General features: G+C 41.7%; 11 protein-coding genes across 12 annotated transcripts; 3 read left to right on the top strand and 8 right to left on the bottom strand.

Moving 5' to 3' along the window:
- Positions 1–6,902: 6,902 nt before the first annotated feature.
- On the bottom strand, positions 6,903–13,330 carry LOC111594891 (alanine--glyoxylate aminotransferase 2-like). Its single transcript, XM_023308378.2, has 4 exons — positions 13,037–13,330; positions 12,196–12,314; positions 8,311–8,545; positions 6,903–8,248 (listed from the first exon to the last, which is right to left on the bottom strand). Exons 1-4 carry the CDS (start codon positions 13,123–13,125, stop codon positions 7,171–7,173), a joined length of 1,521 nt encoding a protein of 506 aa, XP_023164146.1. The 5' UTR covers positions 13,126–13,330; the 3' UTR covers positions 6,903–7,170.
- Positions 13,331–15,784: 2,454 nt separating this feature from the next.
- LOC111594903 (prisilkin-39-like) lies at positions 15,785–16,617 on the top strand. Its single transcript, XM_030222990.1, has 2 exons — positions 15,785–15,894; positions 16,023–16,617. The coding sequence occupies exons 1-2, from the start codon at positions 15,892–15,894 to the stop codon at positions 16,410–16,412; spliced, it is 393 nt and encodes a 130-aa protein (XP_030078850.1). The 5' UTR covers positions 15,785–15,891; the 3' UTR covers positions 16,413–16,617.
- Positions 16,618–16,746: 129 nt separating this feature from the next.
- LOC111594889 (putative vitellogenin receptor) lies at positions 16,747–23,228 on the bottom strand. Of its 2 annotated transcripts, XM_023308375.2 has the most exons (7): positions 23,004–23,228; positions 22,678–22,925; positions 22,203–22,595; positions 19,555–22,137; positions 17,345–19,493; positions 17,035–17,280; positions 16,747–16,968 (listed from the first exon to the last, which is right to left on the bottom strand). In XM_023308375.2, exons 1-7 carry the CDS (start codon positions 23,060–23,062, stop codon positions 16,812–16,814), a joined length of 5,835 nt encoding a protein of 1,944 aa, XP_023164143.2. In that variant the 5' UTR covers positions 23,063–23,228; the 3' UTR covers positions 16,747–16,811. The 2 variants fall into 2 exon arrangements, with proteins under 2 accessions (XP_023164143.2, XP_023164142.2); XM_023308374.2 differs by having other exon boundaries at positions 17,035–19,493.
- A 1,280-nt stretch (positions 23,229–24,508) lies between these two features.
- LOC111594904 (probable peroxisomal membrane protein PEX13) lies at positions 24,509–25,610 on the top strand. The gene is made up of 2 exons (XM_030223018.1): positions 24,509–24,906; positions 25,035–25,610. The coding sequence occupies exons 1-2, from the start codon at positions 24,904–24,906 to the stop codon at positions 25,494–25,496; spliced, it is 465 nt and encodes a 154-aa protein (XP_030078878.1). The 5' UTR covers positions 24,509–24,903; the 3' UTR covers positions 25,497–25,610.
- Positions 25,611–25,886: 276 nt separating this feature from the next.
- On the bottom strand, positions 25,887–26,991 carry LOC111594890 (uncharacterized serine-rich protein C215.13). The gene is made up of 2 exons (XM_023308376.2): positions 26,956–26,991; positions 25,887–26,891 (listed from the first exon to the last, which is right to left on the bottom strand). The coding sequence occupies exons 1-2, from the start codon at positions 26,956–26,958 to the stop codon at positions 25,941–25,943; spliced, it is 954 nt and encodes a 317-aa protein (XP_023164144.2). The 5' UTR covers positions 26,959–26,991; the 3' UTR covers positions 25,887–25,940.
- A 5,564-nt stretch (positions 26,992–32,555) lies between these two features.
- Positions 32,556–33,597, bottom strand: LOC111594906 (cuticle protein 16.5-like). Its single transcript, XM_030223022.1, has 2 exons — positions 33,530–33,597; positions 32,556–33,457 (listed from the first exon to the last, which is right to left on the bottom strand). The coding sequence occupies exons 1-2, from the start codon at positions 33,530–33,532 to the stop codon at positions 32,585–32,587; spliced, it is 876 nt and encodes a 291-aa protein (XP_030078882.1). The 5' UTR covers positions 33,533–33,597; the 3' UTR covers positions 32,556–32,584.
- A 1,440-nt stretch (positions 33,598–35,037) lies between these two features.
- Positions 35,038–37,025, bottom strand: LOC111594907 (flocculation protein FLO11). Its single transcript, XM_023308393.2, has 2 exons — positions 36,899–37,025; positions 35,038–36,840 (listed from the first exon to the last, which is right to left on the bottom strand). Exons 1-2 carry the CDS (start codon positions 37,023–37,025, stop codon positions 35,111–35,113), a joined length of 1,857 nt encoding a protein of 618 aa, XP_023164161.2. The 3' UTR covers positions 35,038–35,110.
- Positions 37,026–40,304: 3,279 nt separating this feature from the next.
- Positions 40,305–41,393, bottom strand: LOC111605047 (collagen alpha-1(XI) chain). Its single transcript, XM_023323382.2, has one exon. The coding sequence runs from the start codon at positions 41,391–41,393 to the stop codon at positions 40,305–40,307; it is 1,089 nt and encodes a 362-aa protein (XP_023179150.2).
- A 2,033-nt stretch (positions 41,394–43,426) lies between these two features.
- Positions 43,427–44,354, bottom strand: LOC111605033 (developmental and secondary metabolism regulator VEL1). Its single transcript, XM_023323368.1, has 2 exons — positions 44,306–44,354; positions 43,427–44,127 (listed from the first exon to the last, which is right to left on the bottom strand). Exons 1-2 carry the CDS (start codon positions 44,306–44,308, stop codon positions 43,471–43,473), a joined length of 660 nt encoding a protein of 219 aa, XP_023179136.1. The 5' UTR covers positions 44,309–44,354; the 3' UTR covers positions 43,427–43,470.
- A 2,720-nt stretch (positions 44,355–47,074) lies between these two features.
- LOC111605048 lies at positions 47,075–48,789 on the bottom strand. Its single transcript, XM_030223044.1, has 2 exons — positions 48,733–48,789; positions 47,075–47,917 (listed from the first exon to the last, which is right to left on the bottom strand). Exons 1-2 carry the CDS (start codon positions 48,787–48,789, stop codon positions 47,075–47,077), a joined length of 900 nt encoding a protein of 299 aa, XP_030078904.1.
- Positions 48,790–69,026: 20,237 nt separating this feature from the next.
- Positions 69,027–69,524, top strand: LOC111605035 (MICOS complex subunit Mic10). The gene has a single exon (XM_023323370.2). The coding sequence runs from the start codon at positions 69,211–69,213 to the stop codon at positions 69,430–69,432; it is 222 nt and encodes a 73-aa protein (XP_023179138.1). The 5' UTR covers positions 69,027–69,210; the 3' UTR covers positions 69,433–69,524.
- Positions 69,525–105,531: the final 36,007 nt, after the last annotated feature.

Below are 105,531 nucleotides of genomic sequence, written 5' to 3'. Positions count from 1 at the left end.
TGTCAGAAGAACTTTTTAGGTCAAATGTTTGAATTAAATAAAAACTTAATTCATATATTTGCTTAATTCAATTAAATTAGCGATACACAAATATTTAGCCGTTGAAAAAAAATATAAATAAATATATATGCATATATATACATATATACAGTTATATACACAGTTATATATAGATAACACATTTCTCTCATGATGCGAAACGAACAGAACGAAATGGAACAGAAACATAAAACAATTCAAAATACATAGTTTTAAATATTATTTTGTAATTTATTTTAATTAAAGACACAAACACACACACATACACACATACATGGGAGCATACACCTTTAGCTAAAAGACCGCGTGTCGTAGCAGCCAGCAAAATGTAAGAGAAATTCAGTTTTGGCTGTGCGGCAGTGGTAAAGGGTGGGAACACACACACACACACATGCAAACACATAGCGAGAGAGAAATATATTTTTTATTATAAAAAATGTATACATATATGTACACATACATATATATATATCTTTGCAGCCCATTTACATGTAAAGAGAACAAAGTACGAAAACAAAAAAAAAAACAGAAATAATTAGCAATTGTTTGTATTTGATTGAGTTTTATTTAGTTTATCTGAAACATAATTCATTTTCATCTTAATTGCTATCAATTCTTTTTAATTTATAACACATTTTCTTGCAAAAGAAACAAAAATACAAAAAAACAAAAAAAATGAAACAAATTTTTTTTATAAACACAAAAGAAAACAAAAATGCAGTTTTGAATAAATATGGTTTTTTGGATTTATTTCAAAACGCAGCAAAAAAAAAAACAAGAAACCAACAAAAACCGCAAGACACAAAAAACAACATTTTGTTTTATTTCATTACAATTTTTAGTTTTTGTTGCTTTTCGTTTGAGTGCCGCGTTGATACCGTTATGTGCTTATAATTTGCCTTTGTTATGGCCTTGCCACCTGGTTGAAAAATGAGCGTGCTGAGATCGCTGCTGCATAGGGCGAGCGAGCGAGCCATGGCACGCACGTGACACGAACATTACTGTTGAGCCAAAGCACGACTATCAATCAATGCGAACGCATACACACACACACACGCAGAGCTATTTCAATGAGAAACTGCCAAACTCTGTTAGAAACTATGTTAAAAAAAAATTAATTATGTATTTGTATATGTAATCAAGTCACGCTAAAAAGAGAGTGTCCCCAAGCAGGCGATGCTGTTGAGCAGTCACACCTGCTTGCCGCTGCTGCTGACGGTGCTGCTGCTGCATGCAGAGCATTTAACGTTGAGCATAAAACCCTGTAAATATGAAATAGTAATTAGACGAGTCTTATATATAAATATTGTAACTCTTTTTGTGTTTTTATATGCGTACATATATATATATATATATATATATATATATATATATATATATATATATATATATATATATATATATATATATATATATATACATATAAGTAAATATATACATAAATTCATGCATGCATAACTTATATACAAATATATATAAATATATATATATATATATACAAATATATAGAACTTAAAAATAAAAAGAAAAATATGAAAAATTTAGTGAATTCTGTAAGCAATCGCGTAAATTGTAAATTTTTAGTAAACAGTTTTATACAAGCGCAATCGAAAATGAATATATATATATACATATACATATACACTTACATGCTAACTGTAAAATGTAAATGAAATGGAAAACAAACTTCAGCGAAAAAAAAAAACAGTTTTTAAAAACATCAAATGCAAATGACATGAAACATATATATACATACATATATACAACTATTTATAGAGATCTAGTTACATATATATATATATATATATATATATATATATATATATATATACATATATATATATAAATATAGTTGACTTTTTTCCATGAAAAAAAAGAAACCTAAAGAAATAAGAAGAATTAGTAACAGTGCTTATTCGATATTACATATACATATATATATATATAGGATATACAATTATTGTACATTATACACAAACACACACACATCATCATCATTATCATCATCATCATCATCATCAACGACCATCGCATTGATAAAGAAAAAACCTATTTACAATCGCAACTTTTGCGCTCCTTTCCATAATTCCACTGTATGCTAATTGTAGACTTGATTTACTTACCTACATATACCCATATGTATATATACATATAAATATATGCGAATATTTATACATATAACGCTAAGCGCCCTTCCCATGCTCCCCGTTCGCCTCGTCTACATTTTTCGTAGCATACTTTTGAGCGTTCTCAGATTTGCAGCTTTCCTTTGCTGTTTTCAGATTTGCATTTACCAAAATCGTATGACAAAATGAATAATGCTGCCATATAACCCGCCTGCCAATCGGCGTTCTAACACCAACGAACCGTTTAAACCAACACCAATTTCATTCTAATATTCTATATAAATATTATAAGTTTTGAGCTAAAGGAAATCTTTTCTAAATGTTTGCATTAAATTGGAAACGAAAAAATCGTTGCGATTGTAAACTAAATAAACAAATCATGATATATATATGTATATACATATACTTATATCTATATAAATATCTATATTTATATATAATAGACTAAAATTCACACTTTTATACAGGCTCTTAGAGTCGTCGTAGCGCTTTCCTGAACTAGAAACAATTTTCTGTTACAGCTTTAAAGTTTTTTTAAACTTTTCGTAATTTTATAAATATCTATATTGCTGATTATATATGCACATACATATATATACAGCTTTGTTCATTAAAGTAGTGGTGCAAGTGAGCATTAAGTGTTGCATATGAAAATTTAATGAAAAGCACAATATTTTGAAAATTTTTTGAAACGAATATTCAGATTTACATATTTATTATATTAGATGATTTCTTGATTCCAAACTGCACTTCAGGGCTGCAGAAAGAAAAGATCTCAAAATTCAGTGACTGCTAAAAAAATAAAAAAAAAAAATAGAAAAAATTTATTTAACATTTGTCTAAGTCTAATACTTCAGAGAAATTTGGTGCCACGCTTCCTGAACTGCTTGCCACAGTCAACGCCACAGCTCTCTTAACATAGGCGAATAGATTTAGATGCGGAGACTGAGCTACTCATGGTATGATCTGATATGATCACAATTGTATATTCATATGTATTTTGTATTTGTTCAACTTCACTGCTTTTGCTAGTTCAGGAGAGACTGACACACACATACACACACACAAACACACACACATAGCGAGAGTTTACTTTGTTTATTTACATGGGCAGCCACGTCAACCTTAACTAATGAAATGTTAAATTGAATAAGCATAAAGAAAGTAAATATATATATATATATATATATATATATATATACATACATATATATATATACATATATATATATATATATATATTTACATAGAGCTGATTTCAAACAGATTCCACATAATAAATATACATATACATACCTGTACATACATATACTTATATACATACATACTTACATCTAAATAGCTATACATAGACATATGTATGTGTGTGTGTGTGCGTGTGTGCGTGCATAGTAAGCATGCAAAATTGTGTGTTGGCAACTGACGCATACATCTGCATGCATATGCATACATAGCTATATGTACATACATACACACATCGTCTATATAAGCACATAAGCACATACACACATATATATACATATACATATATAACATAGGCCGCAAGCAGAGACAAATAAAAGGCGAATATATGCATATATATACTCTATATATATATATACATATATATATATATATGTCCATCTGTCTGTCTATGTGTCTGCCTAGCGGCCCACATAGTTAAGTTGAAATAAAAAAACATTACCTCATACTTTAAATACTTATGATAACAGTTAATTGTAGAGCTCTATGCACATATACATATATATACATATACATATATATATATATATATATATATATATATATATATATATATATAGTAGACAACTTATACATACATACATACATGTGTATATATATACATATATAGACAAGAAATATTTTTTTGTTCGTTGCGTCTAAAAGAAGTTGCATTTGCAACGAAATGTATTACATTTTTTTGCATTGTATACACATACATACACAAATGTCTCATTCATGCAATTATATATATATATACATATATATATAATCATGTCTAACGCGTATGTCGAACTAAGCGCGGCTGTGGCGCAATGCCAATATTATTTAATTTAAATTTAAAACAAAAAAAAAAATAAAAAATACTAAATAAATTGTACTAAAAATATATGTGTATATATATATATATATATATATATATATATATATATATATATTTATATATAGCTATATGTATATAAATATATACATTTAATATATGTATATAAATTTTTTTTTGGTGTAGTGCAGCACTACTATTTTTATGAACACAACTATATAGAGGCATATATATATATATATATATATATATATATATATGTATATATATTTATAAACTCGCTAAATGAAGTTAAAAGAAAAAAGCGCATAAGTTTAACAAAAAATATATATATATATATAGATACATATATATATATATATATATATATATAAAATAATATTAAAAAAATCTATTATATACAAAATTATATATATACACATATATATATATATATACATATATATATATATATATATATATATATATATATATATATATATATAAATATTCATACGTATTTGTATATAGCTCTGCATACATACTATATATATACACACATACATATATATGCATACATATATATATATATACATATTTACATTGCATATTTTAGCGTTTTATTCGAAAAAAAAGTAAAAAATTGAACTCGACTTAAACAAAAAACAAAATAAAAATAAACAAAAACAAAATCAAGTAGAAACGTGGTTAATGCTAAAGAGAAAAAAGTGTTCTTTTTTTTAACTAAACAATTTAAAAATCTAACACTAAACAAACAATATTTATACAGAGACGACGAAAGAAAAGGAAAACGTTACAAAAGCAAAAAACAAAAAATAAAAATAAATTAAATATTATTAAACAATAAAGAAATGTGCATAGCGCGCATTTTGTACACCGCTGTAAATGTCTGAGCCTCAAGTAGGGAAATAATCCGCGCAACCTTTGACACGACTTCGTACCGTTAGCTAACCTACCTGCTCACCTCACCTCAACTCACCTGTTCAACTGTTTGATTTCCACGTATACATAGAACTCTGTCTCTCTCCCTTTCTCTGCCTCCCCTCTCTCTCCCTCTCTCTCTGCCTCTCTTTCGCACACCTTTATCTATACTTTTTACACACACCTACAAAAGAAAACTTTTGTCGTACGACAAAAACAAAAAAACTCTGCCAAAAAAAAGCAACGCTAAAAAATAAAACGAAAACTAATTAAAATAAAAACTTTAAGCAAATAAAAAGTATTTTAAATTTAAAAACAATTCTCATTTGAAAATAGCAACAAATTGTAAACACAATCCCCGAAATATATTCCAAAATATGACTAACTAAATATACATTAAAATTAAAATTTAAATTTAAAGTAAAATTAAAGCTAAAATTAAAAATTAAAACTAAAAATTAAATTTAAAAAAATGCAAGAAAAGATATATGAAAAAATGCTTATTTTATATATGTTTAAACATACAACAATAAACAGCAAAACAAAGACCATTAAAACAAAATTATTTAAATATATATACATAACTCAAATATCAGATATATATATATATATATATATATATATATATATATATATGTATATATATATACATTATATATATGTATATGATTTTAAACAGTGTTGAAACAAAAACTAAAACAAAAACTAGGCAGAAATGAAAGTTTTTTCGAATTTTAAAAGTTTCCAATGGAAAGTGGAAAACGGCTGAGACAGTTCGAAATTGTATGCAATATACGACATATATACACGATCCTTAGACATATGTATGTACATAGTCTCTTTGCCATATGCCACAAGAAGAGCGAAAACAAAGAGCGAAGGGAAAGCCCGAAAACGAAGAGCGAAAAGCGAAAAACATTTTTAAACAATGAAACGAAAACTGAAAAATTAAAAAGAAAAGCAAAAACAAAACTAACACTCAAATAAAACAAAAACAAAAAAAAAAACAACTAAAAGCAAAAAAAAAAAACCAAAAAAAAAAAAAACATAAATTCTATTGTTGTTTCCTTTCATTATTATCTTCAGTGAGATCAGGCTCAGGTAAGTGACGACGATCTCCATGTGGAGCAGCTGTGAAGCAACTCTGAGCTCCATTAACTTTGCGTTTATTGTACTCTGGCTCTTTCGCTCTTACGACACGGCTCCCATACCCCCCCCCCCCCCCATCTGTCCCTAAGCAAGAAGACAGTGAATGAAGCTCGGCTGGTCGTTTAAGATCAAGAATATATATACTTTATGGTCTTTGGCTTTGGCTTTGCCGCACCTTCTGCCGCCTGTTACATATATTTCAATAAAACCAATATACCCAGATTTCCCTTTTTCAATGGGTATACAAAAAATATTAAAACACATTCGATTGGCAGGGGACAGCAAAAAAAAAAGATTTTCCTTTTGTTTATTGAACAAATCAGTGAAGCTTAAAGCTAGCTATGTATATATATATATATATATATATATATATATATATATATATATATATTATATATTATATATATATATATATATAATATATATATACATATATATTATATATCTAAATGGAACTTTTTATTGTCTTCAAAAATGTTGCAAAAAAAAGAAAAAAAAAATCAAAAATATTTTCATTATTTTTTTATTATTATAGCTGTAAACATATATATATATATATATATTTGTATAGATGAATATAATTTAACAAAAAAAAATAGAATAATAATAATATTAGCAAGAAGATACAGTTAATGCATATATTTGTGGCTACATTTCTAGATACTAGAAGTAAAATTCGCTTGGAGAAAAAAAAAGAAAAAAATTAGGCAAAATATAGTATTTAAATATAGATAGAGAGGAGATAGGGCTAACAGTTGGCTATAAACTACAACTAGTAAAAAAATAGATACATTGTATGTGTGTGTGTGTGTGGATGAATATCTTTGGGTGTGTGTGTGGGTGTGGGTGTTGGACTAACTAAGGAGCAGGAGTGGCGTGGGTTGCGGCCGGCGCTCAGACAGACTTGATGAGGCGATCCTGCCGCTCGAACATTTTCGTCTTATTGGCCAGAGTCTCGGCTGCTGTGGCAATGACACCGTTTGTGGTCACAGCATCGGCTGCGGCGGCTGCTGCTGCTGCGGCGGCTGCTGCCTCGACGGCGCGTGCCTGCAGCTGCTCCTGCTGTAGGGTGCCGAGGCATTCGCGGAAGGCGAGCAAAAATTCATCGGCATTCTCGCGACTGAAGCACATGGGCGGCTTCAGCTTGATGACGTTGTCATTGGGGCCGTCGCTCGAGATGAGCACCTTGTGCAGCTGCTTCATGCGGTTGACCAGCCAGCGCGCGGCCTGGGTGTCGGGCGTGCGCGTCTCCCGATCGCTCACCAGCTCAATGCCCACGAACAGGCCCATGCCGCGCACATCGCCGACGCACTCGTAGTCCAGCTTCAGCTGGTCGCACCCGCGCAGCAGATACTCGCCCAGCTGCTTGGCGTTCTGCTGCAGGCCCTCCTCGTCGATGATGCGCATCACCGCATTGGCGATGGCGCACGAGACCGGATTGCCGCCATATGTGTTAAAGTAGGCGATGCCCGTGTCGTGGAAGGCCTGGGCTATTTCGGGCGTGGTCACCACAGCGCCCACCGGATGCCCGTTGCCCATCGGCTTGGCCACGCACACAATGTCGGGCACAACGCCCTGCGTCTCGAACGCCCAGTAATGGCTGCCCACGCGGCCGAAGCCCACCTGCACCTCGTCCGCAATGCAGAGGCCGCCGGCCTGGCGGACCGCTTTGTAGGCGGCTTGGAAGTAGCCGGGTGGCGGCAAGATTTGACCGCCGCAGCTCTGCAGACTCTCCGCAATGAAGGCGGCCACGCCCTGGCCCTTCGCCTGCTGGCGCTCGCAAATGTCGGCTATGGGCTGGGCATAGAGGGCGCCCAGATCGGCATTGGGATAGAGCTTGTCCGTGTACTGGCCACCGTAGGTGTCCGGGCAGGGCGCCACGTGCACATACTCCGGCTTCTTGGCACCCCCGGGCTGATTGAACTTGTACGGCGAGATCTCCATGACGGACTGCAGGTGACCATGGTAGGCGCTGCAAGGATAACAACTCGTGAGCTGATCTCACCTCGAACTGGGGGAGTGTGGAGCACTTACTGGTCGAGTGTGATCACATCCTGACGCTTCGTATAGTTGCGCGCCAGGCGCAGGGCCAAGTCATTCGCCTCCGAGCCGGAGTTGACAAGGAAGCAAACGGACAGCGAGGCCGGCATCTTGCTGGTCAGTGTACGGCCGCACTGCACCAGCTCGTCGTGCAGGAAGCGATTGTTCGTCGAGATCGTTGCCATCTGCAGGGCACCAGCTCGCACCACCTCCGGGTGGCAGTGACCCACTGCAATTAAGAGTGAAAAACCTCATGATAATAACAATATTCTATATATATATGGGTCTATATGATTGGGAACCACTTTAAAGCAGTATTAAATGGAAATGCTGGAATCGACTAGCTCGGTTCACTGAACTCAACATAATCTCCCTGCCAGCTGCCTCAAAGATAAGCTTATATTCCAGGGTTTTACAGTTTGCCCAACCAACGGGACTCTAGATCGATCTAGAGTAGCTCTAGGAACAGCTAAGTGTTAGGGTCTCTCTTATGGAGGAGAAGAAAGAGAAGGAGTAGGCGGAAGGGGAATGGAAGGGGAGAAAAGGCAGGAGAAGGAAGGAACAGAAGCAGGAGAAGTAGAAGGCGGAAGGTGGAAGGAGCAGGAGAAGGTGGAAGGAAAAGGAGCAGGGGAAGGTGGAAGGAAAAGGAGCAGAAGGAAAGGGGGTAGAAAAATCAATAGAAGGCTCCAAGATAAAGAGAAGACTTAACAGAAACAGCGGGAGCAGGAGGTAGAGCAAGATCAGAAGGAAAAACATTAACAGAAAGAGTAAAAGAGAAAGAGTAAGCGTTGCAGAAGCAGAAGATTCAAGCGCAGGAGCAGAACGAGTAGTCGCTGGCATAGTATCTTCACAGATATGGAGCGAACGACCGCTTGCACATCCGCTGTCGGGCCCCGATTAGCCTAGAGCCGGGGCTGTCTATGCCGGCCCCCAGCTACATTTGGAGTTCCCGCTGCGCAAAATCAGATTCGACAACAATCCCAGACAGATAAGGGCCATGGCGTACCACTGCGAGCGAGCAGTTCTGGCTGGGGCTAGCCGGCAACACGTGACTGCCATGAATGATGCTTATTTTTAGGCACATTCGAGCAGGCGAACGAACGCGTAGTTAGCGGGCGGCTGTGATTGCGCCGTGCGAAAACACTGTGCAACAAAATCAATTTACACTTTCCACTTAGGACTGTTTGGGCTTAAATAATTCAAGAAATCAAATTTTTTCTATTTAGTAAAAACTATTTTTGGTTTTTAAAAATATGAAGTAAAAATTAATTTTTTTTTAAATTAAAAAAATATATATATATAATTTTACATATCAATATAAATATATAAATATTATTTTGTGTAGAATTTTTGTTTAATATTTAACATAATATATATATGTTGACAGATAACTATAACAGTTTAATTTCAGATTCAAGCCTTAATCTCTGCAAGTCGTAGTCTATTTAGTTATATCTAGTCTTTATTATTTTTGTAAATTTGTAAACCCCTTTTATTAATTCGAAACCCAATAAGTTCCTATCTTTCGGTTCGATTATTTTGTAGGCGAGTGTAACGAATTGCCAAGTCTTGACCGCATTGTCTTAATGACAAACACACAACCATTCACACAGGCACACGCACATGCATGCATGCATGCACGTACAGACGTATGCGTGCTTATAAGCATATGTATGTCAAAAGTGTTTTTCATTATTATCACAGCGCAGAATTTTCCACTCGCAATGGACGCCCGCTGATTGCTCAGCTTGAGCAAATATTGAATGTAGACTATGGGCAAGCGGATAGATGGACAGACAGCAGTTAACTACCCGGGCCGGGCCATCGGCCAAAGTGCGTAGTTGTTGTTGTTATCTCAAGTATATTTCCACTCGGCACGAGACGTTCACATGTTGCTCGAACGCAATACTACGCTACGCTACGCAACGCAACGCTACGCAGTTCAGTACATTCCAGTGCAGCACCCAGTTTCACAGCGGTCCGTCTTCCAGCAGATAAGCGAACACTACGAGTAGAGTCATAGTCGCAGTCGCAGTCGCAATCACAGTCGCTGCTGTCCCCACTGCCGCTGCCACTTGGAAAGTAGCACGAGACAATAACGTGGCGATTGGAACGCGTGAGACTCGACTTAGGAAATATCAAAGTTTCGTAATAAGCAATAACAAAGTGTCGCTGTTCCTATTGCTGTCGCTGTAGTCAGCAATAGAAACACGTGCACAGTATGCTATGTTATCACGCCTAACAATAAACTAGTTAATATTTGTATTGATACGCTGTCTTCATTTGCAGTTCTTTTGTTATTGTACATTATACAGGAATCGAAATCACGTTTTCAGCTTGTGCACAGAAATAGCCTCGGTCTTTCGCTCAAGCACTTTGATCGTACGATCGATTGGCACTGATAATGTTGAAAGCATATCGTAAGCAGTAACGGCAATGCAAGCAACTCGAATTGTTATTTAAAGCTGCTAAATAATTTGTTGCCAGAACTATAAATAACCAAGTTGTGCCTGGATGATAACAAGAAACCAATTTTAATATTAATATTCATTTAAATATAAAATACAAACAGACCCAAAATAGTCTATGGCTATTAATAACGAATGATCTCTGCCCAATAGGCCTTATCGGGCAATGCTAGGCACAACGACTAAGTTAATTTATGTATATACATGCATACATATGTATGCATTTACATAGTTGGTTGCGCTCAATTCAGCAGCTTATCAGATACATATATTATAATTTTTGCACTAAGTAATTGTTTTTGCGATTTGATTTTTTTAGCTTGTTTTATTTTATGGCGTCTTTATGAATTGACAATTGCATTAATGAAAACGAAAACTGCGCACAACTGCCAAAAGCAAAATGTTACACAAAGTAGTCGTCAGAGGGCGTGCTTACGTCACAAGTAGCAGAAGGCCCGACCTAGCTAGGGTCTGGGCTGGCTTACGTAACTGTAACAGCTGATCGCTGCTAATGCAAACAAATTTTTGAATGGAAAATTCCGTTACGAAAGCAGAAAGGGATAACAGCAACGCATTCGCACTGGAAAGTGGAACAGTGGAACGGACCGTTGCAATACGCAAATTGTCAAATTGATAAATTGCACACATGTCAGTCTTAATTGAATTGCTTATGTTATTGTAAGCATTATTGTTATTGTTATTGTTATTAATTTTATTATTGCTATGCCTATGTGCCACCAGCAGAGTAACCTAATCACCCAAACAACAGCTGCTCGTGTTCGCCGTGTGTCGGGGCCCGAAATAAACGGGCAGCATCTAAAATAGAAAGAATAAAGCGTACGTAGTACACATAGGCCGGCCCCGGCCCAGCCCAGCCCAGCCCCAAGCGACGTGTGTGATAAGGCTGACTCAGTTTTTTTTTGCGCCAGCCACTCGAATCAAATCACCAGCACACAAAGCTGCTCAATCGGGGCCTGAGCATGCCGTCGATGTCTGGACAGCCAGCTCGACCGCCTGTGTGGGGGGCGTAACCTTGAACTTGCTGTCAGCCACAATTGGCGCCGCCACCAAAATCATCATCATCATCATCTGCATCTGCAGCATCAATGTCATCGTCATCAGGAGTATCAAACTTTTTATCACAGTACATTGAGACGCATTTGAGACATATCAGCACACACACACACACACCATATAGACATTGTCACTGACGATTATTTGCTTTTGAACCCGGGCCTGTCGCACCAGCGAGCCCAGCTCATCGGGCCCCGGTCCCGGTCCCGGAGACACAAAACTCATTGTTACTACACGCAGATTCGAGCATATCAACTGAAGAGCTTAAGCTAAATTATCATAGTTACTGTTAAGATCGGGATTTTATGGATGAGTGGATGGTTGGATCAACACTTACCATGCGCCACATTGTTGATACAGTCCAGATAGCGTACGCCCTCCTCATCGAACATGTATTGACCCTGGCCGCGTACGATTTTCAATGGATCAGAGCGATAGAACAGATGACAGGCTTGGCTGCATTGCATTTGGTATTTTGTTGGTATTATTTGCAGGTGCACGCAAAAAGAGATCAGAATAATGAGAAACGTTAAAAAAGGAATCGATAGAAAGTAAGCTCTATATATATGTATATATATCTATATGGCCGCTGGATGGGAACAAACTTTTTGTGAGTTCGTACGACCGGGGCCTAGGTCCAAAGAAACAACGTCGTCATCAAGCTACAGCTACTGATAGGGAGAATATGACTATATTGCCTGTAGTAGAATACGTGGGATTAGCGTTTTTATATGAGGATTTGTGCCATTTGGACGGCAGTATGGTGGCTCTTGTGGTTGAGCAGCGAATCGATAAAGGCCAAAAATAAATGCCGCTACTTTCGGCGCGAGTCTTTGGCAACAGCCAAAAATGAAAATACGTTTCTTGCTGTTTGCCTTTGTCATGGGCGACACAAACAAAACACAATTGCAGCGATTCCCCACGCCTCGCCCAACACAGAGCGTCGATGAGTGTGCTGCATGGGGATGCCGTTAGTTGACCTTGACAGCGAAACTGCTTAACGCAAGGTCAACTGATGTACGCATAACATGAGTGCATATGCACAGCAGAGCGCAGCATAGCACTGTATGTCTTAACATAACATAACGTAATGCAACACAGCATATGACGTAAAAATGTCAGCTAAACGACTACTTAAATATATTGCTTTTGTTGTAAATACATAATTTAATACGCACCCAATGTGTTTGTTACGCAGCTTAATTGTGTCCGCCTTGGACAGCTGCTGGCTGGCTACGCTTTGCACTTGTTCACTGGCTAACGGCATTTTAATTTGTTAAGTTTAATTATTATTATTTAAAAAAGACTTAAGCGCGCGCACTTTAAAAAGTTCAACTGTTCCGGCAAGGATTACGAGTCGACTGAATGAATTGAATTGGCTGTGTAAGTCGGTCTGACAGGCAGGCACGGGACGCCTTTAACGTCTTTGGGTGCTTAGAAATTGTCGCCGAATGACAAATTTTATGCGAGAGTAGAGCTATTTTATAACCAGCCCATTGCCATATATAATCATATATATATATATATATATATATATATATATATACGTATATATGGTATCATATATGTATATAGGTATGTGTATATTGCTGCTGCTTTGCCGTTGTTGTTGCTGCCATTTGGCACTGTTGCTGCTGCTGCTGCTGCAGCTACACCGTTAAAAGACTCAATATTCCTTAATTGTGCCGCTGCTACTGCAGACGCTGTTACTGGCTGACGCGCTCAGTTGCTGTTACTGTTAAGCGTCGCACTGGTCAATGTGTGCGTGAGTGCATGTATGTATGCAAGTGTAAGTGTATCGACAACACACACGTGACTATCACCTCTGTTATTCTCGCTCTCTTTCTATGGCCACTGGCAGCGTGTTTGTGTGTGTCAGTGTCGGTCTCTGTGATAACAGCAGCCACCCAACAGAGCGTAGCGCAACGTGTGCCGGGCGAGAACGGCAAGAACAACAACAAAAGTTACAGCAACGACTGCTGAGCCAACTAGGAACCTTGCTGCTTTTAGAGATGCTCGCGTGCGTGATGAGTATACGATAAGCATATTTCGATACACCAATGGGATAATAATATGGTTATTTGTTTTACAGCTTCTATACAGTATTTTATTAAATTAGCACATTAAAATTTTCATTTATAAAAGATAATGAATATATGCCATAGCCCAAAAGTATGCCATATATTATAATATGACCATGACATATACCTATATATTTACACACTGATGTACACCGTATCAAGTAGGAGCGCTGTAGTTGAGCTTAGCCAACTAAAACGTAGTTTGGCCACGTTTTCTGTATGGTCTTAGACATGTGTCATATATATTTTGAAATTCGGTTAAGTTCCGTTACATTTGGTGTGACCAACTGGTGCAACCGCTGAAATACTCTTTAACAAAGTATGAAAATACATTACGACCTTCGAATTTAAATTTTTTGTAATTATAATTTTTGCGTGTTACTGTATTTTGCTATTGTAATCGCATCATAATACAAATTAAGTATAATTAATTAACACATGCAAGTCCCGCCTAATTAACTTTTGACAACTGTAGCAATTTTTTAACATCTGAAATTCCCCTCCTCTAGCAGAAACTCCATAATGCGGCCCAGCAGCTGCAACGTTATGAGTCCTCCCAGCTAACAACATAAACAGTCTTTGCATCAGGCGGCTCCGGCATGCGCTCATTGCTTCCGTAGTTCTGCAGCCACTGCGTCTTCAGTGTGAATATTGCTTTTTTTTATGCCAACTTTAGTGATCTTACAGTGTCCCATTGCTTATTTTCAAATGGTTTAAAGTAACTCAAAACCGCAAGATAGGTTATCGAAATTTAGTGTGTACACACCATCTGCGTATATATCAGCTTTTTGCCTTAGTGGCAACTCCTCAATGACAATGTATCCGCTTAACGGCCAAGAATTCAAATAACTAAATTCTTTTCAATGTCATTTGATTTGCTGATATAAATATGAATAATAACAATCACGAAGCATTTTAGAATGCAGTAACATGTCTGGCGTGGGATCCTTAGATGCAACAATTTGATTATAGACTATTGTGGCCCCAATTAATAACAATAAGATGTATTACGGGCGACTCATATAAGACCAATGCGCCGCTCTGACCGCGAAATGTCATAAAATAACAACAACAGCAATACCAGCATCCACTTAACACAAAACAATATCCAAGGCTGATTTGAAAAATATATAAATTATATAATTTGAGTAAAGGAGCGCGCGACACTGTTACGCCCCGAAAGCCAGCCAAAGAAGGGGTGAAGTGAGTGCGCAGAAGGCGTGGCAGGGTCATAAAAACAAAAACAAAATAAATGACAAGAACGAACATGAACTAAGGCAAGTCGACATTGGAATACCCTAAACAGCATTCACGATATTTCCTTCCCTCTCTCTCAATTTGTTTCTCCCTCTTCTTACTCTGTTTCTCTCACTCACTTTCCTATTTCTTCCCCTCTCTATCTTTCTGTGAGTCTCTCATAGTTAAGCAGTACACTCAATGAGATCGCCATCAGTGCTTTTCACCCCTTGTGCTATATACCCGATGAAAGGGTATATCGAAAAACCACAAAATCTAGCAAAATGCATTTACGAGTCTCATACGAAATTGGATGTTCGTCGTCGATGAGTCGTGGGATCGTGGGATTCGCCACACACAGCTAAGCGCGTCGCCCAACATATCTAAGCAGTTCAGTTGTTGCTGTCTCTTTCGGTTGTTAAGGTATTCAGTTATTCAGCTATTCAGTGCTGGGCTTGAGTAATGAGCATTGTCCGTCGACATGTTCGCAGTGCAGTAAAGGCGTTCAAATTAGCTGTAAAATCTGGCCGCACGATACATTTCATTTAATAACAGTTCGGACTTGTCGTTTTTTCTTTCGAGAGTATAAAATGCACACACGATGCCCACTGAGCCACAGTCATTCGTCAACATTATTCCAGTGAACTCGTATAATCTGCACTGAACTCAGTTAAACTGAACTGAAACTGAAGAGCTACAATCCTAGAATCCTCAAAATGGCAAGTTCTTACGACATATCCTGTGAAAAGTGTGACTAGATAAGATATAGACTCATTGATTGATTGAGTCCTTTTATCTCAACTCTTATCCGAAGCATCGTCTTTCTTATCTGCTTCTTTCCCTATAGCATTCCATTTCGACAATCGCTTTGATCGCTTCTCTGGTACTGTGCGCCGCTGATGTCTCTCATTTGCCTCTCTCGCGTGGCTATTTGCCACCGCTCAGTGGTGCCAGCGGCTACTCGGCGTACTCCTCGTATCCTTCGTATACGGGCAACTCCTACTACTCGGGCTCTCGACTTGGCTCCGGCCGAAGCTATACCTATAACTCTGACATTAGCTCCAGCTACGCTGCTCCGGTGGTCAGGTCTGGCTACAACAGCTATGCAGCTGTGCCGCAGTATAACACCTATGCCACGCCCTCACGCACCTATCTACCAGCCTCGACAGGCTACTCGGGCTCTGGCTACAGCGGCCTGGACACCAAATATGCCGTCAATGGTGGTTATGTCTATTAGGAGACGAGCTTATGCTTAGCTTGCGACAGCTTCAAATATGTTTTCATCTGTATCCAGTGTTTATAATGTATACATAAGTATTTTTTTTTTGTATTCATAATCAATAAATGATAAAGCTATTATTCTCCTAACTTTTGGTGTCCGATTCGATAGGACAGATATAAGACTCTCTGGGTCTACCTAAGCCTTAATATATAGTCTTATCTACGATTATAAATGTTCCATTTTATAAATATTTAATATTCGAAATCTGATTAAATTCAGTTTAATTGTAAATTCGACTTTCACTTTTTTGAGTGTAAATAAATTGTACAAATATAAATACATATATAACTATATAACGCTCATAAGTGTAGACAACATCAATTAGTTAACAATATTTGGGGTGATTTCTGTGGATCACTTATGGTACAAGTCGTGCATGCACATCATCACTTGCGTCATCTCCCCCGTAGTGCCCGGCTGAGAAGGCATCATCGCCAGAGCCTGATACCAGGGCGTTCGAGCTTGTGCGTTCTCCTCCCCGTTCATTGACCAGCGAACGTATTCTGCTCGACTAAAGTGTAGAAAGAGAAGTGAATATTGTATCCGTATATATAGATAGCTCTAGTTCTTTACTTACTCTTGTGTTTTCGAGCGGAACTTGTGTAACCATTTCGCTGTTCTGTTTTTGCCTTTGCTGCAGAAATCTCTGCAGGATCTTGGGTACACCAAACTGAAGGGGTTCGCGCTCGGTCGTATATGGGCCTGTGGCAGTAGTGTGGGTGCTGATGCCTCTGCTGCTGGCACTACTACCGGAGTCGCATGCCAGGTCCACCTCGTTGCCGTCCTCCTGGAGCGATTTGTCGCCAAGCGTTGCCAGAGGATTCTGGAAATGCAGGTTAATATTGAGATCGCGATGTCCGCGCTGCCGCCGTTGATAGAACATGTACCCAATGCCAGTGGCAACAACTCCCATCAACAGTAGCATGGCCAGTAGCCAAGCACCTCGACTACCTCCGTCATCGCTGCTGTCCGAGCGCTGCTCACTCGAGAGCAAAGAATTTATGTCGATCTCATTCGTAATGCCCTGTGGACACTGCTGTGACTCCGGCACGACAAGATCGCCACACATGCACTCGTACCCGTAGTCAGCCAGAACACACATGCCGGTGCAATGGGCATGCTGGCAGGGATTGGCTGAAGCTAACGGCTGCCGGGATACTCCGGCCACAATGATATCCTGGGCATTCATTACGTTCAAATTGATGGCCTTGCAGCTGCGTTGCCCATACAGCTGACAGCGTACCGCCTCCCTAGCGCCCATATTGACAATGTAGGCGTGATTCTCGTAGATGCTCAGTCCAGTCGGCTGCATCAGAGCGTTGCTCTTCTGGAGCAGCACGTAGCTCTGTCTTTGTTTGGCACTGCCGCGTCCCCCATAGCTGATCATCTCAAGGGTGCGACTGTGCAGATCCACGAAGTAGAGCATCTGCTGATGCGGATCTGTTGCAATGGCGGTCACATAGCTGCGATGCTTGCGCAGCAGCAGCTCTCGCCGGCTCCCATCGAGGCGCGACATGTGAAGCTGCGTAATGTGCAGGCCAAAGGTCTCGCTGCGTATGGCCACATAGAAAAGTCGCCCCAGGTGAGCGTCAACGGCAAGCGCCTTAAGGTTGAATCGGGACGTCATGTGCAGTATCTGACCGCACATCTTGGCCCGGAAGCTGCACACACTAATCTGCTGTGGCGCACTGCCGCTGATCACGTACACATTGCCTGTTGTCCACTCCACGGCCATTTTGCTGGGTGAGCGCAGATGGAGTGCGGCCATGCGACTGCGATCTCGCATATCCACGCGGTAAATGACATTCTCCTCCTCGCTGCTAAAGTAGCCAAGCTTACGGCGCATGTCCACATCGAAGCCGCTGATACGTGAATCGTTTGCTGACCAGGCTACAGACAGCATTACCGGCTGCTCACTCAGATTGCGCACCTCATTGTAGCTGGTGAAGAGGAGAGTCGCTCCAGACTGTATGCTCTTGCAGCTGCTGCGATCTTGGCGCAGCATAAAGTCTGCATGGCATTGACACTGAAAGCTGCCCGGCGTATTCTCGCATATCTGCGCGCACGGCTGCTGCTCGGGCGAGACGGCGCACTCGTCAATGTCCACACAGCTGCGTTGATCACTCTGCAGCCGATAGCCTTCCAAACAGGTGCATACAGCGCCCGCCGGCGTCGCCTGGCACTTGTGCTGGCAGAGGGGCTTGGTGCAGGCACTGCCACACTGTGGGCCTTCGTCGTTGCCATTGATGCAGTCCGCAAAGCCGTTGCAGACGCGCGACATGTCCACACACTCGCCATCATGGCAGTCGAAGAGATGCGGCTTACATGCACGTCTCGCACTCATGTCTGAGGAGTAGCTGCTGTCGCTGCTCGTCGCGTTGCCATGCAACGTGTGCTGCTCGCAGTGCTCCTCGTCGCTGCCGTCCGGACAGTCGCGCTCCTTGTCACAGCGGAACTCCTGACGTATGCACTGCTTGTTGCTTCGGCACTGGAACTCGTAGATGCTGCACAGCTCGCCGCAGTCTGCCTCGTCCTCGCCGCGCGGGCATTCGGCGGTGCCATTGCAGCGCACTGCCATATCGAGACACAGATTCAGATTGCTGGTACATTGATACATTGGGGAGGCCAGAGTGCCGCAGCTGATGTTGCCTGCAGCATTGTCACCGCTGCGCCGGTCACAATTGAGCTCATCCGATTGATCGCCGCAGTCGTTGTGGCCATCGCAGACCAGCTGCGCATCGAGACATTGGCCGAGCAGACAGCGATGCATCTTCTCTGGACACTGACGCTGTCCGCACTTGTCGTGCTCATCGGATGCATCGCTGCAATCGATGCGGCCATCGCATTCCCAGCTGCTGGCAATACACGATCCACTGCTGCACTGGAACATGCCTCGTTCACAGCTGGCGGCTTCCTTGCAACGCAGCTCATCCGAGTTGTCGCCACAATCGTTGTTTCCGTCACATACCAAGGTGTAGTCCACGCACTTGCCATTGTCGCAAGCGTGCTGATGGGCGTGGCAGAGCTTTGTTTTATCTACAATGGATATGTATATATTTTAATATGAATGCATCTATATATAAAGAGTATGGCCTACCGAACTGAGAGCAGTGCAGCTCGTCAGAGTTATCGTTGCAGTCCTTGTTGCCGTCGCAGCGCTTGTTTTTGGCCAGACAACGTTCGCCATCGTGGCAGGCGAACTGTGATAGATCACATTTGACTTTAGTGCGTTTGATGTCGTCGCAGTCCGACTCATCAGAGCTGTCGGCGCAGTCCTGATGGCCATTGCAACGGTGCGCTATGGTCAGGCACTCGCCCGAGGTGCGGCAACGGAACTCACAATCCAGGGCTTCAGTGCAGCTGCGATTAGAGGCATCGCGGTAAACAAAGCCTGCGGGGCATAGACATGCACTGTCAAACTGTCCGGCACTGACGCACACATGCGAGCAGCCGCCGTTGGCATGCTGGCAGGGATGCGGGGCTAAGCCATCGACAAGTCGTCGACTTCCTGCCAGTGGTATGCGAATGGGCAGGGCGTGGGTGAGAAAGGCGGCGGCTGCTGCACCTGCACCATCGCGACCCAGATGGGGATTTGTATCGATCTCGATGCGTTTGTTGGGACCCAAGTTGTTCTTGTGCGTCCAGTAGATGGCCGGTGTGCCAAGCTCACTCCAAAACAGATCCTGATCGACCAAGGCCAGAGCATATGGTCGCCGGAATTTGCCTCGAAACGTATTCGCATGGGTTTGGCGATAATTGCTGAAGCTGATCCGATTCGTATCGCTGTCTGACCAAAACATAGTGCGCGTCTCATAGTCTACGGCCAACTTGATGTCATCGTCGCCCAGATCGTCTTCAAAGACGTGAGTCTGAGCACCCTTTCCGCTTAGTGCCAAGCGATCGATATGTGTGTGCCGGCGCGCCTTGAGTGCAACAAACATATATCCCTCCGCTGGCATAACGCTCAGACCTATGGGCATCTCATCTCCAGAAAAGAAGCGTACCAATGCACGCTGTCCGGTGCGTAAGGAAATCAGTTCAATCACGTGGCGATCGATATCCGCCCAGTAGAGATTGTGGGCTAAATGATCGAATGCCAAAGCGCTGATGTTTCCCAGATTCCGATAGACCAACGTGGTCAGGCGGTGCTCGTTGATATGTGGCACGTATTCGAAGATCGCGCGCTGCATGTTGTCCGCAATGAAGAGGGTGCCGTTGATGTTGTTGAAGACCATCTCGCTGATGTAGCAGGGCAGGTTGTGCGAGTAGCTGACTACATGTCGGCCAAACGAAGTGTGTTCGATTTCTAGCAGCACTTGACGCAGTCCAATGAACAGACGCTGCTTCTTCTCTGTCTGGCTGCAGCGCCGTCCATCTGCTGACAGTGTCATGCTTTCTGGACAAGCGCACGTGTGGCCACCCGCACTCGGCTCAGCGAGCAGGCAAAGATGCGAACATCGTGCCGTTTCACAGGCATGCGGAATCTGCGGTTGCTTCGCCGGGTGATAGACATGCACGGCGTAGATTGTGCGATCACGTGCCAAAATACGATGTTGTTTGCCTGAGAATTTGTGACAGGTATGAATGCTCCTGGTGCCCCAGTCCGACCAGTACAGATGATCCTCGAATATAGCTAGACCATAAGGATGCTTTAGCATTCCATCGAGTACAGTTTGACGTGCGCTGCCATCTGGATGCACACTTTGTATGCTGCCCAGCTTGGCGTCCACCCAATAGATACGCTCCTGGTGCATATCCAAGGCAATGCCGTTAGGCCACTGTATATTATCTGATACAATCGGTTGGGAGTGTTTGCCATCCATGGAGGCACGGGCTATCATTGGCTTATTGCCCCAGTCGGTCCAGAACATTTGACCACGTTGTGGCCACAATGCTAGACTGCGCGGCTGGTGCACATCCTCTGTGACCAGCACCACACAACTGAGTCCATCGTTCGAGCACACCGCAATGTGTCTCATAACATTATCTGAGAAATATATATTGTGAGTTAGCCAATCGACAGCCAAATCCTCGGGAGCGTCTAGACCAGACGTGAGCAATATCTCGGCCATGGACCCATCGGCATGTGCACGCACAATGCTCTCCGCTTCGTTCTGTATGTTGGTCCAGTAGACATGGTCGCCATCAAAAGCCACGCCAATCACTTTAGTCAAATTTGTGGCCACGCTGAAGATGTGATGACGATCTTTCGACTGCGGCGTTAGATGCATGCCCATCACAGTCATCTGGGTCGTGTACAGTAGTAGCGGTGGTTGTTTCTCTGTGCCACTGTTTATGGCATGGCATGTGCGGTTATTGCTGTCATCCAGCTCGTAGCCTGCATCACAGGTACAGCGATAGCCACCGGATGTGTTCTCACAGCGCTGACTACACAGGTCTTGTCGCTCCTGGCACTCGTTAATATCCTCGCACTTATCCTTAAATTTAATCAGACGAAACCCGCTTTTGCAATAGCATTCCGGTCCGCTGGTGGGCATCATGTGACACGTGGCACCGGGCGGGCATTGTTTGCTGCTACAATCGGGCTTGACATGGCAACTCTCGCTCTCATCGCTGCCATCTGAGCAGTTGGGCTGTCCATCGCAGACCTGAGCGAGCGACAGGCAACTGCCATGATTACGGCACATAAATTTTCCCATAGACGGTTGACAGAGATCCTCTGCAAAGTAAAGTTTATAATCCATGGCCATTTACTTGACCAAATCCTTGAAAGCATTTACTCACCGCAGTCCTTCTCATCACTGCCATCGCCGCAATCATCGACTCCGTCGCATAGCCACTGTTTGCGCTGTAGGCAGCGTCCGTTCGCACAGAGGTGGCCGGTGATGCAACTGGTGGCTGACTGCTTGCAGCCAGCGGTCTCGTCGGAGCTGTCGGGGCAGTCCGGCTTACCGTCACACATAAAGTCGAGCGGTATGCAGCTGTAATCTTGGCACATGTATTCATACTGGCTGCAGTTGCGGTGCCCGAAGCTAACCACCATTCGATGCGGGCAATGGAGCTCATCTTCGCCGCCGGGACAATTGTCGACACCATTGCATATTAGTTCCGCTGCCAGGCAGGCACCGTGTGGCTGTGCACACGGGAACCAATGCGGCTGCCGGCACAGCTTGTAGTCTGCAGTCCACAGATATAGCATAGCATTTAGATATAGATATTTATCATATTGAGTTTGAGGTTATTCTCGATTTTAAGTTACCGCAGTCCAATTCATCCGTGTTGTCTGTGCAATCGCTACGTCCATCGCACATCTTCGCCTGTAAGATGCAGACTCCGTTTTTGCACTGGAACTGATCTCCATCGCACCGTGCGTGCGCTGATCCCGTCGCGGAGGTAAAAGTCGCACCGCAAACGAGCAGCAGCACTCCAGCGCACAGGCACAAAAGCCACCAGGACTGCTGCACATGGCACTGTGTTCGCACATGATTCTTCCGCAAGGTTGCGGCCCTATTTGGACAAAATGCACGTGTGCATTTGAGGTTATGTTACGTAAGAAGGCTAACTACGGCGTTATTTGCTACTCACATTTGATGTGTGCTTTTAATGCAGCGGCTTGTGGTTTTATTCACCGCGTTTTTATTCATAAATTCAACATTAACAGAACAAATATATTAGACGTTCAACACAAATTACTAACAAAATGCAACAAGCATGCGCAAACTCAACGCAAACGGTAAGATGCAAAAAGCGAACTGAACGATGTGCAATTGCAAGGAAGTGCAATTGCTTCGTTACACGCCAACACTTACATATGTAAGATATTTCGAAATTCGGTTAAGTTCCGTTACACTTGGTGTGACCAGCTGGTGCAACCGCTGAAATACTCTTTAACAAAGTATGAAAATACATTACGACCTTCGAATTACATTATTTAAATTTTTTGTAATTATAATTTTTGCGTGTTACTGTATTTCGCTATTGTAATCTCATCATAATACAAATTAAGTATAATTAATTATCATATGCAAGTCGCGCCTAATTAACTTTTGACAACTGTAGCAATTTTTTAACATACATCTGAAATTCGGCCGTCCACTCCTCTAGCTGCAGCTCTATAATGCGATCCAGCAGCTGCTACGTTATGAGTCCTCCAAGCTATGAACATTAACAGACTTTGCATCTGGTGTGACTTTCGCTGTAAGCCTTTGGGCGCGGCGGCTTCGCTCTCGAGTCTTTGCTCAGGGTCGCTGTTAAGAACAGGTGTTTGGCTCCGGCATGCGCTCATTGCTTCTGTAGTTCCGCACCCACTGCTTCTTCAGTTTGAATATAGCATTTTGGCCAGTTTGATTTAGTCAACGCTTTTAATTAATGCAAATATCCATTATTACATGATCAAAGAAGAATCGGGAATCCAGCATGGTTTAATGTCATATTTCGTGTTCTTAAAATATATATACATATATAATGTATATAATGTATGGGATCCTACGATACAACAATTTGATTACAGACTATTGTGACAACAATTAATAACAATAAGATTTATTAGGGGCGACTCAGACCAAAGCGCCGCTCTGACCGCGATATGTCATAAAATAACAACAACAGCAATACCAGCATCCACTTAACACAAAACAATATCCAAGGCTGATTTGAAAAATATATAAATTATATAATTTGAGTAAAGGAGCGCGCGACACTGTTACCCCCGAAAGCCAGCGAAAGAAGGGGTGAAGTGAGTGCGGAGAAGGCGTGGCAGGGTCATAAAAGCAATAACAAAATAAATGACAAGAACGAACATGCAACTAAGGCAAATCGACATTGGAATACCCTAAACAGCATTCACGATATTTCCTTCCCTCTCTCTCAATTTGTTTCTCCCTCTTCTTACTCTGTTTCTCTCACTCACTTTCCTATTTCTTCCCCTCTCTATCTTTCTGTGAGTCTCTCATAGTTAAGCAGTACACTCAATGAGATCGCCATCAGTGCACTTAACCCCTTGTGCTATATACCCGATGAAAGGGTATATCGAAAAACCACAAAATCTAGCAAAATGCATTTACGAGTCTCATACGAAATTGGATGTTCGTCGTCGATGAGTCGTGGGATCGTGGGATTCGCCACACACAGCTAAGCGCGTCGCCCAACATATCTAAGCAGTTCAGTTGTTGCTGTCTCTTTCGGTTGTTAAGGTATTCAGTTATTCAGCTATTCAGTGCTGGGCTTGAGTAATGAGCATTGTCCGTCGACATGTTCGCAGTGCCGTAAAGGCGTTCAAATTAGCTGTAAAATCTGGCCGCACGATACATTTCATTTAATAACAGTTCGGACTTGTCGTTTTTTCTTTCGAGAGTATAAAATGCACACACGATGCCCACTGAGCCACAGTCATTCGTCAACATTATTCCAGTGAACTCGTATAATCTGCACTGAACTCAGTTAAACTGAACTGAAACTGAAGAGCTACAATCCTAGAATCCTCAAAATGGCAAGTTCTTACGACATATCCTGTGAAAAGTGTGACTAGATAAGATATAGACTCATTGATTGATTGAGTCCTTTTATCTCAACTCTTATCCGAAGCATCGTCTTTCTTATCTGCTTCTTTCCCTATAGCATTCCATTTCGACAATCGCTTTGATCGCTTCTCTTGTGCTGTGCGCCGCTGATGTCTCTCATTTGCCTCTCTCGCGTGGCTATTTGCCACCGCTCAGTGGTGCCAGCGGCTACTCGGCGTACACCTCGTATCCTTCGTATACGGGCAACTCCTACTACTCGGGCTCTCGACTTGGCTCCGGCCGAAGCTATACCTATAACTCTGACATTAGCTCCAGCTACGCTGCTCCGGTGGCCAGCTCTGGCTACAACTCTGGCTTAGGATCCGGCTATAACTCCGGTCTTGGCTCAGACTACGGTGCTTCATTGGTCGATTCTGGCTACAATAGATATACAGCTGTGCCCCAGTATAACACCTATGCCTCGCCAGCTCTGACAGGCTACTCGGGATCTGGCTACGCCGGCTCTAGCTACAGCGGTCAGGACACCAAATATGCCGCTAATGGAGGCTATTTATATTAGGAGATGAGCCAAGCCGTCGCTTGAGGCTGTGTGAGCTATGTCTTCACATGAAACGAGTGCTCACTTTATCTATATATATATATACATATATACGCGTATCTATAACTTTTTTTTTGTAGTATTAATAAAGGTATTCACCCTATAACTATCTAAAATTGTATGCAGATTTAATGAGCAACTGTAGGGCAAAGTGAAAAGCATAGGAATAAGGGGAGAGTGACCAAAGGTGGGTTAGGGTATTTGCTAGTCGATCACTCTTGGATTTGTTTTTCTACTGACATCACAAATTGAAAAGAAAACATTTATCTCGTCTCTTGCACACTTCAAATTTTATTTATACTCAAACTAATTAAGAAACTTAATTTAAAAAAAAAATTGGTAATTAAGAAATTCGTTTTGTTGTTAACCTTTAGCCCGATTCAATTCGAAATTGTGGAGATCAGCTTAATGCTTATGACGGTACGCGTATCCACCGTTGGCAGCGTAGCGAGTGCCGCCTCCACCATAGACGCCTCCGCTTGCATAGCGGGATCCACCAAAGCCCTGTCCAAAGCTACGAGCTGAAGCTGAAGAGCCTGCAGCATAGCCACCAAGACCCTGGCCGAAGGAGGAGGCGTAACGAGCTGGCGAGGAATAGCTGCTATGAGAGACGGCTGGAGCGGAGTAGCTGACGTGTGAAACAGCTGGAGCGGAGTAGCTGCTGCGGGAGATGGCTGGAGCGGAGTAGCTGCTATGGGAGACGGCTGGAGCAGAGTAGCTGCTGCGGGAGACGGCTGGAGCGGAGTAGCTGCTATGGGAGATGGCTGGAACGGAGTAACTACTTTGGGAGACAGCTGGTGCGGAGTAGCTACTGCGTGAGACAGCTGGTGCCAAATACTGGCGGGAAGGAGCATATGTTGAGGCCGAGGAAGAGTAGCTGCTCTGAGAGAGAGATGGAGCCGAGTAGCTGCTATGGGAGACAGCTGGTGCGGAGTAGCTGCTGTGGGAGATGGCTGGAGCCGAGTAGCTGCTATGAGAAACTGCTGGAGCCGAGTAGCTGCTATGAGAAACTGCTGGAGCCAGGTACTGACGCGATGGAGCTGCGAATGATGAGCCAGCTGACGAGTAGCTGCCATGTGAGATGGCTGGGGCAGAGTAACTGCTGGCACCGCCGGTCGAGTAGCTGCTGAGAGATGTGGCCGGCGCCAAATACTGTCGAGATGGCGTTGCATAGCTGCCGCCATGCGAGCGCGATGAGTAGGAGCTCGATGGTGCATAGGAGCTGAAGCCGCTCGATCCAGCCGAACTGTAGCCGCTATACGCATTGGCCTGTGGTGGCAGATAGGTGTTGCTCAAAGGACTGGCCACGCCCAGGGCGACGATGGCCAGCAGAGCTGTGCAAATGGTGAATGGGCGCTGTCGGCAGACACGATGCGATTAGATTAGACTGGCATCGGGACAGTCGCTGAGCGGGACTTACCATGACGAGCTCGTTGTGGGTTGTTTGGATGCTTACCAAGCGGTTACTGATGCCCCTGGAGTTGCGGACCAACACTTTTATAGCGCTCACAGACAAAAGAATTGCGAGTACAAGTCGCGTAGAAGAACGAAACGGAACCCAAGATCTCAGTTAAACTAGTCAGCCGAAACTTGAGACCCGCACACTCAGCCATGAAACGAGTCTGATAAAACGATAAACAGAAACATAATTCTACCTGATTGTAATTAGTTTGCCTGTTTATAATAATTACCAAGAAGGAACTCGAATTTCATCCTAACCACAATCGAGTTTATGTTCACAAACTATTCTCTCGATTTGTTAATATTCATATTTGAATTTAAATATGTGACTCTATATAGAAATTCAAGATTTGTTAACTTTTTTTATATGTATTTTAAAGAAATTGCTAAGTTAAGCCCTTAATAAAAAGGGGCTTATCGAATCCTTGCGTTAATATTGAATATATTCAAAAAGGTGGCAACGCTACCAAAAGACACAAATTTATAAGGAGGCTAAAATTTGCAAAAATATTTAAAATAAAATATTTAAATTTAAAATTAGCATATTAAGCATCTAATATTTACAAATATTTTGAAAAATATTCAAATTATTTTATTAATTAAAATAGATTCCAAAAATAATATAGTATAAGAAATATTTTACAAATACTTTCGAAGGACAAATAAAATACTTCGTCTTATTAGTTGAAGTCGTTTTACAAATATATAAAAAATTGTGTAAATATATTACTCACAAAAATATTAAAAACCATTTTTTTATTAAATTTAAAACATGAGTAAATATTTTAAATTTAAAAAATAATAATAAGTAAAAGAAATTATATAATCAAAACTAAAATATATTTTAGTGTTGACTAAAAAAGATTATATTAAACACATATTTATTTTAAAAAATTTTTAATATAAAATGCATAAATAAAAAAAATGTATATTTAAGTTAATTATTAATATATTTGAAATATTAAAAAATGTATTAAATAATCATAAGAGGGAAAAGAAAATATTTTAAATTTATGGATATAATTTTAAAATAGATATAGTTTGAAATAGTTTGCATAAAATAAAATATGGGAGAAATCCAATAATGTGTAGCACAGTGTAAACGCAGAATTTAGCTATTGTAGAGGATGCCATGGAATCTAATAGTTCGTTTATTTTTAGCCATGTCCATTTCGGAAGTCGCAGAACCAAACGCCAACATTAACGCAAATACTTTGAAAGTTTAATTAATGATGAGTTTTTTTTCTAATATTTTTGGCTTTTTTGTTGTGTTTTGTTTTGTTTATTTTTTGTTCTCAGCTTAGCTTGGCCATGTTGGTCGTGAAGCGAGCGTGAGATAAGTAAGGCGTACAGACTAGCAGCAAAGGTAGAGTCATAGATAGATAAATATAAAGATAACGAGATAGATCTAGGTGTAGAGGCAGTGGAATAGAGTGAGCTACGGGCCGAGGAGGGGGGCAAGGGCAAGTGTGAGGCGGAGCTGAAGAGAGATCGCCTCTATTTGGATTGATTCAGATTGGGCTGGCATAGCTGCGGGCCATATACCTGGGACATGGAATTTGGCACTAAATCTTGGCCGAAAGCTTTAACGTTTTAATGCTTTACTCGGGCTCAGCGCGACGATTACTCACATTAGACATTAATTATAATTCGCACAGTGTTTATATCATTGCGTGCTAAGCAAATGGTGAACAAACCAGAAACAGAAAAACACAAAGACAAAGCCCCAAAAACAACAAAGCAAACAATTTGGACACTTTGTTTATGGGCGCGAACTTCAATTATGCGCCCGGCTGTGCAGATCATTATCCCAACTCAGATACCATATATCAGTTGCTCTTCGATAGTCCATGCGGACTCAAGTGTTGCCAGTCGTTTGCCTGCTGGCCAAGGAGACCCAATTGCAGACGACACATAAAGAGTAGTAGTAGTAGCTTAATGTTGATATGTATGTATAATATTATTTATTGTTACTGTATCTAATTTACTACTAATTCGACATTAACTTTACTACCATTTAACTTACTGCTACTACTATTTCTACATATTATACTACAGCCATAAGATTTGCTGCTATTTTTACTTGGGTTACGTTTGCAACAACCTACTACTATTTTTATACTACTTTTTTTATTATTTATGCTGTTATTTAATAATAATACTATTTAAACTAATACTATTTTCTGCTGCTATAGTACTACTACTACTATTACTATTACTACTACCATTTACTTCTACTAATACTACTACTATTTATACTACTACTACTATTTACTACTACTAATACTACTACTATTTGTACTACTACTACTACTACTACTACTATTTACTACTACTACTACTACTACTACTACTACTACTACTATTTGTACTACTACTACTACTACGTATACTACTACTACTATTTATATTTATACTACTACTATGTATACTACTACTACTACTGCTACTACTACCATTTATACTACTACTGTTTCTAGTACTATTTATAATACTACTACTACTACAATTACTACTACTATTTCAACTACTTCTACAACTACTGCTTATACTGCTACTTATACTACTTCAACTATTACTACTGTTACTACTACTGCTTTTACCAGCTCCCCGCCTACTGCCTTTATAACCGCCTCTACTTCTACTTTTAGTTTCTATTAATGCTTCTTATAATAGTTATATTTATATTAGTTCTTCTATATCAAATATAACTATATGTTCTAATATTTTAACTTCTACTACTATTTCCGCTTCGACCTTAACTCTTGCCACTTCGCTTCTACTACGATTGGTAGAAAGCTTCTAGTTCTTTCTCTTTTTCTACTATTTATATTTGATGACATTTCTTCAATTAACTGTTTTTTCGCTATCATTACATCTTCTTCAGCTTACTCTTTTACTAGCAGTTCCACTTTCGTTTTCATCTCCCTCGTTCTGCCGCTTCTTCTGCTGCTTCTGATGGGCTCAACGTGCCTCTTCACTCTCGCAATGCTTGTGGCTCGACACTTTTTAAGGCCAGACGATATGAAAATAAAAGCCAAACAAGTTCTGGTTAGCAAAACTGTAAACATTAACGCATCTAGCAAATATTTGTAGAGCATATTGCATAACTTGATTAAATGCAGTTCGATTATCGATTCGACTTTCACTATCGCGGGGCCAGAGGAGCTCGACCTGACTAGAGAATCCACTTTGTACAGCAGGTGCCGATGAGATAATGAGTTGAAGAATAAATCAAGCAGCTCACAGATATATTTCAGAGCTCTGCTAATTACCTCGGCCCGCTGGCGTCGTCTTCTTCGCCTTCTTCTTCTTTTTAAACTAAGCCAACCTAATTCTTCATCATCTTCTTGAAATTTAATTAACCAATTTTGGCAGCTTTAATAAATTATTTTCAAAATATTTTCAGCCAATTTATTGGCTATTAGAAGTGAACATACATATTAATTGAAAACGAGTATGGGGAGTGCCACGTGAACGACTCGCATATACCCTAACCAAATATAAGGCCAGTGAAATTTGGTTATTTCACGTTTCTACACGAGGCGAGGTCTGCACAGCTCTACCCCATTGCCCGTGCACAGGGTATAGGGTATAGACAGAAATTGAGCAAAAAGTTAATTTATTTGCTTGACAATACAAGCGAACATAAAGCTGATTATGTATTTTTTATATATGTGTTCCTACTACTATTATATGCTTATCAACTGCCATATATAGATATATATATATATGATATATAGTATATAAAACCTGATACGACAAACGCAATTTGCAAAAATTTTGTATTTATTTATTTAATTTTTTTTTTTGCTTTGCCTGAGTTTCTTATGGCTTTTTACCTCTTTCTTTCGGTTTCTTGTATTCCTTTTGTGCTGCTGAAATGGGAGCGCTTAAAAAGCATTGAGCATGTACATATATGAATATGTATATAGAGCTCTATATAATCATATATACGTTTCGTGTTTTATGTATTGCCTCTTCATTTCTCTCGCTCTCTCTCTCTCTCTCTCTCTTTCTCTCTCTCTGTTTCTTTTTGTTGTCGAATCGGGTTAATGTTTATGGACGTTGGAAACTTGTTATGCCCGAATAACGGCGCAGGCGAGGAAGAGTCGTGTGAGAAGTGCATAGAAGAGCCGTTGCCCTGGCCCGGCAATGCAGCTGCATCCAGAATATCCTCCATATAAGCCTGCTGCACTCACTCAGATGGCGACCTGTTGCCATCGTCTGCACATCGTTCGTCGCCTCTTGCCAGCCACATGCAGTTCACTTGGATTTTGCTGGCCAGTTCGATGCTGGCGCAGGGCTTTGCCTGGCCAGCGGGCAGCACAGCGAGGCCAAAGCTGTTCATCAGCAGCAACGACAATCCGCAGTCGATGGTCTTTCACCTGATCACGGAACATCGGCCCACATCGCTGGGCCAGAACTATTACCTCAAGCCGGGCCAACTGCTGGGCAGCATCCGCGTCGACTCGGGCGCGCTGCACGTGAAGCACGACGACGGCAAGCGACCCATCAGCAGCAAGCTAAACATTCTCTTTGTGGCCACGGCCAAGGAGCAGGATGTCGCCACCTAGGAATAGTCTACCCACTCTTTACATATATCCCAGTATCTGTTGTATCTACTCTCCAGCAGCTCAATAAATCACACTGATGCAAGACAATACGCATAACAGATCTTATATAACCTAACCCCAGACCATGCAGCAACTATTTATATCCCACATAGATTAACTTATTGAAGATCGTTCATCATTAGTTAGTCTTCTCTGTGCTCGAGACGTTGCTGCTTGTTCGCTAAGCCAGAAGAGCGTATTGGCTTTGCGGGTTTATTCAGTTCGTTTGGTGCTGCCTCGGACTCTACGAACTGTTTTTTTTTTTTAATTTATTTATTTTTTATATATTTTTTATTTATATCAAAACTTTTTCCAATTCTAAAAAAAAAATAATTTTTTGTTTTCTTCTCCAGGCTGTTTCGCTTTTATTTGCTCAGTCGTAGCGCAGTTTGGGGCACAAGAAAAGCCCACAGCATGGCAGGTCTGAAATCTGTTGCCCATCTCTTCAGATTGATCCATTTATCGATCTGTAAACGTCACAGCGAGCATTGTGCAGTCGGTTGTGCTCAACGGGTTCACTTGCTTTCAACTTGCCAATTTTTCTTTATGTCAATTCTATGCAGCATATGAAGATGGACATATATATATATATATATATATATATATATATATATATATATATATTTATGATAGCATGATATCATAATGTCGTCTTATGACATCATAGACGGCGTCCATGTGGAGACCAGCCTCCTTATACGATAAAGAACTCTCTGGAATTTCAACTTCATTCAGTAGCAGAACAAAGGCGTTACTTAGTTGAGTATATTGAGAGGCTTATATAGATTTGCATATTTCGTGAATTTGCTAAGTATTGGGGGAACTTTCATTAAGTGTAAATAAATCATGTGGTTTATCGTTTCTGGTAGCTTTTTATTATTTTTGTAGACATTAATTTATTTAAAAAAAAAAGAGTTTGGATTGAAAAAAAAGTTGGTAGAAATATCGATTTGAAGCGTTCTTGGCGTTAACTTAGTTGCGCTTGTAGACGTAGCCGCCGTTGGAGCCGTAGGTGGTGTCAATGCCGGAGTAGCTCACCACAGGTGCGCTGTAGCTGGCAGCGGCAACGGGAGCGGGAGCAGCGTACGAGGCGCTCTCGAAGGTGGCAGCGGGAGCAACGTATGACGATTCGCCGACGAAGCTAGCGGCTGGGGCGGCGTACGACTTGACGGCTGGAGCTGCGAACGAGGCGCTCTGGAAGCTGGCAGCTGGGGCAACATATGACGCGTCGCCGACGAAGCTGGCAGCGGGTGCGCTGTAGCTCTTGCTGGCGAACGAGGCAGCTGGGGCGGCATACGAGGCGCTCTCAAAGCTGGCAGCGGGAGCGGCGTACGATGCATCAGCGGCAAAGCTGCTGGCAGCTGGAGCAGCGTAGCTCTTGCTGGCGAATGACTTAGCTGGAGCCACATACGAGGCGCTCTGGAAGGAGGCTGCGGGAGCGGTGTAGCTCTTGCTGGCGAACGAGGCAGCTGGGGCGGCATACGAAGCGCTCTCAAAGCTGGCAGCGGGAGCGACGTACGATGCATCAGCGGCAAAGCTGCTGGCAGCTGGAGCAGCGTAGCTCTTGCTGGCGAATGACTTAGCTGGAGCAACATACGAGGCGCTCTGGAAGGAGGCAGCGGGAGCCACAGCCGAGGAGTCGCTGCCATAGCTGGCCGCATCGAAAGATTCGTCAGCAGCTGGTGCAGCATACGAGGCGCTCTGGAAGGAGGCAGCCGGAGCGATGTAGCCCTTGCTCACCACACCGGACGAGTAGGAGCGAGGTGGCAGATAGTTTTTGGCCAGGTGGCTAACATCAGCGGCGGCCAGGGCCACCAGGGCGAACGAGACGACGGCAAAGAGTTGCTAAAATGATAAAGAAGTGAAGAAGAGTCAAAGATTAGCCGCAGCCGGACACGGCAGCATGTCCCTACTAACCATGTTGAAGGGGTGTGTGTGTGACAAAGTTGGCCAAAGAACTAATTTCTGGCTAGTGCGTCCTAGCATATTTATAGTCAAGAGAGAAATGTCAAAGCGACGCGATGGGAAGAACAAGAAAATAAGAACTTGTAGCTAATTTAACAAATGCTCATAAAATATCGTTCATTATAAGCTTTCTATGAATAAATGAGCAAAGAATACAACAAATAAGAAAATAATAACAAATAATAAAATCAGTGTTCAGAACGAGCTTGAGCTCCAACTGGAATCTTATTGTGACGATCGTCATTGATGATTGGTCGCTTGTTCATTAGCGGCCGCAGAACTCTAAATTCTAAATCTGAAACATGTTTCGTTGCTTTTATTTCTGTTGGGGTTTATTGTTGCACAGCTCGTCGATTTGATGGCCGACTCATAAAGCACGTTATTGGCAAAGAAACTCCATTCATAACGCGAAGCTTGGCAGTTCCACTGGCCGCTCACAGCCAACGAGTTCCATGCCCTGCAATCAGTCAGAACGGACAATCAATCAAGATGAAAGCAATGAAAAAGCTGCCTTGCGGCAATATGAAATAAAAAACTCAGACGGCTGAGACGGTCTGGAATTAATTAATCAATAGCAGATAGCCAACTGTTGATGAGTAACGCCAAATAAACTCAATGCAAAGTAATTTCATATCCGACTCCGAAATCTATTTGGCCAATAAACTTAATGCATTTTAAATATCATCTATTTTTAGCATTTTCGAAGTCCGCATTTTAGGATTTTCACATTTACATCCGTTAATTAATCGTTTGCTATTCTGATTGAATATTGTATATTCATTTCATTTTGTGTTCTGCGAGATATGTAAAATTTTAGTTCGCTGCATGTGGCAAATTTAAAATTAGCGCTTCTTTTAGCAGTTCATAGCAGAGTTAATAGCTCTGGCAACATTCCAAAACGGACATTCCAGAATTGCGCTGCAGTTGACAATTTAATAAATGTGCTGGCAACACCGCACGTGACAAATGGCCATCCTTTTAATCGTACTTATTCGAGTTAACAGCTCTGGCAACACTGCAACACGGACATTTAAAAATGGCGCTCCAGTTGACAATGTTTGTAAGATTTATTTGAATATGCTGGCAACGCTTCATGTGAAAAATTCAAAATTAGCGCTCCTTTCAACAGCTCCTATCAAAGTTAACAGCTCTGGCAACACTGCAACGGGGACACTTAAAAATGGCGCTTCAGTTGACATCTTTTAGAAGAATGCGTTAACTGGCTGGCAGCACTCCATGTGATAGAATTGAAAAATGGCGCTGCACTCAGTACTGTTTATAAAAGTTCTTTAACACTGCTGGCAGCGCTGTTGAGCCGCTGTTAGTTTTAAATTAACAGCGCTGTAACAGTCTTCAGGATTTAAGCGCTCAATATGTGTTGCTTTTATTTCAAATAAAAAAAGGAGCAATTTGACAGAACTATAACTAAAATTTGGCTAAATTACATAATAACAAAAAAAAAAAAAACAATTGACGTCGTTGGTGTTGAAAATGCGAGTTCGGGTGTCAGTCAGGCGACCCGTTCAAACGCATTTAGTGCGTCTTACCGTAGACGTAGCCGCCGTTGCTGCCGTAGTTGGTGACGGGCTCCGGGATGGCGCTGGCTGTGGCTGTGACTGCGCTGCTTATCAGAGCGCTGCCGGTTGGAGCCGCAACCAGAGCTGGAGCTGCAGCGGGACCAACTTGTTGGACGGTGGCAGTACCTTGCACAAGGGTCGTGGGTGCTGGCTGTGGGTAGCTCACCTGCTGGGCAAGGCCAGGTGTGAAGCTATAGTTGGGCGTGAACTGTGCAGCTTGCGCAGCAACTGGACTGCTCAATTGGAGCGGAGCGGGTGGTGCTGGCACGAAAGATTGCTGCAGCTGCAACGGAGCCTGAGCCTGAGCCAGAGTCGCGGGAGCATAGGTCAGCTGTTGCTGCTGCTGTGCCTGGAACTGGATGGGTGTGGCAACTGGTGCCTGGTAGCCATAACCGGTATATTGAGCCTGTTGGATGACGGGTTCCTGCACCTGCTGAATAACTGTAGCTGGAGCGGAGTACGCTTGCTGCACCGCAGGAGCAGGAATAGCATATGACTGTTGAACCACCGGAGCAGGAGCAGCATAGGTCTGTTGAACCACCGGAGCAGGAGCAGCAAAGGTCTGCTGCACCACGGGAGCGGCAGATGGAACATAGCTTTCCTGAATAGCCTGAGTGGGGGCTACGTACGACTGCTGTACCACAGCAGCGGGTGACGAAATCGTTTGGCCCACAGGGCCAGAGTAGGTCTGCTGCACCACAGGTGCGACTGCTGGTGTGGAGTAGATTTCCTGGACAGCTGGTGCGGGCGATGCGATCACCCGACTCTCCTGGATCACTGGCGCTGGAGCTGAAAAGACTTGGCCAGCAGTCTGAATGGATTGACTCTCCTGAACCACCGATACGGGGGCGGAGTAGGTTTGTTGCAAAACTGGAGCAGCAGCTGCGACTTGCTCTTGAACCACTGGTGCTGGAGCGGAGTAGGTTTGCTGCACCACTGGAGTAGGAGCAGGAGCATATGACTGTTGGATCACTGGAGCTGCTGCTGGAGCTGGAGCAGAGTACAATTGTTGCGCTGGCGCGGAGTAGATTTGCTGAGCTACCGGACCTGGAGGCAAATACGATTGCTGAACCACTGGAGCTGCTGCAGAGTAGGTTTGCTGAGCCACTGGAGCTGCTGCAGAGTAGGTTTGCTGAGCCACTGGAGCTGCTGCAGGTGCGACGGGCGAGTTGACCGATTGCTCAATAACAGCTGTGGATTCCTGAGCAGCAGGCGAGGGCGCGGGCACAAAGAGTTGCGAGGAAGTCGCTGGCACCACGCTGGTTGACCTCAGGGTCGCATCCGTGGCCACAATCGATTGGGAGGATTCGTAGCTGCTGGCAGTGGGCAATGGAGCGACTGACGGCTGGCTGCCCGACTGGACGCCACTTTGAATGGTGAAGCTGCCCAGCGAAACGGATGGCCGGATCGACTCAACCTGAGCGATGCTTCGCTGCTGCTGATAGTTCTGATAGCTGATCGGCTGCTGAGCGGGCTGTGGCTGCGTGACGCTGACGGACGCGGGAGGCAAATAGCCGTTCGACTGCGGACGAGCCAAAGCCAGGCCCAGCAAGGCAGTGCCAACAACGACTAACGCAATAAGTTTCTGCCAAGCAGAAAAGAAAAGAAACAGAAACAGTTTAAACAATCCAAAGTTGCCAAATGGCAGGTGGTAAAAGTGACGCTGGTCGCAGTTGGGCGCATTCGCTTACCATGTTGTGTGTGAAGTTACAGCTCTGCGCGTGCTACACCAAACGAACGAAACCGTAAAACTGATGCCTGCCCAACAGATCCGATGGGCATTTATAGTCAAATGCCATCTGCAGACGATGGCCAGAGCACTTGCGGCGACAGCTAGCATCATTGTCATTCCATAATTGGTTCAGCGTCATCTCTGACATCTATGCTTCATAGTGTGTGTCTGTGTATGTGTGAATATGTAAATGCTTAATGTCCACAACAAAAGCTTGCAATTTGGCTATAACTTTGGACCGATTAATAAATGCCTAAAAAGTTGTGGACAAAAAAAAAAAAAATAAAATAAAAAGCAGAAAAAAAACAATGCCTCACACTGTCAGCTGCGCTGCACACAATGCCAACTGTCCAGCTCTGCGCTGCGTCTGCCGAGACGTGGGCAAATCGCGTCTAATCTCATATTTCCCATCTTGGGGGCGGTGTTACACAAATTGCTTTCTTATCGCATGCCCAGCGACACACATACACACACATGCAACAGTTTCTCAAACAGCGCAAAGCGTGTTATGTGCCTGGCTATTTGCATTTGACTGTTGCTACTGCAAGGCAGCAATGGGCTGGGTGCAGCGCATGAGGTGCGTTCGTTCACCTGGTTAAATTACGCAATTCAAAGTGATCAGCGATCCGCGGCGAACTCCTGGAGTTGGCATTGAATTGAATCAACAGCATCGCTGACAGTTCGATAGCAGCGCATGGCCCAAGCTTTGATGTCAACCAATTCTAACAGGGTGGCAACGCTGGCCTCACGCAAGTCAAGTTATGCAATCAAGCAAAAGCAAGCAAACACACTTAAAAGTATTTTAATTGTGGTTTTTTGTTCAAGTTTTTTTTTTAATATTTTGCCTTCGTCATTTGCTCAAATTAAAAGAAACAATTAAAAATAAAACAAAATTAATTAGAAACTAAATACTCGAAAAATGTTAGCAAATATTTTTTTTTGACAAAAATTATTTTAAAAATATTAAATATATTATTAACTATATATGGGAAAGAAATAATATATCTCTATTTATAAATTTATAAATATATTCAGATAAAAAATAAAATGTTAATTTTAAAATAAAAAATAAATTAAATATAAATAAATAATAGTTTAAATTTATTAATAATAATATTTATAAATTTGGCAAAAATAATAGCACTACGTCTAATTTTTAAATATTTATTGAAGAATTGTTCTCTTTTATCTTTGGCTTTGGATTTAAGAATAAGTCTGATTTAAGAAATAAAATAAAAATTTTAAATTTGTTATTAAGAAATTTTTTGTATAAATAAAAAATGAAATTTGATTCTTTCTTAATTTCTTTTAATGCAAAATCAAATTTGAATTTGATGGTGCTACTTTTATTTATATATCGCAGCAATACATTAGTATATGTATACACTTATTTATATATAAATATATACATTGGTATAGTTCCTTTAAGTTTAGCCTTCATCTACTAAATGTTGTTATACATTCCTCGATATTTTGTGCGACTGCGTTAGCATTTGTTAACAAAATTATGTTTATTATTATGATAATTAAGTCAGGTCTGAGCTTGATAATTTCTTATCAAGCATACAAAATCAATATCAAATACTTTTGTCAACAACAAAATGTTTGCACCTGCAGCTTCTGCACGCGTCGCTCGGAATGATGGAAATGAAACAAAAAAAAAAATAAAACAAAAAAATGTCAAGTTGAGGGTCTCTGCCTGTGGCAATAGTTGCATTAAGTAATTATGACTAATTGCTAATCGGGCAACCTTTAAGATTGCCAAGAAGACGAAGAAGAGGAGCACAAGCCTTACAGAGAGTAGCACAGAAATTATGGATCGCATAATTGACAAAGCGTTGAATGAAATTGTTTTACAAGCAAATGCAAATGAGCACGAGGGATGGCAATTAAGATGCTGACTAGCGAATACCCTGTTAGGCAGAGAGTCTACGCGAAATTACCATGAATTGCCACTGGAACTGACTGAACTCTGATCTGAGCTTAAAGCTCTCACAATTGAGTATGCCCTGCTCACCTTCACCTGCACTCGGCGTCTGCTGATGTACTCATTGTACTTTGCTTAATGCTCAATGTTTACAGGGTATACATATACACATTACATATGTATATAAGACCGAAACAAACGAATCTATTCAACAAAATCTGAACACAAAACGTTAAATAACACACAATAAAAGTGGCTGCAGGTAAACAAAGCTACAAAAAAGACAAATATAAAATATTAGCGACGATAAAACCACAACAGATCAAGAAGAAGAAGGCGATGAAAGATAAGAAGAAGACGAATATGTGAAAAAGGCGAATCTTTTCTGTGGCTATTGCCAAACGAATTTGCATAGAAACATAAAATACGAGTTGCAAACTGTAGGAAATATCACCTCAGTTTGGACACCTGTGGGCGTCGCTCGCAAAGAATTAGCAAATCTGTTTTACATGGAGCCAGTTTTGCCATGCATCCAAAAGATTTTGCCAGCTTGTAGCCAGGCCGCAAACAGCTATTCTACTCCAATGGGCATTTATAGTTTCATAGCCATTATGTTGCCCTAAGCTCAACGCTGACATTGAAAATAGTGTTTCGTCATTAGTAAGTTAAGCTGACAAGTTTTGAAACGAAAGTAATGGGTCGATGGAAAGGAATTTACCAAAAATCTCTTAATTTTTTATAGAGAAGTCTAAAAAAGAAAATCTAATTATTATATTTTTTATATGTTTTTTTAACTGTATAAAATTGTGTTATACTCAATGCATTAAATTTTATTATTCTATAAACCAAAATTTTTATATTATTTATCTAAAATTTAAAAATTGCTTATGTGAAAAAATTATAATATTATAGACCTAAATCAAAATTATATTGTATTAAAGTAATAATGTGTAAAATAATGTTAAGAAATAAATAAATATATAAGAAGTGTTATTAAAATTTAAAGAAAGTATAAAAAATGTTTTTGAAAGACTTAAAAAACTTCATTTTTATAGTCCATTTCCTTTGGGTATGCCTCTAGGGGAAGATCAGTGTCTAGCTTCAATAGTGCCCAAATGGAAATTGTGGGAGAGAGAGAGAGCGAGCGAAAGAGAAGCTAAGAGGGGCAAGTCCGGTCTCTCACAAGGTCCGCAATACTTTTCAGTTTCATTTTCAATAAACAACTCAAATATATCCGCCTCTTTTATTGATTAATATAATAAATAATATAACTATTCCAGTTTGGCGTAGTTCGGGTCAAGCCAGACATGACTCGTAGCTTGTTAAGAGCTGTTTTATGTTCTTCTCAAAGCCAAGCGGGGCTTTTGTGATTTCTGTTCGGTCATCGTAAAAGGTGAAAAAAGCACAAGGTGATGATCCAGTTCAATAAATCGTAAAAAAATTGACTTAATAATAATTTATTGGCACGTAGCCACGTCGTTGCTCATTCGCTCATTTGGCCCGCTTGTAGATGTAGCCGCCGTTGGGGGCATAGACGGTCTCCATGTTGTGGGACTTGGCCAGTGCTTTGGCAGCTGTGCTCTTTGGTTTCACATTGCTCTCTGGCTGCGGCTCATCGGCAAATGGTTGCGGCTGGGGCTGATAGTTTTGTCCGGGTATGCCGAAGCTGGGCGAGAATGGCTGGCCCACGTTGACCAGCTGCTGGAAGGGATATGTGGGCTGCGGTCCGGCGAATCCAGGCTGCGGACCAAAGCCGACATTTTGCTGGAAGGCCAGCTGCATGGCAGATGCAGGCAATCCTTGCATGGTCAGATAGTCGGGAATTGGAAGTCCGCCACCCTGTGAACCAACTGGAAAGCCGCCGCCCTGTGGGCCAACTGGAAAGCCGCCGCCCTGTGGGCCAACTGGAAAGCCGCCGCCTTGTGGGCCAACTGGAAAGCCGCCGCCTTGTGGGCCAACTGGAAAGCCGCCGCCTTGTGGGCCAACTGGAAAGCCGCCACCTTGTGGGCCAACTGGAAAGCCGCCGCCCTGTGGGCCAACTGGAAAGCCGCCGCCTTGTGGACCTGCCATAAACTGAAGGCCTTGTTGTCCTGCTGAAAATGGAGCACCCTGTGGTCCAACTGGAAACTGTCCAGGTTGAGGGCCAATTGGGAAGGGTCCAGCCTGTGGGAATTGTGGTCCTTGTGCTACATTATTAAACTGCGCTTCATATCCTGGCGGCACTTGACCCGCTCCCGTTCCAAATGCATCCCCGCCGCCACCGCCACCAAATCCAAAGAACGGCGGATAAATGGGCAGTGGAAAGTTGGGCGGCGTCATGGGCGGTGGTGGCACATTGCTGCCGGTTGGTATGGAGTAGCCCGAGGGCAGCATCAGACCTCCAGAGGGATAGAAGGCACCATCAGCGGCCTTGACGGGCTCTGCAGGCGCTGGCTCGTCAGCCAAAATCTTCGCGGCTGACGGCTTGGGATCGGGGGGCAAATAGTTACTGGACAGGTGGCTAACATCTGCGTTGACCAGGTGCAGCGGCACCACCAACATCAGCACCAGGGGCCATGTGGTCCATGGCATTGCAAGCATCTTTCTGCTGGATCTCTTCGTCTCGTATTTAGCGGGCCTCAAGCTCGAGCGGGCGGTGCGAACTGTGTGCCGCAATGGCCATGAAGTTGGCCACTTATAAGACGAATGCAGAGGTCATCGGTTGTATTGGGATCTAGCGAAACTTACATAAATATCTATTTCGTATGTGTTTCATTTCACTTTCCTCTACTTTGCATCATAACGGCCATCTGGGCGATGCGAAGTTCCGTTGGGACGCCAAATCTGAATTTGAACTATAATAATTAATTAGACAGCCAAGCAAACTGTCGCATATGTGGACCCAGCTCCGCCTCCCTCCCCCCACGCCACCCTGGCGCCCCAGCGATTTTGCATACAAAGACTAATCGAAACACATTTCTCCCAACTGGTTTGCCTCAGTTCAGTTCCAGTTTCGGCATCGACGCTTTCTATGATATAATAATTATAAATGTTACAATCCAGGTAGAGGAGAATCTCTTATCTGTTTATACGTCTTCAATTCTCCATTAAGCATTCACAATGCAAATTAGCCCCATAATAAATCCATTCACACACACAGATCCGAAAACATGTTTAAATAATATCGTAAAGAACTAAACTGTCTTTAAGTAAACAAACAATATTCGAACTACAAATTATGTTATTTCACTTTGTTGTATTTTAACTGCAACTCGACTGGATAGATACCCTGTACTTTGCATATTTAGAGTCTAAGGTATATCGATCTATCTTAACGTGTATTTGTTATGGCATAATCTTTGCGCTGTAATCTGGAAATGTTTTGGATGAGTTTAAATTGATGCTTGCTACTAGATACCCTGTACTTTACATATACTCAGTCTAAAGTGTATCGAGAGCCTCTTAACCCTGAACTTGGTTCATAATGCCTATATATATAAGTGTTATTCTTACATTTCATCTGCGAACTGACTGATGATATACCCTGTACTTTATTGTTTTTTTTATATCGAACTGATCTTAACGTAATTTATTTAGGAGATATTCAGTAAACTGTCATATAGAAGTGTCTTTACCAATGTTCATTGCTTCACTATAAAATACCCTGTACCTTACATGCATAGAGTCTAATGGGTATCGAGTTGCTCTTACATGGTGCACTTACACATACCCTTTAATCTGTCATATAGAATTGTTTTTATATATTTTAATTGTTATTTGACAACGAGATACCCTGTACTTGATATATAAATTGGATATATTGAAGTAACCTTGTAGGCTTTGAGATACCCTCTACTCAATTATAGGTCAGTTTATTATGATACATGCTACGTTCTATTTGTCTAAGATATACCCTGTAATTTATATATTTATATATATGGAACTGCTTTGAATGTTTTTTATTTGGATATACCCTGTACTTTATTATATAGAAGTGAGCTTGTTGCATATTTTATATACCCTGTATATAGCATCTTTATATCGAAGTGCTTTATATTCAGAGTCTTTTTATGAGACACCCTCTAAATATATGTAACTTATATATATTGCAGTGCCATTCAAATGCGAAACTTTTCTGAGTTATTTTTATTATAAACCTCTGCATGAAGGCAGATGATTAATGTTCGGAAATTGCAAAAATAAAAACTAAAACATTTTCAATGGGTATTCACTAGTCGCTTACTGGCACAACTTACTTTATGAGTCCAGTATGAGTTGAGCTTTACGAGGAACAAATTGCGAGCTTAAAAAGCGCTGCAAAAGCTCGCGTTAAGCATATTTAAGCTCATCTAGGCAACTTGGTAGCTTTGAAACCATGAGCAAAAGCTCTTCAAGACTTTGAAAGCTTCCAGATCTCCAACTGACACTGATTGATTGGTTGATTTCACAGATTCTGAATGGAAGAGCTTACAAATACCTTGCACCTTGAACTTGAGCTTGGCATTAAGCATTACGACTAAAATAAAATCTCTCAGATTTGTTTTTTTTTTTTTTTAATAATTATGTACACTCAGGTTGCAAAAAAAAAAAACAAATGAATTGAATTTATGGTGCAAAAAGCATATAGTAGGCTATTTACATTACTGCTGATTCGGTATGGTGAACAGTTTGCAGCGTCTTACTTCTTCTTGTAGACATAGCCGCCGTTGGAGGCGTACTGGGTGCCAACATCGCCAACCGAGTAGCTGCCAGCGGATGATCCAGTGCTGTAGGTCTGCTGGTAGGCGGGGGCGGAGTAGGTCTGCTGGACAGCTGGGGCGGAGTAGGTCTGCTGATAAGCTGGGGCAGAGTAGGTCTGCTGGTAAGCGGGGGCGGAGTAGGTCTGCTGGACAGCTGGGACAGAGTAGGTCTGCTGGACAGCTGGGGCAGAGTAGGTCTGCTGAACAGCTGGGGCAGAGTAGGTCTGCTGGTAAGCGGGGGCGGAGTAGGTCTGCTGGTAGGCAGGGGCGGAGTAGGTCTGCTGGTAGGCAGGGGCGGAGTAGGTCTGCTGGACAGCTGGGGGCAGGTACTCGTTGCTGGGTGCATTGTAGTTGACAGCAGGAGGCACGTATGAGGTACTGACGCCGCCAGTCGAGTAGCTGCCGCCAGTCGAGAAGCCGCCGCCAGTCGAGTAGGCGCTGCCACCCCCTAAGTTGCCGGTCAAGAAGCCGCCGCCAGTCGAGAGGCCACTACCGCTCGAGTACGTCTGCACAGGTGGCAGATAATCGTTGCTGGGTGCCAGGTGGCTGACATCGGCAGCCGCGCAGGCGAACAGAGCGAACACAATAAGGAATTTCTGCAATGGACGAGAAGAAGACGTTTGCTCCGATTAGGCACAGCACAAAGCACAATAAAAACCCTTGCACAATAAAAAAAAATTGGAGGAAATAAAAGTAGAAAAAAAATAGGTAGAGAACAAATTGACAGTTGAACCAATTTGTGATCTCTGGCTCCAACGGTTAAGGCGTACTAACCATGTTGGATTGATGGCTACGACTACGACTGTACTGGACGAGCTAGACGTTGAAACTGATGCTGATCCCTAAAGCATGCCGGCAATTTATAGCGAAAAAAGAGCATCACTCAACTTGCAGCACATTTGGAGAAGCAGCAGCAGCAGCAGCAGACGCAGCAGCAGCAGCGGCGTCGGCGTCGGCGCCGGCGGTGGGAGCAGCTAGGTCTGCAGCTTCCACTTAAAATATACACTAAGCGAAAAGAAAAAACACAAAACCATAAATAAAGACACGCCAGAAAGAAAAAAATAAAAACAAAACAAAAGAGCGAGAAAAAAAAGCACACGCGTTAAACAAGTTTACGCATTTACAAAACTTTTCCGCAAGCGGCTTTTTTTTTGGTGGACAACATTGTGATTCAAAAATCTAACCGGCTAATAGATAAATTTAAATACTAGTCTGTCAACTAATTTTCATATAGCTCATTAGTGCCAGAAAAGGTGAGTGCGAAGAGAGCGAATGTAAGGCGAAAGAGAGAGAAGGAGAGAGTGAGGACTGGCCAAAGGGCGCGCACGAACGAATTTGATTTGAAGGTCATGGATTTGATGGCTTTTTGCGGACTGGCCCAACCTGGTTGCCCCTTTGACCGCATGGTTACAATTTAAGAAATTAATTGAATTTCAGTTTGAGAGAAAAATAACCGTAAAATAAGGAGAAAAAGAAAAGGGTCAAACAATCTGCAGCGGTAGAGCAGCCCAGCCCCAGCTCAAGAGACCTTGGTGCGATCACACACCAACCCGCATGCCGCATCCCCACGACGAGTTGCTGAAACCGACGGGCCAAGAATGCAAAATGATATGATTCACTGCGGCTTGGCCCAGTCGTGCAGCCATTACGTAGCACTTTCTAAAAAAAAGAAGCCAAGCGGCCTTGAGAACTCATCGGACAGACATAGGTTACGAGCGAGGCTCACAGCTTTACATAATAAGCACGGTGCATGGAAGCCGGTCGAGTGCGGGAGTCTCGGATCAACTTTTACTTTAAGCATGGACCGGAAAGGTTCATGAACCTGTAATAGTTCGCAAAGCAGACACAGACTCAGCAACATTCCTTAATCACTTTAGCCTTTAGTTGTCTCAGCTTATTTCAGGACATTCCAACATTGATGAATTGCAGTTGTATCTTAAGAGTCAGGTTGAAGTAAGTCAAGGATTGGAAAGCCTTCTGTTTCCTGTATATACAAAATATAATATCTTATTATGACTAATGAATGACATGTTGAAATTGCACTCACTTAACAGAATGAAGCAATACGAGCAAGTCAACTTTGGCTCACTGGGAGTGTTAAGGTCATCGTATATACATACATCATATACACAAGCATCATTTACAGCATATATACGTACATCATATACACTTACATCATATAAATTTACATCATATTCATATACATTTTTGAAAATATACATCATATATACATACACATACATTATATACGCATATATCATACGTATATACATCATATATTCACGTACATCAGATATCCATGTATCATAGACACTTACATCATATACATTTACATCATATTCAAATACATTTTATAAATATACATCATATATACATGCACATACATCATATATTCACGTACATCATATACATTTACATCATATTCATATACATCATATATACTTACATCATATACATATATATCTTATACACCATATACATTTATATAATCGTACATACATCAAATGCATATACATCATATATGCGTACATCATATTCATATACATCAAGTGCATATACATCATATATGCATACATCATATTCATATACATCATATATGCGTAAATCATATATGTATGCATCATATTTATGTATATTTTATACAGTATATACATGCATATACATCATAGATACATACATCATATTCATATACATACACATTATATGCATATACATTATAGATACATACATCATATTCATATACATCATATATGCATACATCATATATGTATGCATCATATTAATGTATATTTTATGCAGTATACACATATATATAATCGTACATACATCATATGCACATACATTATAGATACATATATAACATATAGGTACATCATATACATATAGGCCATAGACTTATCCATCATGTCAACATTGGCATACAAAAGGCAACTTCCTATACACGCGCATAACAGAGTGTTAACATTAGTAGCTGAGATTGCATTTACATAAAGGCGAACATCAAGAAATAATTAACATAGTTGAGTTATTGATTATACTGATTGTTGATATACGCTAGCTAAATGCAGCTCGTAACGGAGTTTGATTTAACTGTGGATTGCTTATATAAGATAGAAAAATGTAAATGAATTCGAATTGGCTTTAGCATTGCCTCAGTTTTATAAATGGATCCATATTTAATTTACTTGATGGCAATTCGATACATCAAAAATGGCAAGAGTATCTCAGCTTCGATTTGCCAGTTAATCTGATATATAATTAATATTAATGGCTGTGCTAGAGACTCGAAGCGAATCATCGTTATGAGCGAATGGGCCGTGACGAGCTTTGCCAGAATATTGATTTGACATTTCAAATTATAGTTTCATTTAAGTTGGATCGATTCAATACCCTGCCCGACTCTGAGTCCATTGAATATAGAAGTCACAAAGTCGATTTTATTTTGAAATTTTACTATTCATAAAAAGCAGTAGACAGGAGGAACAAAGAAATTGAGTGCAAGAGAGAGGGAGTGAGCGAAGGAGTGAGAGGTAGCGATGGAGCTTAGTAAACATAGCCGCCGTTGGAGCCGTACTGTGTGCCAAAGCTGGCGGCGCCACTGGAAGAGGCACTCGTTGCGGTGTATGCAACGGGCAGGCGCGCCTCAGTGTTGAGCTCCTCAATGCCATTGGATGTGGGCTCCTGGTACAGCTGGGCAGGCGTGACGGTATTGGCACCAATGACAACTTGCGCTTGCTGCTGCTGCTGCTGCTGCTGCTGGCCGTAGGCAGCATGTGCAATGCGATCGGCCTCAGGAATGAACTGTTCCGGTGTGTAGGTATCAGCTCCAATGTTGTACGACTCTGTCTCCACAGCGGCTGAGGCTAATCCCACTTGAGCAACCTTCAGATTCTGGGGAATCAAATGTTCTGGCTGGTAGCTGCTCGAGTCTCCACCGGGAATGATCTGGGCAGAAGCAACCTGGCTCTGGGGAAGCACATGAGCTGTCTGATAGCTGCTCGAATCTCCTCCGGCAACGATCTGCGCAGAAGCAACCTTCAGATTCTGGGGAATCAAATGCTCTGGCTGGTAGCTGCTCGAGTCTCCACCGGGAATGATCTGGGCAGAAGCAACCTGGCTCTGGGGAAGCACATGAGCTGCCTGGTAGCTGCTCGAATCTCCTCCGGCAACGATCTGAGCAGAAGCAACCTGCAGATTCTGAGGAATCAAATGCTCAGGCTGGTAGCTGCTCGAGTCTCCACCAGGCAGCACTGCTGAGGCAGACGAGGATGAGGAGGAGGAGGCGGAGCTGCCATAACTGTAGCCAGAGTTTTGTCCCACGTTAAGCAGGTGACTAACATCGGCGGCCACCAGACCGAGCAAAGCCAAAGCGATAATGCAGAATTTCTGCAAGAGGCGAGAGATCAAAATTGATTATAAAAATGTTATCGATTCAAGCCTTTCACTAGATGAGTTATGTTCTTAGATCTTACCATGTTTAGGGTCTGTGAGTTGAGCTGATCTGTTGTTGGTGGCGCCGGGTATCAAGTTTTTATACGAAAAAACACCGAATGAAATACAATATTGGGACGCTCTATGCTAATTGATGGTTTATATCGCTTTTCTATCTATCTATCTCTTGTTTTTATAGACGCTCGCACTTAAATAAATATATATATATATATATATATATATATATATTTAAATAAATGCCTAAAATCCAATAACAAATTCCTTAGAGGGTTGCCTCATCGCCCAGCTAATGGCTAATGCGGCAGCAAATCGACTGTCAATATGTTGCTCTGAGGCGCAGACGAAACGACATCCGTACAAAAAATATATTGATTAGAACGTCTCCGAGATCTGAACGGCCTCCACTAATTATGATGGCATCTCTCGGCATCTTTACCCATATAAAATATCGCTAAAAAACACAAATTAGCGCAAACTATTTTATTTATATATAATTTTCGTTATATACTGTCGCCTTTTTCGGGCGCCACAAACCGCTTGGCTGGAAACGAGTTTCCTCATAGCCCCGCCACTAATATGTTTAGTTGGCAACCAATTCAACTGGAAGTCTGTCGACTTCAAGCAGCATTAACTGCCTTTAGAAGCCCAATTATCGCATCTCGAATGGCATTCAATCAATAACTTTGTCAAAAAGAGCAGCAAACGCAAGGCATTCAATTAACTTGTTTACTTTGCCCGACTTCACTCACTGTACCCGTTGAAGTCGCTCGGACTATATCAGAAGTTCGTAGCTCCGATATTTGCATGCCCGCCTAATGTATTCGCAATTTATATTCTAGTCGTCGTCTCTCAGTCTGCTCTGACAGGTCTATTGTTTGTCTATCATCCAAAGATCAACGAGCCGCTGTTGGGTATACAAGATACTAGTTTATATGGAAATTAGGCTATATTTTTATTTTATTTGTTGTTATGTCAAATATTTTTACCCATTTTTGATTTAGTACCTTTTATTATTTATTATTATCTTAAAATTGATTTATTTTGTATTGTTTAATCAGACTAAACAAAAGTATTGATTTATTATTTTTATTTTGGTGCTATACATAAATATTTTATATTGTCGAACTAGATTAAACAAGAAAAATAAAGTTTAATTATTTTTATGGCAATGTATTTTAATTAGATTTAAAAAAATATTTTTAAATATTTTAAATTTTAAAGTTAAATGTATTTTTTTTTATTTTTATGTATTCAATTTTTAAACAATTTTATTGAGAGAACCAAAAAAATTCTATCTATTTTATTATTTTGCTTATTGCTTTTGTAATATAATTTAATATTTTATTTATTTTTTTATTTTTTTTATTCTAGTCTAGTTAGAAAGGCTAGACAATGTTCTTTGATTGAGAAAGGTCTAAACATTTTTTGTATTTTTTAATTATTTATTTTTAGGATTTTTTCTTATATTTGTTCAAATTAAAAATTATAAAAATTAAAAAAAAGTAAAAAAAAATGGAATTATGATTTTTTATAATATATTTATTAGTTTTGATTATTTATTTCTTATTGTTTTACTTTTCATATATATTTTTATGTTTTTAGCTAAGCATTTTGTTTTAAGTAAACTCTTTAAAGAAACCTAAATAAATATCTGGTTAATATACATATATATTGTTGTTAGATTCAAGCTTCGATATAAATAGTCTCAACACTTAAGTATTTACAGGGTATATATAAGGCAAGCTCCCTCGTTAGTGGCATGCGTGCTATATATATAGATTTGTATGCGAATATTTCGTGAGCACATTAGCATTATAATCATGTTGTTGTTTGGTTAAATAGAACTGGTTGATAGGCAATTAAAATATAGTTTTAGGTTTATTTTTTTGCAAACCAAGAGATTATCTAGTTTTTATTGTTATATAAATATTTATTACTTGCTCATTGTCGAGGTAGACAAGAGGCTCTAGACATTAGAGTATCTAAAGGCGAGCAAATGTTTATTCAGTTGATGTAACCTAAGAGCTGTATCATTTAATGAGCTGAAGTTATCTGAACTTTACATTTTTTATGCTCGCTTACGTAGTGAAAGGGGTATATTAATTTCTCTGCATTATGAGCCTTATTGAAATTTTGAGCCAGCATCATGCAGTCGACACCACAGTTTTTACAGCTCGTTATATTTATGAAGAGTCTAGAATCGATAAGCATCTGCTTGAATCTGTTCTACGCTTCATTTGGTATTCATAATTTGAAAGATTTGCAGAAAGAGATTAGCTAAGAGCAGGATTTGGAGCTCTTGGCTAAATGTGGGCATTATGAATGCTGATTATGAATGAGAAACTATCATTAGTCTGTTTGCTTGTTCGCATCTTTCTTTCTTACGATCGGGCTAATAAGCTTTAGTTAATATGAGACATTATGTGACTCCGAGTGTCGACTGTATGAATATTTATTAAATTCGACTTGCTGGCGGCCCAACTTGTTTTCGGACCGCAAATCCAAAAAGCAACTTACACTAAAATGCAAATCGCCGGCATCTGTCTTGTCAAATGCTCATATATTTATGGATGTCCACAAATGCCAAACAAAGAGTTTCATTCAGCTGGGGCTATTAGATGGCCTGGGCTTGACTCCAGGTTCTATCGCAATTGTCGCAGCCATCGCATAATTATGAAACCTGAAATCTGATGTACTCAGCCGAACGGGTTTCGACTCTAGGCATATAATTATGTGAACTTTGTTCTCTGTAACGCATATCTATGCATATATTAGCCGACGAGTCTGTAAGCCAACCCGAATGCTTTTGTGCTTGCAAACTATATATTTCTAAAAATGTTGTATATTTTATGTACAGATCAAGATATTAATATACTTGATTTCGTATAAAAGAAACTTAAATGCTTTTGTTTCTACCCACACAATAAACAGGTTCTTTTGAATTTGATCAGCTCTCAGACAGTATATAATAGAACAATATTATTATCCAAAATCGATTGTATCTAAACAAAAGCTCTATAATATACTATTGTAGGCATACCGACAAAATCAAAAAATCATATATTTAAATATATACTAAATAGTTTTATTGTATTCAATCAGCCAAACTACCAGCTTCAAGCAGAGCTCATAATATGGGTATTTCCTTGTCAAAGATGCTCTAGACTTTGTGCTCAGCTCTATTCCAGTTTTTCTATGCATAGATAAGCATCCTAATATGATATTATGAAAAAAGTGGTAAGAGATATCGATAAAAATCGACAAGGACAGACAGACATTGAGCGATAGATGGGCCGACAGATAAATAGATATCGATATCGATAGACATGTAGAGAGAAACATGTCTCAGTCGACTCAGCTCTTGTTTCTGATCAGTAAACTATACACGATATGGGGTCGGCCATATCTTTGACCATTGTCAAGCCACTAACAACTCAGCTGCACAACAGTTTTGAAATGGGAATCACGCTGACTAACTCTGTCTATATAATTATCCAACTGCTGAAACCACATGGCTTACACAATAATATCTGGAAATTTATAAATTTTGTTACTCTCTGGCTTTGATAAATGTGTTAATTTCGATATTGTATGTTCTATCCGATTTCGTGGAGCGAATATCGTAAATAAAGACGGAAACTTGTTGGGTCTCCGAGGCAAGTGTCAACAGCTGACTTGATTGGGTTGGGCTTGGCAGAGTTGGGAGAGTTTTGTTGTTGTTCCTTGTGGTACGGTTGGATTGATTTAGTATAAAGGTTGGCATGATATAGTAGTTGGCTGCCAAAACAAGTGTATTTAGTGATCGACATAGGGCACATAAATCTTTGCGTTTATCTATGATCAAAGAGTGAGCATTGATTGCGGGGCCTTACCAGAGGCGGCCAAGCCAACTGGTAGCCGGCTTTCAGTGTTGGCTATGACGAGAGGCACTTGGCCAAATTTACCCAGTTGCCGGTCTTGTTTGTCTCTGGCAAATGTTGCCAAACGCTGAGGTCAAAGCAAAGGCGACGCTAAGCGTCTTCATAAAACAATTGCGGAACAGCCCGCACATTATGTGTGGCCCGGCAATGAGCTGAGCGGAGCTGAGCTGAGACGATTGTAAAATTGCATTGCGAGGCAGACCAGACGGGCGGACAAACGGACAAATGGACAGACAGACAGATACATATTGTTGCCATCAAGAGGCCCACACTCCAAGCACATGGCATTTAACAAGTGCCAAGAAAAACAAACAAATCAATGGATCGCTAACACTTTTCACACAAAACACCAGTGTGTGCATACTTATTTGTGACACTGTTGTCAGGCGATAAATGCTTAACATTTGCCTACTGCATAGATGTTATTATTACATTACATTACATTACAATTACTAAAGATAAGAGAAAAAAGTTCGAGCATTGAGTGCGCGCTCAAGGATCTCAGCTGTAGCTCATCAAAGGGACAGAGCTTTGACCCTTAGCAGCTGCAGAGATATGCAGATCCTTTTTGTTTTATTATAAAGATTCGTCTAAATACTCAAGATTTTAGATATTCGTTCGAATCCATTCATAAAAGAGAAAAAAAAAAATTATCTTCAATTAGCACCGACTCGAGTTCTCTTATGACTGAAGTCTGGAATGCAAATTGCTGTCTCTGTTTAAATATTTCTTACATGAACTTGCAGCTAGATTAATATTAAAGATATATATGTTTCAAGTCACAGCGTTAATCTTGTATCTGAATGAGTTTAGGGCCAGCAAGGCACTTAATTAAAACACTTTGCTGAGTTAACGTGGATCAAAATACTAGCCCGAAGTCAAGTAACTACATCTTATAGTTGGCTTGCCAAAGGGAGGTGTGAGTTGCACAGCAATGCAATGCGACACTCATGTATAGTGAGAGAGAGAGAGAGAAGGAGAAGGAGAGTTACGTCAGACAACTTGATGTGCTTCTTCAGCAAGTGCACTATTTGCCATGAGATTCGCAAAGAGAGGCGCGTTATTTAACTTCTTTTGTGCGTGTTATTAAAACAAAGCCGCAAATATTGCAGCTACTGCTCTCGTGTGTCGCCATCTCTGTCTGTGTAAGCTGTACACATATTCGGCTACCCCTTCACACCTGTCCTGTCATTGAGGTGAGTGGCATGGCAAGCAGCTACTGGCTATTTAGCTGTTGCTGCTGCTCTTCGTCGCCTAATTCAATGGGCAAACATTGAAACTGAAAGTTGGTCGACGCGTTGCTGCTTGGAAGGCGAGGCAGTGTAATTTATTTAATTAATTAATGCTAAAAACAGTTTGAAGATTTGCCAATGCCCGTATTTAGCTATATGAACATATATGTATCCATGTGTACAGCTGTGTATGTATCTGAATCGCTAACTGTAGCTGTATCTGTAGCTATAACTATAGCTATAGCTGCCTACGTCTGTTTTTAAGTTTCACCTGTTCCTGTCTCTATTTGTATCTATATCTGTATCTGTATCTGTATCTAACTATGTGTCTGCATCTTTCTGTCTGTATATATCGGTCTGTATCTACCTGTTCCTGTATCTCTCTTTATATCTATAGCTGTGCCGAAGGATGTATCTATTGACGTGTATCTATCTAGCTGTATCTGTATCTCTCGATGTATCTATAGATGTATCTGCAGATGTATCTATTGAAGTGTCTATGTTTGCGTCTGTAGGTTTCCCTCTATAGCTATATCTGCAAATGTATCTCTAGCTATAGCTGTATCAATAAATGTATCTGTAGCTGTGTCTGAGTCTGCAGACGTGTTTGCTCTGGCTGTATCTATAGCTGTATCTTTAGATGTATCTTTAGCTGTACTTGCATCTATACCACTAGCTATATCTGTATCTTGAAATGTATCTGCATGTGTGTCTCTAGCTATAGCCGAGGGCGTATCTATAGCTTTATTTATATATATTTATTTATACATGTATCTACTGCTATGTTTGCCATATCTATGACTCTAGCTGTAGCTGTGTCTGTCGCTGTTAATGCGTCAAAAACGAAGCAGTTGGATTATTTACACTAATTGACGCCTTAAGGCAATCGATTTTATTATCTTGTCTGCGCCAAGGTTCGACAAATTGATTTCGTATAGATATATAAATAAATATGGAAATAAAATTAAATGATTATCATCAATTGGAGAAGTGACTATACGAAAAGCCAAAGAGTGCTGCTCGTCTGGCGCTCGCTTCTTTTTCACTTCATTTCTTTCGTGCCGCGCATTGTATATGTGTGTGTTTTTTAATTGTTTAATAACATAACGCGAAATGGGGTTTTTTGCTTTGGAGTTTTCTAGTCCAGCAAAAAGAAGTGTTGCTAATGAAGTCCAACGGCCTTGGCCAAAAACATATTTTTGCCGGTCACGGCTGCGAAATATTTCTCTAAGGATAGATCGTGCACTAAATAAGCTAAAAAACGTGCCACAAAACAAAAGAATTCAAACCTAGTTTAAGTAATTACTGCAACTACAAATGTGAAGGGCGTAAAAACAAAAACGTTTTTTCTTTGGCCTAGAAATAAGTAACGATCATTGCTGATCATAAATTATGCTGTCTTTTTCTTTTTCACACAGCGCAAGGGGGCATATGCGCACTGTTAGCCGGAACGGACTATGAGAGCTTGAGATATTTCACAAATGTAGTCAACAGCTCAAAATTCATATGACTGATATAAGTATCGAGCTCTAATATAAACTATGCTATGATCGGGTTATCCTTAGATATATATATATATATATATATATATATATCTATCTCTATCTCTATCTATATCTATATCTATATCTATATCTATATCTATATCTATATCTATATCTATATCTATATCTCTATCTATATCTATATCTATATCTATATATATATATCTATATCTATATCTATATCCGCGCGTGTGTCTGTAGATAGATATGTATCTGTATCTAGTTCGAGATCTCTATATATAGCTGTATCCGCGTCCATATATTGAGTTGACTTGCTTAAGGCGCCGCAAACAGAGTATGTTTAGACTATGCTGGCTGACAAAATTGCTCAATTTTTGATAGTCGCACCAAATTTAGGAATACAGGAAAAGAATTTGATATTTGTGAATCAAAAATTAACATTTGATTTTGGAATTTTGAAGAACATATTATGCAAATGTAACCTAAGCTGCAATCTGGTACGGGGACTCCCGGCATTTGCCTCTATTACAGAGTACAATAGGAATGCTTAAAGTTGGAGGGGGACAAAAACAAAAGCTAATGCTTAAGGAAGACGAAGAATAATCAGAGTTGGTTCTAAGCATTTGCATAATAATGTCATCCGAATGCTGTTGATATCAATTTCGTTGACACGTTCGATAAATAAAGATTTAGGTTGGCAGCCAGATCGTTGAGGGCGAGGGTGAGGGCGAGGGGATGCGCAGCTGGAAACCAGTTTTGATTGTTGCGGCATTCGTGGCCAATGAGTGAGCAACACTTCGGGCCATGCCGAGTCCAAGTTGTTTTTGCCGGCTCAGCGCGTAATTTGCTCGGCAATTACAAAATCAAGCTGCAAATCAGGTTTTCACATAGTTTGCATTGCTCGAAGTAACACTTGTCGGCTGCATTGGCATTCAGATAAATTAATTGACAAACTCTGATTGCCATAATTATTAGCGTTTTGAGTGGCCATCAATTTGTCCAACGATTTCACGATCATCGCGCAGAAACTGCACCCATTTGTGACAGCGTGAGAAAATCGGAACAAGTCTGCTTCTTTCAGCTCATCTACTCTGCTATAGCTGACAGTTTGAGTTTCTTCTGCTTCCATATTAATGTATTGTGTATATATTTTGGTTGGGATTCCCTTTAAACATCGATTTATCAAAGATATATTTTTGAAAATTATTAATTACTTTAGTGTTGAGTTCATAAAGACATTTTTAGAATTTCTGTCAAAGAGTTGAATGGCTTTGCTATTATCTGGCAAACAAATGGGTAAAACCATGAAATGACCTTTGTTTCTACTGAATCTATTTCTAAAGCTGAGTCAGGGCTTTTCCATAAGTTAAATATAAGTCAATGTCCAAAAGCATGTTTTAGCAACAATTCAACTATATTTTGCTTAGCACAATACTTAATGAGTTGCGAAAAGGACACCTAGATGGCGCCACTGCCAGAAAGGAACCATATCAATTTCACTGAATACAACTGATACAAATTAGTCATGGGATAGCGAATGTATTGCCTCATAAGTCGTGTCTTACAATGGCCAATTAAGTGGAATTGGATTTCGTATAACTGTCTGAAGAGCTCTGTTCTACTACATTTGACAAAAAGTGGTCCAGGAAAAGAAATTTAAAAAGTATTTTATATATGTTTATATTATATATAATATAAAAAATATAGATTTGTTCATGAAAATAATAGTGCAGCAAAGCAACAACATTTTATTTCTAGGCACAATATTTTGGAAACATTTTGAAACGAATATTAAGAATAACATATTTTTTTTATTTATTTAGAATTTGTTGTTTCAAGCTAAGGAACATTTGCATTCCAGAGTTTGAGTAAGATAAGCTAAAAAAAATGTGGTTGCTTATGAAAATAGTAGTGGTTACTAAAAAGGAGATAATCATATATTAATTATCACAATATATATAAAAAATATAATATATTAATAATATATTATATATGTATAATATAAACTTTATTTGTTTGGTATACAGATTTCCTTTGCAAAGGGTTGTTTTTCGAAAAGCCCTAAAAGTATGCAATGAATTTTTACTGCTGCTGTGGCCACTGGACCGACATGAGAAATGCTCAAAACTACTCGTAATTTGTAAATTATATATAATTGATGTGATTTCTATGCGTTTAGCAATGGAACATGATTTCAGTTTCTTAATTATATGCAAGTTCCTAATTATTGGTTGCATAGCTAGCAATTACCGATATTTAGAGAAATAATCAGGCTAATAAGCTGATTGCAAAGATTTAATGGCATGCTGTAGGTGCTGTTGTAGTAGTTGTTGTGGTTGTAAGTTAGTGCTGCTGCTGCTGCCTAGGCTATTCGCCTCAAGCACTTGGGGCGATATCTTTGCCCGTGTCTGTGCCTGTCTCTTAGCCAGCCACTTTAATTAGCCCAAGTGGCAACCAGTCGTAAAAGCAAAAAAGCGTTGCCTACTTTCAGGCGGCCATTAAAAATTAAATGCATATCAAAGAAATAACTGCCGGGCAGGGACAGCTCGATCCGCCAGAGCCACAGCAGCCGCAGGCTCAGGCTCGTGTAGAGACAGAGGAAGAGGAAACAGGAAACAGGTCCTGCACTAAGTAAACGACACTAAAATATTACGTGCACATATGCCAAGACCATCTATAAGACAAATGATGAGCACCAACAGCGACAAGAGCTGCAACCGACGTAGCCACATGGAGACGGGGCATGTGGCAAGTGCCGGTTAGAGGCAGCCAAGCCGAGCAATCAAGCAAAATGAGGTGCATTTTTCAGCAGTTGTCGGGCCCGGCATCAAATAATACCCAAAAATAATCACAAGGCGACAAAATGTTGCATATAATGCGGCTGCTTAGACAGGCAGACGCTCAAAGAAAGAGAGAGAGATAGGGAGAGAGAGAGAGAAAGAGTGGAGAGGGGGAGAGATGGCTGCCTGCCTTGAGGCTGGCACGAGACGTGGCTGGGCGATGGATGTTGATGATGGTCCTGCCAAGGATGTCTGCCTGGGCTCGTGTTAATTATTTTGCTAAAATATTAACAGCAACAACAACAATGGCAACATCAGCCAAATTTGACAAAATTTGATGAGCGAACCGAAAAACTGAAAATGAAAAATCGCAATTTCCGTCGCTCCGATAACCGCCGGCTAACACACCCACACACACATACATGTAAATATATATACATATATATATGTTTATGTTTTAAGGATTTATAACAATAAAGAAACGGACGTCAGACAGCGACAGCGGCTTAATGAGTGACGGCTGGTCATATTAGATCCGATGCATGAGTACCCCAAGCCCATGCAGCACACACACACACACACATCTCTCTCTTTCTATGTGTGTGTGGGTGAGTTATGGCGCATTAAGCTTCCTTTTTTAGGAACTCGGTTAAGCGGGGTTTGGTGTTTGGCGTCTTTTACTTGGCATTTGCATTATTCATGTGCTGGCAGGCGCTGTAGTTTTATTTGAAAGCCGAAGCGTTCATAAAAACTCAACTGACAAGTGCATTGCCAGGCCGAGGGGCGTTGGGCGTTGGTCGTTGGTCGTTGGGCGCGGGGCGTGAGCAATGCCCTATGCAACAATAGGGTTGCAATGCTTCACTAATGAATCACTCATCAATCAGTTAAATAAGAACTCAATATAGAACTTGAAACGTTTAAAGTTGAATTTCAGCATTCAGTGGCGCCACCTAGCGACAGGTGGCGCACATATACATCATATATTTTGAGCCAAGGCTGAAACTTTGTTAAGAAATTCGTGTTTGAGAAAGTATTATGGTGTTGGGAAACTATGCAGACAACCAGTGCTGTTAGGCCAGCTTCATTTGAGTTTCGCATATTTGAGTTTTGCTTTTTTTGGCATCGTATCGTATAAATAAACACGTATTTATGGAATGTATGAAAATTGAAATATATTGAAATATTTCGAAAAAAGGCTAGGTCAAGAGATGAGCTTCGCAGCGCTTGTTGTGGATGGAGAGTAGTCAGGTGTAGAGAGCATTTGTTGTTCGTTCTTTTCAGTGTTGGTTAATATTTCATTTTGTGCTGCATTTTACGTGCGCTACCCAGAGCTTTTGATGGGTTTTTCGGGGCGTCGCGTCGCGCCGTGTGTTGATGTTGATGACAGCGCGGCTGTCATGAGATGAAGTTGTCGTTCAGCGCAATGACTTTGCTGATGATAATGACAATGATAATTATGATGATGCTGATGCTGATGCTGATGCTGATGATGATTATGATGATGGCAAAGGCGGGCAGCTAACAGCGCTCGTTAACTTGCCTTCAAGTCAACTTGTTTGACAATCTGCTCAACAACAACAACAGCAAGAACAACGGGAGCAAAGAGTGTTATAAATTGCATTTAGTGTCGGGCAGAGTCATTGGTGATTTGTTATGGCTGCCAGACCTTAGGCAAAAGGTCAGATCAGCCAAGCGGGCCAAGCACATTGATGAAATGCCACTAGCTAACAATATCCATACCCAGAGGTGGGCTGGAGGGGAGCTAAATATGTAAATCACAAATGCCTAGCAAGGCAACTGGCTCAGAGCTTGCAGCTCGGAATTGTTTACAAATTTCATACAAAATGCTTCAGCCTGGCCATGGGCCAAGGTGGACAGTGTAGAGGCCTAGATGTGCATATGCTAAAATAACGCGCCAGTCATAAACTAAAGACTTTGTTTACAAATTAAATGCAGCATGCAACAAGCAACAAGCGACAGAGTCGGAGTCGGAGTCGGAGTCAGAGTCAGAGTCGGAGAGACATCGACATCTTCATCCAGGCCGACTGCATGGAAAGCAAGCGCAAAAGCTTCCAGTCCAGGAGAGAGAGAGATATGCGCACAGATATACAAGAGCTGAGCCTGCTTATGAATGCGATCTGGCCAGATGGACAGCGGACTCTGTGCCTGGATGGGCAGCCGGACCGATGCCGATGTGGATGTGGCTGTGGCTGTGGCTCGCTCCTGGCGCTTGGGTGTGATGCAGTTGTTCTGTCTGTAGCTGTGCCCCATGTACTTTATGCCCACGGTATGCAAAGCAGGGCAGGCCCGCTCCACAGCCGCAGCTACATGTGTTTTACATGAATTTTAAATGATATGTTAAATAAAATGCGCAGCTAAACAGCCGACGGGCCCGACGACGACGACGACGACGACGACGGCGACGAATGCGTGGACAACACGCAGCGAACGGGCTAAAAACGCGACTCGTATGCGGGGCCAAGAGGAAGCGCGCTGGGGCAGGCGCGAGTGCTTCAAGCGAACAGTGGTTCAACAACGACTGGACATATATATAAATATATATATAATCATAAGCCACTTTGATTGATCAAAGAAGAAGCCGCCTCTAAGTCTTATTGTTAAAGCTAACTGGCAGTTAAACTAAATGTTAAACTTAATACTGGAGTTATTATAGCTGTAGGCTCGATTCAAGTCAGAGTGTACCTGAGTGGAACGTTTGGTAGTGAGTGGAACTAGAACATGAAACGTTGTCTCTCTCTCTTTGTTTGCAGTTAGATCATATGAAGTTGACGCAATCGCGATCAGTCGTTCGACCTGTAAAGACGTGAATTCGAACAGCCTTCGCTTAAGCTCTACTGCTGCAGAGTTCTAAAAATAGAACTTTGCGGTGCATTCTTCAACGCAACAGCAACAAAAACCGCACACGCAGCGTTTTCTTATCGCTTGCTTCCGCGTAACTCAATTGCTTTAATTGCAATTTACGAAATTTCGTCGCTTGGCGCGAGTGCGCCTGCACTCAAAAGCACAATCCGCGATGACATCTAATGTCAATAACCTCGCTACAGCTGTAAAGGTAAATGCAGAAATGCAAGCCCAGCTTAACGTTGTGATGGCAAATAGGCAAGCCTCCATCATGCCAATAAACTCAAAAATAGATATCGCCTCCGTGCAAGGCATCACTAACAACAAAAACACGAAACGTAAACAGCCAAATTCACCAAAAACCATCAAGAAAAGGCTCATCTTCGACGAACCAAGCACCAGCAATGCAGCATTAATATCAGAAAATCGATTTTCACTGCTCGTAGAAGAAGATGAAGACTACAGCGAATCACCTGTAGCTCCAGAAGCCCCAGTATTGACCGACCAGCAAACTACACCGAAACCTCGTCCGCCCCCCATATGGTGTCCAAACATCAAGTCTGTGGCCCTACTTCAACAGATAATAGATAAAGTAATTGATGCTAAATCATACGTAATTAAGCCAAAGAAGAATAACATAGGTGTATTAACCCAATGCAGTGAGGACTATCGCAGAGTTATAGACCACTTTACTAAGCTGGAATTGGAGTTCCACTGCTACCAGCTTAAGGAGGACAAACCATATAGAGTCGTGTTCAAAGGGCTTCACTCCAGCACTGATACAACACTAATTAAAAAGGAATTGGAAACCAAAGGCCACACAATTACAAATGTGCACAACCCACTGAGCCGTATGGACAAAACACCGCTAAATATATTTTTTGTTGACGTGGCTCAGGCCCCCAACAACAAAGAAATTTTGGACATTCGAGTTGTCTGCAGGCAACGCTGCACAGTGGAACTGCCAAGAAGATACAACGACCTGACACAATGCCATCGCTGTCAAGAATTTGGACACACACAACGCTACTGCCACAAAGCTCCCAGATGTGTGCGTTGCGCCGGGAAACACGCATCCAAAGACTGCACCCGCGAAAAGGACCAGGCACCAACTTGTGTGCACTGTGAGTTACAGCACCCAGCCAACTATAAGGGCTGCCAAGTATACAAGCGGTTGCGCAAATTGCAATCCCCAGCACAAAAAAGGAGTCCCACACAAACACCGTCTACGGGTCCGAGTACTGCTTCCGAAATTACAAGGCCCCGGAGCATTACCCAAGCCACGAGCTTTGCAACGCCTATTAGTGGTGTTTCTTACGCACAGGCCGCTAGAGGTGGACCGTCAAATAAGAATACCACAAGTGACACTTTGTTCACTGAAATGCTTCAGCAACAACAACGTCAGTTTGACGCAATTAATGCCGAGCTCAAAGCGATGCGAGAAGTACAATCCCAACAAGCAACCATGCTAAACAGTTTAATGGCCATCATAACCAAGCTTGCCTACAAATAATGGCTTTACGTGTGGGTATCTGGAACGCCAATGGCCTGAGAAACAAGACTCAGGAACTGGCTGCGTTTCTCTCACAAGAAAACATAGATATAATGTTAATAACAGAAACTCATGAGTGCCCCACTACACAAATTTTCGGATACGAACACTATCAGGCTCATGGTGAAGGAGCAAACTGCTTTGGTGGATCCTCAATCCTCATACGAGCAACAATACCGCATACACCTTTACTGCCAATTTGCAACGCAACAATGCAGGTCTCAGCCATCACCCTGCCTACGTCTATTGGAGCGATCGAAGTTGCGTCAATTTATCTTCCGCCAAACACTGGTCTGTGTGATCATCACATGGAACAGGTTCTAGGCCAAAGGTTGAATAAGACCCTCATCGGCGGCGACTGGAATGGATGGCACCCATTTTGGGGAAGCAATAGTGCGAATCGTCGCGGAGAAGTCATATTTGAGGCGATTCAAAACTTACAATTCAGCATATTGGCGACTGGAGCCCCCACCCGTTACCCAATTAATGGACACAGGCCCTCGGCAATCGACTTCGCTGTCTACAAAGGCATCTGTGACCGGCAATTGACCATTGAAGAATCCTTGGACCTATCCTCTGACCACCTGCCACTAATAGTCACAATCCACGCGCAGCCACAGCCCTTGCCCATTAGGAAACAACTACTGCCAGCAGGATCAGATTTAGGAGTCTTTAGGCGCGAGCTCCATTACTCTTTGCACATAGAAATGGAACTTAACACTCCTGAAGACGTGGACTACGCAGCAAACAAACTGCAGGAAGAAATAGTCAAAGCTGCGCACCAAGCCGCCCCACCATCTTGCCAAACAAGACAACAGTCTCCGTACAACATCCCCCTCACCTTGGAGGCCCAACACCTACTAATACACAAAAGATGGGCCAGGAGACGCTGGTTAAGATTACGCACGCCTGATGCCAAATCCATGTACAACGAAGCCACGAGGCATCTTAAAGCTGCTCTCGCCCTGCTTCAAAAGAGGTGTATCAGCGATGCGCTGGTACGAGCTGAATCGCCCACTGACGCAGAGTTTCAATTATGGAAATTTACAAGAAAGCTCAAACGGCAGCCAATACGACGTCATCCCATTCGGAGCATTTCTGGTTCCTGGCACATTGGAGACGAAGCTCAAGCTGAGGCTTTTGCAAACCACCTTCAAGACCAATTCACGCCGGTGATTACCGCAGAGGCCTCAGAAATCGAAGCAACAGAAGACATCGTTCTCTCGCCCCTCCCAGCTGAAGACCAGATAACTGGATGTACAAAAGAAGAGGTTCTTGAACACATCAGAAGAGTGAAGGCAAAAAAATCCCCTGGATATGATCTAATAAACGGCAGAGTCCTTAGAGCACTGCCTGACTCCACCATAGACTACATAACTATGGTGTACAACGCCATGCTCCGCATCCGGCACTTTCCAGCCTGCTGGAAGCGCGCCGTGATTGTGATGATTCCTAAGCCTGGCAAACCCGTGGGAGAAATTGAGTCGTACAGACCAATTAGCCTGTTGCCAGTACTCTCCAAAATATTCGAAAGAATATTTCTGGAACGAGTACTGACACATCTGGGACGCCAGGAGGCCATTCCAAACCATCAGTTTGGCTTCAGGAGACAGCATGGAACACCGGAACAGGTTCACAGAGTTGTGCACCATATCCTTGGAGCCTTTGAAGAAAAGATGTACTGCTCTGCCGTCTTTTTAGACATCAAACAGGCGTTTGATCGAGTTTGGCACCTGGGACTGCTGCAGAAAGTGAGGACCACCCTTCCAGCCCCATTTTTCGCGTTGCTATCCTCATACCTTATTGGAAGAACCTTCCAAGTGTCAAGGGGGCAAACAGTATCCTTGACTAGACCAATTATGGCTGGAGTACCACAGGGTAGTGTTCTAGGCCCAACACTTTATACTTTATTCACAGGAGATATGCCAACTCCCGAGCCAAATATAGGAAGTACAGATGCAGTACTCATAGCGACCTATGCAGATGACACCGCCATCTTATCACGTCACGTATCTGCGCAAGAAGCTTCAGACTCACTACAAAAATATCTGGACTCTTTCGGACGCTGGGCAAAACGGTGGTGTATCACCATTAATGCACAAAAGTCTGTACATACTACCTTCGCCACTAGAAGAGGAGATTGCCCAAGCGTTGCATTGGGGCCCACTATTCCCAAAGCCTCAAAAGTAAAGTACCTTGGTATCACTCTTGACAGAAGGCTGACTTTTAAAGCGCACATAAGTCAAGTAACCTCAAAATGCAAAAGCAAGCTAAAAACCCTCGACTGGATGCTGAGAGCTTCAAGCAAGTTGTCTTACAGCAGCAAGGCCGCCATCTACAAGGCAATAGTTGTCCCAACCTTCGTATATGGTATCTCTCTATGGGGCTCCTCGGCGAAGACTACAAGGAACAAAATTCAGACCCTGCAGAATAAAGCACTACGCAGATGGACTGGAGCCAGCTGGTTTGTAAGAAACTCAGTCTTACATAGGGATTTAGCAATTCCCACAGTTGCTGAACTCATTGGGCGACACAGTTCAAGATACGCGGACAGACTTGCAGCGCATCCTAACCATCTCGCAAGCAACCTGGCTATAAACAACAATAGGCGAAGACTGAAGAGATTGCATCCTCTAGACAATATTAGAACTAATTAAGATAGTAGCTACAAGTGCAGAATAATTGGCATATCTGCCCTCCCATTAGTTAAGGTTTAGAGCTAAATGCGCTATAGAGTCTAAGACAATAAGCTGCAACAAAATAAAGAAATAAAAACGAAAAAAAAAAAAAAAAAAAAAAAAAAAAAAAAAAAAATATGAAGTTGACATAGAGATATGACCATAGCCAACATCTCTCTCTCTCTCTCTCTGTCTCTTCCGCTCATTCCAGAGTAAACATATGGAAATATGAATTCAGATGATACCATAATTATTTCCTTGTCTCTGTCAATCTCAATCTCTTTGTCTTTGATATGAGATCTATTCTTCTATGTCTCTTCCTTTGCTTCTTTATCTCTCTATCTCATCTGCCCTCTCTGTCACTCTCAGTCTCTTTGTCTCTTTCTGTCTCTCTCTGTTACTCTCTCTCTACTATCTCTCTATCATCCCCTACCTATTTTTTTCTCTTAAGCTATCTCTCTCACTCTCTCTCTCTCTCTCTCTCATCCCCCCACCTACTATTCACTCTTAATCTATGTATCTAGCCCTCTCTCCCTCCCTCTCTCCCTCCCTCTCTCCCTAACTCCCTCCCTCTATGTATGCTACCCCTCACATTCACATCGAAATGCTTGAATTTGATTTAGAGTTTTCATGAATTTTCCCATGTCTTTTGACCACTGTGCGCAGCATCTAAAAACTATGCAAAGTTTATGCGAATCTCAAATATTTTCGCTGCACATGCGCATGCACTGCTAGCTCAATTGTTCAGATACATTTATATCTTAAATGCAGGCAAAACGGGGCTGCTGCTGCTGTTGCTGCGGCTGCTGCACCCGCCGGCCTGCGTCACATTTGTGGTTGTTGTGCTAAGTTGGGAGTCCGAGTCGGGAGTGGAGAGTCGAAAAGCGTCTGGGGCTAAACCGTTTGCCGGCTGCTGCCTGATGCTATCAATTCAAAGTCAAATGGGGGGACAACAAAACAAATCGGCGCTGCATCTATAATGAGCCCCGTTCTGGCCATGCCACCAGACCCAGAGCCGGGCCTAAGTTTGCGGCCCGAATCTCAATTGTTGGCCATATGGCTCTCGGGCCTTGGTCATGTTTTCTTTTTTGACTTGAGCATGTGCTCATTGAGTTGTTGTTGTTGTTGTTGTTGTTGTGTTATTGTTGTAGTTGCACGATGTCTGACTAGGGACACCCACCCAATACACACACACACCCAGAGACCCACACACGCAACGTTGTGCGTTGCCCTCAAGGTAATCGTCGTCCAAGTCCAACTTGAACTGCGAGTTGCAGTCGAATTATTTCAGCTTACCTCAAAGCTGATCAACTCAGAACTCGACTCTTTCTCTCTCTCTTCCTCTCCCTCTCTCTTTCTCTTTCTCTTCTTTCTTCTCTGTTTGTCTGTCTGTGTGTTTACCTCATTGGCTGCAAAGTTGTGGACTGCCGCACAATTGAATCGCTGCGGCCCATAAATGTCTTTATTATAAGCCAACTGCTTTTGGCCAATTTGTGGTCTCAACTGCCTTCTTCACTCCTTGCTTCGCTTCTTCGCCCTCATCTTCTTCTTTTGCTGCATTTTAACCGTTAAATGCAGTCACTTCTGCAATAAAAAAAGGCCCATAAACATTAATAACGTACACAAACAAGTCTATAAGTTACTAAAGGCGAGCCTAAACATTTAATAAAAAATCAAAAATAACTATTAAATTACATAAATTTTGTATTTTCGTATTTGTTTAAGACTTAATAAATGTCTTTAAAAATTCAGTTTTCGTATATTTAAATAATAGAAATGTAATATTAAATTAATTAATAAATATATATACATATATATTTGTAGAAATTTATAAATATATATTATATTTTTTTTTTCAATAAATTTTACATATAGTTTAAAAATCAATACAGTTTTTAAATTTATTTATTATTTAAATTTAAATTCAAATTTCAATTTTTTTTTAATGTTATGATTTTAAATAAAAAAAATTGTATGCAAATATTTTGTTCGTATTTTATATAAATTAATATGATATAATTATATATTATTAATATAAAAATTATTTAAAAAACAAATATTTACAAACATTTCTTATAATATAATATATATTAAATACTTGAAAATTAAATTAAATTAAATTTTTTTCAATATTAATTTTTTAAATTAAACATAAAGTATATAGTTAGTTTGTAAGTATATAAAATAAAATAAAATATAAATTATAAATATAGTCATTTTATATATTTATACTTTTATATATATTTTAGTCAATATTTAGTTGAAAGCAATTTAGTCGGCAGAAGTTGGAGTATTTAAATTTCTTAACGATTTAATTAGCTTTTGCTTAAGCCGGCTCACTTGAGAAACATACTTTTTTGCAGTGTTTCTTTGTGGTCTATATATATATATATGTGTTTCTCGCTTGTTGTAGACTTAAGTAGCTTCGAGTTGACCCCAATTTCGAGCGGCATATGATGCATTCGTTTAATTTAAAAGATTACCGCAAGCCACGGCAATGGCTGAGCTTCCAATAACTGTGCCAAAGTGCAAAATGCGCAACACCCACAAAACACCCAATTTCAGACACCAGCAACAACTGCATTAAATTGCTGATGCAGCGAATGGAGGCACAACAATTTCTTTAAACACAGAGCCCGGTCAAGCAACAGCTTTGTGGCAGCAGTAATAGAAAAGGATTCGGACGCCATTGAACACCCGAATTTGCAATTTTCGAGTTAGACCAGGCCAGCCAGGCAGCCAGGCAGCCAGTCAGCCAGACCAGCAAATGGTGGGCGAGCAAATTATAGCCTTGCCGTTACCAACTAGCCTAGCCAAAATCCAAAACTTTGTTTTTTCTTCTTTTTGGGGCCACGAAGTTGTTGGCGGCGGCGGCGGCGTCTCTTTAACACTTAACACGTCAACAGAGCAGCGCTCGTCAGCGATGTTTTCTTTCCTGTGCTCGGCTAGTTCCCATCGACCCGAAACTGGAATCGTAATGGAAACAATGTTACGGTGCTTTTCCCTTAGCTGACATGATTACCTCCATCGCTCTCCATATAGCTGCCCGGATGAATGGACGGACAGACAGCTAGACCATATAGATAGTTGAGATTGCACACGATTGTGTTCGCTGCGGCCAAGGCACTTGCTATCGATTATTATCTATTTTGGCAGATATCGATCGTGATCGATCTGGGGCTGCTGTTACGACTGCTGCTGCCGCTGCCGCACCACCATTGCCAAAGGTTAAGTGGCAAGCATATCTGGCTGAAATCTTATCCAGTTGCGCTTCATTGCCGGCAGCATGCGTGCTCTGAAGGAGTCCAATGTGAGGCCTGCCCGCCTTCAGCCCACTCCACAAACATTTCCATTCCCATTCGCGGAGTTGTTAATGTGGCAAATGCAACAACAGCTCCGCATACCATGTTCCTATCTATGTCTGCATGCATGTTGCTGCCTCCCAGCATTTTGGCAACAGTCGGTGCCAGTTCGCATCCAACTCTGTGAAGCTACAGAGTCTCGTTCCAGTTGCTTTTCCAGTACACAATATTATGGCTAAGTCAACTTGAATTGATTAAAATATCAGATATAGTATATAAATTAATAACTTAAGCATTTACTTCAAATGCCAAATTGTCAAAAAATTTATTTAAAAATATTTAAGTTTTATTTTTTAATATTTAACATATTTTATTTTTAAATATGTAAGCAGCATTTTTATTTTATTTTTAATTTTTTTTTAAACATATATATAATATAGTAAATTTATTTTGGAATTATTATATAAATATTTTTATAATGCAAAATAAAATTAAAAACAATATTGTAACGTTAAAAATATAAGTATATTTAATAAACACTTTTTATAAATTATTATACAATACATTTTTATTATATATGCATTTGTATATGTTCTTATATTATTATATTAAACTTAAGAGTTTTAAAATTTATTTTGTTTAATTATTTTGTTTTTAATTAAATATTTTTTTTATAGAAATGCTTTTTAAAATAAATTAAACATATTTTTAAAATATTTTTTTTCTGAAACAAATGATTTTAGTATGTTGTTTATTTATGAAAAATTATATAACTTAAATATTTAGTTTGATTTGAAATATGTTAAAGAATTTAATAATTATTTTTCTTCAATTCATAATAAATAAATTTTGCAAACATTTTTTTTTAAATATTTAGTATTTTATATAGTATAAGTATTAAGTATTTTATTATTTTGAAAAGAAAAACTAATATTTTATACTTGTATTCACCAACTTAACTGTCTTACCTTTCAGACTTCTTTGCTGAGTCTTGGACAAAGCTAAGTTGGAACTTTGATAATTTTTTTCTTTTCTTCGATACGCTATGAGGTAAAATTCATGTGTGATAGAGCTAAGCGACTTTTATGGAATATATAATGGATAACAATGAAAGTGGCAAGCGATTGGCACATAAGCAAATGGAATACAGAAAACTGTGTAACTGAGTTGGCTTTGGCCAAGTAGTTTAGAGGTGAGCTGTAGAAGCGGTTAGTTGACATCACTTTCAGTTTTTCGAAACAACAACATCATTAACAATCGTGCCTAATTTTAAACGTAACAACTTGATTAGGAAAATTTTCCGTTTTTATGTCAAAGTTATTGTGAAAACCAATAGAGCAACACGCAGGGGAAGGTGCTGGACTTGTGGGAATAACATATAGCATAACATCCAACAATGCCTGTCGAGGAGAAAGTCTTCTTCGAGGACCAGCCCGGAAGGAAGTTCGATCGCTGTCTGGCCAATGGCATTGTTAAGGGCGGCGGCGGCTTCGTCGTTGGCGCGGTTATATCGCTATTGTTTCTTCGTCGGCGCGTTTGGCCCATATTGCTTGGCACTGGATTTGGCATTGGGGTGGCTTACAAGACATGCGAAAAGGACTTGGAGTCGTTTAAGTAGCCTCTAAAAAAGACCGCGAAATTCACTTATGCAAGCTGACAAACTCTACACCACACTCACACTCACACTCACACTCACACTCGCACTCACACTCACACAAAAATACACACACTTAAACAACACACAAACATCTCTTTGGCTGAGCATTTATGTATTCATATATATGTATCTAGCATATGTATATGACTATACCTTTGTATATATATATAGAGGGGAGGGAGAGAGAGTGAGAGAGAGCGAGCGAGGATGAGCGAGAGAGCCAGCATGTCACTCACAATATCTCTGTACTCTCAACCATCTAAGTTTTATGTTGTAGCTGTTACTTGTTGGACTGCCAATTAAAATTCAATAAAAAAGACATGCAATTCCAATGAAAATGATGCACACTCTTATCACAGAATGGGAAATCTGCAAATCGGGGCATGACTAGAAGCAATCAGTACGAGTTCCATGTAAAACAGTATCAGCAAGATCCGCACAAAGAGGAGCAGAGCGGCCAGAGAGGGGGAAGACGAGAGAGAGAGAGAGCGAGAGAGAGAGAGAGAGAGAGAGAGAGAGACCGCGCATGGGGCAAGTTAAAAATCTTTGGCCGGGTCAGCAACAAAGTCAAGTGCAGCGAGACGTGGCAAGCTAAAGCAAGTTGCCTGCAACTGCCTGCCTGGCTGCTTGGCACTCAAGGAGCTCACGTTTCGGCTGCAGTAGCTGTTGCCTCATGTTGCATGCAACCTGGTGCCGAGGCTCGTTTGCCCGTCACATAATCTGCTCCAAATCAAAATTGCTTATTAAACGTGGAGCTGTGGATAGCTGCAGCTCTCGCTGCGCCTACAGCTTCTCGCTCCCTCTCTTTCTCTCCCAGCCTCTCTCGCTCTCTCTTTCTCTTTCTCTTTCTCCTGCCCTCTCCTTCTTGCAGCATGTGCGTTGTGGGCGCCCGCAGCTGGCATTTGGACTGGCTACGGACATGGCTCTGGCTGGCTGTGGACTTGCGTAGCGCCCAAAACGAATCTGTCGCCGCATCGCCAGTTGCAATGTGCCACGAAAATTGCTGCCGAATTCTGTTGCACAGTTGATCACGATTGCCTGGTCCGGGGCTCAATAAGCCAAACATCTTGATATGGCTGCGGCGCTACAGGCTGCGCATTGATCGACGATGACGACGACGACGACGACGACGTGCAAAGCTGCCAATGAACCGATACCAGCCGCTGGCTAGCAATATCTCCCCCCATCTGTCTCTCTCTTCAGCTATCTCCCCCTCTCTCTCCCTCTCTTTCTCTGGCCATTTCTACGTTTGCCCTCTGAACTCGATTGCATTTTGTATATATTATAATTGCCGACCATGGCTCGAGCGTTATCTGAGTGAGTCGGCTGCCTGCCAGTGCCTGGTCACTCAGTCACTCAGCTAGTCGATGGCCAATGCAGATAGAGTCGCAGGCACTGCTCCGCTTCGATTCGATGCGCTGCACCTTTTCGTATCGCTGATCGCTGAGCGCTGTGCTCCGATTCGGATGCCACTTTCCAGGAAGCGGCAAATGGCCAGCCAGCGAACTTGTCGCATTAGCACCACGTTGTGTAGCTGAAATTAATGCGATTGCTGATTGCATTTATGCTCGCTCTGAATAGCGAGTAACAAACGCGATGCGATCCAAGGCGATCCAAGGCGATTGCTCTGCAAGCTTGTTCTTGTTGCGTGAAAGCTCTGACAGATCTGCTATATATATATATATGTATTTATATATCAACTGTATGCTGTGGCAACAGCTGCTCAAATCTATATTTTAAGTCAAGTCAAAGTGCTGCCCATTTCTACTTGTATTGAGGAGAGTGCTGCCCATTTTGCTATCAGATGGCATCGCTCAAGCATCGATTTATAATTGAAATTATTTGTTATTCAGTTGGCTCTATCGATTGCGTGTGACTGCAGATCGATCATGATTGAAATGTATGAGACTCTTAGACTCAAGCCACGGCTCTACATGCCCTCGATTGCAATGAATCTATGCAGATACAGTTTATATATGAACTAAAGGCAAGTTCGCGTTATCATTTTGCTTGGATTTCTGCTTCCATATCGATAATAATCGATTCACAGTGTAGACAGGGTATCTTTGCGTCAGTCATTTGTGGCTCTTTCGCAGCTCCAGTTACCAAATTGCAAAACGACGACAACATGTGTTTGATTTTGATGGGTTGCTCGCTGCTCGTCTAGCTCTGGCTTTGCTCTCATGGCAAAGCTGCAAACGATCTTGGCAAAAAAGCGACAACAACAGCAACAATAACAGCAAAAGCAGCAGCGGCAATAGAAAAATGGAAAGGTTCCCAAGAAAATTTAGATCAATTTTCCTAATTTACTTGAGCGCAGCGATTGCGTGTCGTGGCGTGAAAAACGGCACTTGAAAATTCCTGCAGCGCCTCCAAAGGAATCGCAGTTGCTGCTCGACTGCCAAAAGGGAGTTGGGGGAGCAAGCATAAAATACCAACAACAAAAAGAACAGCAAAACTGAGAGAGAGAAAGAGAGGAGAACAAAAAAAAAAATGAAAAAAATATAAATCACGACTCAAGTTTCGAAAGCGCGAAACTGTTACCAAAGCACTTAAACTTAAATTGGCCAGCGACGACGACGACGACGACGTCGACTAAGGTAACATAGTAAGCTGAGCCACAGTTTCACAAACTCCAACTCGAGCTGCAACTTCAACCGCAGCGCAGCAAAGGCAAAAGGCTAAATTAGAAATAGTGTAGATAGATACGCCAATAGAATTTATAGCGGCTGCGCGTAGCCTGCGTCGCCATGATCATGCGGCATGAGGTTGCACCGCCATCACCTGCAGCACCACCAAGCAACCTGGGCTGACTGGCTGCTTGGCTGCTAGGCTGGCTGGCTGGCTGGCTGGCTGGCCGGGCAGGTTAATTTTGGGCACGACGCCCAATGATGACGATGATGATGGCAACGCACGAAGCGGCCTGCCTTGGTCATGTACAGCGTGTACAGCGTGTAGAGCGTGCACGGTCGCTGCTTAAGTTTAATGGAACCAATTGAAGATATTTTGTGGCCAAGTGATAAAGTTGTATGCCCAGTTGGTGGGTGCCGTGCCCAGGCCCAGGCCCAGGCCAAACTCTAGCCAGCTTGCCAGATAGATACGAAGCGGAGCAGCGTTTGTTCATCAACAGCTTCGCTGGCCATCAGCTGAGTCAGCCTCACCACGATCATCCATTAAATGATGCGTAAGCGTAAACGTGATCATGCGTTTGGCCTGCCTGACTGCCTGACTGGCTGACTGCCTGGGCTGCCTGCCTGCCACACTAGATCACACGATCTTGATACACAATGGTTCCACACAGTGAAGGATCGTGAAAGAATTACTAAGTCGGATATCGGTAAACTGCGACTTCGACTTCGACTTCGACTTCGTTCTTAGGTGTTCGTTCTTCAGACTTCAGCTCTTAAATTTAGCCGAGTTATGTGAAAATTGCTAAAGAATTTTCATGCTTAGCGAAGGCTGTTGATGGGTAAATGAAGTGGGAAAGAAAGAGAGCAAGATGGAGAGACAAGATGAAGAAAACAAGTATAAACGATCGATTTTTATCGATATATATAGCTATATATTTTTTATGTCAAATCGATTTTTATCAAATTATCGTTTACTTAGAGATGGATATATAGCGGGTCATGCCATTTTTTAAAAGTCGATATTTATCGATATTTCCAGAATTATGTTAGCTGATACAGAGTAACCAATTAAAAGCAAAATATTCAAATAATTTCTGGAGCTATTGAAAAGCATTATAAATTAATTAGAAATTTTCTTCAAGTCTTTTCGTATATCGTATATCGATTAATGTAATTTCTTTTTCAATTAGAGCAGAGATTCCTCTAGCGTAAGTAACTGGACATTTCTTTGTCTAAAGTCTTAATTAAAAAAATAATTTTAAAAAACTTAAAACTTGAAATTGAAGTTTTGTTTTATTCTTCGGTTTTTATTGTTTTCATTCTTGAGTTTTTTATTTGATGTGCATAAAATAGGGAAAATGTCTCATCTCAGTCTTTGATAATCTCCACTCATAGCTTAGCCAATTCTCGAATATTTTTTTCAGTTTATATGTTATACAAAAACTTCATTTCAAAAGAAATTTATACTCGATTGTTCGGTAATTTGAAAGGAGCCTTTGAGGACGCCGCTGATCGATAATTTCTTAATTAAAGTTCGTTCGGCAGTGAAGCGAGTGAGCGAGCTGGTGGTTCCGCTCAGAGACAATTGGGATTGGCTTCTGGCACGGCTAATGCAAAATGCCTGACCTTACGCAAAAGCCATTTTGTGAGCGAACGTTTACAAGTTCGCTGTCGACGTCGACGTTGACGCAGACGCTTCCGCTGCTGTCGCCAATCAATCAAACGGACGTCGACGTCGACGGCTTCGTTGCTGTTGTTGTTGCGGCTTTTATTTATTTTGGCTCATTTTTACGCTTTATGCACTGCGCACTGGGCCGCAATTTGCTGCCTCCCCCATTTTCTTGTTGCTTTCTCGTTGTTTTCTTCCTCTGCTGCTGCTGCTGCTGCTTCTTCCTCTGCTTCGTGTTGTTCGTGCGCGTCTTGGCCTTCTGCTTGTTGCTCTGGCCATTAAATTTGATACCCACTTATTTGGCCAATAAAATTAACCTACCTCAACTAACCGGAGCCCGTTCCAAGTGCAAGGGCCAACTCGGCTTAAACTGTGCCGTCGTTTAACTGGCCCTCATGTGTGTGTGTGTGTGTCTGGGTTGGTCGGGACGGCAGTCCCTCATGTGGGTAGGGCTCTCGTTTTGGATGCGCCTAATGAGCATTGGCAACCACCACAAAATGCTTAGCAGTAAACTTATTTACCATAAGGCCAGGCCAACAGAGCTGCAAGCGAGCCCAAACCGTTTTTACTACTTGTGACTTGGCCAAATAATCACTAATCACAAGTTTATTGATGATGACACTGAGGCTGTAGGCGCTGCTTCAAATAAAGATTGCAATAATGTGTTATTAACTAATATATTTAAATATGAGAAGCGCAAAGAGAGGCGGCAGAGAGACCGGAAGGAAGAAAGACATAGAGAAAGACTGGAGGAGGAAGCGAGAGTTAACTGAACAAATGGAGAGAGGAAAAGATAGAAGAAGAAGTTAGTAATGAGAGTTAAAGAGAGAGAGAGAGAGGGGAAGTGTGTGAGGGGGTAGGAGAGATAGCGAGGTACAGATAAAGAAACAGAGAAAAAGGGCGATGGAGTGAGGCATAAACACAACAAGAAAAGATGAAATGAAATGGAAGCGGAATGTTTAAAGCAAATGAAAAGTATTTTCTAATTAAAAATCATTTCAAACCTATCAGAAATTCTAATTAAAGTGCTTTGGGAGCTGTTTCTCGTAGACTTTTCATAATTTAAGCATTGCAATGGATATGCATAAATCGTTAAGTATAAAAGTTCGAATCTCTTTCTTGCCTTGTCTGCACTTATAAGCGGAGCTAAGCTGTCCTGCGTTCTCGTCTGCGCCCTTTCTCTGTCTCTCGCTGTCTCTGTTGCTCCAGCTGAAAGTCGGTTGCTGCACAGAAGCAGTGCAGACCCTTGAGGTAGGTGCGGCCCCATTGTCGCTAGCTGCTCCAATCGGGCGGCTGTAAAAGGTGCGACAATTTAGACGTCGTCGCTGTCGTGGTCGCGCCTTGTCGACGTCACTCCAGGCTGAGGATGAGGCTGAGCGCTGGAAGCTGGAAGCTGAAAGCTGAAAGCTGGGCGCAGGAGCTGCAGCAGACAACGCACCAATTAAAGAGTCGATCGCAGCGGCTCAGGTAATGGGATTGCATTGGCAATCGGCAACGAGCAATGGGGCTTGGACTTGGACTTGGGCTTGGGCTTGGGCCTGGCTCAAATTGGGGACAGGCAGCAACGGCTGCCCATTCACATTCGCGTTCGCGTTCGCGTTCGCGTTCGGCGTTCGGCGTTCAGTCGATTGTGCGAGTGTCCATTGTCACTTGTTGCAATAAATTGAAATTGACCAAAAGCGTGCGGTGCCACTTGGCTGAAATGCCTGCCCCTTGCTGCGGTTCGGCTCGCATGCGGCACTCCACATTACTCATGGTGCCGCATGCGGCATGTATCTTGTTGCAAGTGCTTTGGGCTTTAAGCTGCGGGCTTCAGGCCCGTCGCCCGATTGGCTTGACAATAAATGTCAACACTTTGCGGCCGCTAATTTATTTGCGCGCTTGATGCGTGCCCCATCGCTGGCGGCCAGCATTTCTCGTTCGCATCATGAGCGACGAAGCAGGAGGAGGGTGCGGCATGTTAGAGATGACTCTGCGAATGGGCATGCTCGTTATGGGACACTCTACATAGAAGACTTTCGCGACCTTGAACCAAGGCTTATTGCGTGAATAAACGAAAGATGGAAGCTGAGCAATGTTATCGGTTGTCGGTTATCGGCTATGGGTTATCGATATATACTTATTTCTTTCTTAAGCTGATATGTACCGTTATACTCTATCTTTTTGTTCTTTCATGTTATCGGTTATCGGTTATCGACTATCGGTTATCGGTTATCGAATTATACTTATTTGTTTCTTAAGCTGATATGTACCGTTATACTCTCTCTTTTTGTTCTTTCATGTTATCGGTTATCGGCTATCGGTTATCGGCTATCGATATATATTTATTTGTTTCTTAAGCTGCTATGTACCGTTATACTCTCTCTTTTTGTTCTTCCCTCTCATGCTATATACATGCATCTGTTTCTTTCTCATGTGCCCCTTCGTCGTCTCTGCCTCTCTCTCTATCGCTCATCTGCATCTTGCTCATTTGCATTTGTTAAGGTTGGCGCGTCTGTTTCATGCCTTTGATCTATCCTAAGCTTTCTCAACACTTTCTTACTCACTGTAGCTCTGGCTCTCTCTCTCACTTACCCACTCTCCCTCTCGCTCTGCCACACTCACTCTCTCGCTTCCTCTCTGTCTCTCACACATATGTGACTCTTCATTCCATTCATCGTCGTCGCAATAGTTTTATAATTGCTAACAACCTCCTCGACTTGGCCCTTGCCCCTAGCCAGTGTCCGAAAACAAAAAAATGAAGCAAGCAGCAAAAAATGAGGTTGTAGGCAACTTTGTTGCCCAGCTCTCAGGTCGGGAGTCAGCGAAGCGCGGCAGCAACCAAAGTGTTGGCCATCTACTGGACAGGCCGCCGTCCTCTGCGCGGCATCGTTGTCGTCATCATCCTCGTGGTCGGTTGGCTGACACGCGGCCGCCGCTGATGGTCAGAGCCAAATGTAGCCGGCGTCCAGAGGCCAGGCAATTAAAATTTTGCGGCGACTGAAGGCAGCCGCTGCTTAACAGAGCCGACGGCCCGGACTCGTCGACAGCGTCTGTCCCCCTTAGCCCCCCTCTCCGCTCCCCCGTTCCACAAGCTGTTCCCTTTTTGCCTAAATAAGTCAACTGTTACGACGGCGACGGAGACGGCGTTGCGGCCAAATGGGCGTATGAAATGCAATTAAATTAAATTTGCAGTTGCAAGTGTTCGTCGTGGCAACAGACGATGAACGGAATAGGTGAGAAGAGCACCAGAGAGCGAGTGTGTTGCCGAGGGAGCGAGAGAGAGAGAGAGCAGCAAGGCGAGACGACGTTAAGCTCTAGCTGTGAGCGAGACCACAAACAACTTGTCATAATGACCAGTGTCAATTTAGCATAATTAACGTTTAATTGAAATAGTTATCTGAACTGAACTGCGCGCATCCTTAGTGGCATGTGAGGTGTCCGATAGGACGGTCGCTGTGCGGCCGAAGGGCAGACACAAGGCGTCAGTGCGTGACATGGGAAACATTCAATAAGTACTTGCCTCTATCAACATATCAAATTGGATTCTCTCTCTGCTTATTGCCAGTTGGCTATGCGGAAGAGTGGGCCTTGCTAGATGTAATCAAATATATCTGATATATGCTGTGGCTTATCGGTGTCTTTATTGTTGCACTAACTAACTACACCTCTGGGCATACCTCTAGCTATGCCTCTAGCTATAGCTCCAACTGTGCATTTAACTATATAAATATGTATTCCTATAGTTCTATAAGTGATTGCCCATGGCTACATCTTCTATATCTCTATATATAACATATATGTGGGAATATTTGTAAACGGCTGTGTTTTCACTATCTATCTCTCTCTAGCTATATACTTTTATCATGTATTTCTCTTAAGAGAGAGAGACAGAGAGAGAAAGAGAGAGAGAGAGAGAGAGAGAGATACAGAGAGAGAGAGAGAGAGACAGATAGAGAGAGAGAGAGAGATTTTCTCCGCTGCCATTTTAATCTCTTGGCCTTCTCCCTCTCACTCTTTCTCTCCCTATTTCTCTCACTCACTCTCTTTCTGTCTCGCTCCTTTCTTTCTTCTTGTTTTTATGGTTATATCTTGTTGTTTTTGGATTTCTCTTTCACTTTCTCATAGTATTAATCTTACTCTATATTTCTCTTTCTCTTACATTCTTTCACTTTTCTCTCTCTCTCTCTCTCTTGCGCTTTATCTTGCTCTCTCTCCCTCTCTCTCTCTCTCCTTCTCTCTAACTTTCTCTCTTTTGGTCTATCTCTACCTTTCTCTCTCCCCCTCTCACTCTCACTCTCATTCTCTCTCTCTCTCTCTCTCTCTCTCTCTCTCTCTCTCTCTCTCTCTCCCTCTCTCCCCCTCTCCCTCTCTATACATTCAAAATTCGATTTGTTCCATTCGCCCCAACCTCACACATTTATTGTGTTTTTGCTATTGGCCTAGTCTATATAAATGTTATTGAAGCTTGTGTATGTTTTATAGCCAATTATGCCTGACAGCTTAACTGTGTGTGTGTGTGTGTGTGTGTGTGTGTGTGTGTTTGTCCTAGTCTAACAATGTTTTTTATTTTCCTCAATTTTCAAATGGTTTCAAGCTGTCCTATTCCTGTCTCTCGTCTCTCTCTCTCTCTCTGCCTCTCGCTCTCTCTCTCCCTCTCTCTGTGCATCACTTCTACTCGCTCTTTTTGTGGCACTCCTCTAGGTTTTGTGGTACATTGTGTGTTGCCTGCCAACCAGCCTATCGATAACAGTTGATAAGCTGAGGGCTCGCTGCCCAGCAGCCACCCACTGCTGTGTTGTGTTGTTTAAAAGGTTTTCCGTGTAGCAGCGATAATATGGTTAAAATTGAATAACTGCAATACACACGCACACACACACACACACACAGATTTGGCAATCGATTGACTGCTGCTTGACGCTGTTGCTGCTGCTGCTGCTGTTGCTGCTGCTGCTGCTGCTGCATGTGGAAGTCAATTTTAAGCAGATTCTGGCGTTCTGGTGTCCCACACACTCACACACACACACACACACGCACACACACTTACGCCTATTGAATCAGCGGAGCTTAAAGTTAGCTTTAGGCCGAGAAGGTCTTTTGGCTTAATCCGCATTTTGGCGCGTTTCTTAGCAGCTTTAAGCCAAGCCCTTGCACCTTCTCGCTAACTGGCTAAAGATAGTTGGTGGTGCTGGTGGTGCATGGCCAGCACTTTGTTTACAAAAATTATGCAAACTATGCAATTGTTTTAATTTGCAACGTTTTCTCTGTCGTTTTTTTGCTTTTGCAATAAATTTAACGCCAGCTCGCCAAACACAGCAGATCCAAAAGAGCCCCAGACTGAGGCACAGACTGCCCCAAGGCACTGACTGACGGACGGACGGAGTGAGTGACTGGCTGAGGGGCTGTGGCATTGCCAAGTGCGCTTCGCGTACTCGCTAAGTATGTCTGAACTTATTCAGATCGTTTGTTCAATGTCCGTTAAATTTTATCGCAACATTATCTTCACATTTGATACGAATGCCACGTCTCAAGAACTTCGTGTATCTGCAAATTGCCCGCTGGATAAGATCTTCTTGCAGTCACTCGCAACTTTCTTTTCGCACTTGATAAATGGCATTTGCCTACAGCCCCCGGGCCAGCTTTTGGGCATATTTATCTTATGATAAATAGCTGCCTTTGCTTGCTTTGGAAAACTTTATTAGGCTCTATTGACACACTTCTCTACTGCTGCATGCCCCGCGCAGCTCTAACAAATATGCATGCAAGAGGGCAGCGCCTAAACTAGTTGGGAATTTCAAGCCCCTTTAGGGTTATCCAAATAGGGGCATATGGTGAGCATGCCACATATGGGGTTAACAATAAAAGGGGCTATCAAACTATATAGCAAAGGGACTATTATTGGAAAGGGTCTATCAAATGGGCTTATCATAAGAGAGGTCTCAATTATTATCTGTTGAACTAAAGCCCCACTTCATGAAAGGTATTCAAGGGTATTCAATATGCCCTGCTCTCTGGTTACTAGACAAGATTTGCATCTGCTAATGCTTAAAGTGGGCGACAAACAATTTTAAAGTCAATTTGTGCGTTAAGCTCCCATAAGAACAAGGGCCAAGTCACTGGCACACATGCTCAAATCCCAATCCAAGGACTAGCCCCCAGATAAATGGATGGGCGGGTGGATGGGAATGTGTGTGTGTGCGGCTTGTGGTTCTGGGCCTTGGCGCTGCCTCTGGTTTTGAGTCTTGGCTTGATTGAAAGCTCTAAACATAAATCGCGGCATATTTTAATGCGGCTGTGCGCCACTTGACTCGATTGCACAAGAACAACAAAAGTTGTGCTACAATTCATGCATGAAACATGACGCGCTCCTGATATACTTCCAGCCAGCCGCAAAAGCCGAACGTTGAAATCTGCCAGGGTGGCAGATTTGGCACTGACTGGTTAGAGTGCAAGAAATTGCTATAAGAGCGCAAAATATGCACTGCAAAGTTAACAGGGGCTCGTTTAGATATCTACGTCTAATTCTAATTGGATTCTTACTAGACTCTTTCTGTCTGTGTATTGGTTAGCCGATTGACGCTTTATCGGGGCAGCAAGCACAACTTGAAGGTTGACTTCGGCGTGCACTTGGCAGCTTTGCTGTGGATGCTGCTCGACATCTCCGTGAGCATCTCCGTCTGCGTCTCAAATTAAGCAGATCCCTTTCCTATTGGGCTGCTGCCTCCCGGCTGTGGCCTCAAATCAGAGGCACGCAGGTGAAAGCATTTCTAATGAGCGCGTTTTGGCATTTGGCAACCGATGCGAAGATGCAGTCAGCAAAAGGCAACGGCAACGGCAATGGCAACGGCAACGGCAATGGCAGCGACAACGTCGACTGGGCTTGAGCTGATGGCACGCCATGGGCGCAATTATTGCAACTTCAATAAATTTTCGAGTTGATTACGCACTGAGCGAAATTAATCGCTCGCATACGTCATACGGCATGTGTGCGCCGGACTGGGACGTTGGCAATTGCAATTAAGTGCGACTTGGACTGTTCGACTGTTGGAGGACGCTTGGACGACGGCTGGGGCAGGAAATTCTAGGAAATTATTCACACTCATTAACATATTTACACCTAAAAACGAACGCTGACAAATGACAAAGAGGCGTGCAGCTTCAGTTTGGTGCTCTCGCCCTCTCTCTCTCTCTCTCTTGGTCCTCTGCCTCTTTTTTTCCAGTTCCCAATTAGACAAACGATCTCAGCCGTTGCTGCATCGCTTTGCCATTTAAGCCTTTTTGTCAACTGGCCCCCGGCTGCAGTCATCGTAATCGGAGTCGTATCCATACTCGTAGTCGTAGTCGTAGTCGTAGCCTTAGCTGCCTCCCGATTACGATTAATGAGCAGGCACTTAAAAATGTTCATGGCACGCGCTACGCAGAGCTAAACTCAAAGCCAAAGCGATTTTTTTTTGGGCTGGCGCATCGGGTTTATTAAGTTGTTGCCAGTTGTTCAACACCTGCCCAGTGGCAAGTCGCCGCAGATCGCCGCACGCAGCTGATTGGCAATTTGCTGCTCTCAGCTCTCAGCTTCGTCTCTCATTTGTCTTGCCAGCAAATCCAAGTCAATGCACTTGACCAGCTGCCGCCGGCCAATTAAGTTACAGGTCGCGGCTAATACGCAGCAGACAGCGACCGCAAGTCAAAGCCAGGCAAACAGTAGCCGTCCGACTCCCGTTGCCCGACTCTCCGAGCCAAGAGTCTGTTGTGACGTATTTGGCCATTGACAGCGCCTTAATGGATTAACATTTGTCAGTGTCGTGTTAGGCAGCCACAATGCCCCCTGGCTGTTGCCTCAGCTCGGGATTCGAGCCCCAATTCGAGCCTGGGCCACAGCTTAAGATTGAGCCTTATTTGCATGCAGTCTGCTGGAGCTGCAACTGTGGCCAGGAGGCATCGCAAGCTTTCGATTGCGCTGCCTTGACGCCATCATCCAGCTTTGCCTCCGGCTTATGTGTAAATATTGTCATCATCGCAGCGATACGACTCGACTCGACTCGACTCACCTCAACAGCCACAGTAGTTAATGCCTGCGCTTATGCCAGTGCATAAATCGTCCGAGCTTAGCTAAAACCTTTCAAAATCTACTATTAATATTTGCTAAGCTTAGCTCGCATCCGAAAGCAGAAGAGCGCGAACTCCAAGTACATTGAGACAGTGTCTTTTCGGGTCAATGCGCTTGGCTTCGATATTATATTTTATATCATATTTCCGATATTCCTAAGCCAGCCAGAACTTATAGTATATGAGATATATACAAATTTGTTCAGAAATCGATATATATCGATGCTATCAATTCTCTAGCTTCTATAGATAAAACTAGTATACTCTTCAGAGCACCTTTAGCCTTTGACATACAATGGAAGCTAGCCAAAATACCCCATTTAAGCATACATTCAGTGCAAAGAGGGTATGGAAAACTTTATGTATTCAATGCGAGAATTTCATTTATTCAAATTCGATTTCCTTGCCCCTAGTTGAAGTGAGAAAGAATTTTGTTTGTAAGTAGAAAATAGTTTTACACCTGCTAATCGGCGCAAATAGATAAATATAGTTCGCCGCTGTTGGCCATAAGTGTAATGAATGGCTTGTACGCTTTGTGTTAAATGTGGCTATGGATTCCATTTGATGCCCCTGTTGTGGACGTGAACAGTAGCCAATCATTTAGCTGCTAACTGGAGACCCATTTGGTATCTATCTCCGCTCTGGGTCTGCAGTCTGTCTTATTAGTTGAGCGACACGCAGAAGCAGACGCAGACGCAGACGCAGTCTGAGACTCATTTGGCCAATTGGCTGGGGCCGCTAGGCCTTTAGGCCACTGTCTGGTCTGTCTAGTTGAAGCGACGCACTTTGCTGCAACTGTGGCAGTGGCAGTGGCAGTCGCAATAACTTGCAGCACGCCAAACTCATATTAATTTTAATGATATAATATGAAGAGACACGCTAAATTGTTTACAAGCCACGGGCTGAGTCGCCAAACTGCGTTTCGCCTATCATTAAGCGGCATGCGGCATGCGGCATGCGGCAAGCGCCCAGAACGAAGACCGAAAAGGGAGCTTGCGAGCTACACCAAACACCGAAAACCGAGAGATGGCCAGCGAGATGGTCGCCGATGCTCTGAGGCGCTCATTAACATTTTTAATTTTATTTTATTTAATTATACAGATGTTTATAGCTTCCGCCGATGCGTTGCATCTCTCCCAGCGCTAAACTGCGAACTAACACACACACTCTTTAGGCCGTTTTTTATAAATTATAAGTTAAGAGCTGATTACACGCACTATAAACGTTTTTCTTTTCGCGCCATGTCTGCGAACCCCATCGCAGGTTCCCTCTGCCTCAGCCTCAGTCTCGACTCCGCTCCTTGAGAGAGCCCGGGCCCGGGGGCTGCGCAGCGGCCGTTTAATTGATTGGCCGCTAGGTGGCTCGCCTGTGCCCAGTGCATGCCTAGTTGGTATTATTTATGAGCCCGTTGTATGTTTACTGCTAGTTAACAGTCCGTCCGTTGCTCTGTTTGTCCGTCTGTCTGTCTGTCTGTCTAGCCATCTATCCGCCTGTCCGTCAGTCAGTGGTAGTCGTAGTCGAAGTCGAAGTCGCGTCGACAGCACATTATACAAATTAATTAGCGCTCGATGCATCAGTATAAAGAAGTGAGTGTATCAGTGTGAAGATGAGTAGAACTGACTGTGCATGTTAATAGGAATGAACGAGTATTGATGGCTGTGAGTATAAGTGCGTACGACGTTGAGGAATGAGTACAATTATGTGCTAGTATGTATTATATGTATAGGTGTGAATGTGATCAAGTAATGATTGAATGAGTATGAGTATATGAATACGACTATCAATGTGTATATGAATGTGATGGTACGAATAGGAATATTGATATGAAAATTAATATAGATATACATGAATATGAATATGAATATGAATATGAATATGAATATGAATATGAATATGAATATGAATATGAATATGAATATGAATATGAATATGAATATGAATATGAATATGAATATGAATATGAATATGTATATGAATATGAATATGAATATGAATATGAATATGAATATGAATATGAATATGAATGTGACTATGATTATGAATATGAATATGAATATGAACATCAATATGAATATGACTATGAATATGAACATCAATATGAATGTGAATATGAATATGAATATGAATATGAATATGAGTATGAATATGAATATGAATATGAATGTCTGTATGAACATCAATATCAATATGAATATGAATATGAATATGAATATGAATATGAATATGAATATGAATATGAATATGAATATGAATATAAATATGAATATGAATATGAATATAAATATGAATATGAATATGAATATGAATATGAATATGAATATGAATATGAATATGAATATAAATATGAATATGAATATGAATATGAATATGAATATGAATATGAATATGAATATGAATATGAATATGACTATGAATATGAATATGAATATGAATATGAATATGAATATGAATATGAGTATGAATATGAATATGAATATGAATATGAATATGAACATGTATATAAACACGAGTTGAATGAATATTTTTGAATAATTATGAATACAAATATAGTAATTAGTACCACTCAGTGAATGAATAAGAATTTGAATACTGCAATGAATATGTACGCGGGGATGAATAACTGTGAGTATACTTCTAATAGTATGAAAATGAATATGAAGCTAAATATGAGTCTGAGTATGAATATAAGTATGAGTGTGTGTATGAATTTGAGATTGAATGAGCATAATTACGAGTATGACTAAGAATATGAGTTTGAGAATGAGTAAGAGTATGAGTAGGAGAAAAATTACGAGTATATAGTCATATATATGAGTATCTGCCAGTTGAGCTTTCATTCCTTGATTCATATGAAACTCTTTGAATTCATATTTCATGGCAATAAGAAATAATTCACAATTCCGCAGCTTAGGCAGCTGTAACTAGAATGGATTAGGTTTCAATGGTCTGCATACCTTGACACAACTGTACCGATTTAGAGGGGGAATAGGCTTTTGATCACTGCTCGAGTGACTTGCCCTTGAAATGGGATTCAGTGGTGCAACTGAAATGTTGACGATTGCCAATTGATGAAATTCCTTACTTAAATGTTTTAAAGTGCCATTGGCAATGCGTCCTTTGGTCCTTCAGCCACTTGATGGCTTCAATGCCAAAATGAAAATCAAGTACGGTGCTTTATGCCAGTACAATATACCTATAGGACGTATGTATCTAACGTATGTAGTCGACATTACATGCACGTATTTATGTGCAGACGATGCTGACACACAGCACTGCCTGGGTCCAAAACTCTCTCTAAACTGTTCGGCGACATGTGCACAAAAGCCACAGATAGTACATATATGTTATATGTATATATATATATATATATATATATATATAGAATATGTATAGATATACATAGGTGAAGCATTGCGTATACGTCGCGTCGTACGGTCGAGCATTTGTATCCGGCAAAATATCTATCAATGCGCTCTCGGTTATTCATCAACGAAAATGTCTAAATTATTCAAATGGAAATGTGGTACGTTTGCTGTCTCTATCTCAAACTCCAATGACGTTACCGTCGCCGTCGCCGTCGCCGTCGCCGTTGCCGTCTCCGTTGCCGTTGCCTCAATTCTCAATTTTCCTGCATTTCGATTTCCATCTCCCTTTGAATTTGGCTCTGCTGCTACTGCTTTGTTTTTGGGCCAAAATGCGGACATGGCTATGGCTGAATTGATGAAGCGGCAGCAGACCGACAAACCGTTGGACATATTATGTACACTTGTTCACTTCTAGGCAGCTGAGGAGCGGGGCCCGACTGGCAGTGGGCGTGGGACTGTGTATGGAGATCCTCAACAATGGTTGGTGGGCCTTCTGCTGCTGCCTAGTCAAATGGGTTTTCCGTCAAGAGTGCTGTCCGCTTTTGTTTGTATATAATGTTTTGTTGGATTTATGTCTAGCAAACGCTTTATATAAATATGTGTGCAGACAGCTCGAGTAGCCACTGAAGCTAGACGGCAGCTCGCAGCAGCGAGGATGACTCAATAAGTAGTTATCGCATGTGAAAGCTCACAAAGCCTGAGTCGACGTTTTGCCACACTGTTTTCCAATACTGAAAACTGATTAGTTGGGAATTGTCTTTGATTTACTTTGTATAGAACAGGAAAAAGAATAAAAAAAAATTAAGATGAAGAGCCTCAAAATCGGGACTTGATATTTTCCATAAGCTAAACCATAATGCCTTCAGGCTGACTTTATTTAGTTATACATTTGGTGTATATACATTTCATTAATACATTTTCCAACACTAACTTTTAGTGCTAAATGCTTCTATATATTTATTATCACAAATTAATTTATTAGAAACAGTTGATTGATTTTTTATATTTTTGATATTATACCACACTGATTATACAACACTGACTTATTTGTTTTCTTATTAATATTTACATTACATTCGAGCACTATTTATACATTTTACAATTTCTCCAATTAATTTTTCTAGTTTTACGCATATTCCAAGCTAAGCTTTACTCATTCATAGTTGCATATATCTTTCATCATCAATTCCTTTTACAATTCTGCATTATGCAACACTGCTCAGTCAACTCTAAGGTTCGCAGAGATATCTCCTTTCTTTTTCTATCCGAATTAATTTCAAGCAATTTTCACACATTTTTAATTTGATTCCATTGCCGAGATTTATTGAATTCATAATTTCTGTGGCTACTCTCGCCTGGGGCTAACACTCACACGCACTTCTTTGCCTCTGTGTGTGTGTGTGTCTCATTTCCATGCGAGTCGCATTCGCAATGCGCAAAAGGTTTTTGCCTGTAATTTCGGCGCTGGGGGCTAAAGTTCCATTTAAAAAATTCAATTTACTTGTCTGGTCTGGCTGCTGGCTTTGGGCTTTTGGCTGCTGGCTGCTGGCTGCTGTTCGCGTCGACCGTGTTTGTAGTTACGGTCAGGTTGGCGTTAATTTACTGTTATGACGTCAGCAGGAAACACCTTGAACAACAGCAACAACAATTGCCAATGCAATTGCAGCTGAGGCAGCGAGCTGATCTGCTTGTAATTGCTGTGCAGCGCCTTCTCAAGTAGGCGTGGCAGCTGGCGCCGTCCCCGTCTTCGAAGGCAGAGTCAAAGCTACAGCGTTTTTGTGCATGTCAACGATGTTGCTGCTGCTGCTGCTGCTGCTGCTGCAGGGGCAACGAGCAGGATAAAATGCGCTGTTTACATTCTCTAATTTCGCTTGTTCATTGTCCAGCGAAGCGTTCGGCGTGCATCCCCACACATGGTGGACGAACAAAGCATTTGGTCAGTTGACCGCGACCCCAGCTGGCAGCCAGCAGGCAGCCGGCAGCAGGCCAGCAGTTAGGAGCTGTTGGGGGCATGCAACACCCCCCTGCCCCTATCGGTGCGACTCGAAAGGCTCGAAAATTAAGCCGAGTAGCTGTAGCTCAACTCATGGCACACACACACGCCTCACACTCAGGCAGCGACGTTTTCTTTTGGCCGAACATCTTCTCTGTGCTTTTCATTTGGATGCTGCGCCTGTTGCGGCCCCAACTACTGCTGCACCTGCCCCTGGCCCCACCTTTGTCCTTCCGCCTCTGTGAGGCAAGAGATTTCAAAGTAATGTTACATCAAGTGGAAAGCACTTGCACACACAGTGAGCCACTGACTGCACGGGCCGTGCCACAGAGGCATAGAAGCATCCATGTACGAGTTGCTCCCGATCCCTACGTCCCCCTCGCCCCGCGCCTCTGGCCCTGCTGCACCCATGCAGCTAGCAATGCTGGCAATTCGCTTTGTTCTTCTGCTCAGTCAGCACTTTGCAGGCAGTCGAAAACCTTTTCTCTCTCTCTCTCTCTCAAAGTGTTCATCTTACTCCGAAGCGTGAATGCACTTGTCGAAAATCCCAAAAAAAGTTCGCAAAAATTGATCTGAGTGGGCAAATAGGTGCCGAAGATATATGTAACTCTTTGTATCCAGAAATTTAACACTCGATTTCGCATTGATGCTTTAAGAGTTCTTATCGTTGGTTACTAAAGCGATTTGAAGTTGTGATGGCTCAGTTCTTGGATTGCGAATTGAGAACGGAAGAACTAGTTCCTTTGACTTGGTCCGCAATAAGTCAAGTTTGTTAATAATTAAAATGAATATTTCTGTTATTTTTGCTATAGGAAAATATAAATCTTATATGAATTGAGAACTAGTTCCGCCAACAATCAAGTAGATATGCGAACATATAGATATGAGCAAAGAACATTTCTGATATTTCAGCTATAGGCGAATATAGATAGATTAAAGAACTTATATGAACTGGTTCGTGAGCTGCAACCACGTCTTATATTCAAGTTCATGGTTTATGCTACACAACAGCATGCAAAGTTTCCTAACAAGTGATTTGGGAACTTATGTAAAAGAACTAGTTCCGCAAAGAATCAAATAGAACAGATAGAAATTAGCAAAGAACATTTCAGCTAAAGGCAACTATTTTGATTGTTGAACAGACTTAAACTAGTTCGTGAGCTGGTTCACACCGTGAACCAGGTCAACTGAAGTATTCAACAGATTTACATAAGACTCCATCTCACCTTGTCCAACAATCAGGCGTGTCTCAAAGGCCGTCGCATAGCTTAGCTACCTCGTGACGCAAGGCAAACTAATAAGAAACTATAAAAAAAGGAGAGAAAAGTAGATGGAAACCAAAAACAAACACTGTGAAACAAAAGCCGTTGAAATGTAGTAGAAAATTTCATTTCTGTCGACAAGCGAATTTTTCAATGTGTCGTCGCCGTCGTCCGTTGTTGTTGTTGTTAGTTTCACTAATAAAAGAGCAGCAACAACAAACAAACAACAGCAACAACAACAACATGTTGTTGGTCCCTCAACAAAGACTTGTCTAATTCGCACAAATGGCAAATGTAAACGAATTTCCTATGTTCATTAACCAATGCTGCTGGCGTCGCTGTCGACGCTGACAGCCTCGGCCTGCACTTGTCTGTGTGTCAGCAGCTGAACGTTTTGTTGCCCTGTTGCGAGCCACGTCTCTTGTCTGCTGCAACATGATACTATTTTTATTAGCCTGACACTGCGAATCACTTGTGTGTGCACATTTTTTCCCCAGCACAGCTAAGGCGTCTGTCCAATGACAAGAAAAAAAGTAACCAATACTTAAAAAACTTTCAGCGTTTGCCAACACTCGTCGCATAGTCGATCAAATAACAAAGTGAGCCCAGATACATATAGATAAGCTGAATTTAGCTACTAGCGAATATAGATTTGGCATCAGGGTCATGGCTGAGCGCGCCTTACGCCCGAGCACCTGTTTCAATGGACAATAACTCGCTGGAAAAAAATGTTTTTTGATAAATTTAAAAGCGACTATGTAGATAAAGCTTAGTAGTTTTAGATACCTCAGTGAAGTCTATAAAAAAAAATAATTATCTTAGCGTCAGCAGATATCAAATGAATATAAAATATGTATAATTATGATTATGTTCATAAGTTCTTATAGACTGACTACTGCCTCAGAAGACTTAAGCTTGCATAGAACGGAATGTTATAAATTGGCTATATTTATCTGTGGTTTATCTATAGCTTATCTATATATACGAATCTGAAAAGAAATTAAAGCTTAAAGCATATTTTCAACAAATTTTCAGTTGGGCTCAGAAATGGCTGAGAATTGTGAGCATAAAATTGGAATTAAATTTTAGAACTATTTCATAATTATTAAAAACTTGTGGCACACACACTAACGCACACACCCACACACACCGAACTGACAAATTGTTGCCGTTATTTCAATTGCTGTTGCTGTCGAGCCGTGTTGTTGCTGCTGCTGCTGCTGCTGCTGCTGCTGCAGATGGCATGCTAATTGCTAGCGATAACCTTTGAGTCGCCCAGGTGTCAGCAACAGCAACACATAACAAGCAACACACACACACACAGTGCTACACACATGAGTACAAGAGACAATGTAAACATTGCCATCCTGCGCACAGTTTGATTTCGCATTTTGTTACGTGAATTTAACATTTAAATTGAAATTAGTTTTTCGTGCTATGTTTAACTAGCTAACAGTTGCCACCTTCCACAGGCAACAACTGTTGGCAACAACTCGATGCTACGCGACGCGACTCGAGTCGACTCCACTCAACTCGACTGATCAACAGCAATGCAATGGAATTTGTCAGAGCGTGTGACTTTGACTCTGAACTGGTTGTTGTTGCACTTGATACTTGATGTTGCTGCTGCTGTTGTTGCAACATTTTGTGTGTCTGCGGCTGACATGTGCCAATCAAAACCAAATTTAAGCTTTGGCTGCATGAAAACTGTCAAAACAAAAAAAAAAAAAACAAGAGCCTTTTGGCCAAAAGTGAACTAATAAAAGAAAATTGAAGCCGATCGCCGCGACTGGCTGCGGCTAGTTTGGTCCACAGACAGGTCCAAGCCATGTTGCAGGTCGCAGCTGCTGCAGCATAGGCAACAAGCAGAGCAAGCCCAGGGCAGCCCATGGCCCCAGTCTACGTACTCAATGCCCGCCCTCCCCCAGCCCAGCGTCCGCCCCGCCATCCTTGTCGCAGTCGCAGTTGCAGTTGCAGTTGCAGTTGCAGCTGATCATGCGCTCAACTCACGCAAAATAGTCGTGCACGATTTGGTTCGTGATTTTGTGTAACGAAGCGCCCAAAAAAATATATATCTAGCTGGATAGGCCAGCGCGGCTGGCGAGATATTTGTGTGCCCAGCCGGCCCAGCCGGCTGACGCTGATGACGACAACGAGGCTGACTCTGAAGACGATCTCATGACCAAAATAACAACGCAATACGCTGGAAATTCATCTTCGCTCCAGTTGGTGCCCACTGCTAGCCACAATGCCTCAGCCGACAGCAGACGCTGTTGTTGCTGCCTCAGCTTCAGCTGCAGTTGCCAACTTGCAACTGGCAGCTTGCAGCTAGCAACTAGCAACTAGCAACTAGCAGAGCTGGCAACTGGCGACACTTGCGGATCATTTTGGTGACTATTGCCGCATTTCAAACTGCATTGCGACAGAGAGCCACATGAAATTGTCAGCGAGTTTGCAACGTGACCCTGGGCAAAGCGTTCAAAATTATTAAATTTGAGAAGATTTATTTTAGAGAAGATTTTTTGGGAAAGAGAAAGGAATATGAGAGAGGTAGGAGAGGGGAGAGAGGGAAAGAGATGAAGTGATATAAGGAGAGAGGGAGAGAATATAATGACGCTGAGATTGAGTAAGATAGATAGAGAGAGAGAGAGAGAGAGAAGAAAAAGTGTAGAGAGATAGAGAGAGAGAGAGGGGGAGAGGGACAAAAATGTGCAGAGAAAAAGAGAAGGAAAAGTATAGAGAGACATAGAGGGAGAGAGAAGATAAATGGGTAGATGGAAAGAGAAGAAAAAGTGTAGAGAGATAGAGGGAGACAGCGGGAGAGGGAAGGGAAAAAATATAGAGAGAAGACAAGAGAAAGAAAAGAGAGCAGCGAGAAGATAAATGATAAGAGAAAAGATAAGGAGAAGTGAAGAAGAGAGAGAGGGACAAACAAAGAGAAAGAGAGGAATCGCGAGCTAGAGAACGAGAAAGGACAGAGACATAGATCGACAGACTAGAGGGAGTGGAAGAGGAAGACGAAGAGTGAGAGAGAAAGTGAGAAGAAGAAGTATAAATAGAAAAGAGAGAGAAAGCAAGAGAGAGAGGAGAAAGAAATAAAGATAGAGAGAGAGCTGAAGAAGTAGAAGAGCAGTGAGCAAGAAAGAGTGGAAGCACGAGAAATAGAATGAGATCGAGATCGATAGAGGAGAGGGAAGGAAAGACAAAATCATAAAGAGAGGGAAAGAGAGAGAGAGAGAAGAAGTTGCAGCAAGTGACACAAGCTTTCTGCTACAAATGGACTTCACTCCACTTCGAAACTTTAAGTGAGCTTGAAGAGAGCTTTGAGAGAGTTTCAAGAGAACCAGATACAAGCATTGACATAGCTTTAATGAGCTTCTAGAGCTCTCTGCTCAGTTACATGTGTGTCTCAGTGGAAGGAGAAGTTGAAAGTGTTTGACTTCTCTTAGAGTTGGTTTAGATTATGTACTTTCTTGCTTATTGACACTTTTAGGAGCTCGAACAGTTGTCAAGTGCATCAAGAGTTCGTCATGTTAATCCATTAGACACATTTCTGCGCGTTGACTCGATGTTGGTTGTGTAGTTGCTGGTTGTGTTGTTGTCTTACCTTGAAAATCGTTGACTACTCTTTGTGACTGCTACGGTGGTCGGTGGTCACAAGGAGCTCCACTCATGGCCAGCATCCCCGATTGTGTCTCCATCTCGGTCTCCAGCTCCATCTTCGGCTCATACCCAATGCCTGCCAGTTATTTGCTCCCATTGTTCGCAGTCGTGCTCAATATTGCGTTGCTTCGTCTCGTCTGTCTCTGCCTCTCCTTGTTTGCCTGTCCTGCTGCATCTGGGCGCATGTGGAGCCCCCTTTGGGTCCCCGTTTGAACGCACGCCATGCAGCAGCAGCAGCTTTCGTTTTCGTGGTCCCAAAGACATGTCCTGGTACTGGGCCCTGCGTTCGCCTCGAGTCTTTTGTCTTATTTGATTTATGAGTTTTATTGTGGCTCTACCCCGCTCCCCTGCCTACACGAAGCGAGTGCTCTGTGAGTGTTTGCTGTGCGGCTTTCAATACCTTTTGGGCGCAAGTAGCGTGCTTTGATTTCCACTCTGCGACGGCGATGACGACGGCGACGTTGACGGCGAATGCAACAGCAGCTGTGGCACTGCCAAATTTGGTGCCACAGCGCTGCATGATGCTCGCTGCCTCGGCCCATAGATCATTTCTGATCAGTGCCAGGGCCGCCAAGCCGAGAGCCCAGCCAGACAAGTGCGACGCCGTCTTGTGCGTGGGCGTGGGAAAAAACCATTCAACTAATTAGGCTCAGCTCGCTGAATATTGATCCAAGTTCGATAAGCAGCCGATCAAATATACAAAAGCCAACAGTTAGCTCTCATATACATAACTATATATATTTAGATATAGATGCATATCATATCAGAAGATAGTTAGCTAGTTAGGAAAGATAGTTTTACAGACTAAACTTATTTTAATACTGAGATGAAGTACAGCGATCTGGCAGCTGTGTGGGGCAGAGACTCTTGAGTCTTTTGCGTCTTCTTATGGCAAGGATGTTAGGGTGGAATAGTTAGGAATAGCTTTGATCTACTATGATGTTAGATATGCAGAAGGCTCTTCAAATGCCTATCTAATATGAATCTTCTTCTTGCCACTAAAAGTAACTTATCTCAGCTTTGGTCTCCCATAGAACTCAATCGTTTTGTATTTTTGGGCTGATCGTTCATTGATCTTCCGAGCACTTTCATTGAGACATTGATGCTAACTGTCATTCGAATTCGAATTCGCATACATTTTACCAATATATTCAAGTACATATGCGATATATATAGCTTGTAATAAAATTCTTGTTACTTTTGATGCCTGCTTGATCTGAACTTGATCAAGTAAAGTAAATTCCTAAGAAATTCGCTTTTACACTGCATTGAATTCCCAGCAAAAGATCTCAGAGAATACCAATTTGAGTCTCTACTTTAGAAAATATATATAAGGCCATTGGATATACGGAAAAAGGAAGCTGACTTTTTGTGCTTCTTCGTCTTCTTCGCCTTCATTGAGCTAGAAAAGTCTTTGCTCGATGTCAGCAACAATAAAAACCTTTGAGCTGCCAATTGCTGCAATAGCAGATCAGGTCAGGAGCGCGAGGCGTTGTGGCGTGCTGGCTTGAGGTGAGACTTGCAGAGAGGGGCGGTCGCAGTTGCTTGCAGTCAAAATAATAAATAATTGAATGGCCAAAGTGCCCAAAGTGGCTGTGTGCAGAGTGCGTTTGTTCGATTGCTGTGAATGTTGTTGTTGTTGTTGTTGCATTTGGTATGGCTTAGATTGAAATCAAGGTTGCAACAGTAACAGCAAGAGGCAACAGGCAACAGGCATCAGGCACCAGGCAACGAGCAACAGGCAACAGCGAGCACATGCTCAAAGTGCATGCAAAGGCGATTGCAGCTCATCTCCAGCAACGAACTCTGCCGCGCGCAACTGGCGACTCGCGCTGCGAATTAAGCTGTTGACACATAACATCATGTCGCACTTGTCTTGTGGCACAAATCTCACCAGCTGAGTGAAACGCGCGCACAACATGAGCCGCGCGTCGCGACGTCCTCGTTGCAATTGGAGTCCGAATTGAAGTCTTGAGCGGACCTGGGGCTTCCAGCAGAATGGCACCATGTTGAGTATACAGCCAACAACGGGAACGACAACAACAGCAACAACAACAACAGCAACAATAGTAACAACCACAATGGAAAGAACAACTGCAGCGGGCATTCGAGAGCAAGTCTCAGCTAAGTCGCCACTCGCAAGACACAAGACGCAAGACGTTGCCAGCGCTGGTCAAAGCACAACAAATCTTGCGGCATGTTATCGCTGCCATGACCACGACAACAGCAACAGCAACATAAACACCACCACCACCACCAACAGCAACAACAACAACAACAACATCGGACAGCATTTGACTTGAACGTCGCGACTTTCGCAATTTGTGATTGGATTCTGGCGGTAAGTGCATTCGAGATGTCTCTAAGCCCGGTTACTCTTCACTCTTGCTGTTGCTGTTGTTGTTGTTATTGTTGTTGGCATTTGGGTGAAGGGCATTATGGTTCTGCCACTCAGCTGCGGCTATCACGGCAAACATAACAACTAATCTATGCCAAGCCAAAACTAAAATAAAGCTAAAACTTAAGAGAATAAAAATAAATATTAATAAAATAAATATAGATTTGGCTCTATAAAAAAAATAACAAAATATGCTTTGAGAAGCTCAAATATTTATAGTTGAAAATTGAAATTTTACTTTGCCAGGGGAATCGAACCTACGACTCCATGACCACACGCTTCTACTCCTAATTACTTGTTCGTGAAGTGGCAAATCCTAAACTATGTCAAGTGCCAACTAACCCCATATATATGTATATATACTATAAGTGCGCCGTCTTCTGCCTGTTACAGACACTTGAAGAAACCCATTAGAAACTGTGTAGCAAATAAAATAAAATTTTAAAAATATTTGAAACTATTTTACAACATACCAAAAATATATTAAAAAATAAAAAAGACGTATTTAAAATATATTAAAAATATTTTTGAAAGCATATAAAAGAATTTAAATATTATTTAAAAAAAAAACTATAGCTTTAAAAAATAATTTTAAAATATATTAAAAATAAAAAAATATATATTAAAAAATCTTTAAAATACTATACGAAACATGTAGATATTTTAAAAATGTTTTTGAAAATAAATAGCTTCAAATTTAAGAATTATTTATGTTATTCAAAAAATATATGTATTTTAAAAACTATAAAAAGTATTTATATATATTGTAAAATATGTAAGAAATATAAACATATTATTTAAATAGATATATACATTTTAAATAAATCATTTTTATATTATTTAAATTTATTACCATAAAAAGTATATATATTTTTTTAAATACATTAATAAATATTTATCAAGTTAAACAAACTTATTAGTTCTTATCAATATATTAATTAATTCCTTATTATTCTCTCTCCATTTCCTTAAATATCAATACTTAAACTTAAGCTTTAAAAACACAACTCGAACACTTTAAAAGTCAGAGCTCACCAATATGGAAAATAAGCTCTTCTAAAGGTTGAGCAGCATAGTAAAATCAGATTTATTTTGACAAAGTGCAGTTTGAAATAGAATATTGAATCTATTCTTGTTCTCTTGCTGCTAAAACAGAGTCGATATCGAACCTGATTACGTTTGTTCATTTTCCTGGGAAATTTGGTGCGAGTAATCGAGCTGAGCGAGCTTTTACACTTTGGTAGCTGCGGCTTTTGTGTTTTGCGTTGCCGCATTGATGGCTGTGTGTGTGTGTTTCGGTGGGGTGGGGAGGCAAGGCGCACGTTGCATGTGGCACGTTGTGCATTGTACACGTTCGCGTCACTCATACGCCGTGTGGGCTGGCGCCGTTGCAGTCGCCATTTTGTTAGCCGCCATTTGCTCGGCATCATCAATTCCAGCTGACACGTCATCCATCTTGGCGGCCAGGGCACACAGGACAGCGCCTTGGCGCTGTGGGCGTGCGACAGGGAGATAGGAAGTTGGTGACCGAAACGCACAGAGGCCTGCGGCAAAAAGTCCTTTAAACGACCTCTGGACGCTGTTGCCCGGCGCCGAAAAGCTGCGGCTAACATTAACAACAACCAGAAGCAGCAGCAGCAGCAGCAGTTAGGATAAGGGGCATGCAACTGGGTGGCAGTCGGGTTGGGCAGCATGGCAACGGCAAGTCGGCAACTGGGGAGCCGTAGTCCGCACAAGATTAGAAAATTCGACGTTGTGCAGCAGGCGAAATTAAAATGGCGACAAGGCAGGCAGGCAGGCAGGCAAAGGACGCAACGCCATCACGAATGCATGTTGCAAGGGGCATGAAGCCTTTCTCTCTCTCTCTTGCCCTCCCCTACTCGCTCTCTTGCTCTTTGTGTGTATGGCTGTTGCCTGCTCGCTGCTGGGACTCTAGACGTGCGACGCTGCAGCCATTAAAATCCACAGCTGCCTCGGCAACGTTGCACGTAAAATGGTCGGCAGTGTGCGGGCGGCATTGTAACGCACGCAAGGACATTTGAAGGATAAAGTCGCGTGAGAGAAAGCAGCAGCTATAGCCATTGCAGCACCAGCTGCAACAGCAACAGCAACAGCAACAACTGCGCTGCGCTGCGCTGAGCTGAGCTGAGCTGCCGTTACTTGGCATACGAAATCAACTGGGCCCCCAACGAGGGAGCCGCGCGACTAAAGTACTAGAAAAATTGAGTAGTAAATAAATGATAAACGAAAATAAAATGCAAGGACTTGCTGCTACGCGGCACATACACACACACACACACAGAGCCACACATGCATGTATTTGCGCTCTGACAGGATTACAAGAATGCTCCAAGGACCAACAATGCCAGGCAACAGCCAACAGCCAACAGCCAACAGCCAACAGCCAACGGCAACAAAATGACTGTCCCCATGCCCAGATCATTCCGATGCCCCTCCATAGCCATGCGTCCCCCTGCCGCTGGGTTATCCCTCCACTGCCTCAGCCGCCTGATCCCCGTTGGCGTTCCCTGAGTCTGAGTTGTGCCCGCCACATTCGTGTGCTGCATGCAGTTTCAGTTTTTGGAGGCAACTAAATTCACATTTGTTGTACGTACAACGGAACTCCTTCTGCTCCAATGTGGCCCACTGCCGGTGGCATATGCTCTCAGCTCAGCTCAGCCTGCCACCTGCCGCCTGCCGCTACCACTCGATTGCCGTCCTCAAATACACTCGCAGCGGCGTCTGTTGGTGCAGCTACGCGCTGGCGCTGCCATTGGCAACAATTTCTGATAATTTCAAATCAATTTAATGAGCTGCAACTGTCTTAAGTTAAGTGTTGAGCACTTCGTAATCCCTAACTCGCTGCGAACTTCAACTTCAACTCAGGCGCCATTTATCTCTAAGCGAAATGAAATTGGAGCCAATGCTTATTAATTCGGCTTATAATTGAAATTCATTTGAAGACTTTTTATATTATGTTGGCAAATATGATTTAATTTGTTTTAATAATTCAATTTAATTTCTACTTATTTTTTTGTTTGTTAATTTGTTACTTTAATAATTAAATATTAATTATATTTTAACTGATTTAACTTCTCCATTTTATTCATTTAATTTAATGAATTAATTCATTTAAATTTATTGATTAATGTTAATCCTTCTTTATCTTTTATATTGATATTAATTGATCAAATTAATTTGATTTTCTTTGCTTTGTAAATTATAGTTTTTGCTTACCAAAATTTTTATAATTTTATTTTTAATTTGATTTTGTCTTAGAAATTAAATTTTAATATTTTGTTAAGTTAGTAACATTAATTTATTTTTTAACATTCAGCTTTCTTATATACTTTTTATTACTTTAAAATTGGTTTTATACATCACAATTATTTGTTTTTAATTTTAGCTGTACATTTCCTAATTCTTAGAGACTATTTAATATATTTTTTATATTAAAGGTTTTAGTCAATTTAACTTTTACAATTTATTTATTTTTGTTTTGTTACTGAATTTTTTTAAAATATATTATTCTATTATTTGTAATTTTAATTTTAATTCATTAAGTAATATTATTGATATTTTACTTTTTAATTTAATTTTTTTTTGGTTAATTTTTTAGTATTAGGAATTTCTAAAATGTAAATTAAAATTTTAAAAATTAGTACCAAAAAGAAAGATATAAATGATATTTAAAAAATAAATAAATAAAAATACAAATAAAAATAAATAAACATCACGACAAAAAATTAAAATAAAATTTAAAAGTGATGAAAACTTTGTGTCGAATGAAGAATTTCTTTTGGTCTCGAAAACAACGCAATGTTGGCTTGGCTTGACGGCAGTTGCTGTCGATGTTGATGATGATGATGATGTGATGTTCGTCTGTTGATTATGATGTTAGTCATAATGATGTTTTGTGCTTGGCAGCGTTGTGGCAGCCGCTTAAATAAATTAAATTCAATTTTAGCGCAGCCATTGGGCGCCGCCGTGGCCTGGAAAAATGGTCATAGCCAACGTTGACCTCTGTCAGTCAGTAAGGCAACAACAGCAACAGCAACAGCAAAGCAATAATAACAACAACAACTGCAACGGTAATCAGTGCCACATAACGCACAGGCCGCAAACTAAAACGCGCAACGCAAAAATCGTGCGTGCCCTTAAGACGCTCATAAAATAGGCAAACTTCGCTGGCCACGGCCACAAAAATGTTTTCCACTCTATCGGGCCCAAAAAAAAAATGGGAAAAAGAAAAGAAAAGACAGACAACAACAACAGCAGGAAGAGGCCACAGAGATTGGCTCAGAACAGATGGGGCAGGGTGCAGGGGCAGGCATTGGCCGGGGGTGGGGGCTTGGCGCAGGTTGCCTGGGCGAGGGGGCGAGGTGCAGGCGTAGGCTTTGCGCTGCTGCACGTAAGGCACGACTTTTTATTATGCTTTACGTTCATCGCGCTGGGGCCAACGGCGCCCACCCGCCTGCGTTTTTTGTCTCGGCCAGGGAATCTGCACAGAATCTGTTTTGGCCATTGCCATTGCCATTGCTATTGCCATTGCCATTGCCATTGCCATTGCAGTGGAATGCATAACAACAACAACAACAACTAAGAGTCGAGCGGTATAGAAAATAGTGCAGCGAATGTCATTCGCATTGCTGGCTTTTCGGTCAACTCAAGTTTATGGCGCCCGCAACGAAATTGAATTGTGTTCCATCTATAAAGAATCTGGTTCGGGCCAGCCGAGTCGAGCCAAGATAAACCACTCTAAACAGTCGCAACAACAAGAACAACAGTCGGACAACAAGTGAACTCAGAGTTGTGCATTTCCAAACAAATAATATGCATATAAACAGACATATATATATATATATATATATATATATATATTCATATATGTGTGTGTGCTTGTATATATGCATGTATATAAGTGTGTGTTTTTTATATGAACATCTATTAAAATTAAGCTTGTCAAATGGAGTTAACTTTGTTTATTTTTGTATTAGTTAAGCAAAATATTTGTAATAACTTGAATGAAATTTTTTATTTTTTTTTTAATTTTTAATATTTAATTCAATTTAATTTATTTTGTTTAATACTTGAATATATCATTCTTTTTATTATTTTATATATCAGTCGAAAAGTAATTTATGATAAATAATGATAAAATAACCGAAATATAAAATATGAAACAAAAAATATAAAACTAAAAAAATGTACATTAATTTGAAAAAATAAAGAAAAACTAAATAAAAATAAAATTAAGAATAAATTAAGAAAAAACTAAAACTAAAATACAAAACATTTTTCTTTTCAATTTTAAATAAACAAATTTTAATTAATTTAGTAATAATTTATTATTCTACTTCATTATTTATGAATTAATATTAGAACAATTTTAGAAATAATAATAATAAAAATTTTCTAAAATAATTTAGATTAAATTAGATTAGATTAGATTAGATTTGATTAGATTAGATTAGATTAGATTAGATTAGACCGAGTCAAATCTGAATTATTGAGATGATGAATATATGTATATAGAAATCAGACAAAAAATCCAAGATTGAGATATAATAAACAAGATTACGCATTGACTCTCTCTCTCTTCCCCCCCCCCCCCCCCTCTCTCTCTTGAATAACTACAACTTTCTCAAAGTCCAAGAACAAAAACATATCTGCTGTGAATGACATGTGCTAAAGATCAAACAACGAGATAATTTAGGGAAATGTTAATTACAAATATTTTTAGCCACAATCACTGTCAAAGGCAAAGAATTTGCACGGCTTCCAGGATGGATTCCATCATTAGCGACTTGTCAAAGAGAGCGTCCTCACGGCAGAGTCGAGTTCAATGTATATACATATACATGCATCTATGTGTGTGTGTGTGTGGCGAGTGTGGTATATGGCATGTATCGTAACCTATATATACATATAGTACAGATACTTATACGGCGCATATTCATGCGTTACTTAAAACGTAACATATATGGACTATAGACGCCCATATGCAACGCCCCGATTGTGCGGGCAGCGGCTATTTGATTGGTCAGCGCAGCCACACACACACACACACACACACACACGCGTACATTTGTATGTGTGTGCATGTATGGCATACACAAAGTGCAAAAAATCATGCAGCATCTAAAATTTTTTGTATTGCGAAAAAAATGCAATTTCTATACCCTGTAATGTGAGAGCTGGGCATGACCAGCTGATCAACTTATACAACATTTAGCTATGAGAGAGTAGAGCCTATAATGACATAGGAATTTAAGCAAAGCATTAGTTATCGATAAATGGAAATTATCGATATATGGGGCAGGCAAGACGAAAGAGTTTTCTAGGGCATATGAACAGTCGTTGCTTTACTCAGCTTATGGCTAAATTTTCATGTTCTTGTTCAGCTGCACACACACATATGGGCACACACACACACACTTGAATGGAAATTTTTTAATTTTCCTTTTTTTTTGTGCATGCTTCCTTTTGCTAATCAAAAAGCACAACAGGAACAAGAAGAGCAACAGCGACACAGCAGAAAGAGAAAAAATGGCAAAAAACAAACAAAGATGGGAAAAAAATGCAGAATAGAAGAAGAAAAGAAAACCCAGCAAAAGATCCAGATCCCAATGGCTGCTGCTGCTGCTGCTGATGCTGTTCCTGCTGGTTATGTTTGCAGTCGAATAAACAGCATCAATTCATCACACACGAGCAAAGGCGGAGGAAGGGAAGAGCTGGCTAAAAAGGAAGACGATAAGAAAGCCCAGAGCAGAGAGAGAGAGAGTGGGAGCGAGAGGGAGTGGGACGCCGAGCATGGGGTAAATAACGGCATCGCAACATAAAATGGCGCCACGAGGCTCAGCCACCAAAAATGCAGGCAGCAGCACCAAGCGCCAAGCACCACCCAAGCACCCACACAGCCAGCCACCCGCCCAAAGCTTGCAGAGCCGCAGCGCACTAAATCAACATTTCGCTTTGATGAATGATGACCAATGTCCAGGCGCGGTTGATGTCCTCCTGCCCGACCCGCAGCTCAGCGCAGCATGCAACAACAGCAACAGCAACAAAACAAACAACAGCAACAAGCAAAAAAAAACTGAAGCTGTGGGCGCAGCACACAAAAGTGCAAGGGGCGTGCCACTGTAGCCCTTGTCCTGGATTGGGGCTTGGGGCTGGGTGCTGCTGCTGCTGATGGTGATGGTGGGCAACTGGTAGCTGGCGACTGGCTGGAACGCCTACACGACGAGCCTGAAAATAGACACGGACACTAATCGAATTATTGCCACTGCAGAGGAGCAGCTCCTGCCGTTGGTCCTTGCGCTCGTCCTGCGCGCTGAAGCGCAGTTCGCTGCCTAAACAAAATCGAATTTTTCTTCACACACACAGACAGAGCATAGAGGACACAAAAAAATACACCAAAAGGAAAAACAACGATGAGTAATTAAAAAGAATTTCCCTTTACCAATTTCTTTTCCTTTTTTGCCCGTTGCCTCTGTGTGTGGGAGAGGGAAATTGAGAGCGAAAGAAAGCATAGCATACATATGTGGGCAGCCGGAGACGCGCATCTGCATGCGTATATGTACGTCTGTGTGTGATGGGTATGTGATGGGTGTGTGTGTGTGTGTGTGTGTGACGAGTGTGATGGGCGTGGGTGTGTGTGTGTTGCATCGATGGCCAGCAGCCAACCAAAATCGAACAGCGTCGCCTTCTGCCGCTGCTGACCGCTCGCGACTGCCAGGCCCCAGCGCAGGGGGCAAGATCGTGGGCAGGGCGAGGGGCGTGCCTGGGACGTTGGGCATCTACTCGATGGGGAAGAGACCTGTGCCACTCTGCTGTGCACCGCAATAAACAAAAACGCGCGCATAAATTAGAAGCCACACCCGCATCAGCAGCAGCAGTCGAAGCACCAGCAGCAGAAGGAGGAGGAAACTGTTTGCTTTGAAACACAAAAGGAGAAAAAAAGAAACTGAAAAACTTGTCGCATTTTGAATTGCTAATCAATGCAGAGGAAGCTGCGGCGTTAACAGCTACTGCTGCATGCTGCATGCTGCCCAGGCCCAGGCCCAGATTTTATTTGTTAGCTAAAACATCTCAGATCATTTCTGGCTTTAATCCAAGTTCATTTTCATAAATGCATATTGGAAAAAGGAAAGTTCTATTAAGTTAATTGTTTCCTTCATTTCCATTTTCATTTTTCCCATTCCATTTATATATTTATAAATATTTATACAAGCTGATAGAAAAAGTTTTTTAAGCATAGAAAGTTCCACCAATGACAAAGCAACTACATTTTTTATACAATTCCAATAAATTGAGGGTATTAAATGCTCCAGTTAAAATAGTTAAGAGAAGAAAAATTTCTATTGAATGTATTAAAAAATAACTACATTTATTTAGCTAATACCTAAGTGGTAAACACTTAAGCTTTATATATCGTAGAATATGTGTATAACGTATGTATATTGCATATCCCATTTTGTAATGAATTTGATTTCGATTATCGTATTTTACTGTATTTGAAATCTCATATCGTGTGCCGCATATCGTAAATATATTATATCATATATTACATATATTGTATTTTAAAGAGTATAAATTATGTAGTGCATCGTATATCGTATATCGTATATCGTATACCGTATATCGTATATCGTATATCGTATATCGTATATCGTATATCGTATATCGTATATCGTATATCGTATATCGTATATCGTATATCGTATATCGTATATCGTATATCGTATATCGTATATCGTATATCGTATATCGTATATCGTATATCGTATATCGTTTGTACGTAACTATTGGAGAAATCATCTATAAAAATATACTAAGTCATACTAAGAATGGGATAAGGTTTTGCTTAGCTCGATGCTGGTGCCTTAGGCTTATTCGCATACCCAAAAAACGGGCTCATCGAGAAGAAGCAACAACGGCCACAAAGAATTGGCAAATGCGAGGCGCACATGTGTATGGATTGTTGTTGTTGTTGCTGTTGTTGTTGTTGCGGCAACAGCAGCAAAATGTCAACAACAACAGCGCAGCGCACGCGCAACAAAAAGCTGAGCTGAGCTGCTGCTGCGACTGCTGCTGTTGCTGTTGTTGTTGCTGCTGTTGTCGCTGTTGTTGCAGTCAATTGCATTGCAACATTTCATTTTCTGATATGAAAGATTTAAAGTTTGCAACATAAAAATGTCACGTTTTTCATGGTCGCCACGAGACGACGACGACGACGACGACGGCGACGACAACAACAGCAGCAGCAATGTTGCTGTTGCTGTTGTTGTTGGCGCTGCGCATGAGCATTTGTAGCCGTTGGCTAACTAACTTGCAGTCTATTTATGTTACAATTTGGCTGCTGCCAGGCAAAAATGTTGCCAACTTTGTTGTTGCTGTAGCAGTTGCTGTTGCTTTTGCTGCTTGTTTGACAATGCGCGTCGTGACATCTGCGCCATGCTGGCAACAGGTCGTCGTCGGGGTCGGGCATTGGGCTTTTGGTTTCGGCTATTTGGGCTCAGGCGCTGCCTGAACTCAGCTCATTCTGCCAAAATGGCAAACGGGTTCCCAATCTGTTGCCTGTTCGTATTAATTTGACAACGCAACATTTACGCACCAGCTGAGCTGAGCTGAGCTGAGCTCTAAGTGCACTGGATGCCTCTGTCAGCAGCGCAACTGCGACTGCGACTGCGACTGCGACAGTGCAAGATGCCACTGATATGAGGCACAGACAGTGGAATGGGGCAAAGATTTCGTTTCGTTTCGTTTCGTTTTGTCACAAATTAAACACGTTTTTCCGCAGAACCTAATGAATAAACTAGCCAAACGATGCTCGCTGCTGTCAGATGGCAATGTCATACGCTGCGCTCCCTATCCGACTAGCAAATACCCTGCACGAAGCCAACTAAGCAGCCTTGTAGTGGCTTGGCCAACTTCTATTAAAGCTGAGTAGTGGCCACTGCCCCGCCTAACAGGCACCTTAACTGACTGCCAGCTGTTGACAGCAGCTTAAAACGTATGAGTCTGCGGAAACTAGGCCTAGGGACACAAAGTGAAAAGTGTTGAGACATACTTATGAGCATAGGAACAGGAACAGGAAAAGTGGAATATAAATTAGAGTTGATTAAGGCGCGCTCAGGCTACAGGCCTGCAGTGGCCCCAGCCATTTGCTAATTGCCAACGAATGCAGCGTGTGATTGACGACAATGGCCAGAGAAACCACAGCGAAGAAAGCGATTTGGTGCCAAGATGCATACAATTAGCAGGCTGTAAATTTGTGATCGAATATGGGAGGCCAGTGGGGGGGTGGCTGGTGGTTGGTGGTGGGGCTACATAAGTGTTAATTGAACATGGGCCGTGTACGTGTGCAACATGTGGCATGTGGCCCGCACACTTGCCGCAATTACGCACATCTAATGCAATTTCGATAATTGGCCATCAAATTTATGGGACATGTTGCCTGGCCGCAGCGAAATTACGATGTGCGAACATGTTGCGCTCATAAAAGGCAAATGCTGGCAAAGGTGCGGCCGGGGGGCGGCCGAGGGGGCAGCATTTAAATGCGTGTGATAAACAGCGTGTTGCGCACATGTTGCCGTGCAACATTTCATGCGGCCAGCGCTCGAGCAGCTGTAATTATTTCTATTAAAGAGTGCAACCGCTGTCGCTGTCAGCCTGAGTGCACACCACGTAGCGGCCGCAGCAGCAGTCGAGGCAAAACACCTGAGCGGACCAAGCAAATAAGCGCATTCATTTCAATGCTCGTTCACGCAGTGCCAAGGAGAGTATATTGGCTTGGATCAAGGCGGGAGATTTCAAATTTGAAATGCTCATTGCCTCGCTCACTTTGTAAAGTGTGACGATGATACGCTCACTAGGAGTATGCCAAACTGGCACATACTCTGTATATTGAGGCTAAAGAGTTGCTTGCGACTAGAAACCTAGCTGAAGGTAGCCTAGGCATAGCCTAGGCAACGTCTAGGCATAGCCTAGAGTGCA

The sequence above is a fragment of the Drosophila hydei genome, unplaced genomic scaffold (genome assembly GCF_003285905.1).
Source record: "Drosophila hydei strain 15085-1641.00,03,60 unplaced genomic scaffold, DhydRS2 tig00000090-arrow-arrow-pilon, whole genome shotgun sequence".
NCBI classification, from domain to species: Eukaryota; Metazoa; Arthropoda; class Insecta; order Diptera; family Drosophilidae; genus Drosophila; species Drosophila hydei.
Note: the sequence above shows the minus strand (reverse complement) of the source record. Positions and strands in the feature narration are given on the sequence as shown.

What these genes read in the sequence shown, in the direction of transcription:
- LOC111605048 (XM_030223044.1), bottom strand. Translation starts at nt 48,789, where the DNA reads ATGCAAATATCGGAGCTACGAACTTCTGATATAGTCCGAGCGACTTCA. An exon ending in GAGCGACTTCAACGGGTACA is followed by an intron (nt 47,918 to 48,732) that starts GTGAGTGAAGTC and finishes CGCCTCTTGCAG; the next exon opens with AAATTCTGCATTATCGCTTT.
- LOC111594889 (XM_023308374.2), bottom strand. Translation starts at nt 23,062, where the DNA reads ATGAATAAAAACGCGGTGAATAAAACCACAAGCCGCTGCATTAAAAGC. An exon ending in GCTGCACTGCTCTCAGTTCG is followed by an intron (nt 19,494 to 19,554) that starts GTAGGCCATACT and finishes TATCCATTGTAG; the next exon opens with ATAAAACAAAGCTCTGCCAC. An exon ending in TTCCGCTCGAAAACACAAGA is followed by an intron (nt 16,969 to 17,034) that starts GTAAGTAAAGAA and finishes TCTACACTTTAG; the next exon opens with TCGAGCAGAATACGTTCGCT.
- LOC111594891 (XM_023308378.2), bottom strand. Translation starts at nt 13,125, where the DNA reads ATGCCGTTAGCCAGTGAACAAGTGCAAAGCGTAGCCAGCCAGCAGCTG. An exon ending in TATCAACAATGTGGCGCATG is followed by an intron (nt 8,546 to 12,195) that starts GTAAGTGTTGAT and finishes TCTTAATTGCAG; the next exon opens with TGGGTCACTGCCACCCGGAG. An exon ending in GATGTGATCACACTCGACCA is followed by an intron (nt 8,249 to 8,310) that starts GTAAGTGCTCCA and finishes TTATCCTTGCAG; the next exon opens with CGCCTACCATGGTCACCTGC.
- LOC111605047 (XM_023323382.2), bottom strand. Translation starts at nt 41,393, where the DNA reads ATGCTTGCAATGCCATGGACCACATGGCCCCTGGTGCTGATGTTGGTG.
- LOC111605035 (XM_023323370.2), top strand. Translation starts at nt 69,211, where the DNA reads ATGCCTGTCGAGGAGAAAGTCTTCTTCGAGGACCAGCCCGGAAGGAAG.
- LOC111594907 (XM_023308393.2), bottom strand. Translation starts at nt 37,025, where the DNA reads ATGACGCTGAACCAATTATGGAATGACAATGATGCTAGCTGTCGCCGC. An exon ending in GGGCAGGCATCAGTTTTACG is followed by an intron (nt 36,841 to 36,898) that starts GTTTCGTTCGTT and finishes CAACATGGTAAG; the next exon opens with CGAATGCGCCCAACTGCGAC.